Source organism: Paramormyrops kingsleyae, chromosome 3 (genome assembly GCF_048594095.1).
Source record: "Paramormyrops kingsleyae isolate MSU_618 chromosome 3, PKINGS_0.4, whole genome shotgun sequence".
NCBI classification, from domain to species: Eukaryota; Metazoa; Chordata; class Actinopteri; order Osteoglossiformes; family Mormyridae; genus Paramormyrops; species Paramormyrops kingsleyae.
The window spans coordinates 35,797,146-35,941,324 of NC_132799.1; the positions used below are offsets into that span (position 1 = coordinate 35,797,146).

Consider the following 144,179-nt stretch of genomic DNA (forward strand, 5'->3'; position numbering starts at 1 on the left):
GAGGTGGTTACATATGGTATAAAGCATATGGCTATAAAAATTAATGATCAATCACTGTTCAGTTGGCATAACTTGATTAGGCCTAATTGAAAAGGCCCATGGCTGCATGTAAAAGACATGAAGGTGTGTTACGTTGCATTAGTGATTCTGACATGTTCCCTTACATTCATTAAAAATAACTGCACTTATGAAAATAACAATAGCTAGCCTTATGAAAATCATGTTAAGCTTGTTCCCCAATGCATATTAAAAATATATCTACTTTTAACAAATGTTAATACACACGACACATGCTCAACTTGCACTGATATACACCTGCTATTACATTTTACTACTGATGGTAACTTACTAATATATCGTATTATCATACCCCTTAGGTTAACTGGCTCTGTGCTGCCATTGTGAAACACACATAATCATCACTGCTTATTTGCACAAGAGTTATCTGGTATATCAATAACCATCACAGCCAACACTGAAGGTCTGTTTACAGGTAACATGATTTCTTCCCCCTAGCAGTCTCTATAGTCTTAAAAGTTCTATTAGCTGTATGTTACAAAGTAATCGTTTGCTTTTTATAAATGGATAAAAAAAGACACACTAGGTTTGTCAGTGGTTTAATTTTATTATATTTCATACTTCATCAGCAAGTTACAGGCTGGGAAAACAGTCAAACACATTTCTGCTGAAATTAGTGGAGAAAAAAAAATCAGCAATTGTAAAACACCTTTATGAAGTTTTTTTGTGCAGGAGAGGAGCAGTGTTACTGGTTTTCCTGTTGAACACACTTAGTAGCTTAGCTTGCAACTACTGAGCTGTTGCACAGCAGCAAACGTAGAGTCTCCTAGGATACACTACATTTACACTGATGGGAAAACACCAAGGGAATGTGGAATTTGGTTCACGTTATAATGGTCCAGCGTTTCCATGTTTGTTTTCTTTTTTTTGATTCTTTTCCAGCTGGGCTCTTAATTAGTCTTTATGAAGGTGCTGATTGGATTTTCCCTGCAATTTAATACATAATTTCTATAAGACCGTGTGAGGGGACATATTCGAAGTGTGCTTTTAGAATTTGTAATACAAAAGCCTACTTAGTCTTATTCTATGCATTTTAAGAAAAGGATTTGCAATAAATGGTACTTAAGTATTCTGCTAATCAGTGGTAACGGACATTTAGAATCCCTAAACAGTGAAATAACTGAACTATTAAAATCATTTATGACCTACACTAATTTCAGCCCATTTTATGGCAGAAAATCATGAGCTCCTTGCATTTTGCTACAACTCAGTCAAGTCCAATTTGCTGAGGTCACAAAGGTGGAACAGGAAACGGGACCTTGGGTCCATGTATAGGAGGAGATTAACTCTTGGGGCGTATAAAGGATTCCTCATGTTTTACGTATGATGACCTTGTTTACTTGTGTTGAACAAAAAAAGCTGGGGGGGGGGGGGTTTCAGGGCCAATCGCTTTATCTTTGGACCGCAGTTTATGTTTTCTTTGGTTGAAAAAGCACAAAATCATATGAGGAAATGTTAGGCGAACACCTTTTTTGGAAAAAATGTGTATTTACATAATCACTTCAATGATACACTTTTGTTAGAAAAAAAAATCTTGAACATAAGAAAAAGTAGCATTTACCAAACTATACACTGTATATAATGCACTTTCAACAGTGCAAAGTGGTGCTTTTATATGAACCTTTATGCTCATATTTTCAGTCTCTTGATTCAAAAATGCTTAAAACCTCGGAATCTCCTGCTGTTGCTTCAAGCTGCTTAAAACGTGGCATCATAAGAAAGTTAAAATTCATATAAGCTGTACAGAAGTATGTACTACTTTACACATGTTCAAAAATATTTTGAATACTATGTGGTAATTTTTTTGTTATTTACAGGGATTTACGTAATAAATCATGCATTCTGTCATATCTGCTTAATGTTTTGGTAGTTTTTGTTAATGCACAGTTTTCCTTCATGATTCAAATGATAACAGATGTAAGTACACCACAGATCAAAGCATCTCTTTCTGAGCCATGTCAGGTCTCTGTGTCAGCCCGGTCCGAACCGGAGACGAATACAGACGACCCGAACACAGGAACACAATTTCATAGTGGGTTCTGCAGGTAGGCGGGGTCTTGAGATGCCGGAGAAAATCCCGCCGTCACATAACTGAGCCCATGCTCCCAGAATATTACAAAGCCCCACCCCAAGGTTCCGGGAGCCGTCACTCATTTACTAATTACTGATTAACGTTCAGTTCAGTGCGCTGTCTGAGCGCGTGCTGTCATCCCAGAATGATTCTGAGCACAATCGGTAACACGACGACCGTCGCTGTAGCTCGCCTGTCTCTCTATCTACGAAATCTCACCTAAAATTCCATCTTATTGAATACGGCAGATGGCTCAATCCTGACCACTGTTATCGTGTCTTCTGTCTGCTGCATGCTCAGCTCCCTCGCGCTCTCATGGGGTCTCATGGGGCCTTGGGAGCACGTCTACTTTCTCATTTACGAAAACAAAATAGATACGATTCCAGCTACGAAACAATCGGAGTATTAAAAATAATCAAAACAAGGTTAATGATGCTATATAAAAAGGAGTGTGCAAACATTCAGCCGTAAATTCCTTATAGTGTCTCTGTCATGCGCAGAGATGAAACTATACATTACAAAGTAAACTAAACCCAGAAAAGGCGACGCATCATCATGAATTAGTATCCAAATGCTTCGCGGATGCATTTCTTCCTTAGTGTTTCTAGCATAATCCCACTTTCCCCTTTGCGGACGACACCAGACATCCTGCTCACAGTCAGATCACCAATAAAATTCACTTTCCAGCTTCAAAAACAGAACAGACAATTTTTACAGCCTGACCAAAGGCTTAGACCCAACATCAGCCTGAAAATCACATATAAAGTCAGCATATCCAAGCTGCAATTAACACAAGGTTCTTTGCGTATTCAAACCATCTAATTTGGCCATTCGAATGCATGACGCAGACGTACATTGACCTTCTTCAAAGGGGTACTTCAGAGGAAGGTCCCCCCAAAAACAGACACTCCTGATTTTATTAACAAAAACAGAGCAGAAGCATCGTCCTCGTAACACTGATCCTACGCAATGGAAAATTTAACTGCATGTTCACTGACTGCCTTCCCAGTCCATATAATGCAGGACAAGCCATTATGTTACAGCTTTCTAACAGCCTCTATGGATACTTTAATACTCCAGCAGTGGCCATGGTTCTGCATGTGACCTACAAAGTAGTCACAAATTAACATGATTAATAAAAGGACTCAATTATGGGTAATACTGAATACATAAGTCGGTGTTTTGTTCCAACACTTTGAGAACATTCATCGGATGCATCTCAGAAGAGGAAGTCATGTGACATATTCCATCCAATCACGACGCACCATTTCTCATGCGTCCATAGTCACCACACTCTGCGGTGCAAGGCAATTTCATTCTGCAGAAAAAGTGATTTGCATGGAGATGGGGTGTAGCAGAAAGAGGGGCAGGAGTTTTCCCCCCAGCTGAGAGAGGTGTCACTTTAGCGGCATTCTTTTTATTTGTTGCTCACAATAACCAATGAGAATGCACCCCACTTGACTGACAGCCATTCCCCGCCCACCTGCAGCACAGGATAGGTGGACGGGCTTCATGGTGACTGTGGATCTCCAGGTGGGTCAGACGTATATGCCCTCAGGGTTGAATCCGGAAGACAAGGAGTTTTGCAGGTTGCGCAGGTTGCTGGGTAACTGTCTGGAGGATCCTGGACGTTTTAGGGAGCCAGACTGGAGAACCAGGTCTAGAAGGAGGGAGGAATGGAGAAAGGGAGAGAGAGAGAGAGAGAGAGAGAGAAAGAGTGGGGATAATTCTTTACAGAGAAACTTGCAAAAGATGCATCCATGGGAATGTGGGCCAGGAATCAGTTAATCAATCATAATGCCCTGATTACATTGCCTAAATTCTGAAAGCAGAGCAGTGTTTAATGTAGATTAAAGTACAGATTTTGTGAGCGTGGCGTGAAAGCCCAGGGGAACAGCACACTCTAGATGATGGAGAAAGTTTATAAGGGCAAAAAAAGAAAAAAAGACAACTTGATGTTATCAAGCATAGTGATAAGCTGTCTGTAGCGAGAAAGGTTAATGAAACAGTCGTATTTTCTGACAGGAAGCCAATCCATTCTCACGGAAAGAACCGGAACCAAAAATATCTGCCTGAGAAATGGAAAAGAAGCTGGTGACTGGAGGCATCTGTCAACGAAGAGGTGGTACAGTGCAGACAGATTAACTAGGCAGTTAGATGCTCAGTCCGCTCTCAGACTACTAAATAAGGGGAAAAGAGCATTAGTATGATTATTACTATATCAACTGAAAAGAACATTGTGGATGTACTGCATATAAAATTCAGTCAAAATTAGTTGCCTGTCATTCTTGGAAATGCCTAAAAAGTATCATCAGTGTCATCATCCGTTACCCAACCCTACTGTACATCATTGCTAAACCAGGCTGAATTAGCGAATGCTTGCGGAAAGCAAGATGTCAGAATCATCGTGAACTTCATATAAGAACTGATTAGCTGAGAGAAATTATTGCATAAGCATACAGTTACTTTTTTAAGGTATTGTTTATGTGTGTTTACAGTTGTCCAGTGGTTTGGCATTTGCTAACTCACATTAAGATACTATCGGCTTGTATCCGGCTATAATACTGTGCAGTTCACAAGTATTTGCACAATGACACACTCAATATGGACCCAAAGTGCAGACTAACATCATTAATTTAAGGCTATGGACAGCATAATTGGATGAATTGTGCAGCAATTATGTCAATTTTATACAAAGACCCCCTAAGGGACCAAAAGTATTTGGACAATGGACTGTTTAGCTGTATGGATTGAACTGTATGCTGTGACCCTCATTTCAGCAGAGGGTCTCCAAGCATGGAAACTAAGACAGATGTTACGTCAAAATGAATTATGTAAGAATAATGGGTAAAGATCTGCAAATTTCCTGTTTAACACGCGGAAATGTTAATGGATATCATACATAGAAGTTTTTAATTTTTGTGATTTCCTGATTCTAAAAGCACCGTCCAGGCTAAAAGAGGAGTGCGAGAAGCCTCTGTAGGCAGAATAATACCTAGCTGCTCTTCATATAGACTTCTGTCTATTCTGAGAAACCCTGCGACAGAAACATTGAACTGTCTTGCGGGTATCTAAAAAGAAAAAAAAAACAGAGAGGTGACGCCATTCTCAGGTTTGCCACTAGGCGTCAGAAGTGAGCCGCGTTTGTTTGAACAAAGCGCAGGATCGCGATAAAGATCGCAGCGGGTCTTGCGTTTTGCTTATTAAAGTGACGAAAGACACTGGCCAAGCTGAACATGAGCATGCAGACAAACCGGGTTATTCGTCCAGTTACTGGGCAGTGAGGGTGGAGGGGGCTAATATTTTTTAGCTGACACCGCCTGCTCAGATGATTAAAATTGCCTCCCATCTTTCGGCAAGCCACTCTGCCTCTGCATCCATACAAACCCCCCCCCCCCCCCCCCCACTGCTTTAGCCTCTTCCTGATGCCACTTGGCAGCCGTGGGGAGGCAATCAGAGAGAGTGCGACGTGAGTGATGCAGAGAGCCCGAGTGACGGACTGCGGCCCCACGGTCTCCCGGCAGCTGTGCCGTTACCATGGAGACCAAGAATGACGCTTCCGCAGCAAACGGTAAGCTGCCTTATCGACTGACTCATCCCTTTAAGGGGAAATTGGTGCGTCAGGAAAGTGCACTTGTCCGTGGCCTGTACCATGTGCTCTATTATTGTTACCTCCTTTATATTATTATTCAATAGCTATACATTTATGCATATGTACTAGAGAGTGTACATTTACATGTATGTGTTGGCATACATACATATTTATGTATGTGTGGTTTTAAATGATGGGTGGCATAGTGGTGCAGTGGTTAGCACTGCTGCCTCACAGCAAGAAGGTCCTGGGTTCGGTCCTGGAGCCTTTCTGTGGAGTTCGCACGCTCTCCCTGTGTTCCTCCCACAGTCCAAAAGCATGCAGTGCAGGTTGATTGGTGAGTCTAAATTGGCTCTGTAGTTGCCTGTGTGTGTGTGTGCACCCTGCAGTGTGTTGACAACTGCCTAGGTTAGGTCCTGCATGTCCCCATTGTTCCTGGGATAGGCTGCAGTCCCACCCATGACCCCAGTTGGGATTAAGCAGTGATGGATGGATGGTTTTATGTGTGCAAAATTCATTCTGGAACAAGATTTCATGCATATAGCTGAATAAATGTATAAGTACAGTGGTACCTCAGAACTCGGGTTAGAATCCTAAAAAGTTCAAGTTCTGATCAAATTTTCCCCATAAGGAATAATGGAAAACCAATTAATTGGTTCCCGGCTCCAAAATATTACACCTAAATATGTTTTTTTAGCCTTTAAACACAAAATGAACAGGATAAAACAAAAAGAGCATTTTTTCTCTTAATGGCTTCCAAAATGATAAAGAATGTACCCCAACACTACCCCTGTCCTGCCCCGATCATCCACTCCTTCCGTGTGCCACGCCCCCTTGTTAACCTTGTGTGGAATCCCCGTATGATCAGCTATTTCTGGTTGTTGTCATTAGTCCTCCGTATTTAGTCCGTGTGTCAGTTTGTTTCCCCAGTCCAGTCATTGTAACGTCATTGTGTTGTTTTGCCTGTTCTCAATTAAACCCCGTGTTTCCCGATCGCTTGAGTCCTGTCCCTGCTTCCCCGGTCCCGGCTCGGCAGATCGTGACAACCCGAAGCCACGCCCCAAGCCACGCCCCAAGCCACGCCCCAAGCCACGCCCCAACACTGCGCCAACACTAGACTATGCCATGCGGTTCATTGTATATTTTTGTTATTACTCTGTATTCGTTAATTTGTTCGTAAATTGCAAACTTTTAGGTTGTAACATTTGTACAACTATTGCGTAACTTTTTGGTGAGCAATGGCTACCAAAATGATATAAAGTACAGTGTATTACCTGATATTTTCCAATAAAAAAGCACTATCACCAACAAACGATGCTATCACAGCGAATGCAAGGCTGAGACTGAAGCGTTACCCTTTGTTTCCGCTGATAGACATGCTGCATGACTAATTTCCCGCGTGTACAAGTTATCTTAGGTCAGCGTTCACAGTTCGACTTCTGAGATTCAGATCGAGTTCTACTGTAGGTCATTTTTTTTCGAACTGGTTGGTTCAACTTTTAAGAAATTCGAGTTCTAATGAGTTCGAGAACTGAGGTACCATTGTATATGTCTCTGGAATGAGCTAGTTCAGGTATCTGACTTTGAGGTGCCTGATTTTCGAGCAAATGGCAGCGGTGTTTCTCAAAGAGCCCTAATCCTCTCAGCATTAAACTAGATGCAGCCAACACTAACTTGAGCGATATATCTGCATACAGAGTCCTGGGTGTGGTGCTCCTACGGCGGCTGGCCTACGCACCTGGGGTCTCGCCGCCCGGGCCGGCCTCCTCCTCCTCGCCGGGCTCTGCCGGCAGCACGGTGACCTTGGTGCCCGTCTGCTGGATGAACTGCTGGAGGTTGACCTGCCGGAGCTCCTTGGTCAGCTGCTCCAGCTCCTGTTCCTTCTCCTGTGGGACAACAGGCATGCTCTGATGGGCTTCCTGGCCAAGCCTAAGGCTCGCCGCTTTGGAGTGCAGCCATACTGTGGAAACCAGGGCAGCTACTCCCATTTTTCTTTGCCGGTTTGGATCAGTCCAGTTGGATGCAGTTCGATTCACATCCAACCTTCAATCATTCTCCCAGTTCCCAAAGCGCTACACAAATTGGCCGATTCTCTGGGCTCACTCACGGCAGGCTTTATGATTCTGATTTTAAGTGCAACGAAAGGTGTTTTCCAGAGAAACCCACACTGGTGTATTTTTTTCCAGAAAATTCCAAACCCTGGGAGACTTGAGTCATACCTGAGGCTCATATACGTAAAAAAAAAACAAAAAAAAAAAAAAACAATTTCTCCTTTCCATGATATCTTTGACAGTGGTGTCAATTTTCTTTAAGAAGACATGTTTTCAGTGTCTGAACTGGATAAGCACTCATAGATGAGTATACATGACAAAACACTGATATTCAAGATCCAGGTTTTAAAAACATGCATGTCCCTCCCCACTCCATCTAAGCTAACCTGCTACTACACTGCAACGTGCACATTATCTGGCTGGACATATTACGCTATTTTATTATGTACATAATTTATTTATTATATTGTCTTGACCTAAAATACTTTGACAAAACTACCTAAAATAAACTTCCAGTATGTAAAAATACTTGGTGATTCTGATATTGACCAGTTTAAACATGACCCTTGGATGATCAGGGTTGGTGTCATCCCCCCCCCACCAGCCATCCATCGGTAGAACAGGTGAAACTTCAGGCGGAACAGGGTACAGTCACACTGGACAGTCAGAGAAACAGCAAATCCACAAATGATCTCGCTTTCCGGTATGAGTTCCTGTGCCATCCATCAGCTGGGGGCAGCCTCCTCGTCTGCTGTCTGCCTTAAAAAATGCACAGCCTTCTGTAGCGTGTAAAACAACACAAAGAGAAAAACTGGACGGACAAAGTCTGATTTATGTGTTGGAATCTTAAATTGCAGCCTGGCTGCTTTCTCACAGTAGCACGGAGGTGCAGGACAAGCAGGCAACACACCGCTTTCATGGCAAGTGAAGCAGAGGGAGCTTTGGGGGGTTGCTGGAACCCATCTTCTGATTGTTGCACAGATTTGCGAATCTCCGGAGGCTGAAATTTCTTTTGTGTGTAAATAGTCTCTTGGCTCTGTATCTAGAGTAATTATTAAAACGTGTTATGCTGAAACCAGAATAGATCATTTAAGTTGGGTTCTAAGTATAGTGAATCGTTCAGGCAGGATTAAGTAAAGGGTTACAGTGGTAAAAAAAATGTGGGCTATAGAAGCCAGGGACTTTCCAAGAGAGCTCATTATTTAATGGAAGCATGTGTTTAATGGAAATGTCCGTTAGTGCAGCCACAGGGACAGATTTAATAAAACGTCTAAAGAGTAACAAATTTGCGCACATAATTTGACTTCAGACATATCTTATACTAAATCATCTGCAGTGAAGATACCAAGGCAAGTTTTATTATTTTATGACATTCATGACTAATTTATCATCTTCCATTGTTCACTTAAAAGCTTCTTTGAAAATAGTACAGAAAAGAAGTAAGTAAATGGAATGCAAAATGAGGGAATGCAACTGTAGGGGGGACAACAGTGCAAGGGGTGGATGGGAATGAAGTATGGGTGATGGCAATGACGTGAGAATGATGGGACTAAATTAAGGATGATGAGAATCAAGTGAGGGTGATGGAAATTAAGTGGGGGTGATGGGAATAAAGTGCAGATGATGGGAATATAATAAAAATGATTGGAATGAAGATAGAAAGAAGGGAATGAAGTAAGGATGATAGGAATGATGTAAGAATGATGGGAATAATGTAAGGATGATGCGAATAAAGTGTGGGTGAATGGAATATAATGAAATGATGGGAATGAAGACAGATGGGAAGGAATGGTGATGGGAATGCAGTGAGAATGATGGGAATGAAATGAGGGTGACAGGAATAAAATAAGGTTGAGGATAATGAAATAAGGATGATGGGAATGAAATGAGGATGATGGGAATGAAATGAGGATGACGGGAATTGAGATGGATGCGAGTGAGAATGATGTGAAATTAAGTCAAAAGGGAATGAAGGTTATAGGGCATGAAGTAAAGGTAACGGGAATGCAGTGAGGGTGATGGCAAAATGGCACATGGTGATACGAAGGCAAAATGTAAAGTGAAGATAGTAAAAAGGGAGCGGGCTTTCTGGAGGAGTACAGAGCACAGCGGGGGGTCCTTTCATCCCAATAACATTGTGCTAACTTATATTACTGTATTAGCCCATTATCATTTTGGCACCGGTACTTCCCACTGAGCCAGCTGTCACCTCTGATAAGCGCGGGCACGAGAAAATGACTTTGGTCTTGCTCTCTATCCTTATACCCACTTAACACCACAATGGATCCTCGTCAGAACAATTATGCTCCTCCTGGAACAGTTTCTGAACCTGCAGAGGGCTCAGTTTTTGGGTTAAACACGAAGAATCCCTGACTGAGGCACTAAATTAAAGCCAACGGCATCTCCAGTGAAGAGAGCGCCTGAGTGCACATCAAAGGCATCTTCTGAAGTCACTTTCACATCCCGCTATCATCATCAGTTTCCGGGGATTTTAATTGTGATCAAGGTCCCGCAGGAGACACGTTTTGCCCTGCTGCTCTTAAGCCTGTGAGAACTTCTCAACATGTGGTTAAGAACCAGTAGCCACGCTATGTGGTGCCTGACATCTCTAACTCTGTCAGACGCTGTAGATGGCAGGTTATGTAATGCTTTAAGCAGCAGACACTACGTCACACCTATACATGACACAGTAAGTGGACCTTCTCTGAGGGTAAGTAGGCCCGTTAGATATCTGTTTACTCACCTGAAGCCTCTTGCTGGACTGGCCCAGTGATCTCTCCACTGCCCTGCAGCTGCTCTCCAACCTGGCTGTCTGCTGCATCTGTACGTCTAGTTCGGCCTTCACCTTCAGCAGCTTGGCCTGCACCTCCTCCTCGTTCACCTGCTGCGTCTCCTGCATCTCCTGCTGCAGACGCTCCGCCTCAATCCCGGTCTCCATGTTCTGGATACGGGCGGCATAGTCACCCAGCTGCCCCTCGCTGTGCTGGATGCGCCGCCGCAGGTCCAGCAGCTGCTCCCTCAGCTGCTTCTCGTTCTCTTGCTCGATCTGCAGCTCGTTTTCCCAGAATTCCTCCTCCTCAATCTCCACATCGTTCTTGCGCACACGCTGTTCCAGCCGAATGATCTCCTCCTCCAGGCTTCCAGCCCCGCCCCCTCCGGCGCTCCGCTCCGCCCAGCCCTGCAGCTCCTCCTCCTGGGCCTCTAGCTTCTGCTCCAACATCTGGAGCTTCTCCTTCTGCAGCTGCACCAGGCGGACCAGGTCCTCGGGCCTAGGCACCGCGACGCCACCATTCCCGCCCCCGCCATTCGGTCCTCTCTGCTTATGCTCCGCCTCCCTGCCTCTCCCAAAGATGTCCATCAGACCCTTGGCTCCGCCTGTGAACGTGAGGGACTTCCTCTTGGGTTCCTTGCGTTTGAGTGAGCGGTCGGTGGATGGACGCAGCTTGGCCAGTGGGGGCAGGCTCTGGCGGTACAGGCCTCTCTCTGGTCCACGTGCCACGCCATCGGACGTGGGCCGCTCGCTCAGGGAGGGGCCTGTGCGTTTCAGGACCAACTGCACGTCACTGGCATACTGCCCCCACTTATTCAGCGACACAATGGGGTTCTCATGGGGGGCCAGGTGTCGCTCCGTTTCCCTCCATTTTTCAATCAGCGTGTATCTACCGGTTCGTCCTAGAAGAATGGAGAGTCTACATTAGGCTACATTAGCGTGAAAGCCCGTGGAATCCATGAGCCATGGCTCTAATCAACTAAAGATGTCCGACCCTTAAACCTAAGGCACATGCTTATAAGCACATGCGCTTCAACAAGCAATGACAACTTGTTCCTCAGACACTTCCCCAAAGGAAACACGAGTCAGATATAGATATTACACGCTACTCCCTGGTAGGCTAGAAGAAAGACTTTTTGACATTAATAGTCTTCAGCAGAGGACTGGAGAGGATTCAAAATAGAAAAACTGACAGGAATGTGCCTTATGCACACTTTTGGTTTAGTCTTGAATGCCAATTGGCAAGTGCTAGCTCTTCTACAGAGAGGAAAGGATAGAGAAACGTCACTAAGAACACTGCAGTGGAATTTTTGGTCTCGGAAGTGTGATTCTGCTGATGCGTTGCATTTTTAAGTCACATTTAAAACATTGTGGTTTTATAAGGCTGGATCTTCCCTACCAGCACTCACAAGACTGGAATCCCGAGATTCCCCTTCATGATGGTGTAGCTGTTAAAGCACAATTAGATTCTTCTTCATATAATGATTTTGCTGTTCCCACTGCTGTGTTAACAGTCAGCAATCTTAGGTATAGATAATAGTAGATAATATTGTGTGGGGTAATAGTGTGGGGCAGTAAGATATAACGGAGGGGTGGGGCAGTGAGACATAACAGTGGTGTGGGGTAATAATGTGGAGCAGTGAGACATAACAGTGGTGTGGGGTAATAATGTGGAGCAGTGAGACATAACAGTAGTGTGGGGTAATAGTGTGGAGCAGTGAGATATAACAGAGGTGTGGGGTAATAATGTGGAGCAGTGAGATATAACAGAGGTGTGGGGTAATAATGTGGAGCAGTGAGATATAACAGTGGTGTGGGGTAATAGTGTGGAGCAGTGAGATATAACAGTGGTGTGGGGTAATAGTGTGGAGCAGTGAGATATAACAGAGGTGTGGGGTAATAATGTGGAGCAGTGAGATATAACAGTGGTGTGGGGTAATAATGTGGAGCAGTGAGATATAACAGTGGTGTGGGGTAATAATGTGGAGCAGTGAGATATAACAGTGGTGTGGGGTAATAATGTGGAGCAGTGAGATATAACAGAGGTGTGGGGTAATAATGTGGAGCAGTGAGATATAACAGTGGTGTGGGGTAATAGTGTGGAGCAGTGAGATATAACAGTGGTGTGGGGTAATAGTGTGGAGCAGTGAGACATAACAGTGGTGTGGGGTAATAGTGTGGGCAGTGAGATATAACAGTGGTGTGGGGTAATAGTGTGGGCAGTGAGATATAACAGTGGTGTGGGGTAATAGTGTGGAGCAGTGAGATATAACAGTGGTGTGGGGTAAAAGTGTGGGCAGTGAGATATAACAGTGGTGTGAGGTAATAGTGTGGAGCAGTGAGATATAACAGTGGTGTGGGGTAATAGTGTGGAGCAGTGACATATTACAGTGGTGTGGGGTAATAGTGTGGAGCAGTGAGATATAACAGTGGTGTGGGGTAATAGTGTGGAGCAGTGAGATATAACAGTGGTGTGGGGTAATAGTGTGGAGCAGTGAGATATAACAGTGGTGTGGGGTAAAAGTGTGGGCAGTGAGATATAACAGTGGTGTGGGGTAATAGTGTGGAGCAGTGAGATATAACAGTGGTGTGGGGTAATAGTGTGGAGCAGTGAGATATAACAGTGGTGTGGGGTAAAAGTGTGGGCAGTGAGATATAACAGTGGTGTGGGGTAATAGTGTGGAGCAGTGAGATATAACAGTGGTGTGAGGTAATAGTGTGGAGCAGTGAGATATAACAGTGGTGTGGGGTAATAGTGTGGAGCAGTGAGACATAACAGTGGTGTGGGGTAATAGTGTGGAGCAGTGAGATATAACAGTGGTGTGGGGTAATAGTGTGGGCAGTGAGATATAACAGTGCTGTGAGCCTGTGAGGTAATAGTGTGGGGTAGAGAAAAAAATAACGAGGCTGTGAGACTAAAGTAATGCTCTGAGAAATGGTCATGTGACATCGAAAAGAGTAAAAGGGAAACATGGAAATCTTACATAAGGCAGTCATATTACTGAAACAGGACACCACGTTAGTGTAAGGTAAAACAATATTCCACAAAAAACAATGCAAACCGCAGGAAATGAGTTTTGTCAAAGCAAGTGATGCATCACAGTCTCTGCGGCGTGTCACACGGAAACTTTGTGTCAGGGGGAGTTAAGGTGGGCATCCAGCCAGACGCCCCCCAGTCACCCTTATGCTGTGTGTGTGTGGTGCTGCTGGGGAGGGGGGGCTCCAGCTTGTTGCAGCCCCATCCACGACCCCAGCTCATTTTTCAGACAAGACACGACGGCCGGCCGGCCGCAGGGTCGGAGTGCGGCACACCGCAGATTCCGGGACAGAGAGCATCCAAATGCATTGAGAGGCTGCATTTTCCATCTCTGAAGGAGATAGCTATTGGGCGAAAGGCAGTTAAACAAGCGTCAATGTGCTGCACCCTTTCTCCAGGAAGATGAATGATGAGGGGCACCAGAAGGCATACCACAGATCCTCGAAGACGTCCCCGGCACGTCATTCCCGCTGCGAGCTGCCAGTCTGAGGGGAACTCCCAGAGGGGAACTCCCAGCAATCTCATTTCCACAAGGCACCGCGGGAAATGCCTTTAATTCACATTGCGCTCGGGAAATGCGACCTGCCCTGCTGGTGCTTTGGTGCGTCGATCTAACCAGGACCGGGTATGTTAGCAAATCAGATTACAAGAGGGTACTTTAAAAATAAAGCTGTAAGATAGTCAATGGCCTCAATATCTCCCGCCACAGTCCAAGAAAACTGACGCTTCCTTAAAATAACAAGATCTTTTGGGGATAGTATTAAGGAGGAAACTCGTGATTAATACACAGTTTTGTACTGCACAGGTGAAAGCGGTGGTAAGACATCGCCATTGGGTCGTCTCTGTGACCTACTTGAGCCAATCACAAAGTGTACAAAAAGGAAGAGAACCTGTTTTCATTAAGAGCAAGTACCATTGGTCGGGTGGAAAGCCCCACCCACAAAGCCTATCTCTCCAGCAATATATTTACAAACTTCACAGCATGAAATAGAAAATATGCAGGCAGAAAAGGGTTCACTCCCAAGCAAGGTGGCATCAGGATGCAACAATTAAAAGTATACCCCCCCCCCCACAAAAAAAAGCACCTGGAATATTTCTGTGTGGGATTTTTTTGAATACTAGAGCCCAGTGATGCAGTCATATGCTAGTTTGATGTGGTGGCAATGTCCTGATGCCTTTTACAGTAGGACCCCCCAGGGATGCTGGGAGGGTGGGGAAGCTGGGGGAGGGCTGAGCTTTCTATCGCAGCCAAAGGCTGATGCACGCTCTGCTTGCCTTACCTTCAGCGTTTCTCACAAAGGACAAGGACACTCACTGGGCTTGAAGAACAGAGTTGAGCTCCAGGCCTCCTCCCCTCGAAAGATTACATCTGGATGCTCTTTAGGTGGCTTTGGTGCTGCCTGTCTGTATAGTTGGCAGCAATACCGAATAGCTTACGGGTTTCTGAAAAACCCAAATCTCTAGCAGCACACAGGGTGCAGAAATTTGAGTGTCCCTGAGGGTTTTCAGCAGACAGGCTGATGACACAGTTAAAATATAATTATCTTCAGTAGGTTAAAATCACAGGGAAAAAAAATGCAGGCAGGCACTGCTGCAGTTTTCAAAACGACCGCCCCCAAATGGGGACGTGGAGACGCCCTTCAGAGGGTCCGAGGTGGTTATGATGACTGGGCTGGCCCCCAAACCTGCCCCCAGGCCAGAAAGCTGCCCCCCCCCCTTTGGGTTGTGGAGGACAACCCCCACTACAGGAAATCAGCTGCAGAGTCTGCAGTCAGGGCATAGTTATAGCTGGGGGGACGCCAACACCACACACAACAGCATTTTCAAAGTGATATGCTTCATTTGACCCCCCCACCACTACTCCCCCCCCCCCCCCAATTTTACAGGCCGTCCATCAGCTGTGAACCTCCAGCCAGAGGGAGAGCATCAATGCTCCTGTTTCATGAAACATATATAACAAACAATTGGATCATTTGTGCGTTTTGGGGAGGGGGGGGCTGCGCCGTGATTTTGAAAATTCCAAGATGACTCCATCTCGAAGCACAACAACAAGGGCCTGCCTGTTCAGCCAACGTTATCCGCACGATCCCATGACAGGGACGCGGAGATGAAGCTGCAACATCCGCGGGCTTGTGTCTTTCATTTCACAGTACCTGAGTCCGCAAAGAGGAGCTGATATTTAAAACAAACACCCTACTTTCACTTAAAATACAGCTGGAATTGTTACCTTCATTGTATATAAAAATCAGAAATGGAAAACGATACATAAATACAAAAACTGCAGAATTACAATGTGATGTGAGTGCGATGCATAATCACATGATGCGTTTCCCACATTCACTACGATTATTTCACATTGGACTAAAATAATATGCTGTATTATAAAAAACCCAAAGCCGACACCCCCCCCCCCCCCCAATCAGGCAGACCAGATCCAGTTGTTTCTTTGATATGTTCATTATTACGCCATAAACCAGAGAATATTGAGAATACTGCTTTTGACTAAAGAGATTTTGGCCAATTCATGCACCACAAGTTTAAAGGAATGTTCTCCCAAAACACTAGTGACTGGCCGGATAACTACCCAATACTGTTTGTCTTATACACTTAAATCTAAACGCGAGCATGAAGATAGCTTCACCCAGTGCTGGAAACTCCTGCCGCTCCTCCAGAGCAGGACCCGCTGTGGCTCCGCCCTCCCCAGCTCACCTATAGCCTGTGCCAGAGCAGGACCCGCTGTGGCTCCGCCCTCCCCAGCTCACCTATAGCCTGTGCCAGAGCAGGACACGCTGTGGCTCCGCCCTCCCCAGCTCACCTATAGCCTGTGCCAGAGCAGGACCCGCTGTGGCTCCGCCCTCCCCAGCTCACCTATAGCCTGTGCCAGAGCAGGACCCGCTGTGGCTCCGCCCTCCCCAGCTCACCTATAGCCTGTGCCAGAGCAGGACCCGCTGTGGCTCCGCCCTCCCCAGCTCACCTATAGCCTGTGCCAGAGCAGGACCCGCTGTGGCTCCGCCCTCCCCAGCTCACCTATAGCCTGTGCCAGAGCAGGACCCGCTGTGGCTCCGCCCTCCCCGGCTCACCTATAGCCTGTGCCAGAGCAGGACCCGCTGTGGCTCCGCCCTCCCCGGCTCACCTATAGCCTGTGCCAGAGCAGGACCCGCTGTGGCTCCGCCCTCCCCGGCTCACCTATAGCCTGTGCCAGAGCAGGACCCGCTGTGGCTCCGCCCTCCCCGGCTCACCTATAGCCTGTGCCAGAGCAGGACCCGCTGTGGCTCCGCCCTCCCCGGCTCACCTATAGCCTGTGCCAGAGCGATGACCACTTCTTGACAGGTGGTGACCTCGGTGACCCCGCAGACGATCCGCTGGACACCATCGACCCACACTTTCAGCTCCATGATGCGGTCATCAGGGGAGGAGGCTGCCTGTCATTCCTTTGCATCAGCGTGGGGGGGGAGCTGCTCTCTGTCCATCCTGCTGGGGGGGGGGGGGGAGGCTCATCAGTGTGACTGTACTACAGCACGTGGGTGATGGATATTATCACCATATTAAGGTACCTGTGTGATGGATACCATCACTGTATTACAACACTTGTGTGATGGACATCATTAACATATTACCGCCCTTATATGATGGATAACATTATCATATTATGACACCTGTGTGATGGATACCATCACGGTATTAAAACACTTGTGTGATGGATATCATCACTGTATTACAGCAGCTGTCTTCTGGATATCATCACTGTGTTACAGCAGCCGTCTCATTTAGCATGCTGAAGTCCACCCGTTTATTCATGCAGGACTAGGACTATGTGTGACCATTGCCACCATTATTAAGAAATTCTTCCAAATAAAAGCTAACAATTCTGAATTATTCGGAATGTCAAAGATCTCCCAGCGTCAGGCTTGTAGGGTCTGGGACTAAAAGTGAATACAGTGGAAGAAAGACAAGCATGAAGAATTAGGAATGTGTGAGGGGAGAAGGAAGAGAAATGAAGGTGAAGAAGGAGGGGTGAGAGATGAGGGAGCACAAGGATGGAGAGAGAGAGAGAGAGGGAGAGGGAGAGGTAGAGGGCCGGTCCTGTGCTCTGCTGATGAAGTTGTTGCAGTGTGTTGCAGTTTGGTCACAGGCCCCCCCTCCCCCACCCCCCACAGCTTATGGGATGATATGTGAAGGCTGAGACCACCAGGGTGGCTGTTGGCCTGTGGATGCCCCTGGTTGGGGGTGGGTCCAGATGTTCCCCACAGTCCCTCATGGGATTCTCTTACCAGCAGCAGCACGGGCCGCGCACCCCGACAGGCTGGGCCCGACTGCAAGTCACATGGTACACGACGCCCCGGAAGGTGCCAATCCACGGCTCCGAGTCCCACATGGCAGAAATGTGGTCTCTGAGTCAGCCGGTGCACCACCGCTCATTTAGTCCCCATGTGAATGACTATAACAGAATCAACTAAGCAATCATGGCTCTAGCTGTCCAATTATATACAATAAGTAGGTACTAATTACAACACAATTACACAGGTAATTCTATAATTTCCTCATATAAATGGCTTCACTCCCTGATTAGAGAAAGCGGGGGCACCTCTCCTAAGTAATATGAGGCCCTCCGGCCTCATTTTGACTTCATACCGTCTGGCACTGTAGGGCTAATTAAAAGGTCACTGGGTTCTGGCTTCTCCTCCGTTGTCTAATTACTTCCAGTCCTCAGTCATCCTGCATAAACGCCCCCTTACTGTTTCTGAGCAGGACTGCACAGCGTCTGTCCGTCTGACACACTCGGCGTGCATCTACGTGGGAAACAGAGACGCTGGGTAACTGTGGTCGACCCTGTGCTAGCATCAGCATCAGGGAGGGGAAGGGGATAACATTGTGCAGGATGACATCATCATCACCACGGTTCAACATTAACCACAAACATACCACTGAGCAAGAGTCGGATCATCATGGAGATGTTTCCAAGGTTATTGGGCGGGCCAAATCCAACCTTCTTGCGGTAAACAAACCCACACCAATCAGGCAACGCTCCAGACCTGGGGTGCCCTGCCCAGGTAAACAAAAACAAACCACTCTCAAACTGAAACCAGTGTTAACTAGTCAATGTCCAGCTGAGGTCTACTTAAGAGTCTGAAATAGTGCCATTTTCCCACAAAGCCCCTGCAGCTAGAAGCTTAAGCATGGTCCAAATCAGAACAGCACAGGCTCTGTAAATTCTGCCGCTCTGTAACCAATCTTATTTAACAGGCTGCTTAAAAGTTTATACTTAATCCATGCTAAAGAAAAAAAAAAAAAGCCTCAACACTTCAAAAGGTCAAATAACAATTTTAACCTCCCGAGAAATAATTACACGCATAAGTGTTGCTGCGGAGAAACAGGAAGCCAATCAATTATTTTCATGATCGTACCTTTGCGTACCGAGGGAGCCTGGCCGTTTCCGTCTCAGAAATTAGACCTTCATATCTCCGCTCGCACAAAATCCTTCAGAAAAAAAGTCAACAAATGAATGTGGTTTTCGGTTATTAGCCAGTCTGGGTTTTTGTGTATACGACACACCACAATGCCCGCTCCTGTTTGGATGCTCAAAATACACCATTAAAGCGCAGTTGGGCAGCACCGACCTTTCCAACACGCGGCATTTAATCTCTAGCAACAGCTTCTGTGCTTCTGGGTGAAAAATAATGCAGAGCAATTATACCACGCATGGTGCAGATAAACGGCAAATGGTACAAAACTTTCACGGGAGTGATACATAACCATTTTAGATGATCTCCTTCTTGAAGCAGGCAAGCTTCTCATCTCTGTGTTTCAACGGAGGAGCAGAAGCAGAAACCAAATGTGAGTTTTGGGCTTCGCCCATAAAGGAAAAGATAACAGCACCTCTTACCAAAAAGAGGGCAGGAAAGCCTTCAAATTGAGCCGTCCACATCTGCTCCTCTGCCCCCTGAGAAGGTCGGACAGAGACGGGGGCCAGAAATACACTTCCAGGTTCGATGCATGTAAACAGAAGATGTCTGCCTAGTTTCAGCCAGTGGTGCACTGTCCCTGACACGCAGTTTACTTCATAAAGCCCTCCCCTGGTTTCGGCAAGCAGTCCGCAGCTGGCTCGATTCACGAAACAGAGGCGTATTGTCTGCCATGGCCCCATCGCGCACTTTCCAGCGTCCCACACTCAAACACGGCGCTTCTTAGTCTTAACCCAACTTTATTATCACAATAAAACTCAAGCATTTAAGCACGACTTTCCCTGCAACACCTTCAGCTGCCAAAAAAAGCCAATCACTCAGCGCCAGGTAGTTTTGTGAAGAAATCTGGTTGGAAAACGTCTATGTTTTGCCATATTGCGACTGAGATGTAAGCATACCTGAGTGGTACTCAGTAGCCAAACTTCCAAGTCTCCTTGCATTTTCTACCATGGCCATAGATCATTAACTCCAACACACACACACAAACACACACGCAAACGCACACACACACAAAACCACATTTACCCCTGAGGGCCACACACATTCACCCCAATTAGCAAAAGCGTGTCCTTCTCATTGAAGTGTGTTGCACGGTCACTCACTGTGCCTTTATACCCAGTGCTCAACGCTTCACAAAATGTCCAGCAGTGAGTATAAAACTTTGACCCACGTGCTCCTCCACACTGACTGCCTGCAGCTTGTGTTCGGAAACAGTCAGCTAACCCCCATCGTGTTCTGTCAAATTTGTTTCACAGTTAACTATAGTTATCCAAATTTAAATGTCAATCCAAAAAGACTTCTAATATCTAAAATTTACATATGATCAGAGATCCTTAAAGAAATCTAAATGAGCTTTATGGATGATGCACTGACCAGCAAAATGGAGAATTACATTCTGAGGCTGGAGCAGTGAGCTTCTGACTGCACGTTTTTACACAAGTTCCCGTATTCTTACTATGTTGTAGTGAAGAAGTTGAAGTGTCACTTTGGCACGGAGATCTGTGGGGATAGGGCCAAAACTGTACTGTGATATTATATAGCGGGGTCTCTAATACCACTGTGGTCGAACATCTGGCTGCCATTCTTAAGGGATAATGCCAATTTCAGAGAACAAACAGCCCATATTAGAAATAGACAATTTCTAGAACTTGAATCACTTGATTGCTTGCGTCGAGTTATGTCTCTGTGCCGTCGATGATGTTGATTCTTAACCATAAAATGCCTGTGACTTGCAATTTGCTTAAGTCAAAATCTAATGGGTCATTCATTCATTGAAGATTTATTCAGCTTGACTGCCTTCCAAAAACCATATGCCTTTTGAATTTTGTTGCTTACAGAAATACAACTATGTAATTAGGGGTGAAACTTCGTAGTTAGACGCAGAGCAGAACAACAGCATTTCCAGAAGTGTTCTTTACATATGACAAACACACGCTGACTTACCTGAATTAGCGGTTGTTTAGGAAAGAACATGCTAATGAATGCTACATGCTAATGAATGCTACGTGCACCAGCCTATTCTCATTACCAGCTCATTAAGCCGACCTCTAATTACAACCAGAGTAAAGCCAGTGAGAGAATCAACACGCAGCATGCCCGGTGACGCACTCGAGATAAAAACAGAACATCTCATTTGCAGGCTAACGAATGTCCAGGAAAGATGCTAAACTTTTAGCACTGACAGTAGCCACAAAATTTGGTCTTGTTTATGTTTCCTTTTGAACTTGGAGAACCAAGAGTGATGGGTCCCATAAATCTTTGGCTCCTGGAGCTCCGGAGTCCAAGAAATCAGGGGGAAAATTAGGCATGGAGCACAGTAGCCTAGTCCGAGTCCACACTCAAAAGCGTACAAGCAATACGTGAATGTGAGGGTGTAAAACTGAAGAGTGCTGGGCTCATCTTGTTAACAAATCCCATCCATAGCTGAAGGAAACAGGACCCGCGGGACGTTGCCAGACGCTTGTTGATGCCCGGCCCCTGTTCCAGTGTCACCGAAGTACATGTAGTTCAGGTTTTAGTCTGGTGCTGGGTCCGAACATGAGACGGCAGCATCGCAACTGGAATGCGTAATTGGTACTCGTGTTTGACCTGACCTGGACTGACCATGCATGCAGATATTTAGTGGGGGGCAGGGAGTACCCTACTAACAGGTCTACTGGTAAAGTTTGAGAAAGCTACGTGGGTGTGTGGATTCAGCTGACCGCTACAGCTAGCTCTCTCATTTATCTCACTCATCATTTAAATGTCACATGCTAAGAGTAAGCTGGTTCGTGGGAAGTTATGGGTTATGGAATTTCTGTCAGGGTTCTGGTCATTAATGTTATTTCCCTCTCTAACAGCAAGCCACAGTGCTGGGTTTCTGACTGAGCTTGGAATAAAATCCTTGAGAAAATTGGGGAATTCTGGGTCGAGCACCCCCAGCAAACTCACAGGCACAATACTCTCCTCATGCCAATCATGGCAGCCATTCTCCTACAACTTAGCCCTCATTACAGAGCTCTCCGCACTTTTCGATGTTCCTGGGTGCCCCTCAATGCAAGAAAACGTACTGTTAGCATGTGGCACCAAAGGGCATAAATCTAATGGTTAGACATCCATTTGAAGTCGACAGAAAAGGATCTTTGTCTTTTACCCAGAACTAGTAGGTCAGAAGAACCGACCTTTGTGCTGTTGCTTTCCACAGTAAGACCACTGTGCTTTTTCTGTACTCCGAGTCAACAAAGAATTATCCCTGTCTTTTGTGTAGGTGTTTCCATCAGTCAGGGGTTTGCTTGTTGCTTGGTGTCAGCTCTATGAGGCAGACCTGCAAGGAGTCGCTATTATTTTGGGTAGGAAGAAGAAAGAGTTCAGTTGGCTGCTATGCCGAAGACCCTAATTTCACTTGTCATGCTTCTGTAGGAGCCTGTTAAGTGCTTTTGGTGCCATGCAGAAGTTACACTTTTGAAAGTGCTTACCAGGACACAAATGCAGCAGCAAAGTCATTAGGGTTCAGCCAGGCAAGAGCAAACGATATGCAGAGTTATCAATATGTGACTATCTGTGGGGGGGTGGTTGGGTACATATGCCTGTGTTCTGCTATAATGGAGTGTTTTCGCTGCCAAGTTGCTCTGCCTCCCCTCCTCTTCTGTCCGTATCCCCACAAACGGGCCGTCTTCATCATGCCTTCATAAGTTTGGATGTCGACTCCCCTCACTGGGCCCACTTGGTTGGCAAGCCTGCCGCCGGGGGCACCCAGCACTTCTGAATGCGGCAGCCAATCATGGCCCAGCGGCTCCATCCTGGATCTCCGGCCCCAGGTGGGACGCAAACGTCTCCCTGTCACTTGTACTCTGCAGACAGTTAAGATAGAGCCGCCTGCCGTAACTTGGGCCCTCTGTGATGTAAATGCTCTTGTTTCCCTGCCAGCCGCAGGGGTGGGGGGTGGGGGGGTAATAAGTCTCTGCATGGGAACGGGAGGGACGGGGGAGTTAGAAGGGGCATCTGTCTGCTCCTGCCAACACCACCCCCCTTATCTTTCTCCCCCACCAAGCCTGCACTAACTCTCCCACCCCCACCTTTTCAATGTTCTCCCCATTGCCATGGGAACGACGCTATGGGGACCTCAGCCACTACATGCTTTCCAGCAGAAGCCTGCCCACCTATTTGCCCTATATCCATTATTGTCAGCAGGCCTCCAGGTTCCCCAGAGCAGCAACGCAAATCATAGGGTGTTTATCGGGCGATGACAGAACCGCCTCAGGCCGGTCCTGTCCGATTGGTTCCGGACCCAAGCATTTGGCGCACAGACACTGTTTTTTCTCTCCATCTACATGACCTGCATCTCTTAATGTTCTTTGTCTAATTTTTTTAACCTGTCCTAAAGCCTGAGAAGACCTAACACACACATACACACACACGTTCCGTCCGATCCCGCTGACCTTCACATCCGATTCTGGATGACCAAGAACAAGCCGAATCACCACCGCCTCCCAGTGCTTATGGAGAATCCACAGCACGGGGCCTGTCCACCCCCCGGAGAGAAATCACTTTACTGGGGAGTTAATTTGGGGCCAGAGACTCTTAGTGAGAGAAAAAAAAAATCTAAGTGGCCTGAAAGGAAAAAAATGCCATTCAGCGCAGTGCTTGAAAGGAGGACTTGGGCAACAGGGAGACCGCAGTGCCGTCCTCCAAAACAGACACGGCATGTGGCTCCACGGGGGATCGTGGGGCAAGGGAACCCGGGGAAAGCGACAGGCTGGAAGTCTGGAGGAGCTCCGTCTCTCAGGTCACGCACTCGATTAAGCCGTCCCAATAACCATGCCGGAGAACTTCAGGGCTTTGAAGATGTCGAGAGGCCGGGCAGGAGAACAAAACAGGGTTTTGAAGAAACTCCTCTTGCCCTGTGAAAAACAGCCGGAGAAACTGCACGCGAGCCAGCAACCTTCGACCTGCACCGCCCACTCTGGGCAGTCAGCGAGGAACAATAAGCCCTCTATTCCGAGCTCACAATGCACCGAGCAGGAAAAGTCCAGTCTCTTTATATAATAAAATTAGCGACGTCTGAAAAAATGCTACGCTACATCTCTGACTGCATTATCCCATAATCGATATTGCACATCAAATATCAGTTTACTCAGGGAATTTGAGTAATTCCACCGGCAAGCGTTTCATTATTTAATAACAATTGCTTCCTCGCCCACAATTACATCCGTCTGCAGTCCTGCCTTGGTCCCCAGTGAAGTCTTCAAAAGTCCCATTCAGACCCGAACACTCATTTCAAGCTGTCACTCACAGAGACCTAAATAGACGGCCCCCCCTCCCCCACATCCCTCCCCCCATTAACTGTCCATGTGCTGCCAGATTCAAAGAATTATACAGCAATCTTCTGATTGAAGGGGACGGGCATTTTAAAAAGGGGAGGAGCAGTCAGACTGCCCCCCAAGCCAAACTCACAGGGCTTTCCAGGTTATCAGAATGAACAAATAGGCCACCGTCTTCTATCCTTGCAGACACAGATATTTTGAGCACGCTGGTAAAATAAGGTGAGCTCGTTATATAGCCGGCCCTTCATCGCTGAGAATGAAATCTTAGATTCGGGGGTTAGACATGAACACCGCAACGATAATTAACGAAGGAGGAACGGAGGGAGGGGACTGTGAGTGGTGTGGTGTGCAGGTTTAGTGGCTGTAAAATTAACTGCGTTCCTGCTTAATCTGCAAAGCGAGAGGCCCCTCGCTCGACACATTAGCCCGCGGCTAATTCTGCTGTAGAGCCACCCATGACCATCTCCTGACCCACTGGAACTGAAGGGAAAAAAATGCCACTTTTCCCATGCTACATGCTGTAAAATCACGCCATTCACACCAATATGGAAACTAAGTGTGCAGAGAAAACAGAGCGAAGGGTTGCCGCCCCCCTGTTCTTAACCCAGAAATGATTGTCCTTGATGGGAACCGCTCTCCTACCCACGCCCCTCCATTCACAAGAAACCTTGACCGAAGTGTTTTGCCCCAGTGGGCAGCCCCGTTTGGGTATTTTGATTAGGACCTCCCCAGGGACTACGTTGGTCCACCATTTCTGAAGAAGAGCTCGGATTCGCCATTCAGAAAACACACCATCCATGGCGATTCAGAGGTTCACCTCATATAACAACAGATACCTCTTTCATCATCCATTCCACAAGGGTAGCAGTATTTGACACGTTAAAGGGTAGGGAGGCAACCCAGAGGTTTTCAGAAGAGACAAAGCGGCCCCACCCACATCTCCACTCACTAAGCCGGACTTGTCTCCCCTCCTGCTGGGTAGATGTCTTCCTTCCCCTGCCCCTCTGACTGACGGGCCTTTGTGCTGACCAGGATCAGACTGAGAAAGGCTTAAAGAAACACACATCCTACTTTTTTGCTAACATTTGTTTGTGTAGGCCTGGTTGGGGGTGGGCATCTCCAGGGAGACGGCAATGGAGCACGGTGAGGTATTGTAAGCAGCAAAGGCCCCTGACTGATGAAAACAGCTCAGCTGTTTTGTTTGTTATGCACCGTGCGACCTTTCTCAATGGGTTCCGGGTCACCAGTCTAGCCCATGTGATCACATGAGGGTCCAGCGACTCCGTGAGGGCCCCCCCTTGAACAGAACGGTGACCAAAGCATGGCTCCACTTCTAACCACACAATAATATGGTTTATACAGCGACCGGAGAACTCTTAAGGAATACATAAAGTACATTCTGATAAACTAAAGTTAGAAAACTCAATAAGATATGCTGAATGCTGAATGAATGGTATAACGACTTAACAAACAATGGGCTCTTAACTGGTTGCAATAATGATTTACAAGCATCATTCCATAATCTTTTATCCACTACTTAGAGCCTATCCTAGGAAGAATAGGATACAAGATAGGGGACACCCTCGATGAGGTGTCAGTCCATCGCAGGACACACACATTTTGGACAATTTATAGATGGACAATTCAAACAACCACATTAACTCTAGGAGGAAGCACAGCATGAACACATTGGGGGGTGGGATTAGACCGCACAACCATGGTGGTGTGCGACAGCAGTAGTATTACTGATCTGCCATGCTGTCATTTTGGTTTGGTTTTTATAAATAATAAAAAAACAAGTACTTATGAGTCAGTGAATGACACTGTGATGTCCAACCTGCAAAGCTGTGGGTTCAGTTCCCACCCTTGCTCTCTAGGTGTGCAGCTTGCACCTCAGACACTGTCTCCAAATCACCTAAGACAGTGTTTCCCAATCCGATCCTCAGGGACCCACAGCCGATCCACGTTTTTCCACCCTCCGAGCTCCACATTTTTGGGTAGGAGCTGGGAGGGAGCGAAAACGTGGACTGTCTGTGGGTCCCTGAAGACCAGATTGGGAAACACTGACCAAAGGAGTGAGTATGTACTCTGTGAGCTGACCTTCTGCCAGAGGTGCTCTCTGGGACAGGCGTCAGACTCACAACAACTTTATGTGAAGTTACGGAGCATTGGTGCTATTTATCTTATAAACTTTAGGCATTGTTGAAATGGAAAGGATTTACTACATGGCAAATATTTTATGGACACAGACAAAACCTTACAGCTACACATCCTAAAATGGAAAATGACAGAGAAGAGCTACCAAAACCTTTTAGAGGCCTGTGTTGTCTATTTACGTCTGTTTTAAAGCACCTAGTCACTAATCATCATCTTCTCCAGTCTGCCGTCTGCATTTCGCTGTCAGACGGTGTCTGTGTGTGTCAGCAGTTTAGCGGTAACCAGATATTAGTCTGAATCGCAGGCTTTCTGGAGGACGGCTGTACAGCCCCAAACTTCTTCATATTGTCCTTACGTCTGAATCTGTGGGTCCGTAAATTACAAAGGCAATGGCGGTCGATAAATCAAACCCCCCCATGTCGACCTCCTCGATGGCGAAAACAGCTCTGAAAGCTGCCCCACTGTTTGTGCCTTCCTGCGGCCCCCTGTAAACTTCGGGGAAGGTTGTCATCACCGTGACAACCATCTAGCCGTCCCAAGGTGCGTTAAATAGCAATCAGATCCTAGGCCAGGCTGCGTGGAAAGGTGCACACATTCATTACGAGAGTCTGTCCAAACTGACTGCAAACGTCAACACAGGGTCGTGCTTGCTTGTCTGTGGGAGAGGACTGGGACATTTATTACTGCAACAGGTACATTCATTTCCAAAAGAGGCATCCAGCCTGGCACTGACGATCAATCACTTATAAGCTAGGCTTGTGCAGTGTCTAATTTCTCATACCATCATAGTGTTCAGATATAATACACATCTTGTATATGGTATTTGGATGGTATTTTCAAAAGAAACACTATTCTGGTATTTTGAAATCTTGGTAAGAAAATTTGTCGACTGCTAATTGGACAAATTACATCATGAGTCTCTATTACAGGGTCTCTCATGAGTGAATGTATTTGAAAAACAATTTAACCAAGGCAGATGAGGAGCTGGAGCCAAAGAGGGACTCAGCATCAGTAGTGCACAGTCAAGTATTTCACTAAGCAAAGTTATCTGTAGACTTTGTTGGGCCGTGTTCAGCACGTCTGGAGGCAATATGTCAAATCTATTCAACCACCTTAAAAGGAAGCATTCGAAGGAACAGAGTATTTCACTCAGGTTGGTACAACCACACTCATCTCTCTCTCTACCTGGTTCTGAAACATAAACAGTTATCATTGACTGAAGCATTACAGCAGACGAAAGAAAATGGTAAAAACAGCAAATGATGGAAAGAGGTGACTGAGGTGGTCACATTCTATCTAGCTAAGGATGTGGCGCCAATCAAAGTTGTGGACAACATTGGATTGAAGATACTGATGCAGACCGTAGATGCATGGTGTGGTCTTCTGTGTTATTCAATGGTAATCTATTGATTTAAAAATACCACGGTATAACTAAAATACCAAGGAATACTGTACAACCATAATACCACCCAAGCCTAGTATAAACATATTAAAATGTCCCTGAACACACACATACACACATGTGCACATGCAGACCTGGACCTATACCTTTGTGGGGACCACCCATTCATTTCTATGGGCAAATTCCTAATCCCAACAATGATCTTAACCCCCACCCAGCCCTAACCTTAACCATAAGTAACCAAACAATGGAATTTTAATTTTTTTTATCGAATTGAGTTTCCCCTATAGAGACCGACAAAAGGGTCCCCATAAAGTCAAAATAACAGATTTTTATCACACACAATGTATATCTGATCCACGCACACACACAGACACACAGACAGAGACACACACACACACAGACACACAGACACACACACACAGACACAGACACACACACACAGACACACACACACAGAAACTATGAGATTAACACCCCAGCGTAGGGGAACACACGCTCCTCACTCCTCATGACATTACACTCTGGCCATGCCGCAGATTGCTGCCTGGAATTGGCGAAACTACAGAGAAAAAAAAACTGATTAAAAAACAACACAGTCCAGAGTGATTTCTGTGACGAAGCAGTTCAAATACATCTCAGAGACTTCAGGAAACCCCCCTTTCAAAGCCTGCCCAGTCTTAGGAGACGTGGGGCTCAGTGTGGCCTGAGACACCCCCCTCATCTGTCCTTCTTCTTTCGTCTCCCTACCCCCCCCCCCCCCCCATCCCACACACAGGTGGGGGTCCCATTGGCTCGTGCTCAGTGACGGATGTCTGCGTAGCTGTTGTTGAATCACTCTCTCCATCGGCATGGGGATTAGCCAGGCAGAGCTCTGCCCCCCCCCCCCCCCCCAACCCCAGAGGCATGGCTGTGACATCAAGCCCCACCCAAGTCTGAGATAAATGGCCAGATCCTCCTCATTCACATGCCCAAAGTGACATAATAAGGAGTCGACTCAGCATCAGAGTGGCTGGGCTCGACATCCACTGAATGCTATGTTACTCAAACAGTAATGAAGTTCAAAGAGAGCTTGAAAGACTTGGAGACACTAAGGTACCTAGTAAAAGCCTAGGTTGCTTTTATTTTGACTGAACTTTCATAACAACAACAAGGACTAAAATGCATGTTATACAAGTCTTTGATGTGTGATGCAAGAGTAGACCTCATATACATTTAAATAGTTTTTTCACAAATTATACATTCTTAACTGTACATTCACACCACGGGTGGGATGCTCTCCGAAGGAGGCGGAGTGGGCGAGGACGAGGTCGTTCAGAATGCTGGGTTTTGAAAACTTTTTAAAGGAATCGCAAAGCAAACAAACGTGTAGTTTATCTTTTTGTGGTGACTGCCAATATGGTATAATTTGTCAAAGCACATGTAATTATGTTAAGACAAACACTAATACAAGAAATAAGTAACGCTAACGATACAGACAATTCGCATTGTTTTGCAAGCTATGGCGCCAAAATTAGTACGCGATTTCCTTCCTTTTCACAGAAATATATTACATACTTCACCAACTAACCTCGAACACCAATAATTTCAGACACTTTGATCCATGCAAACAAGGACACGTCGTAAATCACTGCGCTACGGCGATGATCAGTTTTACGGGATGCAGTCGGGGTATAAACTGAGACAGAATATGTCTTGACAAAGCATTTTTGCCCTCTAGACACCGCATTGTTCCCTGTTCTCCTTACGACACCAAAAATCAGTTTGAATCCTGAGAGCAGCACAAATTGTGTGTACTAGCCTAGGTGTATCTTAGTACCGAAAGACCTGTTTGTAACACGTATTTTAATGCCTCCTAATTTTTACCATGTCTACAGGGTAAAAAAAGACCCTGCAAAGATTAATTCTGTCTAACAGTTTATACCCCAACGGCATTCCGTACAATTAATTCTTCATTGTGTTTGGGAACTATTTGGTTGGAACAAGAGTTTAAATGCTTGTGTTCTGTGGAACTCTCTTTAGCGGTGCATCTCTACATTCTGATTGGTTGCCGCTGAACCACATCATAGCTCATTACCATAAACTTGACTGGGCTTCAACTTAATTTTGATGCTCCCAATGCAAAAATCGTTCCATGCCCTCGCTTCGCTGCCCTCCCATAGAGAATGAACGACTTCTGGCTGCGGTGAGAATGTACGGTCACACGTTCCTTTAGTATGTGATCTTACAGTTTGAGCTACAATAGTGGGTGGTGATATTTGTGTTGGGATTGTTCTTGTATTTTAATTTTTCATAATTCCGGCTTCAGAAAGACATTTGTTGCCTATATATCCTGCCCCGTTATCCCCATATAATGAAAGCCAGTCTCTGGTTTTCCGAAGGATAGTGTGTGATGTTGTATAGAGCGAGTCATGTATGTAAACAGAATGAAGATGACTGAATAGTGATCTCAGCGTGATCGAAGGTAAGGTAAAGGTTTGTCGTCTCAGTCAGTGTGGTTAGTATGATCAAGTACATAAATTAACAGGCACCTCAGATTAATTTGGCACCAATATCCAGCATCACATTAGAAGATCTGGCATTCCTCAAGTTTGGAAAAGATCACCTGCATCTTTCCGTTGAGCTGTGGGGGAATATTTTCTGATAAGATTAAGCTAATTGTACTGGCATCCTATCCAGGGTGTTCCCCTATCTTGTGACCTAAACTTCCTCAAATAGGCTCCAGCAGTCTGAGGTCTTTGAAAGATCAACAGTTAGATGTATGGCTGAAGATAACAGTCACAACCATGCTTGCTGATAACTCAAGGTGTTGAATCATGGTGCCAAGAGTGAATCGGGGCTGTTTTTCTGCCTATAGACATGGACGACATGTGCAGATGTATAAAGAAACCAAAGACTGTAGAGAAGAATGTCAAGCTCTCTGTGTGCCAGAGACAACCTTCATGAAGGTTAGGGTTCATCTGGTGAGATCTGGTGCTAATTAATTTCTCAAGAACATAAATGGTTTCTATAGAGTACTACTTTGCATATTCATGTGTGGCTCTGCAAGTAAGGATTCTACTGCTGGTTCCTTAGAAGTTTGCTGATTCAATTCCCATGGTCAGCAGAGTGATGTCACCATTGGGCTCTTGAGCAAGGCAGTAGATGTAATTTAAATATTTAGTATTTCTAATACAGTCAAAATAATGAAAACTCATAACACAACCAAACATTATTAAAATTTTACTGAAATGGGGCAACAATTCTATATGTATTTAACTTCAAGAACCTAAATACAAAGACTATGAAGTTACCACTAGCAACCCATTAGATAAGTGCACCTCAGAGATGGTGGCCTCTAGCATGAAGGCCACACCCACTCTGGGCCGGTGTGACGACAGAGGCTTGCTCTCATTGGGAGAGAAGCTCAGCTCTGGCCCATGGATCGCGCTAAGCGACTGAGGAATCCCGGGGGGGGGCTAGACACAAGATTAGTGGCCCGCCAGAGTCCCTGAGGGGAGGCGTTTTCATTTAAAAGCGTTTCTTTTTGAAAACAAACCGCCAGAACAACCCCATTTCCGCTTTTCACACTACCACCCCCTCGAACAAACAGAAAAAAGTCCAAAGATTCCCATTTCCCTTCCCATTATGCTGCTAAATAATAAATCACGGGATTTTGCACAGGAGTTTATTTTCTCTTTTGGACGCTAAATCTTTGGCCAGTAGCGGTTTCTTCGGGTTTTAAAATTTAATATAATCTTAAAAAAGTTATTTTGTAAAGGAAAGGCACCTCAGAATATAATTAGAGACTGAAGGGTAACGAGACCTTGGTTAGGGTTGGAAATTGGCGCTTTCATCAGTGATGTTGTTGCAGTGACGCATTTTTGGTCTTTTTGGAAAAGTCTCGAGTTGGTATATAACAACAGCGGGCTGAATGAGTTACAGAGAGAGGTAAAAAACACAGAATGTATATATGAACTTAAATGGCTGTATATGTAAGAATGTTTTTGAATGAGATCGAGCTGGAATTAATGAAGAAAACTTATTAACTTCATCAGAATATTTCCAGTGATCAATTAGAACAGTTCTATTCATTAACCAAATTGGAACAGTGTTTTAATAAGAGAAAAAAAATCAAGCATTCAACATTTTAAAGACTTAAATATACAAGGAAATCATCAAAAACTGGCGTTATGCAAAGAACTTGCTAATGAATTAAACATGTTGGCACACACAGGAACGCTGCAGCAGAAAATGGATTTTTTTTCCTTCATAGTTGTTACAAAGATCTGGAAATGGGAGGTGATTTTCAGTAAACTGAGCCGTCGTGGTGGGTGGGTGATATTAAGCTTTACCTTTAGCACAGTGCACTAGGCCTCCGACGAGTGACGAGATCCCCGCAGGGCCAAGCTGTGATACAGGCACCTAAAACCGGCTGGGGATGTACAGTACAGGCAACACCTCCCGCCGTGCGTCGCTGGTACCGGTCCAACACTGCGGCTACGCTAAAAGGTGAGGAGACAAGCGCAGCCGGGACCGGCCAGATATGTCGACTGGGGCCGTAAAGATGACGCGCGGGCTGTAAAAGACGGCTCCCCATGATTTACGGAAAAGCCCCCACTTTATTTATACGTTCGCAGAGAGAAATGGTGGCTTCATGCCGATTGTGTCAACTTGAAAGCTAGCAGGCAAAAATTACAATGTAGTTATCTGTCAATTAGCATTAAATCAATTTTAAAAAGTATGTTTCAGTGCCGTCCCGTACCGACCGGGCCCTGGGCCTCGGGGGACTGGCTCCGGGCTCAGCGAGATCCCGTACTGAGGTGCCTACGATGGATGGATGGTTTTTTTCAAAGCTTTTATATTCATTTCTGCAAGTTATGAATGCCAAACTTAGAACTTCCGTAAGGAAATGAGTTACTTAAATTAGATTTTAAATAAGCTGGATTTACATCCTTGCCCCCATGGCATTCAAAGACACTTTATAACTAAAGAATACATATTAAATAAATATAGGTAAATATATATCCATCCATCCATCCATCCATCTTCTGAAACCACTTGTCCTATTCAGGGTTGCGTGGGGTCCAGAATCTTAAGGACAATGGGAGCAAGACAGGGAACAACCCAGGAAGGGGGCGCCAACCCATCACAGGGCACACTCACACACCATACACTCACACACCATACACTCACACACCATACACTCACACTCATACACTCACACACCATACACTCACACACCATACACTCACACACCATTCACTCACACACCATACACTCACACACTCATTCACTCACACTCATTCACTCACACACCATACACTCACACACCATACACTCACACTCATTCACTCACACACCATACACTCACACACCATACACTCACACACCATACACTCACACACCATTCACTCACACACCATACACTCACACACTCATTCACTCACACTCATTCACTCACACATCATACACTCACACACCATTCACTCACACACCATACACTCACACACTCATTCACTCACACTCATTCACTCACACACCATACACTCACACACCATTCACTCACACACCATACACTCACACACCATACACTCACACACCATTCACTCACACACCATACACACACACACCATACACTCACACACCATACACTCACACACCACTCACAATTTGGCAGCTCCAATTAACCTCAGCATGTTTTTGGAAACCGGGGTACCCAGAGGAAACCCCACGATGACACGGGGAGAGCATGCAAACTCCTCATACACTCTGCCATGGCAGAGTGTATGAATGCTGATCCCAGAGGTGTGAGGAAACAGTGCTAACTACTGCACTACCGTGTCACCCGTGGCAAAAAAATATAAAAGTTAAAATATATTTTCATGGTATGATGTGTCCCCGTAACCATGAATGGAATAAACGGTGACAGACAATGAATGGATGGATGGATGGATGGATGGATGCGTTTTCTGCATTAGCACGTCGGTAAACTGATATTTTTTTGCGCAAGTCCCGATTCACATGACCTGGTTTTGCGTAAGTCGAGAGCTACCTGTAGTGCAACACGGCAGACAAACATGAGCACACCCTGGACCGGGTGATGCAGCTCACCTCTGTACACAGCATACTGAGGTGCATTTAACTCACAAATAAAATAAAGCCTGTGGCATCAGTGTCTGTAAAGCGCGGCGCCCCAGGCCACGATATGGGGGGGGGCAGCAGTTCGTTTTACACCAAGCTTCCCGTTAAGCAAAACAGGCTTGGGGGGCGTTGGTTAAACTTCAAAAGTTAAAGGAAAACACCACTCAGCATTGCCGGTGTACCCCCAGATTCGATTTCCTTTCTGAGAGGTGAGGAGGGTCCGGTCCCCCTAGAAACTGGACCCCGTATCATTTCTGGGGGGGGGGGGGCGAGCTGGGACACTCTGATGTTGATTTGCATTCCAGTGCCGGGCTGGGTCACCTATTGGCCGCGGCGCATTGTAAACGGAGACGTGCTTCACCACATGGACATCCCGGGTAGGAATGTGAGGAATGTCGCATCATTCCGGCGACTCCAGAGCGGCTGCTTCTGCTCCACCATGCGGCACGGAATGAGATCTCGCATGGCCTGAGCAGACCCCGCCCGCCATGCAGCTGCCATACGGAGCGAGTCAGACTCCTGGGTCGGGGCGTGCACAGAATGCAATGTTAATCTCAGCCCCAGCCACACCTGGGTTCAGCAGCACTTAGCCACTGAACGGCCCTGGTTCCCCTCCCCATCTATGACCTCCAAACACCAAACCCTCAACAGCCACTTTGTTTTCTTATGCGTAAATCCCCGGAAAAGCGGATTTCTGGGTATTTCACAGCAATATGATTACGAGTAGCAGTCCTGGACTCGTTCGGGTTCCGCCTCTATGAGCAAAATGCATTTAAGCTCAAATACTGCAGCAAAACATACAGCTGTAAGACAAGCTTTGGTACAACACACTGGCTGGACACTTAAACCCACATCGGTGTATCTTTCAGGCCTGGCAGCCGAATGAGTTTTCACGTGAACTGAATTCCACCTACTCCACATTTTGATGGGACCTGTGTCACTCTCGTAACGCATCTGTAAGGCCAGTTTTCAAGTTAGCAGACAAAGAGTTACAGCTACCAAACAGAGCTGCACAGTGATCTCCCAGGTCGGACCGGAGCCAGGAAAAGGTGGTTTCAGAACCTGTCTGTGTTCACCATCATCGTAAATGACCACAATATCCGGGACGACATTACCTAAGCCTAAAAGCCTGTGGGGGACTGGGATGGGGGGTGGCAAGTGCTAACTGAGCAATGTCAGGCCCACCGAACCTTAAAAGCAGTTTACAAGTTCAGGGGCTTCTTAAGCGACTCTTCACCTTTCGGAGAAGGTGTTGGGAACCTTGATATAATCTACCCTGAAAGCCTTTGCACAGAAAGTGTGTTTTTTTGTTTGATCCTTAAAATGCTTGGAACGCTTTTTCCCTCCCGGTGTTACTGCCCAAAGTCTTCAAAAAATCTTTTCATCAGTGAGAGCAAAACCAAAAAAAAATTTAAAAGGCAGACGGCAGAGTCTCCCTTTCGGCCGGGCCGTGGGACAGGTTCCGTCAGATAGGTGTCCTAAAGGAACCGGAGGGCGTCCTAAAGTCACGGCCGTTTCGGGGATGTCGAAGAAGATGAAAGGGGCGTGAGAAGAAGGGAACGCAAGAAAATCTTCCGATCACAAGGTGGATGGGTTCATCTTTTCCATCCATAATGGACCATTGATCCATACGTTCTTGCACACCCTGTTCACACATCCCATAGCTTGCTGCGCCACTGACCCCGTTTCTCCTGTGGCCAATTATGTAGATTTTTAACAGATGCTGCTTTTAGAACTTCCTGGTGACAAGGGTGTAGTAAACCTTAAATGCAGGAAGATAATACTCGATGAACGCACCTAAAATTTCGGTACTCACCAAATGATAAATGTAGCAAATGCAGCTGGTAAAAATTATAAGTGAAGGTAAGAATGTGAAAAACACTTTAAGCAAGCATAAAAACATTTCAGACACACACACACGACAGTATTCTGCCACTCATAAAAGCTGATATAGCCAGTGTTTTGCAGAGAAAGCACAGACAGTAATAACAGAAGGATCCGGTACCTTCGGCCACATGTCGTCACAGATAACCACACCTCTGAAAGCCACCCCAGCCCAAGTCGAAAGAAGTTCACAACCTTGGCCCTCTCAACTGGAAAATTATACCAAGTCTCCAGCTGACATGCTGGGCTGAATATGATTTTAATAAATGCCATTGAAATGAAACACATAAGTAGCATATTAAACAAACACCTAAATTGCCAGTAATTAGTAAGAGCTCAGCTGGACCGAAAACTAGCATAAACGTGCTGAAAAGCCTTGGGGCCTGTATCACGAAGCTGGATTTTAAAGTTAGCAAGACAACTTCGGTTAAAGGTAGTCTGGACTAAATGTATGTGAACGGAGATAAAGTCTATTTGAAGTTACTTTAAATCCGATAAGTTTTCTAGCTAACCAACAAATCTGGCTTCATGATGCAGGTCGGGAATAAGACCAGGCAAAGCCAAAGCGGAGTACGGGCTTCCTCCACCCCCAAGCCAAGAAGATTTTTATTAACATTTACTCATGATCTTCACGATAAACACAGAGGAAAATAGAGGAAGGTATCATGAACCAAACAGAATGGAGCAAACAGTTTCCTTGGCATTAACGCAGCAAAATCGAAACGGTCACAACGTGAAACGTGCCAAGCCAAGCGCAGCTACTGAGATTGCGATTACATACCAAGTGAGACGTCTCTACTGACGGAATTTTGACGAGAATTGTTGATCACCAAGCAGAAGGGAACTCACACCCAAATCACTGTAATGCCTCAAAGTCTGATAAACAGGTGTGACACAACTTAAAAACCAACAGCTAGCTAATCTGGTTTTAATTAAAAAATGCTGTTAACACACCCATTAACTACTCCCAGATTCTCCCAGAAAAATACTACGGAAAACACACACTCACACCGACGTGTCAGCTTTACTCAGGAAAGTTACCTAATGCAAAGTAAAAAAAGAAAAAAAAATCCAAAATGCTACGTATTTACATGTATTTATAAAGCAGGGGCATGTTTATGCAAAGTTACTTGCAGGCCATGGTGCAGAAGTACGAAAACATTTGCATTACAGAAAACAGAAGGTTTCAATAGATAAAAGCCCTAGCTGGTAGAAAGGGGGGTATGAGAAGGACATACAAAATAGTTTAAAACCCATACATGAAATTCAGACGCTGTAGCCCCCAGCGAGTTTTTTGAGACTACATGAATGTGACCTTTCCAGCTCACCCAAAACACCGCCTTCGCCGTTTGAGAAAGGGTCCACCTAAGGGGCTGTTGCTAATCAACCGGCTATGGGGGGGAGGGGAGGGGGGGGGCAAGCTTTTTTTTAGAAGGCGAGAGGAAGCCGTCTCAGGTCCTGCTCGCACGGCCGGCCACTCAGACGGAGCTGAAGAATTAGATTTGCATCTTCATCGATGCAGCAACGGGCTGCAGTGGCTTATCTCCAAGCACATTCACACTCAGGGCAGGAGATATGGACCATGAACCCTCAGCCAGAACGTTACACACGGCAAAACTGAGCTTAAGTCAGAAATATCACAGTGAAATGTTCCGCAGCTACTGTGGGGGACTATAAAGAGACCATAAACTGTCTCTTATGGTATATATTTACAAACCCTGTTCCTGTACATTGAACTTTTTGGTTAACGTATTGTTAACCTAACTTTTTGGTTCATTTATTGTTAATCTAACTTTTTGGTTAATCTATTGTACCTTCGATGACTTCGATTCAATTTCCTACCACAGTATACAACACTTATTTTCTTTCTTTCTTTTATAATCTATCCATCCATCCATCCATCTATCGATCGATCGAAATACCCACCAGTCTTATTCACTACCTATCTACCTATCCACCTACCTACTGTAACTACTTACCTATTTATATACCTAGCGACCTACTTACCTACCTACCTACCCACCTACTTATCTACCTACTTACCTACCTACCTATCAGTCTATGTAACTACCTACCTATCTAACCCAATGACCTACTTACCTACCTACCCACCTACTTATCTACCTACCTACCTATCAGTCTATGTAACTACCTACCTATCTAACCCAATGACCTACTTACCTACCTACCTACCCACCTACTTATCTACCTACCTACCTATCAGTCTATGTAACTACCTACCTATCTAACCCAATGACCTACTTACCTACCTACCTACCCACCTACTTATCTACCTACCTACCTATCAGTCTATGTAACTACCTACCTACCTACCTATCTAACCCAATGACCTACCTACCCACCCACCCATTTATCTATATCCATAATGGTGCTCTGCACCCCTCAGACTCCCTAAGAGCGGAAGGCACTGTTCGGCTATGCCTGCCTCTCGCAGCTTTCCTCTTGCCATGCAGTTGCTCAGCCCGACAGCATGACAAACACCCTTGACCCTTTGCTTGAAAAGGTCAGGAGACGGTTGTGAGGCTCCGTGCCTTCAAATAGACGGGGGAGCGCTGTGTTTACGTGGTGATGTCTGCTCCTCAGAGGCGTGCTAGGACACACTCCATCGCAATGAGCTAAATTTAGCTGCCTCTGATGCCCCCCCACCCCCCACCCCCCGCCTTATTCCCAGGATGAGGGGAGCGTGCATTGATTACATGCAGGCTTTGTCTAAGCTGTGCCGCAGCCCATGTCAATATAGGAAATATAGCTTAAATCCGATTTTATATCTTAAACATACGGTAACGCTTTACATTAACTGCACCTTCATAATGCATTTATAGAACATTCAGTGCACCTTCATAATGCATTCATAGAACATTCAGTGCACCTTCATTATGTATCCATAGAACATTCAGTGCACCTTCATAATGCATTCATAGAACATTCAGTGCACCTTCATAATGCATTCATAGAACATTCAGTGCACCTTCATTATGTATCCATAGAACATTCAGTGCAACTTCATAATGCATTCATAGAACATTCAGTGCACCTTCATAATACATTCATAGAACATTCATAAGCAGCATGCTAGTAAACCTTAACATCCCAACATCCCTTAATAGCTATAATATACATTAATAACAAACATTACATGATTATACAATTATAATGTTTGTTATTAATGTATATTACAGCTGTTAAGGGATGTTACGATGTTAAGGTATACATATATGATGTTTATGAATGTTTTATGAATACATTATGAAGGTGCACTGAAAGTTTTATGAATGCAATATAAAAGCATTATGAAGGTGCAGATAATGTAAAGCGTTACCAAACATACAATTTATAAAGGTATCTGGCTAATTCGCCTCAGTAAAACCAAGTTGACAGGAATGGTTACAGCTTTGAGATGCTGTTGTAAATGACCTGCAATATATTCAACTAAATAAAGTTGAACAAACACATGAAGGTGTGATGAGATGAGTCTGTCCATCCATCCATCAACTGCTCATCCTGCCCGATGCTGCCTGGAGTCTGTCCCGGGCGGCATAGGGCACCGGGCCGGGGTTCACCTCGGATGGGATGCCAGCTTCATAACCGGAAGCAGGAACATCCTGTTTTGCACAGATAAAGGTTAAATAAAAGAGGCATTCATCTTGAAGCACGGAGGGGATCGCTTGGTGGCTCGTAGCCGCGTCACTGCTTCTCATGTAATGAAAGTACGGGGGGGGGGGCAGTGGAGGCACTTTACATTAATACAACGGAGAGGTTTCCTGAATTCTTCGCAAAGATCCGTTTTTCAGTGTCGGCGTGTTCCACCTTCTAACTATACGATCCTGACCTGAAGTTTTAACAAAAGCAAGTTAGTGCTGTAAAATTACACTTCAGAAAAAAAAAAATCCAGATCCTATGCCTTAAAAAAGTACTAACCCTTTACTTTAATGCCTGACTGTACCTTACAGCTCTTTCTCACCCTGAAGTTAGGGGTCATTCCTTTTCAAGCTAAAACCCGGTTAAGACCAGCCCTGCTTTTCCACTGCGTCCTAACAGACAAAGACAGGTATAAAGTATTACTGCATGTTTATGTCACTGACAGCTGCTTTCGGTGTACACTACATTATTGAACAGCATGGGGGCCATTCGTATTCAGTGCATAAACAAATGTGTTTCCTTAGTTAATTAAATGTCATTAAGTGTTAAGGCATTATCAAAATGAAAATAGGAAATACCCCTTGCTGGAAATGTGAAATCAGGCCATCGATCTGAATCCATCACTTCAGGAACTGTACATATGGTCTTAAGACACCCTATACTGTCTATATGTTCAACATATGACAGTGTTCCAAAGTTAGATGGTATAGGTGTGAAAACTCCAATGGCTGCTCCTAATATGACATCCCAGTGAGGGGCATGCCTCGCTTCCCGGTCTCCGAGGAAACGCTCAGGAAACACTTGGGTCAATGCTGCATTCTTACCTCACCCCCACATCACTGGAATCAGTGGATTCTTCTTGCTAATGGTCGTAACTGCAGTGTTTTTAAACGCACTCATCTCTGCCTACTGATCTCTGCTGTCAGCTGGAGTTCACTCCTGAATGTGCATCTTTACCTTCTGTTCCTAATTAAACTACTGCATTCTTACTTGCTGTGCTTGGTACATAAATTCATATATACAGGAGCAGCGCTCTTCATACATACCATAATATTTTAGCATCTCCTATAAGAAGCAAGACTTTAGGATTATATGCTTGTGTCAGTCCTCTTAGTCTGATTTATGCCCCGTCAGTCACTCGTCAGACAAGCGTCAGCCAAATGAACAAGTCACATCATGTCTCCAGAAGAGGCGGAGAACGGTTCCTAATATGGCAGAGGAAAGTGAGGAGGTTCGGGGCCTGAGGGCCTCAGTGAGGTTACCAGACAGAGCACTAGCAGAGCGGGACATGTGAATGATCATTTCTGTGTTCACCACGGCAATGGGATTGTGCCTGGATGCGGACAGTCCCAGAGCGAAGAGCCCATCCATAGGCAAGCAGGAAAGTATTCATGATTAACCCTGACGTGGCACCATCTTATGCCAAAGGTGGCCTGTTAGACAAACACTCCGTGTTACTTCTTAAGCACAACCAGACGGTCTTCCCAGAAAACGACTGTGGTCGGGGGAAATAAACAGGAGCAGAAGGTCAAAGTCTTCACTTATGAATAAAGCTAAGCTGTCATTTGGAAGAGTGAGTAATCCCACAATGTAAATTTAATAACTGTAACACTCTTACGAGAAAGCATGTGTCTGGTAAAGGCTAATGTGAGGGCAGAAAGACTCATTTAAGGAACAAGAAATTGTATAATGTCTTCGGAATATCACCATATCTAAAGGCAGAATATGCGCGAAACACAGTAAATCAGCATCACAAAAAACAGACTATATACTATATACAGACTATATACAGACTATATACAGACTATATACTATATACAGACTATATACAGACTATATACTATATACAGCGACTTGAATGACCTACACTACACTGGTGGAAGGTGGTCTGCAAAGCTCTCAAGCGTCTAGGTCTTTTGCTGACGGAGAATTTAATGCCGCAGAGTTACGCTTTATTTTTTTCTGCAATGACTTTCATATAAGAGAGGAAAAAAACATCACAGGGAACTAATTGTCAATCTAAATATCCAAGAGAGACTCCAAGGGGAAAAGAGCACAACTAACATGACACTTCTATTTGGCTTAAAAGAAATTGACTTTATAATGTATGGCTTCCCACATCTAGAATGTCAGTGCACCTCAAAGTCCCATAATGAGGAAAAACAACTAACTCTCTCTCTCTCTCTCTCTCTCTCTCTCTCTCTCTCTCTCTCTCTCTCTCTCTCTATATATATATATATATATATATATATATATATATATATATATATATATATATATATATATATATATAATCCATTTTGATAGAAAATGTACCTCTTTGGTAGACAGATCTCACACAAACACACACACACACACCTGTCTATCAAAGACATTTTCTATATGCTTTCTATGAAAAGGATAGAGGGAATATTTTCACTTCTGCTTCAGATGGCAGGATGAAACATTTTATGCTCACATTATAAGTTTGTCTCATAGGAGTGAGAAAAAAAAATCTTTAGGTTCAGGAGAAGCTGGACACAAAAGCTAGTTTTCGAAATATTTAAACATTTAGACATGGTAATTCATTCATTAGCAAGTCTTCTACATTCCATACCTGATTGTCTATTAAATATGGAATCAAAATGACAAAACAATCAATAGTAAATAGCTTATATTGTGCGGCTGAAATATCTCAGAATTGTATTTAATATTTGAAAAATGAAATGTTGTGAAGAAAACAAATCATCCGAGCAGAGTGACAGACTGCCATGAGCTGCAGTATTTCAAAGGTACTGGTTGTTACTGGCTTCTTTCCAGCATCAGTAAGTCAGTTGTCATTAGACATAGGCTTTATCGGAAACAGACAAATCCCTGAAGGTTAGCAGAATATAGCCAGGGGGGGTAGCCGGGTAAGCCCACCCCCCATTCCAGTGAATTGACCGACAGAGGAAACCTCTCTCCCCCAGGGTGAATCCCTATGACATTCCACCCTCCTAAACGGTCTTGAACAAATCATGGCGACTGAGGGAGTAACGCTTCCTCGTCTAAATCCCAACAGCCGATTCTCACATCCTGTAACTAGTCAACCACCTCCTGGTTCTCACGCGATTTTGGTTAAAATCAGCTAAATCTAACTTCCAGTTAAGAGCAATCTTACTGTGTAGAGGCAGGCGTTGTGTGTGCGATTTCATGTCAGAATAGAAAGACAAAGGAAAAGAGGTACCTCTCAAATCACGATCAGCTGTGGTTCAAGTTTGACACTTTTCCACACGCAAAGAAACGATTTAACGACCCACAGACATTTTTCAGGAATGCATCACAGACGTGTGAAAGGAATGTTGTCTCACCTGCGTAATGAGCAGGATGAAAGCTGATTTTGAGCTGATTTACAGCTATTAGCTGGATGAAAAACAGGCAACTCGGACGAGGTAATATACAGAGCACCGCATTTTATCAGAAAGCCTTAATGGCGGGGGACTGAACTAAAGGCTAAACGCTTACAACACTTGTATTTTTTGTCCAAAGCCTGTTTCTGGTCAACCAGATAAATGATCAGGAGCCAAGGCCTGGGCTTATAGGAGTTTTACTTACACAAAAGGGCAGAAGGAAAAATGATTGGTATACCAAGACATATGATTGGTTGGTCCCATCTCCAGTAGTTACTTGGACCCACCTCTTGTACAATATGATTGGTTATCTCACTGAACCAATCATTTTTCCTTCTGCCCTCAGAATATTTTTGTGTAACTACAACTCCCATGAACAAGGCCTGGGGTCAAACTTCATTAAATCGGTCCTTAGCCACTGGTACAACGTTAATTAAATCTGATTTGATGGTCTATGATGCTTTCTATTTATTTTTACATGGGCTTAACTGGATCCTGACAGCCAGTCTTACATACCATAATTTAAAGGAGTCTAGAGACCCGAAGTGTTTTGCGGTGAATCAGCTGTCGGATTCTGCTGACACAATGACCCTAAACCATGACTCTTTCCTCACTGAAGTTTCTCCTGCTTTCACAGACATGTAACAACAGGAAATGCGATGGCAGGACAGTCACAGTGACGCAGCGGAGTGTTCCAAGTGAATTGTTGTTTGGGGGGGGGGGGGAGGGGGTTGTGATTGTGAATAAGGCAGAGCTGTAAACTCAGCACCGGACACAAAGACTGATTAAGTAATTAGCCTCAAACCCAGAAGTGGATGAGAAGCCATCTGTCACAAAACAACCCCCCCCCACCAACTCAAAGAGTCCCTTTCATACACCCTCTTAGGGCAAAGCACTGCAGCACATATGTAGGCCTCAGACTTATCATTGGATGCCAACATTAAGTTGGGCTCAGGTTTTTGTGAATAATACACAACTTCACCCCTGCAAAATGCCACCACAGAGCAGTTATCCAGAGTTTGCATTGTACATCCAACCCATTTGCCCGAGTTTCTGCTTGAACGTTTGAAGGGGACCACATGAGTAGCCAAGCCCTCCTCGGTGGGTGAGCCGGTGGGGGTGAGGGGGGGTCACCTAATGCTTATTGCACACGCAGCACTAATGGGAATAAAAGGACGTAATGAAAGTTCCTGTTTAAATGCAACGCTACAGCAAACAGTTGGGGGGGGGGAGGGGGGGGAGAGAAAGGGGTTTCTGGGGGCCCCTACAGTTTCGGTGATCAGGCCAGGCAGTGCGCCAGGGAGGGGCTGTTCCCGGAAGGGGGGGGGGCCCATGTGATTAAGGCTGGCAGTCTGTGGGGAGGAAAGGGGGGGGGGGTTACCTTATACATATCACACACACTGCAATACGTGTAAGCTGTTGCTGAGATTCTCCCCAGCAACCCCCACTGTCAGGGGGTGGAGGTGGGCTAGGGGTCAGGCGGGAGACCAGTTAAGAACCGTCCTTCACTGTAACCCACACAAAAGCATTTAAAGGACAAATCAAAACACCACAGACCGTTGACCTCGCGCTGAGGTCAGGGTTGGATGGCTGGACAAGCCATTTTTACTGATCAGCTGTCAGGAAACCAGGACTTGGTGGGTGCCAGCTGTCTCTGGATAAATGCGGGCCACAGCGGGTTGGACAGTCTTTGCCTCAGAAGCCCCTAAAAGCTTGGCTCCTCTAACACACTTTGGGGCAAGCGTGCCGTCCAACATGCGGTGTCCAACATGCGCCATCCAACATGCGCCGTCCAACATGCGCCGTCCAACATGCGCCGTCCAACATGCGCCGTCCAAAAACTCCCAAGCAAAACAAAACACCTCAGTTCCATTTGCCATGTTGTATCTGTTCCAGGGGTTTGAGGTGGGAGCCTGAGGGCGACACTCTCTAATGCCAGCCTGATAAACGCACAAACACAACTTCGTTTGAAGCCCAAGTGGTCTCATCCTCCCCATCATATCCTCCAATGACTTTTTAGTCCTCCTGAACAGTAGGAGAGGGATTTCCGTCCCTCAGAAAATGGCTTCCAAACACCTTCCAGGGATTCTAGTTTGAAGACACACAGATATTCAGGTGAACGTTAATACCTCAGCCTCGAATCGAGCGACCTGAACAATGCAAGTCTCTGGGCTTAAAAAAAAATCAAATGTCAAAAAACAGACACAGAAGCAAGCCTTAATGAAGGAAGAATCCGGCCATTTTGAACCGCAAACTCACTCTGGTAAAGTGTGTTGATAAAATTTTTTTGAAAAACTCAATAAACAATCCCCAAACCCTATTTCATGTATCATAAATCTCTCAAAAATGTCGCATTTAAAAAAAAAAAAAACAGCACTTTCTTTTTTTATTTTCTTTCCCCACTGATGCAGGGCTGCAAACCAATGTATGATGCAGAAAGCATTTTTAATGGAAGAAGACAGAGCAGAAATTATTATTAATCAATTAGTCAACGAAATATGTTCAAGAGGTCAACACACTAACACTGAAAGAGTCAAGACATTAAAAATAAAGCCCATTTTGAAGATAATTTGCCTCATCTACAAAACAGGACACACACAAAACCTTAAAAGGATATTTGAAAACAGGCTTCCAGCTGTGACACTTGATAAAAGTGCTATCAATGCATGTTATTTTCTATAAGCACTCTACCATACTCAACACAGCCTTAATTTGCTCAATTAGTTGAAGTTTATAATACAGTGCTACGTTACCTGCTGTTTAGAAGGGCTCTTTAATGCGGTACTCACCATGGTAAGAAGATACATCCTATCCGTGCCGTGGAGAGTGGAAATGATGCACAAATTACCGGGGGGGGGGGATGATTCCAACTGAGTGACAGGGGTCCTAAAATATTTGGACCATAATTTGGTTGGTCCGGGTTGGGAGCCCAAAATGATATGCTTTCATATATCTGCACCCCCGCTAATGCCATGGTTTGTCCCACTTTTCATTGGCTTCTACTGGTGACTGACAGCATGGTGTAACCCAAAGCGCCGGCAAACCAGCCACAGAGCTGCAACCCAAGCTAACGTTAGCTGCCTATTTAAATGGTTTTCGTTGTATATGTTCAGAATCAGCAACAGTTTCCATCAAACAGTTCCACTGTAAAACTTATTTAAAAATTGTGCATTCAACAGAATTTTTGGAACATGATTAATATTATGTTGTAGATTTTAAACAGATCACATTTCCATTCAAAGATTTGTCACACTGGTGGGGATGTATCCTCTCTGTCTGCACCTAAATATGCAAGATTCATTTTACAGACAAACCAGTCCAGTTCAATCAAATTGGTAAAAACTCATCATAATAGCATTTCATTAATCATGGGATAGTCTCCAGATCCTGCATAGGTCAAGCAGGTATAAAAAAATGGATGGATGGGTAATCAAAGTGGGGGGTGGCCTGGTGGCCTCACACTTCTGGAACCAGGGTTCAAATCTCCACCAGGGTTCTATCTGTGTGCTTTTTGCACGTTCTCCCTGTGTCGATGTTCCCTACAGGTGCTCTGGTTTCCCCCGCCACAGACCAAAAACATGGTGAGGTCAACTGGAGTTACTAAATTACCAGTAAGTGCGTGTGAGTGTCCCCTGCGATGGGTTGGTGCCCCATCCTGGGTTGTTCCCTGCCTTGTACCCACTGCCTCCAGGAAAGCCCCCCCCCCAACCCTGAACAGGACAACAGGTTACAGAAAATGGATGGATGGATAATCAAAATAATAAACAGCACTTTAAAAAACCATAATAGGGTTTTATTGGTAAGTCAACAGCCATACTAGAGGAAAAAATACTTCTCCTTTGGGATTGCTTTCATTCGAAGTTATTTACAAATCATAGTTTTCCACTAGAGCATATGTGAGATATGGTTAGGCATTAGGTAAAATCAAACAGTGAAGCATTCCTCTGCTGAAGACTCAGCGAGTCAAAGGCAGCGAGTCAAAGGCCAGAGCTGCAATGCCGGCATGTTCTTCACACAGAAGAGCCACTTTGTAGGTGCTCTAAATCAGCACACGTGCCACTTTTCCAGGAAAGGACACGCACTTATCGTGGGACAATCTGGGGCACACGCTTCACAGCAAACATCATCGATCAAGTCAGCAGCTACATTTCATTGAATTAAAACGGGGGACTGGGCTATGTACCCTGTTAAGTTCTGATCCACGGAGCGACGGATTTCACCTTAAAAAAACAGACACATTTCGGCACAGAGAAAACGAAACGCTACCCGAAAACACAACGAGATACTTCGATCTGCACAGGAACTTACCACCCCCAGGACACACGGGGAGGGGGGGGGGTTACGCAGGCCGGAGGAAAAATCACAGTCCTAATGCAGTGCCCTGAAGGCGAGATCACCGCTAGTCCAGCTGCCCCACTCTTTGCAACAGCAGAGCAATAACATTTGTTTACTCCTTCCTCGTCTTATCTCAGTTAAACAAGGGCTCCATTTGTGATAGAGATCAGCTAGAAAACCGCAATTCACTCGGCCAGTCTTTAACACCCCCAGACCCCCTGGACAATTAGCACAGGCCATTGTTCATTATGAGACAAAAACAATGGCTTCTTTTGACAACCAGCAAGGCGTATGCACCACCATCCATAAACAAAGGAAATGACTCCTATTCCACAATTTAATATCCCTTATAACAACAGAACTGATTCTGTGCTGGACACACGCAAGGCTTCCAGCTCCAAACCACCAAAAAGGAGCGTCAGCGAGACAAGAATGCAGAACATTGGTTTCTCTCTTTTTTCGCTCATTTCAGGCCAAATCTGAAGTCGAACTGCACTTCCTGCTGGGTTCTATGTAATTACTAACAGTTTACGCACTCCCGGGTAATTGGTTACAGAGCTCTTGCGAAACGGACTCTCACTCACGCAGAGTAAGGGGTCTTCACTTCACCACCTCACTCCTCCCAGTAAAAAACATCCCCGGGTATGAGCTCTCTCCGGGCCCCCAGAATCGCACACAGAGATATATTATATTACATACATTATGGCACTGCATTCGTTATATTACATACATTATGGCACTGCATTCGTTATATTACATACATTATGGCACTGCATTCGTTCGAATCCCTGTCCCTCACATAGATGATAGAGATCATCTCCACTTACTGTAGGATCCAGGTAATACTCAGGCCTGGGACTGGAGATTCCTCGAGAGGAGCAGAAGCGGTGATTCAGGCTCAGAGGTGGACCGCTCAGTGTGTTGCCAAAAGAGGACCGCAAGTGGTTCACTTTCTGTAGGAGACAAGGGGAGACTGAGGCAGAAGAGGCCGGCCAAAATGTCCGTTGGACATCGCACGGGCCGGGCTACGTCAGGGATGGTCCTCGCGCTGGTTTCCATGGGAGCTGATACCATCAAGAATGCGCATTCCATTCCAGCTGAACTTGCTGAAGGCAAACACTGAGATAAAAGGGCCCCTCTCTTTGTTCGCTCGCTTCAGAAATGACCCAGGAAACGCTGGCTGCTTCACGGTGACCTGAGCGCCGCATGAGCCGTACACAAGAGTAAATGCCCCGGTGCCCAAACTCGGGGGAGGAAGGCAAACACGCACCCCAGACACAGCAGTAAACGCAGGTCCTCGTACAAGGCTGAACGGTGCTCCAAGTCACAGGACTAATTTCAACCTGAAAGCTAATCTGAAATCTGAAATGAAATCTGAATGACTTTTCACTTAATCGCCATAACTCATTTCAACAGTAACACCTCCTGTCACCAGATTATCCTTCAAGCTCTTAACACTTGAAGAGTCAGGTATTCTTTTATGAAATGCATTGGACACTAAACATACTATGTCTTACAGTACAATGTGATTAAAACTTAGGTCCATAATGAAAAGATGAGATTATGAGACTACCTGCTGTTCGTTACCCATAGTCAAGGGACCATGAGGACCAGACCACCCGGCACCATCCAGGAGTTACGGGACTGGCATGGTAATGGCTCACAATGTCTTTGGCTCACAGCCGATAGGAACACACTGTGATCGTAACTGTACAGCTGAATGATGAGTCTCCTTGAGTCCTGACATCTTCACATCATAACGTGTTTATCATCATGCACAAGTTACAATCATAAAGGCCTTGATTTGCTGGGCTACACTATCAGAAAATATAAATAAAACATAGTTCCAGTGAATTGTTGAACTCAACTTAAAATCTTGAGAGAGACACATTGAGCTACGTTTAGCTCCCTTTGTGTTCCCATGTCATTCACAAAATAATTTGAGAAATAACTAGGTTGCAGATCACAGGCTTAAACTGCATCTGTTTCTGAATATGAGCACAGTTTGCACAGAACTCAACAAACATGAGCTTATCAGCACATTTGGCTGTTTCAAAAGTTAGATCATCCACAACTATATGCCTGTAAAGATAACTAAGCCAGCGTTGGGTGGGACCAAAACAGTCTATTCTGTCAACAGTTTTATTTCACATAAGTGTGCTGGCCATTTCTACATTCTGATTTAACACTCTGCAATCTGCAATCTGCAAATGAGTCATGTCTGGCTTAAGCAACCATTTGTGCCAGGGCTATATGTCATCTGTGGGACCTCCGATCCCTACAAAAAAGTTAATCATTTCCTGAAACAAAGAAATGAACTGAAGGTACTTGTATTGTGTGGGAAACAGTGTAGACATACAAACAGATATCTAAATGACTGATACCAACAAAACTCCTGATCTGAGTGAAACGATTATATAAATAACAGGGTATTTTGAAAGATAAACAACCAAACTGATTCTAGTTTGCTTCCACAGAGACCTTATGGAGGATAAGCCCTGAAGGTCACTCATGGGTCACGAAAGCAGGCTGTGACTCAATGTCCTCCTTTTCCAATAAGGAGCCTGACCTGAAACGGCCCAGCTGAATAAATCGGAGGAAACTGTAAGTCATGTTGGAAAAAAGAGGGACGGCAAAGCATCAAAACCAGATGGGAAGCTAAGGTGACTATAGCGAGATGTCCAGACCGGGATTAAATTCACAGTTCAGTGAAATCTAACTAATTAAGAACTTAGAACAGAATCTGCAGATAAGATGGGGATCCCAAACCAAGGGCTGGGGGGGGAAAGAAGACTTACTAATGAAGACAAGTCACTGAAGTCTGGGGTTACTGTGATGGGTGGTGGGGGGGGGGGGGGGGGGACCCAAAACCAGCGCCAGCCCAAAGAGGCTCACATCTGGACGGCAAGCTGGCTGAGGAACACGGCCCTCTCTGTTCTCCTGCTGCGGCCGCTGTTTATGGGCCCCGCTTTGAAGGGCCGGCGTGTGCCGCAGGAGCGGGGGGGCTCTCTGCAGCTGAGCAGCACGTGCTCCGGTCCCACCGTGTAATTCCGTCGGGGTCTGTTTGGGGTCAGTCTCGGTTTTCGCCATTTACCCTACACTGGGCCTCCAAATATTACGCACCCAAGCCCATCTGGGCGGAAACAAACAAACAAACAAAAAACTCACAAAAACAAACTCTCCTCATTTCTATTGCCCCAGAAAGGAGCTGGGTAACAGCTTTCAGGATCATTTTACGGATCAATTATTCTTTTAGAAGTTTCCATTAAGAAGCATCAATGTAACACAAGCTCACGATAACCCTGCATAGGGATAAACTGACAAATAATACCTACATTTGGCAAATAATACCCCAAGAAGATAACAACCTTATAGTTATGGCTTCAACAAGATACAGGTTAACCATAACTGGTTAAAAACTGTGGTGATGCAGGTCAGGTTCAAAAGCCATCATACCATCTACCTCCTCCTAACACAAGTATAAAAGGACCAAAAATGCAAAAGGTTTCCATTTTTCAGTGACGCGAGTTTGGCACACATTTCAATCGATTCCTGAAACCACTTCAATCGAACATCACCAAACACCTGGCATCCTTGCAATGTAATCCAAAAAGTCTGCACATTAAATATTTGGGATTCCCCATAATATAACTGATACATTTCATCCATTCATATATTACATTCTCTCCTAAAGGGGCTTCCAGTTCGGTCCAAGTAAATAAGACACTGCATCAACCAAACGATACAGTGAAAATGATTCTGGCAAAAGACCACAAGCGCGAATACTTAGAATGCCGAGAGAGCACTTCGCAAGTCAGGGTGAAACTTGTCGTTTCTTTCCAGAAACGACCAGTAAAATTCACGGCTCGCTTTGTAGGTCGAAAAAGGTTCTTCCAAAACCTTTTTCCCCCGTTTTTTTCTGAAACATGCCGAGGATTCAGGTTTTATTGATGACAGGGGAAAAAGCCGCAGAAGTCGGCGGAGCGCATCGCGGGTAATGCTGAGAATGAAATGCCCATTGCAGTGGTGGTGCACGGCAAGGACGGGGCATCCATCCATCACGCCTGTACCACTGTCTTATGCATGGGGTAAATGTAGCAGAACGATTCCCCTTCCATTTACCCCCCCCCCCCGGCCCGGAATCGCTTTTCGTAACTGCTTTCAGTCCAGCAAAAGGAAAAGGCAGGAAATAACGGTAATGAAGGTTAAACCGCAACCACACAGAAATCCCGAATCAACTACTGTACGCAGAAGTGTCGTGAGATATTCATTCGTATTTTTTATTTCTATCTGTCTGTAATTTTGAAAAGCATTCATGTTCAAACACGGAATATGGATTAACACGTACCGTCAACAGACATTGCACTGCAGTTGTATCCCAAACAACTTTTTGCGTTAAAGTAACACCTAAAACACTAAATATGTTCTCTGATGAAAGCAAATACAAAAGTCATTTTAGAAATAATAGTATGCCTTGAGCGGCAGTATTAAGGGGTCTCTGGACCATTTCTGTACATGTTTTTTTTTTTACTTCTTGGCGCACACATTAAAGGTGATCTTAACACTATGTGTGTTTCTTACTACACTAAGGTACCTTCACTAACCTTCACTTTCTGGATCGCTTTTTCCACACACCAGTCCAGCTGTAATAGTTGGGATCAGGATGTCCGTACCTTGCTGTCAGAGATACCGTCCGCCCGATCCCAGGCTGATCTCCACTTGGGGCAAGAGACTCGTCAGAGCGAGAGACAAGCAAGTCTTACATATTTCTTCGCCTCAAAACGGGGCGAGAGAAAAGCAATGATTGTGAAAACGCCGCAAAAAGAAGACGTGTAACGCTAAGGATCAAGCGATGAGATCGCGGACGATGATGCGCTGCGCTGACAAACTTTGCTCCTGTCGGCGTGCGTGCGTGTGTGCGCGACCCCGCCGCTCGCCGCCGATACTCTGTAGCGCAGCGCACTCCCCTCGCTTCTTTTGGGTACTCCTGCTTGTAAATACATTATAACGGAACTGGGACACCGCAAGGCATTGTGGACCCTTTTAAAGGTGTAACGCACTGTGAGACATTACTGCAGAGCGCTGCTACGCTTTAATTAACTGCATTTAATTTGACTTTTTTTGTACTTTGGTAAATGTTTCTGATTTTTAAGATAAATATATACTTATTTCCTCTGAACAATAGTAAGTTCGTAATTTGTTTATAAAGAAACAACTGCACAAATGACTGTTATTAATACTTAGAATTAAATTTGTTATTATTAAAAATAAGTCTAACAAATCTTCAAAATCGTAAAGTATACGGGTGGATAGAGCTAGCACACAACTTGCAATGCTGATATCAAACAAAACTAGAGATGATCCAGGGTGATGAATAGTTAATGCTTCGTTCATGACAATTACTATGACTAGCATCATCTATTTTGCAGGTCACCATTGGGGTGCCATTTTAAGGAGGCGTGTTGAAACGGCCTATTTGGAGGCTGTCATACACTTTAGGACAGTTTGCCTTAATTAATGGATTATGATCTTCTCCACAGGTCATGCTGATAGGAGACAACAAAGCCAGGGAGTCAGTAACAGGATTAAAGTGACAAGTGTTGATATTGGAATGTGCCCTCAAAACATGTTATTATGGTATTATTATATTGGTCATTATTAGGTTAACCAAACAGATGCCATTATGAAAAGCAATTTGCTGAGCCATCTGTTACTGTTTGGTCCACATGCTAAAATGTGTGGAAATGGCCCATGTCATAAATGGTGTCTGTCCCTCGCTCTCCCTGCTGCGGTGGTTGCGCGGACAGCGAAGCTGTGCAGGCGAGGTCTAAAAGTGTTCTTCGAGGAAACATCTCCGCTTAGACAGTTCGCGGCATGCAGCAGCATTATATTGGTCCTGTGCCATTGAAAAAATGCGGTAGCTAGCGAACAAGTGAGAGTTGAGAAAAGCCATTGCTAGAAAGAGTAAGCAGCAGATTTTAAATAGAAACATGTTTCTAATTAATTGAAAACCCTAACATATTTGTTTTACGTGTTGCTTCCGAACACACACTGGTGTTATTGTAGTGCAGTTGCCATGGTTTCAAGACACCTTTTAAACATTATATTAATTATTTTTTTTATTATTGTTAAATTATTCCAGCAAAATAATGTGAAACACCCAGTCCTGACAGGTGTAATAGTTTCTGAAAATGAGTGGATGGATTGGATTATTATAATATTGCATTTTTGTGATATACTCTGACAGTTGCACATAAATCATGACTTTTCAACTTTTCTGAACCTAGTATATTGGCATAAAAAGCTTTTTTTTAAAAAACAGAAAAAAACATGGAATATTTGTACAAATACACAGGCCATATCTAAATGTATTGTAATTCACTCTTTAATCCATGCAGTAATAATTAAGGGGGGGGGGGGGGTCCTCAGTGACACTGACATGAATCGTTTTCTTAGGATTAACTTTAATTTTCATACTCAAAAACTTAAATTTCCCCAGAAACTTTTGGTTTGTTAGTACTTATTTAAAAAAAACCACTCATGCACATGTATTCAACTATAAACAATAATAATCATTAAATATAAAGCGGTAAGGTGGTCCACACTGTAAAAAGGAGAAGAATTTCATCAGTGCTCAATACTCACTTTTCCTATGCAGAGTCAGAGGGGTTTGGAACCTATACCAGAGGGTACAGGAGCAAGGTGGGAAATAGCACAGGAGGGGCACCAACCCACAAACTCCACACACTGTGTAAAGTAATAGATCTAATTACTGTGCCACCATGCCACCCCATGGGCAATTCAACAAAATGTACTTTTATATAACGTCTTTCCAAACATTGTTTCCCCAGATTGAGTATCAAACAACAGTGTCACCAGATGACAGAGAACATAACAACAGTAAAATGAATTGTGAGTAAAAGCCAGAAATGATAAAGCTTGCGATTTATCAACACAGAACTTCTACACAAGAGTACTATTTTAGTCTGCATTTTCTGCTGGTCTGATCTCCGTGATCCTGTTGCTGAGTGACGTCAGGCTTGTGGCAACATGCTTAAGGCTGCAAGTCGGTGTGAGGGAGCAGTCTGACCCAGTGCAGATAAACAGAAATACGAGATGGATTGGGGGGGGGGGGGTGCAGGTCAATCCCAGTAGCATATGTGTGGTCAGAGGGCCTCAAACCTGCACCAGGGTGGCCTTCCCGTAATGCTAAGGGACACAGAGACACAAGATGGGGCGATGTCATCTGATCCAGGCCAGAGGATGCGTAATGAGTCTTTATAGATCGTCAGGGGACAGCTGAGAATGACACGCTACATTAACAGGCCGAGGTGAGGACTGGGGAGCTCAGGAGCTGTTGGTGAAGAGAATCTTAATTGTGGTTCAGCAAATAACAGATGTCCAAAGAGGAAGTTTTGCATACCATCAGAAGGTAACAACAGAAAGATATCACATAGGGATGTTATAGCAAGGTGTATGTTCCTCGTCGTGTTTACCATACTATAAATATGGACCAAATAGATTTTATTTCTGTTTCAGAAGTTATATAAGGTGTATGCATACATTTACGTTATATTATATTTATAATGATGGATGAAGTTGAATGAAAGTGACAGGGAAGTGGAGTTTCCACAAACAGAATGTGATTTCACCATGAAGCTAAGCAGTCGTAGGCGGCAGTTAATCTAACTTATGGCACAGTATGGGACCCTGTGCCACTCTTTGACGTCATGAAGTGCTCTACAATGGAGCTGGAGGCGGATCGAAACTTGACTGGGGTGAATTTTCACAACGGGCTCCCCCAGACTGTGCACCCTTTGCCGATCACGCTCAACTTTCCAGGCCGAAGGCTCGATGTTACAGGGCTGAAGATGAAGGGCCTCACTCTTACCTCTAAATATCAAACATTTTAACAAGCATTTTTAATTCAAAATGAGCAACAAGTTTATTAAATGCTCTAAGAGAGACACTGGAGTCTGGGAATCTTCTGGAATCCTCTGAAAGCTATCTTAAGCCAAAGCCGGTACTGGAGCTCTCATTCACCAGACAGTGTTCTGAAGATACTCAAATACCTTCCTATCATCTCCTGCATGGCTCTTCTGACATGACACAGTCCTTTGGAAAAATACGTGTTTAATCCTCTCAGAGGATGATATTTGTGTGGGCTTTGGGTACAAATGAAGTCCCTGCACTTGTGGGTGATGTGCAAGGGAAGGAGTAACAAAGGGGTGTCTCACACAACGCAGTGGGACCAGAGAGGGCCGAGGATCTGGTGATTCATCGCGTAATCAATAACGGCCCCCCCATTCTGCCCTCATTTATCCGGTATGCGAGAACCCTCCCTTTCTGAAAAGTTTAAATCAGGGGGAGAGCTCGATGGAAAGCGATGACCTCAACATAGTGCGCTGTCAGAAATGCGCTTTGGGAGAGCTGGTGATTCCCTGAAACTCCAGAGCGACAGAGTCGATTTATACATTTTATTTATTAATAACCCCATAGTCCTGCGGCAGACGCCCACCCGTCCACCCTTCTGCTATGTGTCTATGAACATTATTATGGGATGTCTACGCTGCAAGGCCCAGGCCAAGGAGAGGAAGCTTCTTGCAGTCAGGACATTCATTTTTTATTGCCTCATCCTGACTTTGCTTATAAGGGATCGAAGGCAGCCTATTCAGTTTAATTCAATTAATACTTTATTATTGTTAGAGCAACCTTTCCCACGTGGCCAGAAAACATAATGAGTGGATTTTCAGCATATTAATTGAGATTTATATGTCAAATAGAAAGAAGTTCTGCCAATAAAAAAGTGCTTGAAATTAAACAATAACAGTGGTATTGTGGGTTTTTGGTCAGCCCGCTGGATATAACTCAAAGCTGCACTGTTTCCTGCATGGATTTATGTTATAGACTGCTGATGGGGAGTGTAACCGGAATAGTTTTGGTTTATATACCTCTGTATGAAGTGGTACATTTTTCTTTATCAAAGGTACTGGAGACACTGTATCGCAGATTTTTGGTCTAGCAGGACTCTTAATTGATCCAATTTGATTTGATTGATCCAAATTGAAGTAACCAATATTAAATTTAGATGAATTATCTGCAAAAGATGAATATTTAAAAAGATAAAGACTCACTTTTAAATGGTATTAAATCTAATTATGAGTATAGCATGCTACTGTAATCATTAGAATACCACACTGTAGGTTTTCTGTAAAAATGGCTAGACTTCTATAAACATTTTTTTCCTTAAAATAAATGTTTAAAAGTGTTTAAAATTTTTACAGCAAAGGTAGCTTAAAGCAGGTATGTAATTTATATATATATTGTTAAAACAAAAACAGGATGTTTTAGCACAAAATAATAGGTTAACAACCGCACTTACACAATCTTGGATGTCACTTTGCCATTGATGTCAGTAATACTTTGCATTTCTGTTTAATCTGCCTAAACTGGATGGTACGCAGGTCCAGTTTTAATAATCAGTAAAAGGCAACTAAGTCGGGCTTTTTCCATGATGCAGCTTAAAATCGGCTAAATTAATAAGAAAATGGTTGAAAGAATATAGACTATATGGACAAAAGTACTGGGGCACCTGGCCATTACACCTACAGGAACTTTTATGACATCCCATTCTAAATCCATAGGTATCAATGTGGAGCTGGTCCCCCCTTTGCAGCTGTAACAGCTGCCACTCTTCTAGGATGGTTTTCCAATGTTGGAGTGTGTCTGTGGGAGTTTTTGCCCATTTCTCCAGAAGTAGGACATCTCATGCAAACTCTTTATGAGTGAAAACTTCCATTCAGACCACCAGAGAAGATGGCGTGGAAACCTGAAGCAGACCTTCAGCAGACCACGGCTCTGTTTCCCATAAAAGCGAGATTTCATCAGCAGAAGCAATAATACTCAGAAGAGTCATCACACGTTTATTTAATGGGTGACCCCAGCCGCCCGTCTGAGCAACACTAACAGCTGCGAGCTGTGGGCACAGCTTGCATCAGTCTTTAACGTCACTCTGCCTTTTAAAGGTGAACTGATGGCGATGGTGAGTCTTTCGGAGAAATTACAAGCCCATCAGGCAGGGGAACATCCTCGATCATATACAGCAAAGGAGTGATGGACTAATAATATACAGCAAAGGACTGAAAGGTGTACATACACGCTAAACGGTATTATTTTTGGAGCCTACCGAGAAATCGCATAAACTCACAGAAACCCGTGTAACTCACAGGTTAGCTGTTTTTGTACTAGTGATGTAGTAAACTGAGACAAGACCAAGACCAATGCAGGGCAACATCAAGACAAGACCAAGACCAAGGCAGGGCGAGACCGGGACAAGACCAAGGCAGGGAGTGACCAAGACAAGACCAAAACCAAAGCAGGGCTAGACCAACTCAGGATCAGAAACAGATTAATGTTTGAGTCTACATAACACAACACAGTATAAAATGTGGGAATAGGCACCATCTTGGGGCTAGGCAGTATGGCCTAAAATTTGTGTCACAGTATAATTTGAACCATGGACATTTTTTCTTAAAATTTCAATATAAATGCTTCTGTACAAATGTAACATTTTTTCAAATAAGACACACCTTATTATGCATTTGAACTTTGAAGCAGGCTGTTTTACACCCAATCACAGTACCGTGTTAACCCTTTGAGCCCTATCCATTTTTGAGCGTTATTCCATCCATTTGATTTTACCCTTATTACATTGCATGTACATGCGTTAGTCACATATGCTTTATGGTTTCATTTTCAGGACATTCTGGGCACCTCAATTATGTCAAAATTTGATGAGTAAATGTTGACACAGTTCTGATATCATCCTTCTTATGAGGAAAAACTACTTGCTCCTTTTGAAATTTCTCAGTATTTAGTATCATCGAATACAAAAATTTGCAGGCACTACAAATATAATATGATAAATGTTGAGATTAGAGTCTCTATGATGTGGGAATACAGGAGTTTCATTGGGGACCTTTCTATGGGTTAGTATTGTGAAGGAATACATAGTGCCAGGAGGAAATGAATATGTTTGATTTTGCATCCATTTGGTAACTTGTTGAAATTATCTGATAGAGAGGAATGCATGGGTTTAATTTTTTTTATTATTACTTTATAACAGGGGTGTGAAACTCCAGTCCTGGGAGGGCACAGCCCTGTGTAGCTTAGTTCTTTCCTATTCTACCACAAATGATTCAGCTGAAGAGCTGTGTGGTAATTAGAACAAGGAGTTGAACCAGGTAAACCAAAAACTGTGCAGGACTCTGGCCCCCCATGACTGGAGTTTGACACCCCTGCTTTATAACATCAGAGAGAAATTGGAATAGAAAATCATTGTTTAGTTTATCATCCACTGAATAAACACAGACATAACGGACGGTTTTGGAGTCCAATGCTGAATGTTTATCGCTATCGTTTTTTTCGCATATATACGCTACTGTATATAGATAAAGCGATATTTGAGAAGGAAACTTAAAGTCGGCGTTTCAGCCTCAAACAACAAACCAACGCTGTAGCACGTCATTGTGTTTACATGTAGGAGGTGTTCCAGTTACTCTATGGGCACGTTCTACTTAAACTTTTGACGGAGCTCGACATTAAACATACATATACAAACTTTTGTAAATTAACATTACGAAACTATCAAATAATTGTCTTTCTAATTAATACAATGTTGCGTTTTGTTATTTCTAGTAGAAGACCAGCCTGTTTTTGAGTCTTTTTGTATCCTTTTATTTATATGCTTATAATAAATAAATTATAAAATTAATGTTTTTTTCCAAGAAGAGTAGTGCGTGAATCATTTCGTAAGCGAATATGCGCATTGTTTTCTGTCTAATGTGAATAAGATCTATGATTTATGGATTATTAAGGGTGCTTTTTCGCGGAAAATGATTAACATGTATGCGTAATAGCGCATAGGATTACTCGGGAATATTTTAGCGCACAGCTAGCTGCTACTTGGACGAACGGATCGAGTAATTTCTCTGGATTCTCACGATATGCGATTCATGTATGTGCGTTATACCTATCCAAAGTTACGAGCCTGAGATTAATGGGTGCGAAAATCAACACATTTTCTAATGGTAAACAAACAGATGAATATTAAGCCACTGTGATAAATATTGTGGGTTTTTTATGAGTGGTCTTGACTGGTCTAAAAATAAAACCGGGAGTCCTCTATATCCGAGACCGAGAAAAAACTGAGTCAAAATAATGTCGTTTCCGCCGGTCTCGAGTACCTCAACTCTACTTTGTGCACGTGGAAACCTCTAACTTTTGCCATTAATTTTATATTTTTTAACAATGAGTGCAAAGTGTAGTGCTCCCAGTGCGGTACAGTAGTAGCTTTGTACATACTTTAGATGGTTTGTATAGGCTATTATATAAACAGGTCTTGATAAGAAATGACAAAGTAATTTGAATCGCTAAGTGTACAATACAGTGCTATGTGTTTAGAAATGTGTAATAAATAGATTTTTATGCTATTGTTTGGGTTAGCAGACTGTGTGGCGTTAATGTTAGGGGGTCCCAAGTATTATTTGCAAATTTTCACATTCCTGGAGATCTTCCACCCCTAACCCTCATAAATGTGAAGGGGTTACTGTATATATATATTTCAAAACCTGTTGGTTTTGGCATGGACTTATAGAAAACGTATTGAGCAGTCATCCACCCATCCATCCATCCATTGTCTGTAACCACTTGTCCTGTTCAGGGTCTCAGGGGGTCTGGAGCCCGTCCGGGAGGCTACAGGTGTCACGTTCGGGCTTAAAGCGAGCAGGGAAGCAGGCGAAAGCAGCCAGGAAGTCAGGGTAACGGGGTTTATTGCACACAGACTGACAGGTACGGACACTACAATGACGGATCTGGGGTACACTGACTTAGACACGGACTAAATACAAGACACAGGCTAAGGGTAACGAATCACAGGTAAGAGACAATCAGGGAATCACACGAGGTAACGAGGTGGGCGTGGCACACATCGGGAGCGGACGGAGCGGGGCGTGACATAACCCCCCCCCAAAGGCGCGCACACCGGGCGCGCCCGAGAGGAGGCGACGGACGGGACGAAACCGGGGAACAGGACCTGGAAGACAAAGCAAAAACATCAACCAAAAACAGGGAACAAGACCGAGACACAAAACAGGAACAGGGACGAAAAGAAAGACAGAACCCGACAAAGAACAGGGAAAGCGGACAGACAGACCTGGAAGGGAGACACAGAAGGGGAAACAGGCGGAACAAAAGGGCCAGGAGTGAACGGAGGAGGAACAAAGGGACGAGGAGCAGAGACAGGCGGGACAAACGGAAAGGGAGGAGGAACAAGGGGAGCACGAGGGAGCCCAGGCGGGCGACGGGCAGCGGCCGGAGGGGCCGCAGGCGGGAGGGAGAAGGGAGCTGAAGGGGACCACCCAGGGGCCAAGGGAACGGGACGAGGGAGTGACGGAGGGGACACGGAGGGAGCAGGAGGGAACACCAGTGCAGGCGGGCAGGAGGGGGAAGCCGCGGCAGGCGGAGGCGCAGCCGGAGCCGGCGAAGGCGCCGTCCGACGCCAAGCCGGAGCAGGGGGGCCAGGAGGCGACCGACATGGAGCCGGAGGAGGGACCGAGGACCGGCACCGAGGATCCAGGGGAGGACCCGGCGGCGACCGCCGACCCCGAGCCGGAGGACCCGCAGGCAGCCACCGAGCTACAGCCAGGGGCCGAACGGGCGAGCCAGGGGGCAGGGCGGGCGGGACCCGGGCCTGACGCCTGTGTCCCCGTCCCTTGCGGGACACCGACAGGCGGGGTCCAGGGGGCTGTTGACCTCGCCGGGGCAAGGGCGATGGAGTCATGAGGGAGGTCAGTCCTGGGCGGACAAGAGTCAAGGCCTCAACAGGCGGGGCAGCCAGAGCCGCGGGCGTGGCCGCAGGCGGGGCAGCCAGAGCAGTGGGCGTGGCCGTCTGGACAGGCGAGCCGGGCTGGGCCGGCTGGACAGGCGAGACGGGCAGGACCGGCGAGCAGGGCTGGCCGGACAGGACAGGCGAGACGGGCAGGACCGGCGAGCAGGGCTGGCCGGACAGGACAGGCGAGACGGGCAGGACCGGCGAGCAGGGCTGGCCGGACAGGACAGGCGAGACGGGCAGGTTAGGCGAGACGGGCTTGGGCGTGCGGCCAGCAGGAGGTGCCGCAGGCAGAGCAGGCCCCTCGGCGGGCGTGGGTGCAGGCGGAGATAGCACCCGCACGTGGCCAACAGGGGGCGCCGCAGCAGGCACCACCAGCACGTGGCCAGCAGGCGCCACCTCGGCTGGCAGAGCTGAGGCGGCTGTAGGCGTGCGACCAGCAGGGGGTGCCTCGGCGGGCGCCGCCGTCACGTGGTCAGCAGGGGTCGCCTGGGTAGACGCCTCGGGCATACAGTCAGCAGGGGGCGCCTCGACGGGTGCCGCCAGCACGCGACCAGCAGGGGGCGCAACCGCGGCCACCTCACGCAGCTCAGGCGCCGGCAGGACAGGCAGTTCAAGAGCCGGCAGGACGGGCGAGACGGGCAGGTCAGGAGCCGGCAGGACAGGCGAGACGGGCAGTTCAGGAGCCGGCAGGACAGGCGAGACGGGCAGGTCAAGAGCCGGCAGGACAGGCGAGACGGGCAGGTCAAGAGCCGGCAGGACAGGCGAGACGGGCAGGTCAAGAGCCGGCAGGACAGGCGAGACGGGCAGGTCAAGAGCCGGCAGGACAGGCGCCTCCATCACGCGGCCAGCAGGGGGCGCCGTCGCGGGCGCCGCCATCACGCGGCCAGCAGGGGGCGCCGTCGCGGGCGCCGCCATCACGCGGCCAGCAGGGGGCGCCGTCGCGGGCGCCGCCATCACGCGGCCAGCAGGGGGCACCGCGGAGGGTGCCGCAGCCAGAGTGGTGGCAGCTGCAGGGACTGCAGGCAGAGCAGGCAGGACAGGCGGGTCAGGCAGGACAGGCGGGTCAGGCAGGACAGGCGGGTCAAGCGGTGCCGCTGGCAAAGCGGCGGAAGCTGCAGCAGGCGGTGCTGCAGGCAGATCGGCGGCGGCAGCAGGCAGCGCAGCCGCGGGCAGACCGGCGGCGGCAGCAGACAGCGCAGCCGCGGGCAGACCGGCGGCGGCAGCAGACAGCGCAGCCGCGGGCAGATCGGCGGCGGCAGCAGGCAGCGCAGCCGCGGGCAGATCGGCGGCGGCAGCAGGCAGCGCAGCCGCGGGCAGATCGGCGGCGGCAGCAGGCAGCGCAGCCGCGGGCAGATCGGCGGCGGCAGCAGCAGGCGGTGCCGCGGGCAGATCGGCGGCGGCAGCAGCAGGCGGTGCCGCGGGCAGATCGGCGGCGGCAGCAGCAGGCGGTGCCGCGGGCAGATCGGCGGCGGCAGCAGCAGGCGGTGCTGCTGACAGGTCCGGAGTAGCCGGATCTGGAGCCAGCAGGTCCGGCATGGATACGCCTGGGTCTATCCCTTTAAGGACGGCATCCGCGGCGTCTTCCCAGGCAGGGAGAAGGGAGCACGTTCCCAGAAAGAGCGTCGGGGCGGTTCTCTTTCCCTTTCCCCTTCGCCTCTTCTTTCTAGGGAGCGCGAGGCTCTCTAGGACCCAGGGCAGGTCCTTCTCCTGGGTGCGTTGCCCTGGCAGTTCTCCGGAGTAGGGGGGTTGAGCGGCCGAAGCCGCGTCACGCTCAGATATGCGCCGCTGAAGTGACGTCCTTCGCGGTGGGGTTGAGGCTGGAGTCCTTCCCGGCTTGCTAGCGACCGGGATCGAGGCAGGCGGTGAGTCGGGGGGCGGCTCCCAGGAGGTGTACCCCAAGGGGCCCAGCCAGACTGCCGCTCTCTCCCTCAGCTGCTTAAGGTGTTCTCCCACCTTGTCACGCAGCTGCTCCTCACCGATCTTGTGCCTCTGTCTCAGGAGCACCCAACATTTCTTCACCAGTGGGCGGGCTATTGGATCCCCTTGAAGCTCCAGCATGTTCGTCCACCAAACGATCTCTTCATCGAGGGGACACTTTTCCCAGGCAGCGCTGAGCGTGTTCGGGAGATCCGTCATTCTGTCACGTTCGGGCTTAAAGCGAGCAGGGAAGCAGGCGAAAGCAGCCAGGAAGTCAGGGTAACGGGGTTTATTGCACACAGACTGACAGGTACGGACACTACAATGACGGATCTGGGGTACACTGACTTAGACACGGACTAAATACAAGACACAGGCTAAGGGTAACGAATCACAGGTAAGAGACAATCAGGGAATCACACGAGGTAACGAGGTGGGCGTGGCACACATCGGGAGCGGACGGAGCGGGGCGTGACAACAGGCACAAGGCATGGAACAACCCAGGATGGGGTACCAACCCATCGCAGGGGACACTCACACACCATTCACACAAATATTGAGCAGGAATTCATATTTTAATTTTTCCGTCCTTCTGAAAATTAAGGTAAACAGATATTAGATCATTGTGTTGTGAGTTAAATTCTGTCATATTAAATCAAATGATGCTTCAATTTCCATTTGAGCAAGTACATTAGGAATCATTAGTTTTCACGTATCCCATCTTGCTCCGCTATGTATACGCATATTCAGGGGAGAACGAAGCTTGGAGCGCCAGAACTTTTGGGGTTAAAGGTCAACAGAGATGTGACTACTCTGCTAATCGTGGGATTTGAACCCACGACCTTCTAATAAAATGCATGGCAGAGACACATGCTGCCTTATAGCTAATGGTAACCACAGTATACATTCTGTTTGCCCCAACATCGCTGCCTGCCAGCCAGCTTCAAACGGTCTGCAAAACGCGGCCAGTTCCAACGTGTGACCTTCTCCAATGGTGAACGGTTTACCTGTGGAGGAGGTTCTGTCACTGTTAGTGAGCCTATTGGGATGAACACATCCCAGTGGCGAAGCTGCTTGATTTATTACACTGGATATGTGCCATTAATCTCCAAAATAAAGTCATTCACGTCCAAATCATAATGGATTACTTATCTGTTCAGGTGTTTGGTTTCAGCCTACTTTAAAACGCATTCTGGCACTTCCCACTGACAGAGATGGACAGAACACTTGCAAATCTAATGGACTGGTGATATCCAAGACAACCCACTAGATCACAGTTTTGTATTAATTACGATATTAATATGTGAAGCATGAGAGGAATTTTGGCACTGCTTGATTGTCTGGATCTTGACTGGCCCGATATCAATTTAGCACTGTGTCAGCTAAGGATTAATTATGGGGCATTTTATTTGATTTACATATGCGTGAGTGAGGTGGGATTTTTTCCCCCTCTAACTATTACCATTCCAAACAACTAGTGAAATCGTAAAGCTTGCTGGAGATTATTCATTAATTCTTTGTGAGCTTCAGTCTGAGACAATTGTCTGCTGGGCAGGCGGGGCAGTTTGGTCCAGTCTGATTGGCTGGGGGGGGGGGGGGCAATTCTCGCAGGTTCATAAGAAATGCAAGAGGAAGGTGATAAACGACAGCATTGGTGTAATAAATAGCAGATGAGCCAGGGAAAGACGGGTTTCTGCATGTAATTAAAGCCGGGGATCACTCATCAGAGCCTCCGAGTACAAAATAATACTGCTGTCGTAAGTAATTTTCACCTCCATCTATTTCCATCCCCGCTGAGGCCGGAGTCGCATGGCTATCTGGAGGATCCAGAGACATGTTTAAAACAGCCTCATGGAGTATCCTGGGAACAAATAATATGATGAGTGGTGTGAATGAATACCTATGTATTTGTGTGCTCATACATTTTAGTGATGTCTTCTTGGAAACCCCACATCCAGGGTTGTGCCCCCCCCCACATACTCATCTTACCCTCCCCTACAGAGAAAAAGGAAACAGAGTCGTCTGAAGAGTCATCCTGAGGGAAGACCCAATCAGTTACTGCCTTCATTCAGCTAGTCTTGCCAGTTGACTTGAGAGGACTCAGTGCTTGTGTGTCATTGACTGCAGTCATCCCCTTTAAGATGTTAGCGGGAGGTTAATTCCTGTAAGGCGAGCAAAACTGCTTTGCACTTTGGCCCTGTTCCAGTCCCGGGGACAGTGGTGATGGAGTTCTAGGAGGCATCAGGATAATCAGGCCTGCTGTGTGCTGGTCTCCTGGCCAGCCCAGCTTAAACAGGCCTCCACGGTGCTGAGGGTCTTTTATAATACAGAAGGAATTTATTGTTACAAACTTCAAAAAACAGGCAGCTGAGAGCGGGGTAAGCTGAAACCCTGAGTTCGCTTCTGAAATATTTTCTGGATAAAAAGTTAAAATACAGGCACATTTCATCCCAGCTGAGACATATTTTTGTTTTGCATTTTATACATGTCTATTTAAATCAAGTGTCGTCTGTTTCCAGTTATGAAATTTAATCATAAATTTAGTCATTCCTGTCATTTTAATAAGATTTTATCCATGTAGCTTATAAAATTATGATGGTATTATTAGGCAAAGCATAGATGCAATGAAGCAAGAATATGAGGTCCAAAATAAACTCTGGATAAAAGTGAGCTTTATCGATCCCTGTGGGGAAGTGGGCGTTTTCACATATTCCATCTCTCTCCCCATGAAAAACACGAACACACATACTCAGCTGAGAGCAAAGCTGGGGGTCACAGTGTACACAGTTCACGTCCCCGGGGCAGTTGGAATTAAGTGCCCTACTCAGTGGTCTTATGGAACATAATTACTCTGATGGCTGTGGGATTTGAACCCACAACCATCCAGACACAGGCATGAATTCCTAACCTACCCGAAAAAAAGAGGAAAGAGAAAAGAAATGCATCAAGGAAATACTGTAATTTATCATATAGGTATGACAATGACCCCTCACCTCCACTATACATAAAAAATATCTGATGTATCCTTCTGCTCAGTATTGTACTTGGACAAAGGAGATGTGAGCTTTATTCTCACCCCAATGGTTTGTTACGGTTATACACATTATTCATTTTCACTGGGGGGGGGGTTGCTCAACATCAGGTTGTTTTGTTTGGGGCTGGGTTGGGTTGGGTTAAACTGGGTTCATCATCTTGAAACAATGAGCACTCTGCCCTATTTCCATTACACAGCATCTCAACCCCAGACAAAAACGACTCCTCATAGCGATGAATTACAACTTCGCTTGGAATCTCGTTCTCGCTTTGGTTCCAGAGGGATTTGTGGACCTTAGTTTGAATCGAGATTAACTTGTAGTCCACAGTGGATGAATACTTGGGTGCTTTGCTGCATTAGTGGCATAATTTCCCCTTGGTTTCACACCTTACTTAAGCCTCACTATATATCATTTTAATTCACATTGCTGAACTTGGAAGTCCATTCATTCAAATTTCCAAAACTGCTTATCCAGTACAGGGTGACAGTGATACAGGATGCATAGGGGAGAGTGTAGGTGACATCCTGGATGAGATGCCAGTCAATCACAGGTGATCCATAGTCACCGCTTCACTCAACTGCATGTCTTTGGACTGTAGCTGGAAACTATAGTACCAGGAGAACATATAACCTCCACATTAATGGAGGTAGGATTTGAGCGCTCAACCTTGGGGGCTTTGGGGAACAATGCGATCTACTCTTTAAATGTTTAATGTTAAAGTAAAGTTATAACTTCAGATTAAACTTGCAGATCTTATTATAGTTTTCATCATGAATTTGAAAACAACATTTAATACATTTCACTGATATATACTAGTGGCCATAATTGTGGAAAGACCTAGAATTTTTGGCATTACTATTTAAATTTGCTATACAAATATTGGTGGTAAAGTTTATAAACAATCAAAGAATGTTACAAATATCATTCATTAGATGAGTAAATAAGTTACTGGAGCAACAGTTGAATAAGGTTCTGGAATGTAACATTTGAAGCGTGTCCACAATTTTGGCCACTAGTGTAAAATAAATAAAAAGGACCAGATTTAGGTGGCCACCATTTCCAAAAACCTGGTCTTCAGAGAGACCTATTTATTTTTGTACCGTCCATAATCCCACAGTGAGCTAAAACAAAATCAATAAAATTCAGAGGGAATAAGATCAACAGAGACAGAGATATGCTGAATTCTAATTGACCACTGCAAATTCAGGGTGTAGGAAGTTAAAATCTCTCTGTCTTTTATAGGGGGAAAAGTTCAGATTTTCCTTGCTCCAGTTTGTGAAGGCCAGCTCTGATGCTATTTCCAGATCCAAAATCCATCTCGTCGCTGTGCTTTGGATCACACTTATAAAAAAAATCAACAGTAATAAATTCTTAATAAATTCACTGTGGCTGTTCTGTAGGTTTGAGATTCTGCCATCTTTATTATTTGCAACTAGTTCTACATAAGCCGCTTTTAATTTGTATCAATATTATATAAATAACTGCGAACAACTTCTCTATTAAGTTGGGAAGAGACATTTTGAAATGAAACTTAATAATACAAGTACAGTATAACACAACATAGTATTACACAATTTCTGTGATTGTTCATAATGCTTTTTTTTAAACGTACTTCACAGTTTTAGATGTCAGCAGTTCTTACTTTCACAAAAATGTGGATCCACTTATTTGCTCAAATAGTTGTAGGGCATGAGAGGTCAAATGAGCCTGGAGGTATTCCTCCCATCAGAACTGCACACGGCCGTTTGAATTAAAAGGAGGCCAAAGCTCTGATACTTCCAGTGCAGTTTCAGTCACTCACTTTAAATGGATTCTGAAGAACTTGCTGACGCTACATTTTCTTTGAAAACAGACATGGCAGCGTGCGAAATACCTCGTCAGGGAACACTTATGTAAGACGTCAATATGAATAAATTATGAATTTGCTACAAATATAATGTAGTAAGAAACATGAAATGGAAAATACTTTTCAGTTCAGACATTAAGGGAAAATTCAACAACTTGAGACGGATTTACTTGAAGTTTTACCGTGATTCAATGACCAAGACAAGAACATAGGGAAGTTTAAATCTGCAGCTGTGCCCTTTGCCATATACGGCTTATCTAGGCTACTCACTGGAGACGAAGGGAGTACGCTACCCTTTAACCAAGAAGCAGCCCGGACTCACGCTGGCTGCCAGCTTGCGTAGTGCTTAGGGAAGCTGATTTGCGGCGCAGAGGAGCAGACCAGCCGCGGGAATGTCCAGCTCCCCACTGTTTCAGCAAATATCCAACTTTCCACGAGGGCAAACATGCGGAATGAGCTCTGTGCCTCAGAACTGTGTCGCAAAATTTTTTAAGAGTACAGTAACACCACTAGTGAAAGGTACTCTTTGAAAATCAGTTTATCTCTTCATTGTAATTTATTTTGCTTAAAAATTCTGCAGGGAAGCAGGACTCATCTTCAGGTGTTTATTATCGCTGTCACATTTAGCCTGCAAACCATTTCACTCCAACACAACCTGCAGTCATTCATCAACCAAGACCCATGATTGAACTTCATATTATTACGATGTACTGCACTATAAAAAGGCATGAACTCCAATACAAATATTGATTCTGCGTTACTGTCAGAGAAGCCTTGAGGAATGGATTCAACACAGGGAACAATGTCTCAATTAACCAATCTAAAGTTTTGGATAGTGTCGTTAAAAGAAGTACAAACCGTTGTTTGGAGTTATTATATCATGTTTGATATAATGTCTTTGTTTCCAATTATCTGCACCTAGTTCCAGCAAATTCCAGTGGAAACTAGCTGGTCTCATCAACCGTTTTCAGCTTTTATGAATTATTCTGACTATTTATCAGTATTTCTTCTTGTACAAATGCTAGTAATGATCCAGCCTGCAGTTCAGGGCTAAAATTTGACCAATTATAGGTCTAAAGATGAAACCGTTTGACAACTTTATTTGAACTGCTCAGAGAATTGCTGCTAGACTTTCCACCAAGAAACGAAGCCCATTTCATCAGCCACGACAGGCTGTATCTTTTAGTGATTAACACAATTAACTGATGCATGTATGCTGTGCTCGTTGGGAAACTTTTCATAGTCGGTAGTTAGGCATTTCCATGGCAACCACAATGCCCCAACGCCGTTTGAAACACTCTGGAATATGATCGGAATCCCATTCAGAGATCACAGAAAAAGGTTTTCCAGTTCCATCATGTGTCACGAGCATCTGCTGAGAAATCACACTTTTTTTTTTTTATTACAAAACAACTTTGTTTTTCACTATAAGCATGCCTTTGAGATATGGTGTGTAAGTAATTCAAAAATAAAATGGTGGTTATGGGACTTCATTTAGCCTCCAGAGCATATGGGTTGCAACAATGATTAATACTGACAGGCACTGTTGTAAAGACTCTCTCTGGACCTGGTAAAGGAAACAGGCTGAATGGATTTTTGGAGCCTCTGGACATGTTTTCATTGGTGAGCTCTTCCTGTCATGATTAACGCAACAAAGACATCTTCTAACATTGGGATTTGTATGGCAATAGGACTCAGCCAATACAATAAATAGTTTATCTTTAATACATTACGCAATAGGACAAGCATGAAAAAAACTGCCAAACCTGTCAGCGACTAATTTACACAACACGATGCTTTTGACATGTTTTTCCTTTTCCAGATGTCCAGTTAAAAAAGTAAAAAAAAATGTATTGGTGGAACAAAATAAAAAAAATTTTAATAATTAAAATAAAAGAATCCCATTAATACACATGTATGGGTATCCCTGCCCTTTGTAAACCGTTCAGTTAGACTGTTTACAAACAAATGCCCACCCGGATTTCCAAACCACTAAAGCCCACCGAGTCTGACTAACCTCCTAAGCAATCCCCTCCATAGCAGCCAACTCCATGCCTGTGGCCCCCACTCTGCAGTAATGGCGTCCATCTCCTCCCTGCAGCTGCTTCAGAAAACCCTGATACCATTTGATCCTGAGAGTCTCCAGCTCCCACCTGCCGTTCGGCTGCCCATAACTAAGACGGCAGCTTCCTACGTCTGTTTATTTCCTGTCTGTCTGCAGGAAGTTGCATTTCGTTTACCTTGCACAGCAAAGCTGCTCTCATAAAATCAACATGTCAACTGTACATAGGAATGTATATTGACATTTTGTCACACGGTATTGTGCAGATGATTTTCCATGATATGAAAATATGAGAATAACCAGCCTCTGATTCTTTTAATTAAATTAAAAGCCAGTGCATCACTCTGCTCCTAAGATGCCGCAGTTTACATCTATGGTTTCCATGTGTTGCTACAGTGCTGAAGCAGAACTGCTCTTGAATCCTAAGTATTAACCCCTCCGAGTGCCGCTGACAGAAAGCAGCACTGACTCTGTGTGGTATAGATGATCACCTCCTTCCCCTGGGGCGGCTGCGACACGAACTGAGACGCTTCCTGGCAAAGTGAGACATCTGCCCCATCAGGCTGACCCCCGCCTTGGGCTGCACTTTCAGCTGAGCATCAGCTCTTCCCTGTGATCTGATTTCTCACCAGGTACTTTCTCTGGACAGTAGCTTTGCCTGTCTGGCTCCAGTGCTAAACTCTTAGGCTTAGAACCAACTTTATGAGCCCCTGCAAACTATGAAAGAAGCTTTTCCACTGTTTATTTGGTCATAAAAGTGCTTCACCCACTAAAGCTCTTCTGTACTCTCTCTATCAACACTTATCTTCACATTTATATTTCGAAGTATCACATTATCTATTATATACATCTGCGTTCTTCTTCTAGCTTTAACTTTTTTGCGCCTTGTCCATTCATACATGAGATCTGCACGGCATATTGCATCTTTTAAATCGGTTTCTGTTTTTTATATATTCCTGTTTTTTTCTGTTTTTATCCAGATATGCAAAAAGCTCATGTATTCATCAGGAAACATGATGTTTACATGTATACATCTGCTTTCCATGCTGTCTTTTTTCAATGCTGCGCATTTCCTGCTTTACATTCCTTGAGACACACAATTCTAAAAATAGAAAGCTGACTTTATTTTCCAGTGTTGACAAGACCATACTGTATCATGTCTGACGACAAAGAATGCTGTGGTCAGAGATGATGAGTATGCATTCTAAATAAAGGCACATTATTAAATATGTAAAAATGACACACTGTCTTCTTTCTAATGATCAGTAGGACCCAGAATATTTTTGTGAATCTTAGGCCTGGATCTATTTTAGGATGTTAATGTTATAAGAAAATTAAATAATAACCAAAATGGCTTCTTTGAGCAGCCGTCCTTTAGTTGGAAGGTCTATTTGACAGAAGAAAATGAATATGCTGTATTTACACATAATTTCATTTATGAAATGTGTCATTGACATATTGATCTTGTGCTGGTTCAGTGGTTAGTGCCCCCCTCCCCCCCCCAGTCTGCATCTATGAGTTTGAGTCCTGCCTTGGGTAGAGTGTGGTTGTCTTTAACATTGCATGGTAACAAAATGGGCATGTTTTTCTTTAATTGTGTGATAATAAAGTTCCTTTATAGACATCAGTGCTGGTACTATAAGCGCTTTACATAGCATGAATGCTCAGAGCGAATTCTGCCTCTCTGGCTCTGCATCGCACCTCATAATGCGGAGTGGTTCCTATTCCATGGCGTTCCCCATATTGGGTGGATATTTATGGGTGTTTCCTGTGGGAAACTACAAGAGTGTCAGACATATTGCTTTTCAGTTGCTCGTGGGAGATTAATGTTCAGAGGAAACAATGAAAAATGATTGGTTCAGAGAGATAACCAATCAAATTGTAGAGGAGGGGTCCATGCAACTACAGGAGGTGGGATCTGATTTGAATTGTCCCTCTTTGTAAGCCCTTATTATTAATGAAATCTTGACAACTTAGTAACAAATAGGCTTTAATTGGAGCTAAGGGGTAAAATGTAATATGGATGAAAAGGGACTTTAAGATAGAGGGCATGGGATTATGGGTAACTTATTCCTGACAATATAGAGTGAAGGTTCAAGTCTCAGGACAACGCTCCCGTCATACCACTTAACATGGATGTCTCTGGGTGGAATCCCAGAATGCATAAATGGATAAAAATTATCATTTGCTGCGAATAAAAGACTGGTTACAGTATATGCCTGTCTGGCTGATTATATGCAGGAATGTGTGTGTGTTAGGGTGATCACCTAATCCATGTCAGGAGGGACACTATGAGCTACTTCAGCTTTTACGAACTACTTTAAAGCTGAAAGGGTTCTGTGCTCTGCTAAAATGTTTGATTAGTTCCTAGATTGAAAGACTCATCCAGCTGTTTCGCATTAACATTACTGACACATATGCATGATTATAGGAGACTGACCAATCAGCATACGGCAAGAACCCAGTGCTTAAGTGAAATCCTGGTCCTTTTAATATTGAAATGTATGAAATGGTAGTTTACAAATCCTGTTGTAGCTCATAGTGTCCCTCCTGGCATGGATTAGGTGGTCACCCTAGTGTGTGTGTGTGTGTGTGTGTGTGTGTGTGTGTGTGTGTGTGTGTGTGTGTGTGTGTGCGCGTGTGCTAATGGCCATATCCTACTGTATACAGATGCTCCTTGTTTTATGATATTTTGACTTTTACACGATGGTGAAATAACGATGCACATTCAGTAATCATCAAACTTTGAATTTTGATCTGTTCCTCAGCTAGCGACATGCGGCGAGAAATGCCGTGCGATACGCCGTGTGAAATGCCGTGTGAAATGCCGTGCGACATGGCGTGCGACACGCTGTGTGAAATGCCGTGCGATACGCTGTGTGAAATGCCGTGCGATACGCTGTGTGAAATGCCGTGCGATACGCCGTGTGATACGACGTGTGAAATGTCGTGCGCCATGCCGTGCGACACGGCGTGTGAAATGCCGTGTTTAATGTCGAGCTTCCTGCTGATGCCGGGCTATGGCAACATCCACACAGCCACGCTTCCAGTCTCGGCGACGGTCATGAGCTCAAACACCTCATACAGTGTTTAACAAAGTATTGGACAGTGTTTTAAAAAAAATTTCCATGCTCATTTTCTCCACTAAACACCCAAGTGTGTCATATTATCTTCATACTCGATTTACAATATATTCAGCTTTCAATGGGTTCAATGGGTTTATTGGGACGTTACTCCTTCGTAAGTTGAGGAGCATCTGTATTACAATCAGAAAAATACTTGTTTTTTTGTGCTGCTTCGCTCTCCTTCAGGCACAGACACACACACACACGCACATGTAGGGTAAACATATCCTTATGGAGACCGCTCATTCATTTCAATGGGAAAAATGCTAACGCTAACTATGTCAACCTTAACCCCTACCCAGCCCTAACCATAACCATAAGAAACCTAACAAAATACAAGAATTCTTGCATTTTTAGTTTTTTCATAGCAGTCACCAATTTTTATAAAATAGAGTTTTCCCTTATGGGGACCAGGAAACCGGTCCCCATAAGGGGAAAAAAAACGGATATTTATCACGTTATGGGGACATTATGTCCCCATAAGGATAGGTGAACCCGCTCACACACACACACACACACAGACACACAGATAGATACACGACAATCTGCAAAGTCATGCTGTGAAAAAAGAGCCAGACAGGACTCACACTCAGCAGGACTTGCTATTTTATAGTTTACACCATGGTCTACAGCCAGAAACTGCTTTTACTAAGCCAAGTAGAAAACAAGTGGCAGTTTAAACAGTTATATGCAAGTGTCCAAGTAGCCTGAATCCATAGAACAACAAACCTGTGTCATTTTTGGGGATGTCGTGATGCTGAATGCACCATGTCATCATGATTAGCAGCTAGCAGCTAAAAGTGAGTCGCAGCTGACCTTTAACCTCGTGGGTGTTACAGTAGGCATTAAACGCATAAGCGGGATGCTGACCCGCTGCCTCAACCATCCAAACATTTCTGCATAATGGGCTGAATAGCTTTGATCCCTTTTCCTTGCCTGGTAACAGGTCAGAGGTCCCCATTCCAGGGCTGTCACATGTAGCCTCAGATGCTAAATGGAGTCACTGGGGTTTTTGAGAACTCTGCGACTATTCAGCTGCACTCCATGTTTTTTCTGAAGAAGATCTGTTTGCTAGCTTCTCAAAATCAGATAGATTTTTAATAATATACACACACACACACACACACACACACACACACACACACACACACACACGTTGAGTAAACATATCTTTATGGGGACCGCTCATTCATTTCTATGGGAAAAATACTAATACTAATACTATGACAACCTTAACCCCTACCCTGCCCTAACCATAACCATAAGTAACCAAACAAAATACAAGAGTTTTTGCATTTTTAGTTTTTTTCATTGCAGTTACGGATTTTTACAAAATAGAGTTTTCCCATATGGGGACCAAGAATCTGGTCCCCATAAGGTAAAAAAACGGGCATTCATCACGTTGTGGGGACATTTAGTCCCCACAAGGTAAGGTATATCTGGACCACACACACACACACACACACACATATATACTGTATATAACATAACATAACTATAATGCAAATTTGATATTAGTTAATTTTTATTTAGCAGTGTTCCCATGCATGAGAGAAATTCAAGCTGTACTTTAGAAGTCATTTAGAGGTCAACACAGAGGTCATATGGGAATTGCCTGCTTGTTTGAAAGAGAAGCTTTTCAAGTTTGGTCTGTTTCGAAATTGAATTGTATTTTTGGCATCTGTATCATACTTTGGAGTCAACTCTGCAACCGCCGAGCCTGAACTGCATGACTATGACCTATAAGCACTGCTTAGACCAGGGGTCTCCAACTCCAGTCCTGGAGAGCTACTATCCAGTAGGTTTTCTGCCCCACTTGGCTTCTGATGAGCCACACCTGTTCCTGGTATTTACCTGCGAACAGGTGTGGCTCATCAGAAGCTGGGTATGATAGAAAACCTACTGGACAGTAGCTCTCCAGGACCGGAGTTGGAGACCCCTGGCTTAGACCTTTGCATGTCCTTCACCCCTGATTAAAACACCAGCAGCCGTACCTATTAACACAGAAAACAACACACAATCCTGCTAAAACATTGAAAAAGTCACAAAAAAGTAGAAAAGCGAGAAATGTACTACATTCTTTCAAGTTTATGCCAGTTTTCCAGTATGTAATGAGAAATTTAAAAAGCATTCTGGAGATGCCATGCCTGCTTCTCCAGGTAGGACGCTGACAGTAGGGCTGGGCTGCATGTAATTCATGTTTCCAATCATTGGCAGTATATCTGCAGACTTAATTAATCATCCCCTGGTTGCCTTGTTCATTCCCTTCGCTGAACACTCTGCTCGGTGTACAGCTTGGGAGATGGTGCAGATCTATTTGTTTGTGTCCCAGCATTCCCTGTGCAGCCGACGAATTAAATCATCCTGGGGGAGTTATCATTGTTTGCTGCTAATTTAGAATTATTTTCGAACATGCGCTAAGACCCTTTTATCAGGTCCCTCCTAATAGGACAGTTGCTCTGCTCTTTAAACTGTGGATTTTCTGTTCCAGTTTAGATTAGAATTAATAATCACATGTACACACACCCCATAACCGTAAAATCCTGCTTTATTTTTCACATACTTATTGAGCTGGTATTAACAGATAACTCAGTGGGCACTCAACTAGCGAAGAGGTCCCCAATTATGAAGATTATGGAAATAAATTTAAATATACTTAATCATCCAATTGATGTTAAAATCACTTCCCAATGAGCAACAACTCAGTGGCCAAATCCCCACAAAAGACAAGGAGAGGACAGAAAGCTAATATGCTACGTTTCCTGCTGTAAGGACAGCACTTCTTCTTCTTCTGCTTCTTTTCCTCCTCCTCCACCCTTTTCTTCACCTTGGCCTCCTCCTCCACCTTTTGCTGCCCCCCGCTCTAATAAGGTATACCAAGCCACCAGATGTGATTCACTGGACATAGTGGGTGGAGCGAGAGAATCCGAGGACTGTGTGCCCGATTGCAGTGCTTTACATACATTTATGCATCTACTATACACAATGCTCTCTGATACTTAAAAAAGACAAGTTATTTAGCAAATGATTTTGTCCAAAGTGACATACATACAAGTGAGGATCAGAGAGCAGGCTCAGTAGTCCGAAGGTGCAATTGGGGTGAAGCACGTTGCTCAAGGGCCCCACAGTGATATAATTATTATGCTGGTCATGGGACATGAACCCATGACCACCCAACCATGGGCAAAGACCATGGAACTGTAGACCACAGGCCTCACTACATAGAGAACCTGAGTTTGCCAGATATTACATAAAGATGCATACACACTGAATATAGGTCCTCATATGTCATTGACTTTACCCATCGTACCTCCCTATTCCACAATGGAAAATTATGGTCAAAAACACAAAATTATGAAAACCTGTGATGGCACACCGGCACCAGTTTTTGCAAGAGCTATTTTAACATATACATTTTAGTGCAGGAATCATACTGTGCACCTGCAATTTAACAAGTACTGCCTGCCATACTATACAAATACGTCTACTGAGAATAGCAACAGAACTTCCTTCAGATATGTGGGCTTAAATGTCATATATTTAGAGGTAAAGTTTTTAGGTAAGCTCCAAATCTTTCTGAGCTGTTCGGTAACAATCAGGAATCAGGAAGTGATATATTGGACCTTGCGGTAGTTTTGGTTTGAGGAACACTTTTCTGGAGAGATGCTTCACAGAAAGCTGCAGGGACACCCTGCTTTGAATCTTGAAGTCCTGGTTGGCATGGCGACCGTGTTCAGTGTTACTGAAATGTGTCCCTCTCTCCATTCTTCATCTGAACAGAGTTTTATTTTAATCTCCTTCCAACGGCGCTTCTGCGACTTTCTGCTCCAGCTCAAAGGGGATGATGACAGCTCTCTTGCCCCCCCTCCACTTTGGAGTCCTTCCAGCCGCTTCTTCAAACCTACAGAGGAGCATGAGGGCGACCTGCTAGGCCCAGCCAAGGAGAGGCGGTGAAAGTGCTCCCCACTGGACCGGGTCTGAGATGGCTAGCAACAAAAAAGGTTGGAACATCAAATATGGATGGAATGACCTCACCCACATCCCTACACAAACACAAACTTTGTTTTCTTGACCACTAGCACACCATGTTCGGCTGATCAATACATCATCACGTTATTTATTTCACTAATTAAGTTAATTAATTAAGTGAACTGCTGATGAAGTTTAATGAAATGAGATGAGGTGCCCTTGAGGAGAGTTCTGGGAAGACGGTGTTCATCAAGCCATCCAGCAAGATATCAGTAACATTTTGGAGAACAGAAGAAATTCGTACTTTTCTCAAGTTATTGTTCATTTTCATACATTTTAATGCTAAATTGTGTTTTTCCCTGAGCAAATATACACTTAGTAGCCACATAAATAGCTTTAAGCATTTTTTTTCACTGCTCAAGACTTTTGCACAGTATTGTACATTACAAAAAGATTAAAGGCAAGTGTTTGAATTGGCAGAACTTCTAACTTTTACCGTGTCCCTGTTTTATGGGACTGTGATGTAATGATCACATATGCGCATAGAATTCCTCTCACAGCACAGTGGTTAAAATTTCCCAAGGCTGAGGTGCAGCCCTAAGTGTAGATTGAGGGTTAACAGAATGGTTTATTTTCAGAGGGCTGTATGATGGGTGGGGGCAGGGCAGGGTGGACTGTTGGGGGGGGGGGGGGTCCCTTTTCGTCTAGGAACCTGTGGTTGATTTAAGCTGCAAGCAGGGACTGACCCAGAAAGCAGGGTGTGGCCCATCTGTTGAAAAGGTTCTTGATAATATTAAAGGTACACGTGTCCTTAACATTTCTTTTTTTTTACTTTTATTAATGGTGTCAGCATGTAAATACAGATGTCTCTCCATCTTGCCCATATGCTCGCGGTAAATTTCCGTAGTTATGAACATTGAAAAAAATTGGAAAGATTCACAAGATAATCCAACCCTTTGCAAAGACTCCATAAACAATTTCATAATAAGAGAAATACTTGCTTTAGGAGTATGAATGAAAGATATGTCTTGATATTTTGAATGTGTACTATGGGGCAATGTATTGAGATGAGAAAGGTGTCCTGCCCCGATCGTCCACTCCTTCCGTGTGCCACGCTCCCTCGTTAACCCCGTGTGGATTCCCAGTGTTTACCAGCTGTTCCTGATTGTTGTCATTAGTCCATTGTATTTAGTCTGTGTTTCCGTTTGTTTCCCCAGTCCAGTCATTGTATTGTCAATCTGTTATTGCTTGCCTTTCGTGTGATTAAACCCCGTGTTCCCCGATTCCTGGCTTCCTGCGCATTTGTCTGCGCTCCGGGCCCTAACCGGCGTGACAAAAGGAAAGAGCATCCAAAAAATGGGCAATTTATTCATAAATAATTTCAATTGGATTTAATTTTCAATGTGATAAAAAAAAATATCTGTAGCTCTGAGTTATCACTGATAACATGCTTGGTCTGAAAGTTCTGCTTTTTAATGTGGCAAGGCGGGGTGACCTCTTCTGAAAGGCATCTACTGCAATGGTTTGGAGGAATGGGGCTCAGGAAAGGGAACGTGCCCCATCCCTGACTGCCGTCTGGGGGCCCCGAGGATGGGCGGTGAAGGGGGTAGGAGGGGGCCAGTCTCCTGGAGGACACTTGATTGGAAACATCTGGAAACTGGAAGAGCACGGGGGCCTAGCACGCTCGAAATTCAAACCAGATGTTTCAAGTCAGAGTACTGAGCTCTCTTACTGGATGTGCAACATTTAAGGGGCTGAATTTAAGTTGCTATAGAACTGAGACACACTTACACACATTATTTATTTGCTGTCAGTTGCAATTATTTTTAATTATATGCAATTGTCAATAAACATGTTGCAAAATAGTGAGGTATGTTTTCATTTGCCTGTTTATATAAAGTGGGTAAGTCCTTACAAGCAGGTCTATATACATTTTTAATATGACTATAAGAATTGGAAGAGCTGGGCACAGTGGTTAGTACTGTTGCTTCACACATCTCGGACAAGGGTTTGAGTCCCCAGGCTGGCTCTGTGTGTGGAGTTTGCATTGTCTCCCTATGTCATTGTGGGATTTCCTCTGCATTCTACAGTTTCTCCCCACAGTTCAAAAACATGCTAAGTTGAACCGGAGTTACCAGACTGTCCATAGGTGTGACTAGCTTTTGTGTCCTGAGATGTTGGTGCCCAATCCTGAGTTATTCCCTGCCTTGCGGCTGTAGTTACTGCTCTGTGACCCTGAATAGGTCAAGTGGGCACAGAAAATGGAAGGAAGGAACCAGAACAGACGTCATAATGAGGCAACAGGGTGCAAAGATGCAGATTCACTTCTTGTGTCGTTATGTTTGCCTGCATAATTCGTATATAACGCGGTGTAATTATATCAAGCGCTACGAGAGAGTGGCAGTGTTGTGTTCCGCTCTTAGGCCACTTTAGTCAAGTTCAAGTCAAGACCAATTCTTTAACAAACTAAGTCAAGACCAAGTCCGACGGGGGCAGGTCTGAGATGAGAGCGTGTCCATTACCGGAGCTGGGCATCTGAGTCCAGAAAAACACAAGTTCAATTCTAGACCACAAACCTGAATTCAAAAACTATACATTTAAAAAATATCTGAAATCTTTAATTTTAAATTATTTCTTTAAAATGACCTAAGACCTAATAATTATTTTCAAGTAAGAAATCATTTTTTGCAACACTTGCACTCCGCAGTGTGCTTCTCTATAGCGGATGTCTTTCACAGAAACTTGTTATGGTTTATATATGCGAAACAGATCATTTCTGACTTGGCAGACATGATGAGGATGGGAGTTAACTCTGTGGGTGCGAGCAAAATACTGGAAAAACACTGAAGCTAATGTAGAAAATGGGGGGGGGGACAGTTGCATACAGGCTGCAGACATGGACTCGAGAAGTTTTTTCATGTGACAAGGGTTCGAGTCTGAGTCAAAACTGAAGTGAGTCCTTTCATATGTAGACTCCAGACTGGACTCAAGGGCCACAGCTCTAGAGAGATCCTGTTATGTGCGGGAAGATGATGAAACAGCTTTCCGGGGAGTCCTGGTCCTAGAGGAGTCACACAGCATTTTTCATTAACATCCTCTCTGACTAATCATTGCTCAAAACACTATATATACAATAACAACTGTATATATGGACCTTTAAATCCCTCCCTGAATCTCAAGTGGAGAATTATTTTATCATAAAATAATAATATAACAATACACCAACACAAATTACACAATTTACAATGTGGCCTTGTATAATTAAGGATCATAATGATTATTTATTATGAATAATTCATAGCCACATTAGCATTTTAATTTATACATATATAAGCGAGCGAAGGCACATTTATTAAATGTACAGTTGCTTGTATGAACATGTTCCCGCAATAGTTGCCTTTAATTAATCTTGCATTGAAAATTCACTATGCAAATTCTTTCCCATAATGTTAATATTAGGAGCAACAAGCTCTTGTCCCAGTAAATATAAAAAGGAGTTTCCTTTGCACGGCCTGGTAGCCTTTCGCCTGCTGATTTGGACTGCAGTCAAGCATTATATGGCAAAGCAATCTCGGACAATGCTAATTACACAAGTTTTCAGATTAATGTATACTTATTAACTAAAACCACATTCAGTTATTCCAGTGTAAAAATACAATTGCCAATATATGATAATGTATCTGCCAAATGGAAATTAGATGTGTTACCCTTTATAGAAATGATCTAATTCCTCCAGCACCGTATGGTGAAATCTTATCGGCACAGATATTTTTATATTACGTCCATATTTTTAAAGGGGCGGTGGGACCAGAGAAAAATATTTCCCACAGAAATACAGAGGGTGCTGAAAGTGCACTTGGTCTGTGCAGTGTACAGGAATACCTCAGGCCAGACGGCTGGCTGTCCCTGAAGCCAAGGTATTTTTTATTACCAAATAAAAGATTTTTTTCAGCCTATTTCACTCCTTTTAATTCATGCTTAGGAACTCAGCATAGCCTTATATTCAGTATGTATAGGTTAAATTCATGTATTCACTCTGTATTTGTATACATATGTTTAATCCAGTATTTTCCATTATCTCCCTGAACGTGTGCCTTCAGGTACAGTCATTGAATTTGTAATGGGGTCACTATTCTTGCATGTTGTTTATGATTTGAGTTCTGATTCCAGTACAGAGTTTAACTGCACCTTAAAAAGGTTCACATGTATATATGTAAATATGCAGTGCTTGAAGTGGGCCGCAGTGGAACGCAGTTCCGCAACTTCTGTATTTTCGTCTTTTGGGTTCCGCCACTTTTTTCTGCGTTCCGGTACTTACTGAAACTGATCCGACGCAGCGACAGTGGCCAGAGAAAATTAGAGTTCCTGCACTTATTTTTTCCCACTTCAAGCACTGCAAATATGCTGTTAGTTATACATGAGATTTCAGCGCATCACAATGGAGGCAACTGCTGCTACCCAAGACTTTCCACACTGACTGATTATTTGCTTCACTCGGCCCTTTGTGTGTTTAATGTACTTATTTTTGTCTGCCCTGACCTGTAAACCAATTTGGATGAAAGCGTGTTCCAGATAAATCAATTTCACCGTGAATAAAGGCAAACATAACTGGATCCCCCACCCCCCCCCCCCACCTCCCCCCCGGCGCCAATGCGATGACGTTACCTGTCATACAGATGACCAAAAAAACAGGTTGAAATATCAGAGCAAATGATACAGAGTGTATTGAAAGCAACTCCTAGCACACTGCCACTTAACATCCTATCATGATTAGCATCATGGCTAGCAGAGAGGTAAAGGAAGATAAAAGAGTGGGGTAGGTAGGTAGGTAGGTAGGTAGATAGATAGATAGATAGATAGATAGATAGATAGATAGATAGATAGAATCATTGATTCTTGGAGATGCTGTTATAGTGTGCAGACAACTTTCCGCAGTTTAGTTCCACTCAGCGCATTCGAGGTCAAGGTAGTTATCAGGAAATCCTAAGCCATTCTACGTGATCTGTGGTGAATCATTCCTCTCCAGATAGCAGTGGAACCTTCCATGATGACAGTGTTCCCACCCACAGGGCACAAAAGGTCCCTGAATGGTTTTGTGAGCTTGAAAACGACGTGATCCCGCAGCTGTGGCCATGCTGGCCACTGTGAATGAATTCCATGCTTAAGGGAGACCCTTCATATTGCTGGAGGTGATATTTTTAACCACTATTAATAAAACAATAACTTGACTCTATCATTCATCAAGACACATTATTTCTATGATGATTTCAAGCCATTCTGCTGTTTATAAAAGAAAACTTAAAGGAAGGAAATTAATGCCAGAATCTATTAGTGCATGATTCATAAATTCTATATATATCTTCATTTTCCATCTATATTCTGATGGCTCATCCAGTACAGGGTCATCTGGAGCCAATCCCAGGTAGCATAGAGTTATGTTGAAGATACCAGAGTCCCACTGGGAAGCCACACCTATATGCTCATCCCAGGCAGGAACAGCATGACTCCCCACTGCATCACATGCTGCCTATTCTATTATGTACTCTATTGATCTGTTTATATAATTAGATAAAGCACAATGAAAAAGAGTAAAAAGTGAAACTAAATTATCTGTACTTTAACCTCATGAAGTCAATTCCCGCCAGCGAAGGGACAGCTAATTGCTAATCGCTACTCACATTGCAAGTTACATCATCGCCAGCTCACAGCTGCCTCCACACTGCCGTACCACGGCACTGCAGGATCTGTCACGATTCTCTTCGAGGCATGACATACGAGCTCGAGCCTGTCCAGCTGCCTCCGAGGCTGAGAAGGTCCTTCAAGGCACACGAGTAAGAGAAAGACATCCATAGTGCCTATCAGCACACATACGGAAGGTTATAGTGTATGAGAGTAATGGGGTTCGGCCCTGGAAAAATATCGTTACGGCCAATCTACTGACTTTCTACCTGCTTCATTCAGAGACAGATTATTATCTTTGGAAAAAGGTGTCATTTCTCTATCAGTAGGAGATACTGGCCGTAATTCATATTTTTCTATCTTGTTTTTTGTGGGACAGACCATTGCACCCCTTGAGCCAAATCACGTCCTTGGCTGAGGAAATTACGCAATGCACACAGTTCCCAACCCACAATATAAGGCTGAAGGTTAGGAACACTAAGCAAAGTAACATTTGATTAGCTGATGCTAGAGTGACAATTTCCCACTGGATGGGGTACTGCAGTGCCTGTTTTTCTATGAATGATGTTGCATTATTATATTGTATTATATTGTATATTATATAGTATGATAGAAATACATTAATACAATTACATATTATATTGTCTTATTATAACATATGGTCATAGAGTCGCAGTTTGAATACTCATCTTGGGATCTTGGGAAGGCTTTCAGTGTTCAGAGATCTCTTTGTGAGATATGACATTTCCACTGTCTCATGGGAAGTGGTATGGGATAGGATATTCTGAGCATCGGTGTAAAACCTACGGGACAGCTCTGTATCCCACACAGGAGGGGAGCGAGGGAGCACCAAAGCTGCACCATCGATGAAACCTCGCCAGCTCATCCAGAGGCTCTGTCTCCATCCTCCGTGCCTGCAAACCTCCACATTATACTGGATGTTTAATGTCAGAGAGCACCGACTCTGCATGCTGAATGCTGCTCTTGTTAGCGAGGGGATAGACATGCCGGATTTGCAGCTGTAAAGTGTGAATAACATACTCAGTCGTGGTTGCCCCTAATCAGTTTGCTCTTTTTAATATAATTGTTGGACAAACTAAATGTTTTTCAGTTGGTTAGCTTATTTGGTTTATAGAATTCAGGCATGGCGCTCAGAGAATGTGAATCTCATAAGTATGAAAAAGAATATTAGACAAATATTTAGTCAAAATGATGTTCGGACCAGTAGTTTTACACTTTCTCACGCTGCCAGTTTTACCCCAAAGCGCTTATCTAAATACGATGTTACGGTGATCTGGGAACATGTACGAGGACACACAGGGCAAACATTCACACACAATCACGGACTAAGTGAACATCAGAGACACCAGTCTACCTCAACGGTACGTCCTTGGGGTGTGGGAGAAAACACACACACACACACACACACACACACAGAGTTGCACCATATCATTTATACAGGCAGACATCGCCTGAAGTGAATCAGCTAACACGCTGTGGTTTACTGTACTACATTTGATGACTGAATTTTACTTTTGATCAGCAATTCAGATTTTTCTAATGGGACTTTCAGCCTGGGTAGAAACCTCAGATAACACTGTCCAGCACCAGTAAATGAAAGAGCATGGGTGTTATTCTGACTGTGGACACTAGAGTTGCCAACCGTCCCGAATTGTCCGGGACATCCCGAAATATGGGTGATTTTGATTTGTCCCTTCACGGGATGTCCTGGACAATTCGGGACGGTTGGCAACCCTAGTGGTCACAGTTACTAGGCCCACCCAGGTCTAATCTTGTGAAAGTGATTAATTGTCATCGCTGACATGCCACAGCACACAACAGCGAAATGTGTCCCCTGCACTTAACCCATATGCGACATCGTGACATAGCAGTAGGCAGCTAATTCAGCACCCAGGGAACAGTGTTTGGGGGCCAGTACCTTGCTGATAAAGGATTTCAACCAGCAACGTTGCACTAATAAAAAAAGGATATACCACGTCATTAGGAATTGCAGTTTTCAACTACAGGATACGGTCATGTGGTACCTGATGCACTGGTCATTTTCAATTATGAGCGTCTTTTCAATTTGGCTAAAATTAATGTTATTTACAACGATGTCATTTAGTATGCGTCACCTAGGTAACAGGACGTTCCTGTGGGACACATAGCAGGCAGTACGTGACCTCCTTGCCAGGGGTTGTTTACTATGCTGTTACAATGGTACTTAATTCAATTACTTAATTAAATCCCACCTGAGCCAACAAATGAGCATCGTTCCTGCGATGTAAACATTGCCGGGATGGCGGGGGATTCCAGAGATACGCAGGTGGCCTTGTGGCATCCGGAGCCGACAATGCCGCTGGCTTCGTTCGACAGGAGGGCACGCGCGTTCCGTTCCGCCTTTGCGAATGGCCCTTTTCGTCGCGAGCGCAGCACCGGCGGAGTGACGCACGACGCGGTTCCCCTTCACGCACGCAAACTGCGAGCCGCGGTGCTGATTGGTGAGAGATAGCAACTGGATCTGGCCACCAAATAGCTAAGGTCGCGCACGACCTCCCACAACATTAAAAAGTGACAAAAATAAAAACGCAGCAAGTGCAAGAAGAACCTCTGAGCAGCTTAATCCCTTAAGCACATTCTCATTAATTCTTAAATACTTATGGGGACTGAAGCACTAATTATGACCACGCGACGCTAAGACGAAATTATTTTAATCACTATATATTTAATCACCCTTCTGTAGGTATGAAGCTAGTTTAATTATTATATTAAATTTTTTGGTTGCCTGTTTAAAGTATATAATTAATATTTGTATTTTATCATTTAAAATATGTAATTAAAAAGTTGCATGCCATCCAAGAGCTTAACACACACACACACACACACACGTACTGTATTCATACTCCAGTTTCTGTGCTGAGGGCAACCACCGGGAAGTCCTCTGCTGTATAATTGTGATTTTTTTTCAGGAAATTTGAAATTTATTGACTGTATGTTAGTGCGTTTTAGAAGGCTTCATATGAATGGGAGATTTGCATTTGTATAAATTTGAATTCAATCTGCTGACAACCCTGACGGTGACGTGGTTACTGTGAAGGTTAATGCAGTTAAAATCTCATCACTGGAAACCAATGTTATGCTGCCCCCTGTCAGTTACATATAGGAATTACACTGTTGTGGAACTTACTGTATTTTTTACCCGCGCTATGGGCCTACCTTTAAGATAATATTCCTTAGTGATTTATGCTGTGTCTGTCGTGCTAATAAATTAATGCTTCTTCGGCTTTCTACATTTAATATGCTAATCACCGCTGGATCCCAAGAACATGTGTGGCTTTAATTAACACAGAATAGATTTCCCAGACTGGTTCTTGCATTGCTGTTGTTCATTGCTCAGCCAAACGTAAACTTAATTACAGGCAAGCCATATTATAAAACAAACTAATCTAAATCATACGATAAAACGTATGAAAGCTGTTATAGACAGAACGTTGTTCTGTTTGAAACAACATAGAGGTCTGTAGTATGATAGAAAAGGGTCTGTTTTATTTCTGGTTGTCATTTCAGAGTGGATGTCTAATTACAGAGATGGTGGAATGAACTACTTATCAGAAATGAAGGGGTGTACAACCACAATACAGGTCCCTCCATCCTCAAGTCTAAGAAGGATCTTTTAGGGAGGAGCCCAGGACTCAACCAACCTTTGTATAGCCATGGTTTGTATTTTAAAGCAAGGAAATAGCCTTTATTCAGCAGTTTATTATATATACATGAATTGAGTAGCATGTTAACACGCTGACTGATCACAGGCGCTTAATTGCAGAGGGAGACCCCGAATCCCAGAGGGAATAAACATAATTTCAGCATTAATGGAAACATCTGTCATTGCTGGCTAGGATTTCTCAAGTGAGATGACCTTCTCCTCTGCTCCAATGGTGAATAATCAATCATCGGCTGCAGAAGTTAAATGAATCAAAGTAACTAAATGGGTTTAAAACAAGGGAACAACGAAATGGTGGTGCTAGTTGTGAACGTCCAAATAAAAACATATCACTGAGCTTTCCATTTCAAAAGCAATAATATTATAATGTTCTAGATTGCAGTCATGTTGTTCTAGATCCTAGATCCTAGATCCTAAAAGACAAGAGTTTGAAGCTGTATGCTATTCGAGCATGGGGCAAATTCTGGCAACAGAGTAACATGATAAAAATTCAATACAAGCAGAGCTGATTTCTGACCCCTTTGAGATATAAAACAAAAATATGTTCAACAGGACCACCACACGGTTCTGGTAACTCAAAACTAATGTCAAGTCATATAAACTAAGAAACTCACTAAACGTTTTCCCCTAAACAGGACTATCAATCACAAGACATTTAGTTTATTCATCTGTTTGCACATTGACATTATCCCTTTATGCAATATTTAATTTGAAATTACAGCCAAGTCAACCTAAATGCACAAGTCTACTAATCAAAAATAGGGTATAATACTTGTGATATGACATGAAATAGTTTTTTTCTGCCAGTAAACATTAAAAGGTATGCATGCAAATCCTCAACATGCATTATTGAACTTTCCATTTAAATTTACATATGATATCAAGAATTCCAGGTATAAGTTTCCTTATCTGGAAGGACACATCTTCTGTTTGAAGCACTTTCAAACACACTACTATATAGAGCAAGGCTTATTTGCCACAATAAATAATAAATACACATTATTTACCTTCTAATGAATTTTTCAGGATTTTTGCAAATGTATTACAAATAAAAACTCATATTTCCTGCTAAGTCTTTTACAGAAATATTTCAATCCTTTATCCGTTATTGTGTAGGACCATCAGCAGCTAGTACAGCAGCGGGACTCATTGGATTTGTTTCTACCAGGTCTGCACGCCTGGACAGATTGGACAATTTCTCCCATTCTTCCTCACAGGTCTTTTAAATTTCTGCTCAGCTCCCTCTCTAATCTTCAGGTTTCGCCACTGAAGATCCACACTTCCACTGTGCCACTCAAGGACATCCAGACAGTTGTACCTGAAGCCACTCGAGCATTGTTTTGGCCGTGTGCTTTGGATTGCCATGCTAAAGGTTATCCAAGCTTGTGTCCACTTCGGGTCAGGTTTTCTTCATGGACTTCTCAGGATCTGGCTTAGTTTACCTTCTTGGTCCTGACCAGATTCCCAGTCCCACTGAAGCACCCCTGCAACATGATTCAGCCAGGATAATGCTTCACCATCGGATTGGTATTAGCCAGATGATGGACAGTACCTGGTTCTGACCAGACAATCAGTTCAATTTTTGTCTTGCTAGATAAGAGACTTTGCATAGTGTCATTATAAACGGTGTTAAAACTTATGTACATGTGTCAATGACAATGTAGAAATAATCAAGTAAATCTGCTTTTAAATAAACATAATAAATTCTGCAGAAATTTGTGGATACCTTTTGACCCAAGGGTGTAGATATAGGTATGGATGGTAGGGATATATATGTCCCTACCAGTATTGTGGGAGTACCATGTGTGTTTAGGGGGCGGGAGTTTGAGGCTGAGTTGGTCTCATCTAATACTTTATTTATTTATTTATTTATTAAATTTCTCAAACAAGATAACAATATAGTGCATTTACAATATAACAAAAAGCAATATACAAGACTAAATGGTTAAGAACAAGGCAGTTGTCAAAAAAAAGAGCATTAAAAGAATAGTATAGGTCAGGAATACTATAAGGCAGCATACAAGTACTGTAAAGTGACCTATCATATAAGGATAAAAAAACAAAAGACAAAAAACAAAAAGTACGCACATACTGTACAATCTCGTTACATCAATCGAAAAGCAAGGTGTGAGTTACAATTAAGTTACATTAGTCTAATGATGCCGTCCACAGGAGAACTTCATTTTTAAAGCCAACAAAAAACGGAGTAGTTTTCAAGAAGCGGCATTTGTCAATGTAAAATTTTGCAACTATGAATAAGGGTCTCATCTAATACTGAAACCAAACCTACCGCACTTCAGATGTGAATTCGCCAGACTGCTAGATGCACCAAATGTATTATACAATGTAGCAATCGAAGGTACCAAAGAGATAATTTAGGGGTTCTTTATTTAACTTTCATTCTCATAGAAACAGAGTATAGATATCATTACCAGCTAATCTGCAAACTCGGCTACTCCGCGAGGCCGCGTCTCTCGCAGACCTTTACCCGCGTTACGTAAGCCCCACAGGTGTTGCAGCTATTCATCTATCCTCCAATTATATTTATCCGACAAGGTAGCTTCCATGTAGCTCTTTCAGTGACTGACAGGGGCATCAGCAAATCATCGATCCCAATTTCCTTGACGTCACCTTCGGCGACTCTAGCGGGCTTCCGGCCTCCAATACCGTGAGCCTCCAATATACCTCCAATAGCCGTGAGCGCACCACTCACCGAGCTCGGAAATGACAGACAGTAGATTAGCAAATCGGAGACCCGCATTGCAATGACGTAAGCTCCAGCGCACCCGGGGTATATTTATAGAGCCTATTTAAACCCTGTAGTAGTCCCCCTGCTTAACTGCTCCTGGAACGTCCTGAAACACGAATAGTATATTTAATGCACAAAGTCTAGGCCCGTTAATTTTTTTTGTGGCTCCCTCCCTCACTTATCGAGGACATAATTGTAAATAAATAGCAATAACTGCAACAAGGCTGTCAGCTTATGTATATTATAATTTATAATTATATAAAAACAAGTATTGTCATTTCAGCCTTGTACTTATCACACAAATTTTATAACTGTCTTTTGTAATGCGATTCTTTTATGAGAAATAAATTATTAGTTTTTAATGAGGACCGAGGTGTAAATCGGTACGCCCTCTGTCAATCCCAGTTATAAAAGTAATATGTGTGCCGGGTCCTTTGCTGCGGACTGCACCGATACCGTGCTCCTTCCGTGCAAGATATAAGGGGGAAAAAAATTAAGCAACATTATAAAATGAGGATGAAATAAATTACTGAAAACGAAGCGTGAAATAGCCAAGACGAGAAAATAGCGAGCAGATTGGCTTTGCTCACTTCGCTTTCTGGGTGAGTGGTCTTTTGAAACGAGCTTCCCGATATGCAGTTTCCGCCCAGTTTTGTGTTCGGGCCAGACCGAGCAGTGCTGAGAGGAGGCCGATTGGGGAGCTCTCCTTTCGGCTTCTCCGCGTCTCATCCGTGCGATCTCGTCTGCTTTTCCACCTGAAATCGTTTCTTCTTGATTATCTTTTCTATTTTTCACCCATGTAGCAGATCCTAAATTGTACACACGATGACCGGATCGTCCCTCCAAGGAGAAGACTAACTGTTAATACGTGTTTTCAGACTTGGGACGCGGAACTCCTCAAGGTAAAAAGGGGGTTTATGCCTTTTTGGTAATTACGATTAATGCATCGCGCGCCGATATTGTTTCTTCCGTTAATGTGAAATATTTTTTAATAATATGATGTCGTGTTTTATTTATTATTTTTATTTTTTACATTTTGCGGAATGCAAACTACGCCCATGGGCTTTCTCATTCGCCAGTGGCCCGGCTGTACGCGGCGGCTCCCGATGCTTCCTCTACAAAATACAACTCAAATGTTTAAACCGCCCGGTAATCGCGATTGCATTATGCAGCACATATTAATGCATATTTAAGACAGGCATATTTTAAGGCATCGAGGCGCATACCAGACATGCTGGATACGGCAGCAAAGTAATTTCACAGTGCGCTGCTAGTTAGCGACTGTAAGAGCGACCCATGTGGACCTTGTCCTGTCTTTATTCATTGACGCCGATCAAAGGCCATACAGCCTATATGACAGTGGAAATAATTCATGTGCATTTACATTTTGATGTGATTTCTCGGTATATTTACAGAAAATCGGCTATGGCTCAGTTTTATATGTATTTTTTTTTAAATTTCTCCTCTTTGCTTAGAAACGTTTGAATGAACAGTCGTTTTTGCACGGCTGTATTTGCGCATTGTTACCTTATGCTTTGCCTCGCATAAGAGGCATCAGCAGCCTTTTAAATCTTAATCTCATTGCACTTTGTTTGCATTTTGGGGAAAGCCCTGTGCCATACAAATGTCATACATTTTAAGCCTTAGAGTTCTTCAGATCTAGGTGATGGGAAGCGCTTTGCCATTATGTCCTGCCCCAAATGGTGTGCGTTAAGATTTAATTTAACACGTTCTGTTGTAAGACACCAGTGTCATTTCGTAATAAACACAGCTGTTCTGCCAACTGATTGACAGTATAAACCATAATATTAGAGAATCCCACTCTTTTGATATTGAAATAGCATTTTAAAAAGCATAAAATATATCATTTTGCAAAACAAGGTTTTTTTAAAAAATGGGATACCATTGGGTTAATTGTATTTTTTTTGTTACATGATATGCAAATTTATTTGTATGGTGTTTTTTTGGAAAACAGTTGAGATATTACCACTATCACATGAAGTTAGATGTTTTTGTACAGGTATGTTTTAATTACATTTTTTTCTGACCCTCCTTTTCCCCACAGATAAGAAGTCTGCCTCCTTTTTTTTTTTTTTTGAAAGATTTTTTTCTGCCTTTTGCATAAGATGCTGGCTTGCACAAGTACTGACTGTCTCTTTCCAGCAGCCGTGTCTCTTTCTTGTTGCTGCTGCCGCACCAAAGAAAGTTTGTCCCTGTGCGTCTGTGGGAGAGTGTTTTTGCAGCTGTGTTTCTGTCACCGGGGGGAATCCGCGTCTGTCCTGCTATTGTTTTATCCCCAAAAGGTCTTTATGACGTTCTCCATTTGGCATTTTCCTGGTAAAAAGCTATTTGTAATGTGAAATAGGTTGACAGCGCTATGCTGGAACTGATTAGCAGCAGTCAAAACCTATAGGTCTGAAGTTAGTCAGCACTGGTGGCAGCCTTACACACGTTTGTGCCAGTCTTAGTCAGTGTCTCTGCCCTGGGTGCAGGTTTTTACACACTCGAATGTGGCAGTAAATTTGGGTTGTTAGTGTTAAGGTTCAGGTTCCTGTAAATTGGAAGCTTTTGAGGAAGTTAAAATTGCTACCACGTTAACTAAACTAGATTCATTTACTTAAACACAGGTGTATGCCCATTTGCACTTGCCTTGGGAATTTTACCTAGCTAGGCCTTAACAATACCATGTTTCACCCTGTTATGAGCACTCAGACCGAACTGGGCTGAAAAGTGGAAGGTCTATCCCTGAGAGTATGCCCACCCCTCCTCTTGATGTCTGAAACCAGTTTTGACCTCATTACGCTTAGATAAATACGCATTCGACAGCTTGGGTGCTTCTGTGTGGGTTTTGCTGCAGAGATGCAAGAAGGATGATTGTTTTGACCTCATCGGCCAGATACCTCCATTACCCTCTTGCTGGTAAATGATGATATTTCCAAAATATTGCATTTGTTTTGCTTGGTATTATGGGTTTTTTTCCTGTAGACTTCCCTAACTCTTATTTTCTTTTTCTTTAATGATGTTCTGCACTTAATTAATGTTTTTTTTTTTTTGCCGTGTTTCCATTAGGTCTGTGCATTGGGCGATGTCAATATCAACAACGCATGTTATGCACATGCAATTGTCACATTGCAAGGAGCACGACAGGTTGAGATTAGGCTTTGGCGCGATCTAATTTTTTTTCATACCCTCCAGACATTACATTGTGCTATATGGTGTTGTGAAACCTTGGCAATACAATTTCCCGCTTTGTGGGGTTAGGGTTGGTCCCCCACGATAAGATTCGGACAGAGATCATCAGTAGGTTTTGCTAAACCATCTTTACTAAGTTATAGGGAACGAAACTTAGCAAGCTTTGTAATTTTAATGATTGTTCCTTTTCAAGATTACCTGGTATATCTTAAAAAAAAAAAATAAAACCAAGGTTTACTACTGCTAGTTTTGCATGAGCTCTGCAATGCACACTCTGGGCCAATCATAATCATTCTTGTCCTTGCTCACTTACAGACAGTGTAGTGTGAGGCAGATAAATGTGAACAAGAAGTGATCACTAAGGCCTTCGCCTGTATGGAAATATTTTTTGTTCTACAGAGACAATATTGAGCAAAAGCAAGTGATTTGTTGCCACTGCTTTGTGTCTGTTTGCAGAACTTGTGCAACACCATCAACTTATTTAACAGACTATTACTACTTGGCTGTAGTTTATTTTGGTAAAATTTTTCACTCCTTATTTGCTTTGTAATTTTCAGTGTTTATTGCAAAAAATGTATCATTATGATATTTTACATTTTTCCAACATCGTGCATCCCTAATTTCCATCCTGTTTTAATTTTTAATTGATTCTGGTTCCACTGAAAATTGATCTGGTTATCACTTTCTAAATATTTGATATAATTTTTTGTTATAATTTGAAATTGCATCACTCTTAAGAATCTATATACATCCATAAGGTGGCCATAGGTGGAAATTAGCAGGACAATATTTTAAAATGAATTTGAGAAAACACTTCTTTACACAGCGTGTAGTCAGAGTATGGAATAGTCTTCCTGCTAGTGTAGCACAAGCTAAAACCCTGGGTCCGTTTAAATCAGAGCTAGATAAGATTTTAACACCTCTGAGCTATTAGTTAAGTTCTCCCCAAACGAGCTTGATGGGCCAAATGGCCTCCTCTCGTTTGTAAATTTCTTATGTTCTTATGGTACTTTACAAAGAAAAATGAAATCATAATGGTGACTTCTATCTGTAATTACATATAAGCTGCTACAAATGTGTTAAAATGTTACTTTACTAACTAGTAGTGGTTTCCTGCAGGTATTTAAGTGAGGCATTATTTCCAGGTAACTTGCTGAATTGTCACACTGAGAGGTGGTTAAATTGCCAGCCGCCAGACCCAGTCTGTGTTTGCAGGCACTTGATGGTAGTTTACGGGTCACAGGTTTGAGGTCATGCTGTGCTTGCACCTAAATGCGAGCATTTCCATGTAAATCATTACATGCGCCCTTTACCAACATCAACATGGATCCCATTTTTGTTGTTTTTGTCCATCAGATATGAGAAACCTTTTCATAGTTAAAAAAGAAGCCAACTGACAAGGCAAAAATGCAAGAAAAAAAACACTTATTGGATATGAGCCAAGATGGTAGGCTTTATATGGGTAGTTTAAGGTTTACGATTTTACACCCGTTTAGAGTTTGTTCTTACGTCAACTCTGCAGCTGAGTTGATTCTGGAATTTTGCCCTGGCTTTTAGGACATGCTTGCGAGGCTAGTGCAGGCTAGTCCTCCCCTTCTTATGAAATATACCAGTTTCTGTGTCACACTGCCCCGCCTTTCCTATATATCCCCTATGGCCTTTTGTGCCGCCCGCCACCAGGCCTGGTGGGTTGGCCCTGCCCCATTGGGTGACTCGTCTCTGACGTGCCTCTGCTCACGGTCCGGGCTGCGGTGCTGACATTGAGGCTGGGAAATTTGTTCAGTTCTGTGGAAATGCAGCTGATGAGTAAAGAGCTTATCTGGCTGGTGATGCTCGAGGTGCCCAATCAGATCCCTGTGAGGTGACCTTTTTGGGGAATCTAGTTTGCGTGCAGAGGCACAGGCTGTGTGAATAGGCCAGGGTACTTTTCACAGTGTGGATGCAAAATGCCTACCTGCCCCTGGATGCCCAGTAGGGAGAAGCAGCAAAGTCCAGCCCAGGCAGTACCCCTCCTTTCTAACTGCTCAGCATTGTGGAATTGCTTTTTAAAACCCTTCCCACACCAGAATGGATGGAAGAATTAAATAATCCTTGGGCACCAAGTCAAAGAGCTGCTTCTCACTCTGGACTCTTTCCCACCACACCAGGTATCATGCTTTTGGTACTTCGAGAAAGCACCGGAAGTACGGTGCTTAAAGGTGTTGGTTTTCCATTGGCGTAAAAACTGGTACTGGTGCTGAATGACATCACAACACAAAGCAGGGTATTTTGTACGGAAATTGAAAAATCACTGTAGTATCTTACAGCTATCTCTGCAATTTTAGTTGTTATTCCTTTTTATAGATGGTCTAATATTTGTTTAAAATCAGTTTGAAGTTTACCTCCACTGCTTTTTCATGAGCGCTGCCTGCGTTCTCAGGAATGTTCATCCTTGCCGTTTATCTCACTCGGAAGAGGGGTTTGTGAGAAATCTATGAACTCCTTTCTTGTTTTATAAATACTCCAATATTTATTACAACAAAATCACATCGCTTGGACAGCACGCATATGGACAGAAAAGTAAAGACAGCTGATATATTAAACAAAATACTTTTAAAATATTTGTCACACCATCCTGATGTCATTGTATCTGTTCTTCCGATCAGATTGCAAAATTTTTCTTTTTACTTCATCATTGTTTTCTGAGTTTGCAGCTGTTTATAAGGTGGTGTTTGTATTGTGTTTCAGAGGCAGGCTATTTGCATAACCAATCGACAAAGAAAGCATTTCAAGTCCCACTTCGAAGTACTGAAGTACCAAAAGTACCCTAGTTGGTTTGGCACTTTTGGCACTGGTACTCGACCTGGAGTCAGTGTAAAAGTGAAAGTAGCAAAAATACAGTACTTGGTGGGGTGGAAAAGCACCCCTGTCCCATCAGGCTGTCAAGGGATCTGCCTCTCGTGTGGAAGGCCAAACATCATCAGTGAGTTTAGCCAAACTATCCTGATGGATAAACATCTGCAAGAGATGCCCTCCTTGTGTCCTCCATCAAGACAGCTGGCTTGTTTTCTTTTTTTTGTGTGTGTTTTTCATAAAACACAAACATGCCTCTGGATAATGAGGAAGCCAGCTTTTCATGTATGTGCATAATTTACCGGGTACAAATCTCGACTGATCCATCCCAGCCTTATTTGTCATGCATTTTGCGTGGAAGTGGAGCACCTAGCTTTTGCCGCCTTGAGATTCGGGTAGCCATGTGGCCACGCTGGGTTTTCGCAGGATGTTCTGCAGGGCTGTGTCCTCCGTGAGTCCAGCCCCGGTGGTGGCTGGTGGTTTGGCTTCTCTAGGCTCTCTTCACCCACAACAGAGTGTGACCCTACTCTTTGGAGACAAATGGCTTTTTACTTGCGGTTCCCCTTTGGAGGACGCTGAAGGGTAACATGCTGTGATTGTGCACGGGGACCCAAAGAGCTGGTGTGAAAAGCCTCCTCGGATGCTGTGACACCCCACCCCCCCACCAATCCCATGTCCTCGCACCCAACTGTCTACGCCGCAACATGCAAGCACTATCCCGCTAATTGGCTAACTTGTCTGTTCCCTGCTGGGTAGATTAAAGTGTCCTTTCTTGGCTGAGGGTGCCTAGGTCGTTCACTGTGTGGCAAAGCAGTGTATAGCATGTCTCTGTTTGTTTGTCAAATTGCCTCATCTCATATACACTGGACAGCCTCCCTTCCCTTCAGTCTCTTTTGGGGGGTGGTGGTGAAATATGTTTATAAAAGGGTCCGTTGTATGTCCTAGAATCCCCTTTTATGATATGTATATATACATTTTTTTTTTTTCTCAATCTCTTTATCAGTTGTAACGTTTATTTTTGTCAGCTGGTGTGAAGGTGTGAGTCAGTGAGCGTGTGAGTGTGCGTTTGTATACATGCCGTTAAGTTATGGGGGACTTTAAGGTGACGCTGCCGTTACCATGCTGTTACTTTGTCATTAAGATGCAATTGAGGGTGACGAGATGCCGTGAACGGCGGCCTAGGAGCCGTCACCCGGGGAACAGTGCGGGGCGGGTTGGAAATTTGCACGCGGACATGCAAACGCTCGTGGGAGGGCCTGCCCCGGCACACATTCTGCATGTCCCTGTCGGGGCGTGTAACCAGGTGGAGGATATTCAGGACGAGGAGAGCAGGTTAGGACAGGCCTGACTGTGAGAGTCACCTGTGTGCTCAGTAAGGATCTCATTTAATTTGCCTGTTTAAACGGCTTCCTTGGTAATGAGAGGAGGAGGGAACTTGGAGGTCCTTATGTATGTTGGCTATGCCCCCAAATCCCCTGGTCCCTCTTGTGCTGGGTTGGCTGTGGTGATGGTTCTGCCTTGCGATGGCCTCGTTGATGGTTCGGTAAGCCTGACGTCACCCACGATCCTGACTCTGTCACCCGGTCTTCCCTCCCCTCAGGTGCACCATGACTGAATACAAGCTAGTTGTGGTGGGAGCTGGAGGCGTGGGGAAGAGCGCCTTGACCATCCAACTCATCCAGAACCACTTTGTGGACGAGTATGACCCCACCATTGAGGTATGAGACTGTGGGGTTGCCCTCCCTCCTTGCCGGGCCGGGGGGGGCTCTGCGACGGCAGTCCCAGGGCAGAACTGAAATATGCAGAGGCTCTCCGATTAAATCTAAGAGAATAGCCCTTTTCTTCTCGTCGGCGGGATGAGAAATGAAACGTTCACATCTCTGCTGTTTGCATATGAATGTCCTTAAGGAATCTGGTGTCCACAGCAGGTTTTTCTGGTTGACGAAACGTGGGAGCGTTTGTAAATGCACATTCCTGTCACATGCCCAGAGTGCCGCTGCTAGTCCTGGGTTCTGTCAGAAATGTTATTGCCACAGTTATGTCTTCAGCCTCAGCTGGTAGAACCTTTTGAGCAGTTATTAGTCTCTCTCTGTGGAAATGAATCAAGGTTCTCTCACTCAGTTTTGGAGCCTTGTTATCAGCGAATATTGATTTCTAAATATAAGGTACCTTTGCATTGAAGTTCTGGAACCACATTTACAAGTTTCTGTCCTGTCTGTACCGGGGACTTTTGTAGCTCCTGGCCACTTTCATGTGTTGCTTTCACATCGCAGAACAGGAACTGGGACCTTTTATGCTAAACAAGCAAAAACTTTGTAGGTTAAGCTTTGCACATAATACCACACAAAACTACACTGCCAGCCCAATATAATGGAGGATAGACAAGTCATTTTGTTAGTTATTGGGGGGATTAATCGCAATCGAATTTATTTATATTTTATAAATGTAATCGAGGTACAAAAATAATTGTCTGCTCAGTTTTTGCTCCACTACTACTCCCTCTTTCCTGAACTTCCACGGAACTTACAAGTTAATGCTGGTGTTTGTGGTCAGCCAATCAGCAAAGTTATCACTGTAAGCCCCTCCCCAGTAGTTTGTGTTAAGGATGAAAAGTACTGAGTGCGGAGTAGGAACTAAAAAATGATTCCTGAACTGCCACTGAGGAGTTCGGGTCGAGTTCCTGCGGTGTAAACATGACAAAAGGTTCTGGTTCAAGAAAAAAGTACCTGTGGTGTGAAAGCAGTTTGGGCCTGGAACTGATGATCACAAGAGTTTGCTTTGAGACGGGTCAGTGGCCATCTCTTTGCAAATGGAGAACATTTGGAGGCATCTTATGAAGCCCCAGTTGAAAAAAGTGATGTGTAGTAAGGTAGAAGCTTGACCAATGAAATGGAGTGAGTCTGCTGCCCATTTCTTAACCTACAGATCCTTTCCTCACAGTTCAGGAGTCCCATTGTCAGGGCGCTTTTCCACTTCACCTGGTACCGAACTTGTTATACTTCAAAACAGTACCAAAATCAACGGTACTTTGTTTTCTACTGGCGTGAAAAAGTGGTACTGCCTCGAAATGACGTAATCAATGCCTAGCACAGAATGACATCAGTGCCTGTCACCACTTTAGTTGTGGTATTTTATTTTTCTATAATCCTGCTTGAGATTTTTGAATTTTCAAGTGGCACTTTTCTGCATTACACGTCTCCAATTTCTTCCATGCAGTTTGCTATATTATAGCAGATACTTAAGCCATCCACATCTTGATGAATCTGTTCTTATGACAGATCGCAGTTAAAGCTTAGGTTACCCATGCATCCATTATTGCTTTTTGTGTTTTCCAGGCAGGTTATTTACATAACCAACTGACAAAAAACATCTGTGCAAGGCCCCCAAAGTACCAAATGAGTACCATGGCTAGTTTGGTACTTCGGCACTAGTACTGGACCGGAAATCAATGGGCAAAGGGCAGTACCAAATTTATTTATTAATTTTTTTGGTACCATAAGTTTGGTACTTGGTGCAGTGTAACAGTGCCCTAAGACTGCAGTGTTCCAACTCTTCCCATTGGATTTGAGGTTGGAGGAGTCGGACTCTCCGCAGTTGTGTTTTTGAGGTGTGGGCTGTAGGCTGCCAGGCGGGTTCTTCCACTGGCTCATCGCGTAGACACTGCGTCATGGTGCTGCTCTCATCCCACCCCCTCCATAGGACTCATACCGAAAGCAAGTAGTTATCGATGGGGAGACATGTCTGTTGGACATCCTCGACACGGCGGGTCAAGAGGAGTACAGTGCAATGAGAGACCAGTACATGAGGACAGGGGAGGGATTCCTCTGTGTGTTCGCCATTAACAATACTAAGTCCTTTGAAGATATACACAATTATAGGTAAGTACCATACTCCTGCTGACATGCCTTACTCCCCAGGCCTGAGTATACTTCCAGTTTATTAAGAAGTTAACTTTAGCCTTCAAATGTGCACATATTCAATACGGTGCCACAAAACGATCGACCTTCCAAGTCACCCAACCATCACAGGCGCACAAGCTGAAGCAGCTTGCCTTTTATTATCCTGGAATGTGGTTGTGTATTGAAAGGTTGTGTAGCTGAGCAAGTTATGGACCTGTGCCTGTGTCCAGGAGGTTGTGGGTTTAAATCCCATTGCCAGCAGCATAACGGTATCACAGCTGAGCCCCTCAGGATGATCCGTAACCCCAATAGATCCAGGGATGCTGGTGGTCTTTCTTCTCTGGCCCCAAGGTTACCTCACTAGGATGTCGCTTTAGCCAAAATCATCTGCTAAATTAATACATGTAAGTCAATGTCCCCATTACTGCTGGGATACTCTCACCTTAATTGGTGAGGAAAAAGTGGAATTTCTGTAAAGTGTCCAGTTTCAACATTCTAGATATTCTTTTAGTAACATTTGACTAGTTTCTTTAACCCTTTTCCACAGTTTTCCTCCTCTTTTTCAGATTTGGGCCTAGATTGACTTCTGACCTTCCACCTTGCCTGCTAGTCTGCTTGTTTATGGCTATCGATCATTGCTGCTACCCCAAGGTGTCTTGACCTTGCCTTGTCCCTCCTGCAGGGAACAGATTAAGCGAGTGAAGGATTCTGAAGATGTCCCAATGGTGCTGGTGGGGAACAAGTGTGATCTACCATCCCGGACGGTGGACACCAAGCAAGCGCAGGACCTGGCGAGAAGCTACGGCATCCCCTTCATAGAGACTTCAGCGAAGACGAGACAGGTGAAGGGAGGGGCGATGAAGAGCTGTGGGTTCACAAGCCCTAGAATCTCCTGCAAGATAGAGCCTTGAGGCACCAGTGAAATACCACAGTCTAGGAAGCTACTCGCTGAGCTTAAATTTCCATTAATGATTCAGCTTCTCCACGGCCGGTTGACTAAGGGGAGCTCCAGCCAAAAATTGCGCATAGATTATTCCAGAAAGAATTGAATTCTGTATTTTTCTGCCAGGTATTCCTTTAAGATGAATGATTTCTGGAGGTTTCCATTGGGCCATTGCTGCACAGGGCACGTTAGGGAAGGTGGTGGGATAAATGCCTTGCTAAAGATAAATGTTTGCGTTGCAGCAATCAAGCCTAGAAAGCTGAATCTGTTCTATCTGCACTCTTTCGGTGGTGAAAAGTGTTTGGGAGAAGGCAGCTGTTTAGACCCTCGTCCCTGTAGATCCCTTGGCTGCAAGTTACGTTTAGTTTCGTTTCGGTGTTTAGGTTGCGGTTAAGGTCTTTGGGATTTTAGGCCAGCCTATTTCTCCTGTAAACGGTATGGCATCATGGTATAATTACTTTTGGCCCTATACCACTGCCACCAAGAACCAAGCCGTACCCAAGCCATACCACAAAGAGACAGTTTTTCATTTTAAATTCTGTTATCCTTACCTGAGCCATACCCATGCTTACATGGCCCTGCTTACTAACAATGCCAAAGCGTGAGTAATCTCAGCTGGTCGCGCCACCACTCTCTGATTGGTCGAAATACACAGAGATACTAGTGATCTGTGTCGATATGCATGGATTAACCGTAGGAGAAAAAGGGCATATTCTATATATTATTCATTATTAGTTGTATCGCATATCTCGATGTATTAATACATTCCTGATTACTCGCAACATGGAAATTTCCAACATCATAAAAGTACGGTGCAACAACTGGATGGAATGGATTCGTAAGGCAAATATAAGCAAGTTAATGCTAATTCCGCTAGCGTTGGATTCTAACATGAGACACCAATTGTCACAGACTTGCTAGTGGAAATTAGCACATTGTAAATCATTATATAGACCATGTGAACCTTTAATAAGCGGCTCTTCGGTTTTGCGTCACTGTCACTTTCCAGAGCCGGTAATGCCTTTACCAAGCTGACCCTTCTGCAGTTTAAAATTGAAGTGAGCTGGAACAGCATTATAACTAGTGTCTCTTCATGGTACGGGTCAGGTATGGCCTAGTTCCTGTATGTCAGTGGAAATGTGCCAGTAGCCTGTATGTGTGTGAGGTTTTAGGACATCGTATATACCTGGCCATTGTTAATCATGCAAAACGACTGAAGTGAACACAAGAAAGTTGGGTTGATACTGCTCTTCGCCCATTGATTACTCTCTGCGTGCTCTCCTTACATGTAATGACGACTGACGTTTTTAGCCTTTATGAATGTCTTTCTTCTTAAATGAAAACCAAATCTGTAGGGGAAATTTAATAGATTACAGTGTAATGTTGTTTGGCTGATCTGACATTTGTAATTGTCTTCAGAACTTGTCATGAAAACCAGATTATCCACTCTCATACATGTTTTTTGGTTGTTACCATATTTTTGATTTGTTGCATGTTTTCATGCAATTTTCTGATCTGACTTGACCGAATCCTTCATTCTCAAGTTTACTCATTTAAAATGCTCTGTCGTCTTGCTTTTCATGTCCTATGTGTAATGGACAAGTTGATTTTAGTTATTTATTTTTTTCTAATTATGCTTTGGTTGGGTCTCTTTCTGCCCCTTCCCCCCTTCTCTGGACATGGAAGCACTTGGTGACGTTCATGGTGTCTCGTGTTCCTGTAATCATGACTTTGAAATTCCTGGGTATTTCTGGCTGTTCACGGTTGTCAGCGACACTTGGGTTCTGTGTCTCACTTCTGACCTGGTTTCCCAGTCCATAAATTAGATTCCTTAACCTCAGAAGGGAGTCACTTCAGGACCCAGAAATCTTTTTTTCCTCTCACTAAATTCTTCAGCGCTGATTTGTCTTGCGTGACATGAGGAAAATTCAGTGACGGGACAAAAATTTCCCCAGACCTGACTGTATTACTTGCAAGACTATTCCTGTCTCTCCTTGGAAATTGGTCAGTGATGCAACCCTTTCAATGATTCGTGCTTTTCGTGCCGTAATCAAGGCCGCAAGCACTCGGTATGCGGAGGATTGGATCATTTGTCCACTCTGACACCTCAAGCATGCAGATTTGAATCCCTGGGCCTCCTCCTTGTCCACAGTACCTTCCATAACCGGGAGGGAGTTGTGTTTTGTACTGCAGAGAGTGGAGGATGCCTTTTATACCCTGGTACGGGAGATCAGGCAGTACCGGTTGACAAAACTCAGCAAGGAAGAAGAGACGCCCGGCTGTGTGAAGCTTAAAAAATGTGTAGTAATGTGAAGGGTAAGTGCGTCGCCCTGCCGTCAAGCGTGGGCTGGGGCTGTGGGTGCAGGGGCTTCCTCTAGTGGGCGCCAGAGAGAACCGGTGAATGGTTTGGGGGTCTTTCTCTCAGTGGGATGTCAATTTGTTTGGACTCGGAATTTTTATTTTAATTACGCTCTCTTAAGTTTGATTTCCATCACCTCCTTTCTGGTGCTTTGTTAGTCATTTCTGGGTTGGTAAATTTGTGGGTTTTCAAATAAGCTTTGTGCTACAGTTGTACTGTAAAGTATTCAGCCTAAATCACAGCCTACTTAAAAATTTCCCTCCCAAACCAACACAAACCCTGCAGTGGATAATCTTACTTGAGATTTCATTTGTTTGGATGTCCTTTGCTTGGCCCATTCAAGTTTCTTTGAATGCCGATTTGACTCAGTGGGGTTTCACTGAGAGATTCTGCGGCTTAACGGACATGAACAAGGAAAACCTGGTGCCTTGTGTTTCTTCAGCAGCAGCTTCCGTATTTCCGAATCCTTTTTCTGACCCTGCACGGGACAACGGTCGTCCAAAAATGAGCTTGCCTCCTTTGAGAACTCTCATTTATAAGTCATAGCCGTAAATCACAGTGGTGGTATTACACATCTTTTGACAACTATTTACTTTTTTGTAATTATATTTCCGAAATGCCGCAATATATTCATATTTGTTTGACAGGGACCGCAATGATTTGGTAGTGGTAATGAATAGCCTATACCAGAATTAGCTATATGCTAGGTTTTTGTTTGTCACCCCTAGACAGGATATATGAATTATAGCGCTGTTTTCTGGACCTTAAAATTATTGCTTCTCCCTTAATTTGTAGTTTGTGTGCAATTTTCTCTGGAGAGCATTGGATTCACCCTCATTTAATAATCAGAAATACACTTTTCTTAGACTTGTGATATTTTAACCTCAGCGGCTTGCAGTACCTGATATATAAGCTGACAGGAGCATAACACATCGGCACGTGTTTGTCTGCTTGCTGCATGAACCTCAACGTCATGCTGATCTCCTCCTATCAACCGCAAACTAGTTTTGCTGCGAGAAAAGACGTCAGACTTGGGCGGCAGTCGAAACGAGCCTGACCAGCATGGCTGCAGCAAGTGGTCTGTCTGTAGAAGATGGATTGTGGTCTATGTTCCGGATGACGCGCAGGTGGGACTTTGTCTTCATGGTCCAATCACAGACCCATGATTGAGGGTACAGTCAATATCAGTCTGGATTTGTTCATTTGTTCATTATCCATTTTGCTTGCGGTGTGACGGCAGCGTGGTGGTCCATGAACTCAATTTTTTATTAAACTGTACCTTTCTACTTAAAAAGACTTTAGTAGGCAAAAGTTTCATTCTTCCATTAGTCATTGTATTGAAGCTGTCAGGTTGAACAAAGTGGCCCCTGAGCATCTTCCATGGGGCTCTAGGCTGATTAAGGCATCAGTAGCTTCAAGGACAGAATTTTCCAGTTTTTTTTGTTTCTCCCTTTTTTCCCTGAAGTACAGAGCAGTGTCTCATGTCCAGTCCCAGGGGACACACTTTTGTGTACATTAACCGCTCCTCGTCGTGCGTCCTCCATGAATATAAATCCTCGTGCCAAGGGCCCTCAAGGATAACACTTTATTTTTAGCGGGTGAGATGTTTTCCGCTGCCCAAACGTTCCACTCTTCCTTTTTCAAAGATCATTTCTGAAAAATATGTTTTTGTTCATCTCTTTTCATTTCATTTCAGGCTGACTTGGCATGTTTTCCAAAACCCTCACTTCCCATTCCTGAATGTGTTGCAAGAGCTGCCCACAGATTATCTCATGTTGAGGGTTGACGCTTGTCCTGTGTGTGGTGTCACACACCCGCTTATAGTGTCACTGACGATCCATTGGCTCTCGGTCAGGGGATACAAATTAAAATTCCTTTAGTCTTATGTTTATTTGATTGTTTGTTTGGGTTATAATCTTTGTTCAGCCGGAGAACTCCTACATAAAGTTTACTTTTTGCAATCGCCTTGCTAATGTTTTGATGATTTTTGAAACTATACAAAACCCACTAGCCTTATCTAGCGTTCTCATAGCTCTTTGGCAGACTTTCTCAACAACCTTGTTCATACACCATTGGTCTGAATGGTTTTTCAGCCCACAACCACTAGAGGGCTCAAGAGCCAAAGATGGCCAGGATTTCTGCAGAAAATGACTTCTTCCCTGTTTTCTCTGCCCCGAGCTTATTGGTGTGGGTTGTGGGCTCCTAAACTCCACTTGATCCATTAACTGCTATGTGCTTTTCGGCTCAGGGCCGGGGTGAAGTAAATGTTTATCCTTTCTCACACTTCAGATCATGCTTTTTGCCATATGAAAATGCCTCCGATTTTGGGCTGTAAAGGCAGAATGTGGATTTTGTATCTACAGTATGCAAATGAACATCTCTCTCTCTCTCTCTCTCTCTCTCTCTCTGTCTCTGTCTCTGTCTCTGTCTCTGTCTCTGCAGGGCGTGGACGATGCCTTCTACACTTTAGTTCGAGAAATCCGAAAACACAAAGAGAAGATGAGCAAAGAGGGGAAGAAAAAGAAAAAGAAATCCAGGACAAAGTGTATAATTATGTGAATAGGTGGCCCCCCCTTTTGAAGAGAGGAAATCGAGTTCTTATGTGCTTAACTGAAAATAACACACTTTTTGTACATTACACTAAATTATTAGCCTTTTTGTTTTGCATCAGCAATGTTGGCTAAACTGAGCATATTGGGTCTCTGTAGGTTGCTTATTAAAATGGGTCCATATAAGCTTTGATTTCTGTCGAGTGCCTGACGCCCCGGAGTATTGGTCCTTCACCTGGCTCTTCTGGCCAAGCGGCTTTTATGTTTATCGCTTCCTCTTTGAGCAGTTGGTTTGACAGCCTTTGCGGTTTGTGACACAAGTGTCTGAGGTCATCTGCCTTGCCTTGGCTTTAGCTAACGCTTGCACCTGCAAAATCGTCCAAGCTGTCGATTTCAAGAGTACAGTGTCTGAAGGCGGCCTGCCTCTGGCAGTTCAGAAAGTACTTCAATTGGCCCCCTACCCCACCCGGAACTCTGTGTGGGCATCAGCAGCAACCTTCATGGGCTTCTCAATGCATATAATAAACCACCATGCACTCAGTCTGTCTTTCATGCTTCCTGGATCAAGTGTGGGGCTGGCAGAGGGAGGCTAATGCATAGTATCTCTCTTTTTCACCTCATACAGCGGAGAGGCGTCCTTTTCAAACAGCTGTAGCTAAACGCCTCACAGCGTTTGTCTTAGAGCGGCTGCCAGGCGCAGCGTAATACTCTGGCACAGATTGCCTTCCTCTGCCTTCTGCAGAAGTACTAAAGCCCCAGTGCTGAGCATGGACCAACACTTCTGGGAAGAATTCACTCATCCTTCTCTATGACTGTAACTCCACCCTTTTGTTTGACTGTAAATGGTTTTTTTCGTATAGGCGCGCCTATAGATTTAAGCCTCCGCAGCAATTTTTTTTAACCTGTTTGATTATACATTGGTTTTGTGAAAAAAAGAAAGAGAGAAAAAAAAAAAGTTCTTATTAATTTTAGGGGTAGAGATAGAACTTTTAATCCAAGATCTAGATGTTGTTTCCCCAGAAAATGGTGATATTGATCAAAGGAGTTTTTTTTTTTTTTTTCTGACTTGCCGAAGGATTTTTAGAAAATGTGTTGATTTATGTTCTCCTGTTAAACCAGTAATTCCCTCTCCTTTATACTGCTGGCTCCTCCCTGAAATCGAGGCCTCACTCTCAGACAGTCTGGCTGATGTGAGTCTGTGATCCTCTTAGTTTTGCTTGAGTCCTGTTTCACTTCAGTTTATCTTGTCATGCGTTACTCTCACATTTGCCGGCGATGTTATTTCGAAAAGGTCCTGGAGGTTCATCAAACGACACTTCTCACTTTAATATCCGTGCGGTAAACCCAAGATGTACCCTGCTGGGTTTACACGAAGAGCCTTTCTGAAGTAGGAAGGTAATCTAGGGGGCATGGTTGCATGGCCGTCTTTGGAGTTGCCTGTTGGATAATGCTCCAGAAATCAGTGATTCGACTTTTGAACTGAATAGAGGATGACAGGTTTCAAAAAGCTGCAGAGGAGAGGGACCGCAAGCATCATGGAAAAAAATGAACAAGTATTCTTCCATGTTCAGGAACATGTGTAATGTTATTCTAGCTGTGTGTGCGCGCGTGCGTATGTCTTTTAATCTTTCTACCATTTACGCAATAGAAATTAAGTTTAATTGGTATTAAGAAATGAATATTCACGCAATATTCGATGGGGGAAAATTCTTTTGAGTGCCAACCCCAGTTGAATTTCTTAATTTCTACCTGAAATGTATTTTAACATTTGCATTGTTCTAATACTAGAAGGTTCACATTTTTGTAAATCGGGCCATGTTAATCTCCTTTGTTGGAACAAATGTTGTTTTGATCCTTTCCTTTGTGAAATGGGAACGGTGGTGGGTCCCCAGCAATGTGCAATGAATGACCTCCGTTTAATGCGTTTCCCGCTTAACGAGTTCTCTGTGATGTTGCCTGGGAGGATGTGCTACGGTGAGCTCAAATTAGCCATTATTTTTTTGTCATGAATTTCACCACTCCTATTTAATGTATAATAAACAACAAAAAAGGAGCAGATGTTTGCAGACTTTTTTTTTTTAAAGTATAAAAAATAAAAACCCGACTCCTACATATTTCTGGTCTTTGAGTCTTCAGCAGAACCGGTGAATTGTACCTGTAGCGCATGTCAAATTTGGCTGTTATTTTTAAGTAGCTCCTGGTAATCTAATTCATGTTAAATAATTCTCTCTGGACTTTTTACTTCTTGCTGCTCCAATGAATAGTTTCATCAGTCTTTATGAGAAAGAGAAACATGAAAAAGAGTGCTTTCAACCTGTATGTGGGACCGATATAGAAGTTAACGTACTCCTCCATTCTTCAGCTGCTGTCCCTGGTTTTCTCCACCAGGGGTCAGTATTTAACCACTTTAGCCAGATGAGCGCATGTCACCGCACTGCAGGGTGAGGGATAAGCACTTCAGAAGCAAGCCTTGATTATGCACAAAAACCTTTGGCTGATATTTAAGCAGGCTTATCCATATAATCAAAATGCTGCAAAAACAATATGGCCGAATTGAAACATGAAGGGAACATGAAAGGAAAAGAGTGAAAACGCTCAAATATACTGTCATGTTCAGATCAGATCCTGCAGTAGATTTAAATACTGACTAAATTTTTTTTCTTCTCCTGACTTCCTCTGACAAACGTCTCATCACCGTGTGTTTGATTCAGCCGGCAGGAGCTTCCCCTCCGTAATCCCGAATTAATTGGGCGGCGAGTGCATATGGGTTTTACGGTCGGCGGAGGAGGCGAACGTCGGCGGCGACGACGGGGGCACGTCCGCCGGATGCTGTCGAATGGGATTCAAGGAGCGGCGAGCGGGAGGGGCCACGTGAGCTGGGGGGGCGGGGGGGTTCTCACACATCCGGGGACGGCACCTGTGTGTGGGTGGCTGGATGGTGCCCCAATTAGAGTGACCGGCTGCTGTTGCCAGACAGCCTCCAGAGAAGAAGCAGACGGCCAGCGATGCCCACCGACGCGTTAATTACGGGTTACGACCCGCATCGCCCGTTCAGCATGGCACCGTGAAGGATGAAAAAGTGACCCAGGAGAAAGGCCAAAGCCACCACCCCCCGACCCTAAACCGTTATTAACGAAGCTCCGCGTGAGAGAGCCAGAGCAATCCGGAAGGTTCCTAGCCCCTGGATATGAGCATGTTCCCTCCGGTTTGGCCTTCCCGACTCTGCGCACGTCTGACTCTCTTTGTTGATCAGCCTTGCATGGCTGTCGTTTCTGGGTCGCTTTCCGTTTCGTTTCATTGCTTAGCTGAAGCCTTTTCTCAAAGCAGCTTAACAATCCTACCTATTTATAGAGCCGGATATTACGCTGGAGCAATGCAGGTTAAGTACCTACAAGTTAATAAGTCCCAGGGGGGGCCCTCCAGGATCTAAGCTGAAAACCTTCAGATTTCCACTGTTCTCAACCACCCTGTTGGCAGACACTTCAAGTTCTCTGTACCTGCCACCCTCTGCCGGTTATCTTATTGGCAGGAAAGCATGAATTCATTTATTTCCTCTCCTCAGAGTATTCTCTGACTTAGGCTATCTCTCCACCCCCCCCCCCCCCACCCCTCCCTTTACAAAACCAAGGCTGAACCTTAACGTGCGGCTGTGGAATTCACCTCCGACCCTCGCCTCCTGGGCGGTCTGCCTCCTTCAGCAGCTCCTGAAGAAAAACAACCAAGATATTTCCTAGCATGGAGCGCCTGAAACAGACTAAGTATTAAATAAATAACCAGGCACCCTATAAAATGGTGACTGATGCTCTTAACGACATTAAGACCGACTGGAGCTTCGCATGGGTACAATACTGAGCACATTAGGGGAGATTACAAGCATTAAGGTGCCTGTGGAGCTTTCCAGCCAAACAAATCTCCCAGGCAATTAGCAGGCTGGGGAGATGAAGCTGTCTAGGGCTACTGCAGAGATGAATAAACCAAGAGATGATGGCAGGAAGGATCTTCACCCCCACAGGGAGAAAGAAACAAAAAAAAAAAAACTAGAAAAGGAAGTTAACTGTTGTTCACTAACTGAGGAGGTGCACAGACAGAACTTCTGGAACTCGGAACACATGATGCTGGTCAAATACTTCCCAATCAGGGGGGGTGAAGGTGGGCAGGGTCTAAGGTCTGTAGGGGAGTGAAAGCCAATCAGCTTGCATTTGCCCTGCATGCAGGTCTAGCTAAGTGTAAATTTAAAGCTCTGAGATCTCCTGTGAGAAGCCTACAAAACGAAGGCTCTAGGGGAGGATGTGCGGCTGAGCAGCTGGTCATGGCATTCCGTCCCTTATAGCCACCAGCGTGGTTGGCTGGGTGGGATTACAAAGCTGCACACCCACCTGGTCCGAATGGTTTCTCTTAAAAATGAGACATCAACATGAAAATCAGCAACAAAAATTCTGCATTGTAAAGTTGCTGCTCATGCCATTCAGCGTGTCTGTGGATTACCAGTCTCTTGTTAATCCATCTGTGCAGCTGGATATTTGGTAAACATGCAGGGCTCTCTCTCATGCTGCCTTGCCGTTGTCCTGCCACTTCCGTTTACAAATGCAGCTCCATACCCCAAAGATCTGCCTGCGGCCCCACTGAAATGCAACAAAACATGCCCTGACTGAGAATCTAAGCGACCTCTGAGACTCATTTTATACGGTGAGAGTGCAGAACAACAACTTCAGTGCAAGGAAACGGTTTCCTCACACTAACAGCTCCGATAACCACTTGTCCTGAGAAGATTGTGGTCTACTGAAACAACTTTCACATTTTTCAGCCAAGAAATTAATCATGAGATGCGTTTTCCAAAATGCATTTGCAGTGTAATTACCTCGTATGTGATTATAATTTAATGAACACATTTATGTAATGCCATCCCATGCCTCGTGGCCTATGCTATCTGGGTTGGTCTCCATAATCATTGTGCTGCACTGGCTAAGCAGCTATGGAAGATGGAGAGATGGATATATGCAATGTATTACCATAGTAAAATACTGTCTGTTTCAGGTTGAAGTTTACTTGTTTTGGTGTTGGACAGAATAATGGGGATTGAGTACATTTGACACTTCGGGAAGCAAAATTTGCAGTGAGCAGATGTGACATGTTTTCTAACTTATACTTCCCGTCTCTGTATGTCTATCAAAATGTAATCATTCGGGCTTTACCGTGACAGTTATTGTTGTCTCTGATGCAGTGCCTTGTGTCCACTGTGACTCATTCTTCACGTTCAGGCACTAATTTTCGGAAATTTCAGAATCCTAACCACATACACTCCAGGAGACCAAGAGACATATGACCTGGGATTCCTTGGGAGGCATACGACTCGTGAACAAACTCAGTTTCTCTCCGAAAGTAAAGACTAAAAGATTGGCTTTCTTTGGACAAACACTTCTGGTAAGTATACAACATATAGAGAAGTGATGTTTTGAAAGGGAAGTTTTACCCCACAGAACTCAATGGGCGCTACTTGATAAATTGGAAGACTAAGACACTGGGGATGCTGGGAAAAGGAAGCACGCAATGCATTTCTTGAAAAATGAGATCGTTCATTCATTATCGGTTCATTCCCACTGTTACCTACAGATGCTCTTTAGAATAAATTCTGTTCTCACATTTTACCATATGTTTGGCAAACAAGATGAGCATGCGGATTAAAATCTTACCCGAAGAACACCTTGAGCAAAATACAGCACTTTCCTGAACATTTGGTGAAAATGAGCTTATTTGATGTTGGTACAATTACTCGGAACTGTATACAAGTACCAGCTCAACAGGAGGGTAATGGTGCATTTTTTATACTTGATATCCTGTTGGATCATTGAGTCATTTTACTAGAGGAAAGCATTTGATTTATCAGGGTACTTTTGCACATTTTTTACCCTGTAGGAACTGGAAACCAGTATAATATTTGGTCTGTTCTAATCCATGATTAAGAATGATCATTTCTGAGTCACTTTTTTGTAGCCATACCTGCAGTTCAGACTATGTAGTCCTTCTAAAGCTAAGCAGGTTTAGGCCTGTCCAGTACTTGGATGGGAGACCAACCTGGAAAACTGGGTTGCTGCTGGAAGAGGTGTTGGTGTGGCCAACAGGTTAACCCATCCTGTGGTCAGTGTGGATCCCAGTGCCCCAACGAAGTAACAGAGACACTGTGCTGTAAAAATGGTGCCGTCCTTCGGATGAGACATAAAATTGAGGTCCTGACTCTCTGAGATCATAAAAGATCCCTGGACATCTTTCGAAAGAGTAGGGGTGGTACCCTGATGTCCTGGATAAAATTGCTCACTGTGGCCCTATCAGATATGGCCTGCTAATCATCCCCTGTATCTGATTGGTGAATTCTCTCCTGCCCCTTCACCACCTTAGCTACTGTGTGGTGAGTGTCCTGCTGCAGAATGGCAGCCATTGCATCTTACAGTGGTGGGGGTTGAAGTGCCTCCCCATTGTGTCTGTAAAGCACTTTGGGTGTCTTGAAAAGCACTATAATATGCAACATTCAATCATTTATAATAAGTAGTTTAACTAGGAGCGGAATAGATGTTAATTTAAATTTAAATCTTATGGCTGGCATTGTGCGTAGTTTACATGTTAATACAATTTTCTTTGAGGTTTGCTGGCATATTGTTAAGTAAACTGGAATCTCCAAGTTGTCCTTAGTGGGTGGACTGATATGGACTCACTTTTTGCCCGACGTGTTCCCTGTGCTATGCTCCATGGTCCCTTATACAGTGGTATAGAGTTGTATAGTGTTACTTCATTAACCTTTTCACCTGCCCTATGAGGTGAGAGCAAGCGTAGGGGGCCACAGCGCAGGGTCAGCCAGCATGCAGTGCCCCCTGGAGTTGGGGGTTAAGGGCATCGCTCAAGGGCTCACAGACACGTGAATGTTCTGCTGAGGTCACCGACACACTGAACCATATACCGCTCCTCAATGGTGATATGGCAAGGGCAAGATTGGCAATTTCCCAGGGGCGTGCCAACTTAGCATCCTGCCCACCCACCCAACTTTTTCCACCACCCCCCCCCCCCCACCAACATTGAAGCTTGCCTGCATCCACCCCACTCCTGGATAAAGATTTACTAGTGTGACCTTTGCACAAATAATGGCAAATGTCCGATCCTGCAGTCTGATTCATTAGCGTCATTTGCATACACTTTCTAACACATCTGTGAAATGTATGTAGCTGTAATGCATGTAGCTGTAATTCCTACACACCAATGTGCATTTCACGTACTGTTGTCACCTTCACAAGAGCTATGAATAGTGCATTATTAATAAGATCAAAGTGTCATCTCCAAAGTCCACTACCGTAAGGTTATTCTAGAGATGTTTGCATGTGTTAATCAGATGTTTCAACCTTTTTCTAAATGAAAGCCGGGGTAGGAGTCCAGCACGAACACGATGTCGATTCTCTCCCTGTCTGAGGAATGGGTGGGGGGGGGGTGACCATTCTTAGCGCTGCAGCCAAATTCAATTTCAATTTTCCAATCCGAGTTAATTTCACACGGAATGGGACCTGTCTGGATCGGCAATTTATTTTGGGACAATGGGCGCCATCCCAGCGTTCCCGGGGGAACTGCCCCGTAATAACGGCCAGGCGGCTCTCTCGATCGAGCCGGCTGTCCCAAATGAGAGCGCGGCTGCGGCAATAAGGGGGGGGGGGGCTGTCATTTAGCGGGCTCAACAGCACCGCCTAATGAAGAAATGTCGCGTGGCCACGCGAACGGCACTCCGGAGAGCGCGCCGCTTCCGCGTGCGGCTCTTTACAAATGTCCGGTGCCGGCTGCTTACCTGAAGCTGATTGAGATGCGGGTTTCGTGGCTGGGGAGGGGGGACGACAGCAGCGTGAAGGAAGCTAAGCCGCTGTCTGAAATGCCCATAAAAAGTGAAAAAAAAAGTTTAAGCGAAAACATCTCTCAACCCCCCCCCCCCCCCCACCTGCTTAACTGCCTCACACCTGGTCATTCCTCCTAAACAGCCGCCCCCCAACCCATGCCAGATCCTCAGGAGAACAATGCATGCTTTAAGCAACACAATTAGTGCAAATCTATCTAAAGACTATCATTACTTATTACTGCCCGCTTACTACAGACACAATTATTCAAGGCAAACGTAATTATCTTAATTATTAATCCCATTTCCGCTGAAAGATCAAAGTGGTGCCTCGCTCAGATGAAAGGGGGTTCCTCTCCATAGGACTGCCATCTGAATCAAGTTAACTGCAAAAACCTTGACATCATTCACTGACCAACAGCTAAATGTACCATAAATCCTTTACATATAATGTTTCCGCCAACTATACAAAGGACCAGGCCTGTAGCCAGGAATACATTTCAAGGGGTGTCCAGCAACCCTACTGATAGGTTTCCAGGGGACGGGGTTGTACTACCTGCCTAATCAGTAGCACATTATTTTTTCTTTTTTTGGGGGGGGGGGGGGGGATTCAAACCCATAATTTTACTACAGTATATGGCTATGTGCCTGCACAGAACTGAAGGTATTTTAATAGGATTAAACAGCAGTGAGGTATCTGCAGATATTCGGTGCTAATGAGCTCTCTTATCATATTTTAGTATCTTTAATAAGTGTTATTTTCCATAAATTTTTTCTCCTCTATTTTCATTACTTTTCCCTTTTTAAATCTCTAATTCACTCTCGTTTTGTTTAATTCTTTCACCCTAAATATATTCCCAATTACGTTCTTCATATTATTTTTGCCAGCCTCTGCCCTACATACAGTGAACGTTAAAGATTGATTAAGATTACGATCCCCACCCCCCTGCCTCGCGCCGTCCGCGGGGGGCGCGATCCCCGCCACGTGATTCCGTTCCCCGGTTCCTTGGCGCCATCCCTCCGCTCCTCGATCTGATTACTGTTCTGCCGCAGATGGAAGCTAATGAAGCTCCGTGGCCCCGCCGTGTCACACCCTGACATTTTGTTAGCTTGACTAATCCGTCGTTGGGTATTTAAATCACGCTGGAGGCGGCTACCTGACAGTACGCCGCGCTCGGAGCGCCCGCACCGCCCCCCCCCCCCCCCCCCTCAGTCGGCCGTTAAATCCCGTCATAACAGACATAGGGGTGACGGGAAAGCAAAACCGTTAAAGCTGCCCGGATTTCATTACCTCGGGAGGGCTTGATGTTAATTTAAAATGGCAATGTAATCCTTATTGAAGGTTAAATATCATTACAGAATCTCTGTTTGATGTATGGAATAACTCGGGTGTCAGGGATAACCTTTCACCAGATCACCTTGCAACACCAATCTGTGTAATGAGCGTCACAAACAAAAAATGCTAATTATCCCTATTTAATGTAATTATTTAGATTACGTTATTTTTATCTACCCGCTCATTTTGAGGATATCATAGAGTACTAGAGGGCTATGTGTTTCGCAGTGCTTATAATAGGCCTACATATTCCATCCAATTTCCATAACCAAATTTAGGTACAGGGTAATGGTGGGTCCATCCTTCCATTCACTTAAACGCATGATGCAGTGAGTCCAGAGTCTATTGCAAGAATGACAGGACATGCTGGATGGGGTACCAGGCCATGACACACTCTGATTAAGTTAGAGATACTAATTCACAAAACCACACGTTTCTGGACTCTGGGAGGAAACTGGAGGACTTGGAGGAAAGCCAGGCAAACGTGCCCAGACACGCCCAGCCAGGAGTGGGAATCCACAACCCACAAGCTCAGATGCATGACAACACAGCAACCTACTGAGCCATCGCACCATCTTAAATACGTGCCTTTTCTCAAATGAGCCCTGCTATGTTTACAGGAGCTGATGCAGAGCACACGCAGAAAGTTGCGCTCAGACTCGAACGTTTTGAGCTCAGAAACGCGCGCGGCGCTGCCGTGAGACAGCCGCTCCCGCACTTTCGTCCGTGACAGCGCAATTAATGTCACAGCCACGCTCTTCACTGAAGTTCAAAAGCCCTCGGCGATGCTGGCCAAGGTGTAGCCTCGCAAGATGGCTGTCAGGCACCGGCAGAGGAACGGCAGCGCGGAGGGGAGAAGAAAGACGGGGACCAGCGCGGCAGCGGAAGCGAGCTCCAGCGCGGCGGCATGGACCTGACGTGCGGGGGTGTCAGTGGCTGGGGGAAGTGGGGGGGGGGATGCTTAGAGACAGGTGAGATAATTAGCAGCGGACTGACTAGCCGCTCGCTGATGCCGGCCTGTCAAATTTAATGAGTGCTGCAGATGGACCATTTCATCCCGGGAGCCTGTTCTGTTTCATCTCGGCTGGAAATTTAAGGATCTGAGAGGCAAGGAGGCCGAGGCAAATAGAGTGAAATTTTCCTCCCATGCATACCTCCCAGTTCCCACAGATTGTAAGGGGAATATATTCACTGGAACTAATCCTGATAAATAGGAAACAAAATTGCCTTTTTCTTGCCGAGCGCCAGGGCTAACCCGCGGATTTGATGAAGGGAGTAACAGGCCTGGCGGAAGTGGATGATGTTAGGGGTAATTGCAGGCTCGCTGTCTCTATGCCCGACTCTGCTGCGTTTGGTTTGGCCCCGGCTACTTCAGCAGATGGAGTCGGGGGGGGTCATCGTCTCAGCAAAATGTCACCGGCAAACAAATTGCATTGTCCAGTGCTTTCAGGTGGGGTTAGGGGGGGGGGGGATCTGTGTTTGCGGCAATGCCTTTGCGAAATCCTGCGCAAACAGGCTTGGTATAGGTCAGTTAATGGAAGAAAATAGAATTGGCATATAAGACAGATAAAGGTAGTTATCGCTACATTTGCTGACATATACACTGATCAGCCATAAAATTAACACCACTAACAGGTGAAGTGTATAACATTGATTATCTCGACAAAGGTACCCATCAAGGGTGCCATTAAATGTTAGGCAAGTGAACAGTCAGTTGTTGAAACAGGAAAAATGGGCAAACATAAGGATCTGAGTGACTTTGACAAGGGCCAGATTGTGATTGCTACATGACAGGGTCAGAGCATCTCCGAAACGGCAGCTCTTGTGGGGTGTTCCTAGTATGCAGTAGTCAATACCTACAGAAAGTTGTCCAAGGAAGGCCAGTCGGTGAACCGGTGATGGGGTTAGGGGCACCCAAGGCCCAGTGATGCACGTCGGGAACGAAGACTAGGCCGTCTGGTCCAATCCCACAGGAGAGCTGCTGTAGTACAAATTGCTGAAAAAGTTAATTCTGCCTAGGATATAAAGGTGGCAGGACACAGTGCATTGCAGCTTGCAGCGTATGGAGCTGTGTAGCCCATGCTGCCCTCTGTCCAGTGTGGAAAGCACCTACGATGGGGATGTGATCATCAGAGCTGGACCATGGAGCAATGGAAGAAGGCGGCCTGGTCTGATAGGTCACGTGTTCTGTTATATCATGCGGACAGTCGGGTGTGTGTGTCGTTTACCTTAGGAAGAGATGGCACCAGGGTGCACTATGGGAAGAAGGCAAGGAAGCGGAGGCAGTGTGATGCTCTGGGTGATGTTCTGCTGGGAAACCTTGGGTCCTGGCATTCATGTGGATGTTACTTTGTGGATATTACATTGGTTACAGTATTCCATGATGGTAGATATCAGCAGGATCATGCACCCAGCCACACTGCAAAAATTGGAGGAACATGAAAGAGTTCCAGGTGTTGATCTGGCCCCCAAATTCCCCAGATCTCAGTCCAATCGAGCATCTGTGAGATGTTCTGGACAAAGAAATCCAATCCATAGAGGCCCCACCTCCCAACTTACAGGACTTAAAGGATCTGCTGCTAACGTCTTGGTGCAAAAACACCACAGGACGCCTTCGGAGGTCTTGTGGAGTCTATTCTTCGATGGTCTTTGCTGTTTTGGTGGCGCGAGGGGCGACCTACACAATTTTAGGCAGGTGGTTTTAATGTTATGGGTGATTGATGTGTAATATTATGGCACCTACACACAATGCAAGTCTCAGCTATATGGCCTCAGAATATACTACACTAATACTGTATATAACCATAGTACTCCCTAGACTGTGTGTTGGTGGGGGTGTGCGGGGAGTTTGCATCTTCTAACCCCATTTATGAGGATGTCCTCTCGGTTCCTGCTGCAGAATAAAGTCATGCAGTTAGGGAACCTGCCTTCTTTAAATCGCCCATAGTGTGATGGCATGTGTGCCCTGCGATAGACTGGCATCCCATTCACAGTGCCCCCTGACATGCCCTGTGCTTCCTGCGGCAGGAACCAGGCTCTCTGCAGCCCCAAACTGCATCGGTAGTATGGAGGATAGATATCTTGTTTTATGGCAAGATTCACGCTCATCAGTCTCTCAGTTACGTGTCGGGCAACGTTAAGGAGAAGGGACAGAGGACGAATCAGGCAGCAAAGAGTTGGCTTTGCCCGCAGACGGCAGGCCGGTGTCACAGCAGCAAAGCTGTTAACACTTCTGCATCAAAATGTCCAGCCCGCATGTATTTACATCAAACAAAGCTCAGGAGGTCCGAGCAAATCGCTCAGTTTCTGCCGCATGCCAGTCAGGAGCTTTTTGTATTTCCCCTGTGAAGGGAGGCCTTGAAATTGCACACGCGTTGAATTATTTATGAAATGAAAGCTCTCAAAAGATTTAATTGCATATATTATTCCATAAGCAGTAAACAATTTTGTCGAAGTACTACAGTGTTGGCTTTTTAGTGGTGCTAAAATACTACTAGTACTATTATCTTGGGGTTAACATGAGTTTAACCCTTAAACATGCAATAATACCTCTGTGATACAGCGTGATGTTCAATTTCGAACAATAATATTTATCATTGTGTCATGAGTTGATCTGGTTTTCACTTTATCCCTTTAAATTTTTAATGATAGTATTTCAAAGCTGCATATTTGCTGAATTTTGCAAAACTGGCAGAGTTTACTATTTGTGTCTAAACTGCAGGCTTAATTTTTTATGGCTAAGAGCGAAAACACAACTTCCTTAATGTAATAATTACGTGAGTTAGGTTTTTGTTATAGCAGACCACCTGGAAATCAGTGCTGAAATGGATGGGAACAGCGTGATTGTTATGATTCGCCTTTTGTGAGTTCATTTGCATATCCTTTTATTAAATTCCTGCTAAACAGAAATTCTAATCATTACCATGGAAATTAAAGAGCTTATTAAGCACACTTGCCTTTTGATGTAATCATTATAATTATGTTGTTTTTGTCTTATCAGTACAGTTTTGTGTTATACGGTGAATGGACTCTAGTTCTGTCTTTTAATAATGTTTCAATTATTCAGATGTAATATTTTGCTGGGATAAGTCTGTTTACGGGTGTAACACTCTAGGATTCTACACGGAGATAACGTTATTCATTCGTAGCGGATCACCATACGCCAAACAAATGGCGCTGACTAAAAAATTGTAACGTAACTCAATAAAACGAAAAACAAATCGAAGGCCGTTGAGGAGGCATCTTTTTTTATTCTTTTAACAAATGGACTGCAGACAGTCATTTTTCTTTGTTAGCTAAATTGCGACGTAGTAATAAAAATAATCGTTGAAGCTATGTTTCAGGTTATGACATAAATTATAGCACAGTGTCACGCAAATGTATTTGATTATTTTTTGTAAAATGTACAGAGATTGTAAATGTAATTGAATTAGTGGACGCGCATCAGTGTGTTGTAGTACCAACAATGGCCACAATCAGGGCTCAGCTTTGAGGAACGAGCTGACTTTGTTATTGCAGCCTACTTCGTTACCATGGGGCTCATTTGCATTATCATTTTGATTACCTCACGAGTGTTATCCATCCTTCGCAACCTCGGTTAATTTCTTATTGCAATGGAATGAACTGCTGGAATTAATGAAATTCAACCCTTGCTCGAACTTATTTTTTTCCATTTGTTTGTTGTGTTTACTGCCAATTCTTGGAAGGTTTGTGCAATCTATTATGCAAATACATGATTGACCCATGCATACCTTTCAAATTAAAATTAAACTCAGCAGCGCCTTGCGTTCCTTTGCAGATCAGCTGCTGCATATTCAATGTACTTTCGCATGACTTTCATACAACTGCAATTTCTTTTTGCAACAATCCCATCAAAAGCTTGCAGATAACATTTCCCATTGCGCTTAATTGCTTTTGATTTGTTCAAGCATAAACATTTTGACTGCATGCTAGAAAACATTTTTTCCCCATTTCTATAACTTTTGTCGTGTTTGTTCAATAAAGCAAAGATTTATTAACATATGTATCAAGATGTAAAGCAGGTGTTTGTTTTGCATATCAAGTCAAGAAACTGGGGCAATTTAAATGAGAATTAAATGACAGTAAGTCAGGAAGGAAGAGACGTGAAAGACTGATTTTTTTTTTTTGGAACACTGGCAGTTTTTAAATAACTATCTGCTCTTTTTTCAGTGCACCACTGAAGTGTTCAGCCATTCAGACAGAGCACATAATTAATAGCTGTTTTTTTTGCAGATGTTGCATAAGCATTTTAGAGTGCCTTCCACAGCCATCTATTTCTCCTATTTTCCTAGGTTTTAATACATGCTAGATGATGAGGCCATTCCTTGCCTTCACATGTGCCTTATTACCCGTCATATAGAGACTGGGTACCAAGACGGCCATGTCTTCTTCGTACCCTGCCTTCATTGGGCGCGTTTCCCCTTGTGGCGACACCGAAACGGCTGCCCGTGTCTTTGTTTAACGCCCCCACCCTCATACTCAAATTCAATCCCCATTACGTCCTCCACCTCCCAAATCTGTTCTGTTCACCATCTCGCTTCATACAGTAGCGCGTCTTACAGGCTGAAAGAAGATTTTACACGACAAACTGCTAAGTTTGCAGCGCTAGTCACACGACTGCATGAATGACTCTGTAAGATGTTAGACTGCTATTGAAGCAAAAATAAAGGAATATTCATATGTTATACATTAGATATTCATATCTTACAGTGGATGTTCAAATATGCCATAAATCTAGCTGGTACTTAAAATGTGCACAGACTGCTTTAAAAAGAGCTGTTTCCCAAACGTACACAATTCAGCAGATCAGCACAGACCTGACACACGTACATAATTCAATCCTGCATGATTACAAAATAACATCAGTGTGCTCCTTCTGAATGTGTGTGTAAATATGTCCCATTTAAAACGACTTACAGTAATTGTTCGCAGTTTGACAACAACAGAGTTGCTACCCACTTATTTATTCATTGCCTCATTTTATTGAGTTATTTATTTATATATTATCTAATTTTCCGCTGTGCAGATAATTACATACTCCAGACCTGGGGATCATAGGGCTTGTTTTGGTGTGTGGATGCAACTAGGCACTCTGGTGGTCTGCAATCGTGAGGAGACTCACGAAGTGCCCCCCCTCCCCACCCCGCCATTAGTAAGGTGTACAAAGCGAGGCGATTAATGGCTCGGCCGTGTAATGAACAGTTGGATGAAAGGTGATTTTCCAGCGGGGTCGGGCAAGGTCACCTTCTGATTCAGCCCATTAAAAGAATCGTGATGACCAGACCATGTAAAACTTTAGCATGAAATTACATTTCAAAATATGGATAGTGTGAAACAGACTCGAGGCAGCATGCAGAGCGAGAGGTTTATTTGGTGGAAATGCTGTTCTTTTCCGGGTTAACAGGAGTGAGTTAGGGCAAGTAGGGTGGGACATGGCGAGTGAACTTGAAAATAGGAACTGCGGGGGACTGAGGAAGAAACAAAGAGGGTAGGATGGGGACAGGGGCGTTCTGCTCGGTGGGGTATTGCAGGTCTTCCAGGTTACAGGGGGAGAAAAACACACACACACACACACACACACACACACACACACACACCCACACACCATGGTAACTCCAATTACCCTCAGCATGTTTTTTGACTGGGGGGGGGGGGGGAACCAGGGTACCTGGAGGAAACCCCACGATGACACAGGGAGAGCATGCAGACTTCAAAGCCATGGAACCCAGACCCCAGAGGTGTGAGGCAGTGGCGCTACCCACTGCACCCCCATGGCACCCCTGACACCAATCAAAAAACTACAAATGTCATAAGTCTTGTATTTTGTTTGGTTACTTATGGTTAAGGTTAAGGCTCAGTAGAGGTTAAGGGGTTTTTCCCATAGAAATGAATGGACTGTCCTCACAAAGATAAGAATACAACTGTGTGTGCATGTGCCGCTGCGTGTGTATGTGTGTGTGTGTGTGTGCACGTGCCTCTGCATGTGTGTGTGTGCGTTTGCATGTGCCTCTGCATGTGTTTGTGTGTGAATATGCCTCTGCGTTTGTGTTTATGTGTGCATGTGCCTCTGCATGTGTGGTACAGAAAATGAATGCAATATATAACATAATAATATTATTATTATAGGATAATAATAATAATAATAATTAATAATAATAATGCCCTGTCATTACCAGCATATTAAATACATCCTCCCTCCATTGCCATCCACGCTGTTTCCGTCCATCTCTCCCAGCTGTACCAGAGACCTTCGCCTAGCTTTCATCCTCCTGCGTCACCCGGAGTCGCCTGTCTCTCCTGTACCTTGCCCCTTTGCAGCATCCACTAAATGGGCCATGGATCCTGGCCTAACCCTGGCCCCCCCCCCCAGCCCATGCAGAGCTCTGCTGCGGGCCCTGTGTGTCCCACCATGTTCCTCTCTTTCCTGTCTCTAATCCTCAGCAGCCATATCCTCCTCTCGTGTCATTCTGCGGTCAGCACACGTTCTTCCCACGTTCTTCCTGTAAACTCTGCTTCTGAACTGCTTCGTTGTTTTGCGTTGAGCCCCTTCCTAACTCCCGCTATCTGTCGCTAAACATCAGAAATGGCTCCTTATAAAAATGTCAGCAAAATAGCAGACGATAAAACTACCAGGTTTGTCCTTTTTACCTCTTCGCTGAATTTGGGAGATGGCTCTGTGTGTGGCGACCTAGCTAAGCCGTTTACAGGTTTAAGGGTTTTTTCTTGCCTTTTTCAGCCAAACCTTTTTTTCCCTCTTCATGGATATTCTGCTTGCACTCTTTCCCAGTAACTTCCACAGGACCATACCTCATTCACGGTGCATGGTTGTGCATGATAGCGATGAAAGTCAAATGTGTTGGTTGGGCCTCTGCGTTGCAATCCTTGGGGTGCTGTCACCTAAATCAATGTCATCAATGTCACCGCCTTTTGCTCCTTCTTGTCTCCGTTCACACCGCTGTCTCATGAAAGTGGCGTCCCTCGTGATCGTCGCCATTGAATTGTGCCATTTTTCATTGCGATGGGAGGACTTTCTGGGTACAGCTGTGCATGGTGGGAGCGGGCTCGGCAGAAGTTGCGACGCTTAATTATATAGTGCCAGGAGACGCATATGGGAGACGCTTTTTTATCTGTGCTGATATGCATTTATCCAGACACATTTTCGGTGTAATAACACATCAGGACGATGAAATCAAGACGCTTGAAGTATAACAGCTGAAAAACATGTAATAACGTTAATTTCCTCACTGAAATATTTCAACTGTTTTTCGTCATTGCCTCACATCAGTGATCAATTTAGTAGTTTGATGACGTCACACTTGGTACGTTTTGTTGTACATGAGTGCTTCTTCATGCGATGGTATACTTCCTAAGGGTGGGAGTCCCTGGGGGGGTGGGGGGGGTTTGCCTTTGTAGGACATCAAAACGGGGGAAGGAGGAGCTGACGGTAAGGTGGGGGACGCTCTCTGCTTCTCCACTTGGATCTGTCAGGGACCTGGAGTCGAGCCGGCGTTTCAAAACTTCCCCCTTGAACCCGTGGTTTGAATGTCATCCCTCAGCTGGCTAGAAGTGCTGCTGCTATTGGACCTTCAGGCAGAGTAATTTATCTGGTGCGTTTCAGCCATTATCCGCTCGCATTAAAGGGCAAGTTATAGAAAATGCAGGATTTAAGAGTGTGAAATGAGATGTTCCATTTCTTGAGAAGTACAGCGAGTAAAACCTGCATCCTTCTGCTCCGAGGGTCAGCCCTGGAGTCTCCGCACAACCTGCTATTTGTCATCCACTTTAAAAAAAAAAAAAAAACTAAAAATAGGCCCTTATAAAAATTGTACGGATCAGCCTGCTATCCTGGATGCTCTTTGTTTTCCCCTAACTCCTAATTCACAGTGCGATCTGCTACATCGCTCTGCTGGATCCATCGCAAATGGCAGGTCTGCTCGGCCCACTGCTGTCTGTAATGACTACCATTGTAATGGTGCCCCACTCTCCAGATGTGTGCGCCACTTCAGGAATATCCGAAGAATTTCTCTCAGCTGGGATCGCCTGGTCGGAGCATTAACCTTCGCACTCCAACCCCGACCTGATGGTAGTGAGAAAATAGGGGTGAACTGAAACGGTGTCTTTCGTATCGACCTTGGAGAGTGATGGAAACAGTCAAGTGAGATAAAAGCACAGTCTGCCCCCTTTTTATGTGAGTTTTGGCAGGAGAATTAGCACACAGTGAAGAGCAGATTTGAGTCTGATTGACCAACCTGCTTCTTTGCATGTAATATTCAAAAAGCCCTGTTTCAGTACTTGTTTTATTATTTCAATTACTTAATGCCACAATTGCTGTCTAATTTGACTATTTTAACCTACACGATGTGAGAGAGGCACCAGATGACCTTTTCTTGGCTTCTGTGGGGGACACATCCCTCCAAGAAAAGCTGGACTAAAAAGTACTCGCTCACTGAATTATATAATATAACGATCCATTTCACATATCCGCTTGTCCTATGCAGGCTGGTGGGGGTCTGGAGTCTATTCCGGAAGCTACAGGCGCAAGACGGGGAATAACCCAGGATGGGGCACCAACCCATCGCAGGTGTATAACATATATAATATTATATATTTTAGAATTTAAATGTCATTTAATGACATGGGTCTCAATAATCAGACATCATTCTATGAAATACACTGCACAAAAAAATTAAAGGAACACTTTGAAAACACATCAGATCTCAATGGGGGGAAAAAAATCATGCTGTCTATCTATACTGATATGGACTGGGTAATGTGTTAGGAACGAAAGGATGCCACATCGTTTGATGGAAATGAAAATGATAAACCTACAGAAGGCTGAATTCAAAGACACCCCAAAAATTAAAGTGAAAAAATGATCCGATAGGCTGGTCCATTTTGCCAAAATTTCATTGCAGCAACTCAAAATCGTACTCAGTAGTTTGTATGGCCCCCACATGCTTGTAGGCATGCCTGATAATGTCGGGGCATCCTCCTAATGAAACGACGGATGGTGTCCTGGGGGATCTCCTTCCAGATCTGAACCTGGGCATCACTGAGCTCCTGGACAGTCTGAGGTGCAACCTGGTGGCGTCGGATGGACTGAAACATTATGTCCCAGAGGTGTTCCATTGGATTTAGGTCAGGCGAGCATGGGGGCCAGTCAACGGTATCCATTCCTTCATCCTCCAGGAACTGCCTGCATACTCTCGCCACATGAGGCCGGTCATTGTCGTGCACCAGGAGGAACCCAGGACCCACTGCACCAGCATAGGGTCTGACAATGGATCCAAGGATTTCATCCTGATACCTAATGGCAGTCAAGGTGTCGTTATCTAGCCTGTAGAGGTCTGTGTGTCCCTCCATGGATATGCCACCCCAGACCATCACTGACCCACCACCAAAATGGTCTTGCTGAACAATGTTACAGGCAGCATAATGTTCTCCGCAGCTTCTCCAGACCCTTTCACTTCTGTCACATGTTCTCAGGGTGAACCTGCTCTCATCTGTGAAAAGCACAGGGCTCCAGTGGTGGACCTGCCAATTCTGGTATTCTATGGCAAATGCCCATCGAGCTCCACGGTCCTGGGCAGTGAGCACAGGGCCCACTAGAGGACGTCGGGCCCTCAGGCCACCCTCATGAAGTCTGTTTCTGATTGTTTGCTCAGAGACATGCACACCAGTGGCCTGCTGGAGGTCATTCTGTAGGGCTCTGGCAGTGCTCCTCCTGTTCCTCCTTGCACAAAGAAGCAGATACTGGTCCTACTTATGGGTTAAGGACCTTCTACGGCCCTGTCCATCTCTCCTAGAGTAACTACCTATCTCCTGGAATGTCCTCCATGGCCTTGAGACTGTGCTGGGAGACACAGCAAACCTTCTGGCAATTGGCATGTACTGATGCACCATCCTGGAGGAGTTGGACTACCTGTGCAACCTCTGTAGGGTCCAGGTATCACCTCATGCTACCAGTAGTGACACTGACTGTAGCCAAATGCAAAATTAGTGAAAAAACTGTCAGAAAAGATGAGGAGGGAAAAATGTCAGTGGCCTCCACCTGTTACACCATTCCTGTTTTGGGGGTCGTCTCATTGTTGCCCCTCTAGTGCACCTGTTCTTAACTTCTTAACACCAAAGCAGCTGAAACCGATTAACAACCCCCATTGCTACTTAACGGACTAGATCAATATCCCAGAAGTTAAATTGACTCGATGCTATACTCTGATTAAAAAGTGTTCCTTTAATTTTTTTGAGCAGTATATGTACCAGCAATTAGATCTTCACAGCACATTTAAAGTATATATTCAGTATGCTGTTAGCCACTGCCTGGAACAGAGCCGTGTGCTTCAGAGATAGCCTTTGCCTAAAGCATCTCGAACGCTGCATTCTAACTACCACCTACTGTAATTTTCCAAATGTCAGCATAATAAAGAGTGATTACATGGCTTGCTCAGAGGAATATACTGAATAATCATGACAATGAAAACCGCAATAACACTCTTCCACTTTTAATGTACAAATTACCCGCTTCGGTGAAAAGGATGCATCTCTTTGCATGTGAGGTGATGAATCTGTCTGTGGGTTAAGCGTATCATTAGTTTGGCTGCTTGCGTGGTCAGCATTTGAGGCACTGACATTCTAAAACGGCTCCTCTGTTGAACAACATCAGTACGTTGTAAGTTAGCGTTACTTTGCTTCTGCCAGATATATTGCGAGGGTTCAATCTGTAAAATTCTTACTGAACCCACTAAAGCACATTTCCCTAGCAAGATGGTAATATTATTGATGGACTCATAGATGTACTTCTTTCTGGGGAATTTGCTTTACATGTTAAGCATACATAAATCAACAATAAAAATACTTAAATGCGTATGAGTGACCCTTTGTATGAATTGTTAATGACATCATAAGACAGAAATTTACAGGCCAATCAGGAGGAAGCCACAGCATTTCCTTGGGCGTGGCCTCTTTTCTGTTATTTTAAAACCTGTTGCTGGAATGAAAGACTTCATTGCACTCTTTGAAGTCAGTCGTGATAATTCCGTGAGCCAGGCTGAAGGCTATATTCCCACTGTTTTCCCTAATGTGCATTTTTATTCCTTTCTAATGAGCTTCCACGTATTTTTATCCCTATTTTGATTATCTTATTAGGGTTGTTTTTGTTTTCAGCTGTAAGGGGTCTGCTCCAGCACTGGATGAAGAAGATGAGTACAAGCCCCTGCATGGTTTTTAAAGTAACACAATCATTACTGTGTCTATTTTCAGACTTCTTCGTTTACATTAAAGGTGCAGACTTTACAGAGGCTTCGCGAAACGTGCATAATTTTTAGATATCTGAGATAGTCTATCTTCCACGATGGTGTGGAAGTAAGTGTACTCCCAAGCTATGATGTTTTCCAAAATAATAATGCGTTCGAGGTAGTGTTTGTCCTTATTAAACTGATAAGCAGTTCCGTGGTTTTCCCTGCGTCCGGGGCTAATGAGTTTTCTGCCCGCCATCTGGTAGAATCCCCTTCTGTAGGTGTTCTCATCCATCGAGTGGAGACCAAGCAGCACGGCATCATCGAGTGATTTCATTAGAGGGCAGTTGGTCTAATGAGCTAGTTTGGTGGCTGAGAAGGAACCCGAGTGAGAAGAATGTCACACACATGACTGATGGCAGCCAAACATTTACGGCTGGTTATGAGATTATAAGCTACTAATCAGGCATACAGTGTTGTTGCTAATGCCTATATATTGTATTTTAATTAACACTGAGTCCTTCTGCAGTTTATTAAATGCTGAGGTGAAGTCAATGAAAAAAATACAAACACGAGGCCAGTGTCTTAAGATGTTTGTGTTTTAATGTCTGTGATTTCGAAGATTGAAGGTAATTGATTTAAAACGCTTCATAGCTATTGGGCTTGGTGTAGTTGAGCAATTGGATGAGATGTTTTCGTGTATGGGAATAATTGTACTGCTTTTCCAGGATGTAGGAATTGCCTGGTTATCAAGGACAACATAGGTTTTTGGGGAGAGTACCTTCTCAAAAGGCTTGATCTAGGCCATTTGTGTTGATGTAGAAAACCCCTTTTTAACTGTTATTGTGGTAACCTCTCCTAAATCAGTTGTAGATGACATGACATGTTAACTTCATCAAATCTGTCAGAATATGAGTTAAGGTCCTCCGCTGTATTGTTTCCATAGCGATGATCATTTTAATGCTATGCCAAGCCCTTCTGGGTTGGTTCTCCCATAACTGTTACTTGACCTGAGATTTGTATGTGCTCTTTGGTTTGATACATCTTGCTTTTATTAAATATCTTTTGGATTGTTGTCTTTTAAAACCCTTCCATACGTGCACATAAATGACATCTGACCGCCTTTTCATAAAAGAGCAGGCTTAGTAATTCTAGCAAGTTCTAAGCTGGAATTCATAGCCTCCTTTTATGATTTTTAGACCTTATGTTCAGGCAGATGCACATACACCTCTAGCTGATTTCCCTGCTATTTTCCGTTGTCTGGCAAAGGCAGAAGCACTCACAAAATCCAGGTAGAGAAAGCATGCGATTTCTGACTGGTTTGTTCAAGGAGAACAGAAATATTCACTGGGCTTCTGAGATGTTTGTTGAGGTATAACACTGATCCTTAACAAATGTGCGTCAGACATTAATATAATTAGTAGGTGTTGTTTGCTAGGGCCTGTGTGGACGCATCTTTTAATTATACATTGTTTACCTCCTTTCAGGAGCTTGTTTTATGTTGGTTTAGTCCTGTGTAGGTGTCCTTTGGGGCCAGGGAGTTTGAGTCGGGGGAAGTGAACTCTTTAGTACACCTTGAATGTCAGTTTTGGTGGAGGTGTTGTGTAGACAAGCATGTTGTTATGAATATAGAGTAATTTTCAGGTGGACATTAGAGGGGCTAGCGGGTGACAGGCAGCTCTGATTCTGGCACTTATTCTGTATCCATCCATCCATCCATCCATACATACATCTATCCATACATACATACATCATCCATCTATCCATCATATACAACTGCTTATGAAGTATCAGGCCTGTCAGAATCATTTATCAATGTATGAACTGTATGTAAATATACAAGAAATGTACATTTGTGAATCATTAACCAGGTTATCGGTCAGAGACTCCTCAAAAGGAGCATCATGATGTCATTATCAGTACAGCTTGAAAATTAGTCTTTACACAGCACAAGTTTTTTCCACTTTTCAATTTAGTTCATGATAAAGGTTTGGAAAGCTAAGTGAACAACTATAAATGGAAATATAAGTCAAATAAAACATGTTTCCTTTATAACATGGAAAGAGTATGTAACAGTGCATGTCTGACATCCTATTACTGTAACTGGTTTTGTGGTGATGGCACAGTCAGATTCTAGGCTGTCCTTTAACTTAACTGTTTCATCCCATGAAACAGAGCAGTATGTAATGTCCCTTGTAGAAAGAATGCCTCAAGTTTTCTCTACTTTAATGAATCTACTTTGGTGAATCAACGATATGACATTTTCTTGCTATTAAAGGTACTTAAATGGTGAACATACTGTAAATGTATTTGTTAGCAATGAATATTGAGTGTATTTTTAGTAAATGTTAAGTGATTAACATGCAAATGTAGAAAATAGTGCATGCAAAAACCTTTCACTGGCAGTGTACGTCCCAGCACTGAAGGCTCCACTGGATTTTATTCATTTTCTCTGATTGAATGTTATTTGGCTGGTAGCTTAACTCACAATGTTCTATGTATAAACCGCTGAAACGTCTTAAAGTGGCATTAGTTCAACAGTCTACATTGTTAACTATAGATATTTGTCTTCTGCATGAACTTTCTAATTAATAGTTTTTGTATGTTGATAGTGTTGCCATGCAATTATGGTTTAAGCATAAAATGCTACCTTCAAAAAATAAAATTGAAACCGTATGTAAAATATAATATAGTTATATTTAACCACTACTATTACAGTATAAACTACAGATGAAATCATATGTTGTTGGAGAACCAGGTGGTAGTGATTAAGGACATGCAACAGACGACCTCTTATACAACACAACTTAAATAGCACTGCTTCAGTTAAAATTCTGAATTGAACAAATGTTTAAGTTAAAGATTTAAATTAATATAGCTGGTAAAAGAGAAAGTAACGTTGGGAATAAATTCCAGACACGTAGTCATTAAAATGGAAAGGTCACAGCTTAAAGCATTGGGAGATGAAATGGTAAAGTGATCAAAGTAGCACAGAAACAGCAAAACACTGCTCTGTTCTCTGGTGTCCGATCACTCTGGGTAACCGAACGTTCCCGTGGAAAATATGACCCATTAATCAGTAGGTATGACTTATCTAAAAAAAGACTGACCCTCGTGATTCGGCCTGTCAAGTGTTTGATTCTGTCAGGTGGGAGGACCTCCATCATCTCTGTCTGTCAGGGGGGGGGGGGGGATAAAACCCGGCATTTCTCTGGAGTACCCCTCCCCCCCCCTCCATGCTGACAGCTGTCCGCACAACGCAGCGCTGATAGTCATCCACACACGTCGCCACCCACTGCCAGGAGGACAGAAGTCTCCGGAACTAAACGGCACTGCCAACATGGGCACATATACTGTACCACAGGAGATCAAAGGTTGTAAACCCTGGGTGTTGACATTCATTCATCCATCCATCCATCCATCCATCCATCTATCTATCTATCTGTTCAGGTCCAGGTAAGAAGTTCATGTGTTCTGTTGACCTAAACCTCTGATACACTCTGCAACACAGGAAACTGAAGTCTGGACTGGGTCAATGTACTCCAGGGATTGGCTACCTGTCTGGATCAAACACAGCCCCCATTTTCACCATGGGTGTCATGGCATCGTGTTGAAGTCTTAGGTGTTGTTCAAATGTAGATTTATAAATTAATAAATAAATAAAACGCATGAGACAGAGATAGGAATGTCTTTAAATGTCCACTTGTAAATACAAGTATGCAAATGTTTTTCATTTTTCTGTTGTGGTTGTATTCCTTTGTTGTTTCTGTTTGGGAATATAGTTTTTATGTGAAGCACAATTGCCTGTTGGTGAATGTTTTGATAATACCTGTAAAATTAGTGATTCTAATAATAAGTATAAAACCTGTGAGAGGTTCATTATTGAATGCTGCCAAGGATTAGACCGTCTCGGACTTTTGCATGTGTTCAAAGCTATCAATTATCTGATAAGGTATTCTAAACAAAACAAGAAAGTAAGAAGGTAAAACAATAATTCAATGGCAGCAATCGCAATATTGTTATGAAGCGTAATGGAATGGCAACATTACAGTAACAAGTTATTTTGCAGGAGATAGAAATGCCTATTGATTTATTCACTGCATTGCCACATAGAGGATTAAACAGAATGAAAGAAAGTTTCGAATTGAAGAATATTACTTATTAACCCCAGAATGAAATGAAAACATGGAAGGAAAGCTTTTCAAATATTAAGCATCCATGGTGTTTAAATGGGATGGTTTAAAATGTGAATTCATAGCTGGATGCAGAAAGGTGGGAGATTTAATGTAGCAGGGAGATACATTGTAAACAGCGGTGCATGTTTCCGTTGTGTTGTGCATGCAGAATTTATCTCCCCCCCCCCCGTTTGGGCTGGTAGAGTCGGCGGCCCCCTTCTAATGGGTCTCCTTGCCGCAGAGAAACAAAGCTAGAGCAGACATAATAAGGGGGAGGGGGGGAGCTGACATTTTGAAAGGTATGCAAATGGATGCGAAAAAGTTTGTGGAGCTCCGGGACGGACGCGGCGTTCGTTTGTTCTCCGGGCCCTGCAGCTGCTCCCGGGACACTGTTGGCAGGGGATCTTAGGCGGGAGCGGCGTGCTGGGGAGACGCCGGTGCGTGACAGGGGCCGGCCATCAGCCGGAGACAGCTGGAGGCGGTCCCAGCGAAGTTGGGGCTGGGGATGGAGGGGGGGTTGTGTGTGTGTGGTGCAGGAGGGATCCATTGTGTGCCTTTGAAGGGGGCCAGGTGTGGTGGAACAGTTCCAGGCCCTCTGGTCTCCTCTCTGCCGTCTCGCGCCGTCCCACAGGTGAGCCTCCATCTGTCTTCAGAGCCGCCCCGGCGCGCGTCCACACCATCCACCGTAATTAAACCCCCCCCCCCCCACAGTACTACCTTGGCTCGCGAACTGCCACTGCCGACCCTCGAGCCAGCGGTGCGCACACACACACGCACACGCTCGCAAACCCAACCCCCCCACACCTCCTGCCCCCCCTCATCATCCCTCCTCAAAAACCAAAGGTGCCAACAAATTAGATTCATCTCTTGCCGCCTCCTCCTGTCGTCCGCCGTCCGCTAGCCCCTGCCACGCCGTCGGCCGCTGCGCTCCGATTGCCGCGCCCAGCTGTCTCGCCTTGCCGACAGCGCCGCTGCCTTCCAACGCAAAACCTGACGGGACTCATCCAGGCCCCCGGGGCGCATTAAGTCCATCTAGACTCGCAAAATCCGCTGCCGTGACATATCCATAGCGAGCTCTCGTTCGCTTCCCCGCCACGTCCCCCTGGTAATTAAAGGAAAACACGCAGTACATGCGGCTGCACAGGCACGCCACTGTGGTTCCTATCCACCGCATGGAAGCTGTGCTCCTGCATTGGTCTGGAGGTGCCATTTTCAGCCGCCTGTGTCGATACCGGTAACTTAGAGGGAAAGCCGGAATTGCACGCTTAGATCTTGCAGTGGAACGGAAGGCGGCCTCTTTCCAGACGCGATCATCCAACCTGGGGATGCTCTTCCCAGGGTTGTGTCTGTGCCAGGCTTGGCTTGACCAGCACCGGTGGCCTTTGTGTGATGGCTACCCCCACCTTTCCTCTGCGATGTGACCAGTAAATGCGGCCATAGCTTAACCGGTGCACTCTGCACTCCCTCCGCAGGATTTCCTCGTCTGTGCCGCCGCGGCCCTTTAACATAGAAAAACAATCCCAGCCTTTAATCAACCTAATGAAATGGAGTCTATTTTGATCAGCCAGCCAAAACAAAATATTTTTAAATGGAGTCATTTCTATGGTCTACTATATGTTTTGGATGAGTGACTGGGAAGCGAAAATCACTTAAAACTGCAAATTATTAAATCTTTAAGCAAATTTTTAAATGACTGCATTTATGTTGATTTATGTATATGGGAATATAAGGCTATTTATATCAGCTATATTAGCAAGTAAACCATCATATTTTGCAGTAGCTGTAAGATAGAAATTGCAGCTTCTATCTTAGAAAATACTTGTTGGAAGGTGTTAGTCTTTGAAATAATCTTTTATATTGTAGAAAATAGTGCCTTTAACTCTTCATAATACAGAAAATTTAAATAAATGACGTGGATTTATAAGACATTTTTATATGTGACAAATTCAGTTTTTTCCACACAAGAATAAAAATACAGTTCGGCAGCTAAAAATACACAAATTAAACTGAAATTTAATGAGCCCTCTGTGAGAGAAAAATAAAAAGATATAAGTTCACATTATGTTTAGTCAGTGAGGGGAAAGCCTTATCGCTCAGAGACTGTTACCATGGCAACATACCTTGCCGAATTCATTTTAAGGGTGAGAAATGTGGTCTCAAAGACTGAGTTTACTTCCTGGGTTTGATTAAACCTTCCAGATTTTTTTTTAATACACTGAACATGTTTAATTACTGAGCAAATCGATGAAAATATAATATTAGTTTTACACCTGACAAGATTTTAAATTGAATTCTGACTGCTAATTAGTATTAATTAATTAGTAGGGTGGGGGGTTGGGGAGATGAATGCCAAGGTTGGGACAGCATCAGGTGATGAGCATATTAATTAACATCACCTTTGTTTTGACACCAATCATATAAGACTGTTGCCTCCAGGGCTCAGAACATGCCCCGGGACCTCGAACCCACACCATACTGGAGCTTTTTGTACGACCCATCCCCTGATGTATTTGCTTTTGTTGTTCCTAATTTCCACTGTTTTCGTTAAACCTGTCTCCACTCCTGTACCCAAATCAATTCCCCATTCCTTCTGTCAGTGTTTGACATCCCACTCAAAACAGGTCTTACAATTGTAATGAGCCTTCTGTTGTCCCTGTCAGTAAAAGCACCCACAAAAACAAAATGCTTCATGTTAATTTGCATTGGGTTACATTCACAAAGTGACGTCAATGCATTGAGGTAGCGTAATTATGGACCGTCGAATGCATCTGAACGGGAGGGAGGGGGCAAAAAGTTATGTCCAATTGGACAGATATACCCTTTTGTTTTAACAATACAGATATACAGATAAATCATTCAGGTTATTATTAATAAAGTTTTATTGGTTTGCCTTTAATTATTTGTAGCTATTTTTTTCATGATTGGCACCCTATTCCTTATCTTGTGCTCATAGCTTCTGGGGAAGGCTCCACATCGCCCCCATCTCTGCATAGGACAAAGCGGGTATGGAAAATGGCTGGATTGGTGTGTGGATGGATGGGTGGGTGGATGCTTGGATGGATGTTCATCATCTTATTGATACACCAAAAGCGACGCATGTGTGTACAGTACATTGCACATATTGTATTGTTTTGTACATACTGTATTTATATTATACAGACACTCCTCTACTTATGAACAAGATACGTTCCGATCGGCCATTTGTAACTTGAAATGTTCGGAAGTCTTTCTTTAACATCATTTTAAGGGTATATGCAAGTACTAAGAACTAGGATGCTGGGAGTCCGTACGCTACGCTGCTGTGTGGCGGGAGTAGCGGGCAGAAGTCATACTAGGCGGAATTGTCGCGCAGAAAAAAAAAATGATGTTGTGGACAGGAAACGGGAGCCCAATGAACACAATTTGGACTTACAGTCCTCTTCATTCGTATGTCTGAAAGTTCGTAAGTTGAAAGTTCGTAAGTAGAGGAGTGTCTGTACTTGTAATGACATGCAATCCTGCATTTTTTATACATTTATCGACATCCACATTGTAATGACTAGATAATATTTGACCACTGTCTTGTCTTAACTGTGTATGTATCTGCTGTATGTATGACAGCCATTGAGAACCGGAGACAAAATCCTCAAACAAACATACTTCACCAAGAATCATGATTCTGATCTATTTCGCCTTTCTCCTTAAGGAATGGCCTTCACCAGAATGACATAAATGTTCTCCTTTTGCAGAAATGGATATTGCCGTAGTGATTTCCTTGAAGGTGGTTGAGTTGTGCACAGGCCCAGGTGCTAGCATGACAGCAGAATATTGCCGCGGTATCACTATGGATTCGATCTGCTGCCCCAGTGGCATGTCACTTTCTCAAGATCACATTTTATTTGCTTTCTGTCGGCAACTTCCACTAAGGCTTCCATACCTCATGAAAAATAAAAATAAATAAAACGTTTAAATCAAAATTGATTCACACCATCTCAGACGAATAGTGCCATCTCTTTTCGTCTTTGGAGAATTCGTAGAAGTGGTGTTTTCAGGTGTTATTTAATAATGGCATCCATATTCAAGTGCTTTAACTGGAGGTGATACAGTGGCTCAGTGAGTAGTAATGTAGCCTCACACCAGTAGCGTTACAAGTTTGAATCCCCTCCCAGTCTGTGGAGTTTGCATATTCTCCTCCTGTCATGTGGTGCAGTCCAAAGACACCATGACTGGATAAGGGGGATGTTGGCCAGATAGGTATTCAGACCCCTGGAGATCGCTGACAGCTGTTAGAGCTATGAGACTCTCCTACTAGCTCTGCACAGTAGCTTGGGGTCGGTTTTTCCCCCGATCTAACTCTGTGTTTCTCTGGAACTTAAAGACACCAGCAGCAGTTTGCAAGCCGTTGCACAAACTCTTAATGGGATTCAGGCTGCACTTTGACTGGGCTGCCCAAGGACGTCAAGCTTTCTCACACGTCCTGTCAACACCGCATATTTGCCTCTCCTACTGTATATATATTTCCTTCCTTATCTGTGACCCTGCCCTGCAGGTGCCTGGCCACTATAATCACGTTATGTTGCTTAGATATCCAGCCTTCTCAAATTGTCTGGTCATGAGAACACCCAAGAAGGTTCAGGACAACCAGGTATACAGGAAATTCAGGGAAACAGCTCAATATCATATTCTCTGAGGAAGCTCGAGATCATATTATGGGAAGTATCCTACTACCTGTTCTGCTTCTATTGGTTGCCAGTTTCCCTTACTGCTCACATTGTTCATGTTTAGTTGATGTTTGTTTCCATGTACATCAAGTTATTTCACTTGTAAAAGTAAAGCCTATTTGTGTGAGCATCAATGTATCTCTCACATGTGATACTCACAGAGGTCAAGTGTATGGTTAGCATCGTCATTTAGCATCAGCCAGTCACGTATGACGTTTATCAGCGATGTCATCTTCACACCCAGCCATTCAGAACTGGAAGTGAATAAAAGCCAGAAAAAAGTGTTGGGTTACATATCAATTTAGACAAAATGCTGCTAAATTAGAGACATCAAACCCATGGGGTGAGCTGAGTGTATCGGTATCCATTTGTGTTTGAGCGGCTAGTGATTTACCTTTAATGCAAATTAAATGTGACACTCTGAATTTCTGTTTGTTTAAATCTATCCATATAGCACACTAGGGGACCATTTTTTTGGCTGGTATTTGATGCAATAACAAATATTTCCATAGTGCCTTGACCACAATGTTGATCATGAATCAGTTACATTTTTATTGAAGTGTTGGCTTTGGAAAATATAGCTAAAATAACAAAAAAATACTAAAATTCCATTGGGATCAATAAGGTTTCTGTCTGTCTGATTAATACTGAATAAAACCTAGCAGATGAATGCTTGCCCTCAAAGGTACATGATCTGACTAGCTTTTCCATGGAGTACGATATGGCCCTAGTCTACATTTAAGGTTTGTTTTCAAGCTTAGGTTGTTGACTACGACCTTAAGTTATAGTTGTATCTGATGTAGGTAGAGTTTATTTTCACTGCACTTTTTCAGTTTGTGCTATTACATGTTTTTCTGTTACTGGGAATGAGAAGCAATTGGGAAGCTTGGCAGAGGCAATTGGGAGGCTCCCCCGGGACTACTGGTGCCGGCAGCTGATGCGGGGCGTCCCCTCTGGATTAGGAAGGCCGATGGCGGACTCTGTACCAGAGGCCTTGAAACGCTCGTTTTAAGCGATGGGTGTTCCCTCCGGGAAAAACATAAAGTGTCATAAAGAGGGATGCATGCGGTTCTCAGAGATCGTGGACGTGTCTCGATTGGCCGGCTCAGCGGCAGCCTCTGTCCGAGTGCCGAGCGTGACGTGAGAACGAAACGGGGGGGGGGGGGGGGAGCGATGCTGAGGCAGGCGGCCAGGGGTCTGGAACAGCCTTCTTGGCTGCGAGACACGCAGGTTCAGCACCTACATTTGTCTGCTCGCCCCACCTGGTGCTTCATCAAATGAGGTTTCTGTCGCTAACTGATCGGGAAAGACAGGCTCTCCAGCAGGTTGCTCAGACTGTATCTTGCATACTCTTCTACTTTGCACATGGGTGCCTTCAAAGGAGAATATATGTGTAGTTCTTGTGGGAGATTAGTGATTCTCTCAGAATCAATAGCCTTTACCTTTTTCATTTTTCAGAGGATAGGAGTATATATTGGGGTGTGAGTATGTGTGTGTATATCTATATATACACACATATATAGTAGTCACATTTACAATAAATATATATACACATATACATACATACATATTTACTACACACACACACACACACGTATAATGTTATTTAAAAGAGAAATGTTGCCATACAGGGTTTATTCATATATTTATGTCACTTATATAACTGCCGATTCTTATCCATTTATACCTTTAAATAAATTTTGTTTATTTAATTTAAGTTCTATTTAAGCAATGTAGTGCATAATTCAAGCATTGTGCTCTTTGCAATAGCATGGTTCCTTCTGGTATGTGCAGCCAAACCTTTTTGGGGACAAATTCACTACTTCAACCGCCAAGCCCCCTGCTGCACGTCTGTGAACACACAGCACTTTTAAGCTGATCAGTGACTGGTCCGTTGAGGGAATCTTCAGTTTCTTGAAGCGTATTACATCAGAAACTCGGACGAACATCATTCTTTCATGTCCTTAGAGGAGACTTGGATTCGGGGCTATTAGATCTAAGGCCTAAATCATGCATGCGCATATTTAATCCACAGAAACAAAAACAGATTGTGGTCAAAGGTGCCCATTGAAGTTGTGAAGCCTCTTGATGGAGATTAGTTTGCAATAATGCTAAATATGAAACACAAATAGAGACCCAATACGTAGCCTAAATTCAAGAACATTTCAGGGAAAACCCTATTATATATTCTGTATATATCTCCTTTTTTTTACTGCTATGATTGCAATTATGCAACTTAAGTTCAGTAATCCAATGTACTCTTTCTAAATTCCTAGAAGAAGGCAGAGAAATACAATTATTTTATGAGTTATCTATCCTCCTTCTGGCTTCATAAAAGGACCATTTCCAAAAGTAACACTCAGTGACTCTGAGGAGGACTTCATATTTCTTGAAATGCATTTTCTTTTAAGACCCTTTAGCCAAACTCTGCCGAACTGACGTTACAACAAGTCAAAAGAAAAAGAAATAAGGGATTCTATCGGGTGCTATTTCTTAACAATGTAGGGGCCTGTCTCTCTGCTTTCAATAACCAGTTACGGTCGCGGTGATCTGGAGCCTTTTGTGGGAGGTGTAAGGTCTTGAGGGATAGAGGGACGGTCCACTCTGTATGGAGCACCTGTCTGTCACAGACGTTTAACAATTCAATCAAAAAAAGTCACTGATGTGCTATTTAGCTGCCCTGGTATTACTGCGCATAATTAGTAAAGTTAGCCGGCACTGTTACCTGCCTTCCAGCATCCTGACTGGCTGCCCTCTTATCTAATTAATTCCCCAGCAGTCCTCACGTTTCCCGCCTCCTCTCCTGTAGGTCACCTCTGTCGATGAAATACGTGCCGGCTTGGTTTAATAAAGGATGTAATTGCTGGAGTTCAGCGTCACTGTCGTTTTTATCCGGTTAAATAAGTTTTAATAATTAAGGGACTCCTTGAGGGATGAAACCGCTCACTGATGAGATGGAGAATAAGGCTTGGGGGGTGTGGGGGGGAGGGGGGAGGTGGAGGGTAATTGACAGCTCATCACCGTACTTTTTGTTTCGGCAGTGAGGCAAAGTTAAATTATGTGTCGGCGATGTTAATCCGAAGAGGTACAGAATGTGGAGACATTGGGGTCTGGGAACGGATGTTTCTCAGGTAACTGTTATTGATTCTGCCTAGTTCTATCGAGCCTGGAATTTCTGTACCCATGGTAACTAAAGCTAGCCCCACCTGCACCCACGCACACGCACACACACACACACACACACACACACACACACACAGCTTAGCTGTGAAATCAACCAGAAATCTCAATCTTTTCACTTCTTGTCAAAGTTTGTCCTGCACTGCTGACATGACAGCACAGTAATCCTGGTGACGCATTGATCTGACCCTAAGATGCATCTTCAACTGAGCAGCGATGAACCAGTAAACCTCTCAGGTCACCTTTACACAAAGAGAAATCAAAGAAACATACAACTCTTTAGACTTATCATCCACGATTAATATTACTCATAACAGTAATTTGAACCCCAGCAGGCCAGTTTAAGACCGTGTTAAGCAGCACTTCAGGTAAGTTTGAATTGTTTGCAAAGAAATCGCTTTTATGGCTCTAAATATAGTTTTGTTGAAAGCCTGTCGAATGGTTTCTGTGCTATTTCAACACACCTAAAAGAGGCATGACATTTCAATGATGTACTATATTACACTCTATTATGATACTGTATTATAGTCTATCTTTGCTAATTGGTGTGACCAAAGAAATTGGAAGCAATACAGGGATGATTTCGAGCGGCATCTTCCGTCTCCAGACTAAAGATAGATCCGTGATAATAGCTTTCCGTTCTCCATCAGTAAGTTGCTGTTTAGGAAGAACCTCCCGAGCCCCTGGATATTCCATCGTACACAGCATTCTGACTCTTTACTCCTGAAATACTTGAGCTCTCCACCCTCTGAACGCTCTTCTGGGCACACTTTTCCGTTCCCGCTCTTTTTAGGCGTCGCGGGTTAACCTGGGCCTATCAAATAGGCAGACCCTGTTTCAGGACTAGCGGCCAGTAGGAGCCAGTTGCATAGTTAGAAATTCGGGGGGCCCTGAAAAAATGGCACCTTTGGCCCCATACTTCCTTTACATTATATCAGTGTTTCTCAACCCAGTCCTCAGCGAACCCCAGCCAGTCCACGTTTTTGCTCCCTCCCAGCTCCCAGCGCACCTGTACCAGCTATTCGGTGTTCCTGATTGGCTGGGAGCTGGGAGGGAGCAAAAACGTGGACTGGCTGGGCTTCGCTGAGGACTGGGTTGAGAAACACTGCATTGTATAAAATTTACCAGGGTATCCATGCCCTTTCTGCATCCCTGGTAGTGGCCCCAGGCTGGGTATGTTATGAACAGGCCTATAATGCGGCGAGCAAAAAAAAAAGAACATGTTGCAGTTTACTCAGTGCTAGTAGGCTAGTAGGCCCAAAATAAGCCTGAGCGATGTTCAGCGATGTTCAGCGATGTTCATGGCCAGCAGCGAAGGGGCCAGGCAACCAGGAAGGTAGATGTGCTCATCTTCGTGACAGGAAGGAGCCAAACGTGTTTAAAACAAACAACGTCTGCACATCGAAACATGTCACCATTAAGGGCTGGTTGCCAGAGTTAATTTTTCACTAAAGTCCAGGAGCAGCTTAGATTGCACTATTTTCAAAAAAATCAATTTTCATAAAAACAAAACTAAAAACGGTACTGGACAGATCATGGTGACACACGGCAATCCTTTTTTTTCTAATGGATTCCAGCATTTTAGCAACCAGTTTACTAAATAAATATATGTGATATGAAATGCGTCTGCGTGTATATCACACTTAAAGGCTGAGGGGGAAGGACAGACAAAGGTCAGAGCATGGCAGATTCACCGGGAAGAAAGCATGAGCAAACAACAAAGGGACCCAGAATGGAGAGGAAAGCAGCCGACCTTCTGAGGGGGTCATTAAATATCTCTGTAGCAGCCTTTTCAGATGAGTTTGTTCAGTTTTAATCACTTTTAGTCACCTAGAAAACCACCCCAAAAAGTGTTTCATTTCAACCTGTCAATTACATACAGAAATGGCACATAAAGGGTATTTTTAATTGTCCAGAAAAACCACTAACAATTTCAGACAAATGCTGCTATTCATATCAGGGGAAGTATCATCTGGGCAATTCAGCAGTATTTAGAGTCTCAGTTTAAACTTTTTCTACAGTGTTTTATCACCCAAGACGTTTCATGTTAGGAACCACTTTTGATTTGTGACTTTATTTAAGGACCAAATGAGCCCCCTTTTCACACTTTCTTTGAATTATCCATGGTAACACCACAGAAACATGTTATCTGCATTTTCTTTAAAGAAACTCAGCTGTCAGTCTATCTTGTAGTACAGGACATTAACACGCTATACATCCAACGTAATCAAACTTTAGCACAGACCTATCATTTTAAAGTATACCTTTACCATTTTAAAGTAGCTTTACATAGATTAGATAATATAAAGTGAGGCGCATAATGTAAAGGTAAAATTAATCCACTCTAAACGACCTAACATGTTATTTAAATGAGAAATGTGAATATCTAGGGCTTAATCAGCTCAAAAATCTAATTTATATGTAGACCCTGTAAAAGTGATTGATTCCTGGATTTATTGGGGGTTGGGGGGGGGCATAAACAAAAGATAGGAACCACAAAAAGTGTAAGCGAGTAAACAGCAAGAGGAACAGAAGTGAATGATCGAGAATGGAGAGGAAAACAGCCGACCTTCCGAGAGGGTCATTAAATATCTCTGTAGCAGCCTTTTCAGATGAGTTTGGTAAAGTTTGATAAAGAATACTAAATACTGCTACAGTACTTTGTCCAGATGATACTAAGAAAAGTAGCATTTGTCTGAAATTGTTAGTGTTTTTTCTGAACAATTAAAAACACCTTTTAAATACCTTTACTCATGACACATTTTCTTAGAACAAAAGTAAATTTCTCAAATATTTTTGTTATGACTAATGCAGGAGGTATATAAAAATGACGAGAGTGACAGTAAGTCTGTCTGACGTCTTCTAAAAATATACAGAAATATATGATTCATATTTACAACTGATTTATATATGTTGAGCAACTTTTGCAATCTACCCCTGACTGTATTGCATAAATAAATCTGTTAGGTAGGATTTCACCAGAGGATTGACATTAGTGAAGGTGTCCTGGCCAAAAAAAAAGAAAAGGAGCGAAGAACGAGAACAAGATGGACCTATCATTCTCTAAGTGAGATTAATATGCCAAAGCCCTCCCAGAGATCATATCAAATTGGTCTCATCTACTCAAAATGCTGGCAGGTCTTCATGTCACCTCAGAATCCGGTGCCAAAATGATTAAAATTAAGCCCCCTTGTGGGGATCTTCACACCTCGATTATTCTGTACATTATAATGAAGTTGTGGGTGTCTCTGTTCCTGCACCATTACTCTGTGCGCCTGTGTCTCCCATCAGGAAACACTGGGTTGACCAAACAAGTTGAAATTACACATTAAAGAGCAATAAGAACATTATAATTTTAATTTAATTCCCCTAAAGTAACTGCTTCGGTAATGTAGTGGATAGTAGTGAGAATAGCCCGTTAATTGTTTGAATTATATAATGTTTTTATTAGTGTTAATGTTATGTTATTAATGCAATATGAAAAAAATCTAAAGCTAGGTTAAAATGATAGGCTGTGAAATATAGTGAGCAAATGTAATGGCATGACTGGAAATTCTAAATATGTATAAAACTCTTTTCCAGAATTTTTCTCGCCTATCCCCTCAAAGCATGTTTTGTCTCCCTCATTTGGCATATTAAATTACTCAATAGCGGTTTTACCCTGCCCATGACATGGGCTATAGAAAGAGATAATGTCAGGTATAGCAGGCGCTTGCGGTTTAATAACTTTTTTCCCCATGTCCGTTTTCTGGAAAGAGATTAATGGAGCACGCTGTCTCACTGCCTCCTTTTCATAATGGAGAAAAATGAGCGAATTAATTTGGCATTTCTGCAGCTCACCTTGTCGTCTGTACCAATGATTTTGAATTTTCTTGCTAGCTCATTTCTCCCCTTTTGCTACGGGTGTAATCCTGCTAGTGTGTGTGTGTGTGTGTGTGTGTGTGCGTGTGTGTGTGTGTGTGTGTGTTTCTGTGTCTGAGAGACAGACAGAGAGAGAGAGAGCGTGTAATGAGGTGGCTTTTTAGAAACAGTGGAGATGTTTCCCAACAGAAACATGGTGGAGAATCGCCACGTCTGTCTGAACCGCTGCCTGATTGAGATACAGAAACAATCAAGCACGCCCTTGAATCCCATGAAAGGAAGAGAGCGTGAGTCTTACAGCGTTCTCTCAACAGGGGAGCTGAACTTAGAAGACCTGACCTGACACTGCCAAGCCTGGGCGTGATGAGGAACAGCAGAGCTGACTAATCCAAGGTTCAAAACATTGCAGGAAAAGTAATTTAAGTTGGTATGAATCACCGTGAATCACATTTGCATGGAGGAGTTGCAAAGTCATTTTTCTCCCTTCGACTAAGGAATCTGGTGCCGGCTTAGGCCATGACCGCACGAGTGTTTGGATAGCTGATGGTCGATATGATGCAAATATCCATCCGGGTGCATCAAAAGCGTGCATGCTAAAAGGCTGCATGTGCAATGACATTTCATGTCAGAAATTAACATGAGGCATCATTCCTCCATAGATGCATAAACCCTACAGGTTTACTGGGATGCAGGTATCAGGAGACCACGAGCAGTAATAAACACTATGGCAGAAGGTTAATCTCGACGGCAGAATGACCTTTTTATTTTATGCCATATACTTTATAAATGCCATGGCGTTATCGTCACGTCTTTTTTGAATAGGATAATCTTTACACAATGTCTGACGTTCTTTCCAGGTTGACAGACAGCTCCCCGGGGAAGAAAAAGAACTAGGCAACAAAACATGCAGTCCAAGATGGAAGGGCATCCAACTGGTTTAGTATATGAAAGAAGCAGTTACTGTATAGCCATGAAGAGCAGCTTTCAATGGCCACTATAAACAGTGTAATTTCCACCAGGCACCTGAGCAATCATTGCCGAATCTTTAATCAGAATCTTTAATCCTCTAATGAGGACAACGGCCCAATTAAGGCCCCCGTTATCATGATTAATGCAAAGCTGAAATGGAACTAAAAGCGGGTGGATGTGAGAAGATGCCGGCGGTAGGTGGCGGGAATCCTGGCGGAAACGGGGCCGGATGGGAGATAAGAGTCCAGGTTTTCAGACAGTTGAGTCACCTGAACTTTAAATGAGCAAATTGCTTCTTTAATGAGATGTTTGCCTTCGGTTGACGATACGAAGGAGGCCCAGCTCGCCTGCAGCTCGTTTGTTTCTGGCTCGGAAATTTCCTGAGTCTGGAAGAAAAGGGCTGGCGTGGTACAGGGAGTCGTTAGCATGCTGTATTAAACACCAGCACACCTGCTTCTAGGGCGATGCTGAAACAGGCGATTTACTAAATTATAAATATCATTAGATTCACGTTGCGGAACACAGAAAATGCAGAGAACAGGGAGATGTAAAGTTGCCGGTTCCGTTCTGTCTCGTGACGACTGCCGCAGGTGGTACAGTGGCTCAGTGGGCTGCCTCACACACCCAGAATTGGGGGTCTGAGTGACACCCCCCCCCCCCCCAGCTCTGTATGAGTGGAGTTGTCTTGTTTTCCCCATGCTGTGTGTGGGTTTCCTCCCACAGTCCAAAGGCATGTAGTTAGGCCACTCTGTGTCTCTAAATTACCCATAGTGCCCCAGAGC

General features: G+C 44.1%; 2 protein-coding genes and 1 long non-coding RNA gene across 16 annotated transcripts; 1 reads left to right on the forward strand and 2 right to left on the reverse strand.

Moving 5' to 3' along the window:
• Positions 1–605: 605 nt before the first annotated feature.
• rassf8b (Ras association domain family member 8b) lies at positions 606–52,272 on the reverse strand. 13 transcript variants are annotated; one of them, XM_072710217.1, is made up of 8 exons: positions 51,898–52,272; positions 48,121–48,246; positions 19,005–19,077; positions 18,523–18,642; positions 16,892–17,070; positions 10,536–11,464; positions 7,480–7,627; positions 606–3,809 (listed from the first exon to the last, which is right to left on the reverse strand). In XM_072710217.1, the coding sequence occupies exons 5-8, from the start codon at positions 16,992–16,994 to the stop codon at positions 3,688–3,690; spliced, it is 1,302 nt and encodes a 433-aa protein (XP_072566318.1). In that variant the 5' UTR covers positions 16,995–17,070; positions 18,523–18,642; positions 19,005–19,077; positions 48,121–48,246; positions 51,898–52,272; the 3' UTR covers positions 606–3,687. The 13 variants fall into 13 exon arrangements, with proteins under 13 accessions (XP_072566318.1, XP_072566317.1, XP_072566321.1 ...); XM_072710216.1 differs by having other exon boundaries at positions 16,892–17,073; XM_072710220.1 differs by lacking the exons at positions 48,121–48,246; positions 51,898–52,272 and adding an exon at positions 19,484–19,650 and having other exon boundaries at positions 16,892–17,073.
• Positions 52,273–75,699: 23,427 nt separating this feature from the next.
• On the reverse strand, positions 75,700–85,206 carry LOC111845703 (uncharacterized). The gene is made up of 2 exons (XR_002838699.2): positions 85,070–85,206; positions 75,700–77,155 (listed from the first exon to the last, which is right to left on the reverse strand). It is a non-coding gene; the product is annotated as an uncharacterized lncRNA (long non-coding RNA).
• A 4,716-nt stretch (positions 85,207–89,922) lies between these two features.
• LOC111845660 (GTPase KRas) lies at positions 89,923–107,114 on the forward strand. Of its 2 annotated transcripts, XM_023815233.2 has the most exons (6): positions 89,923–90,189; positions 96,912–97,029; positions 99,011–99,189; positions 99,893–100,052; positions 102,347–102,469; positions 104,955–107,114. In XM_023815233.2, the coding sequence occupies exons 2-5, from the start codon at positions 96,919–96,921 to the stop codon at positions 102,464–102,466; spliced, it is 570 nt and encodes a 189-aa protein (XP_023671001.1). In that variant the 5' UTR covers positions 89,923–90,189; positions 96,912–96,918; the 3' UTR covers positions 102,467–102,469; positions 104,955–107,114. The 2 variants fall into 2 exon arrangements, with proteins under 2 accessions (XP_023671001.1, XP_023671002.1); XM_023815234.2 differs by lacking the exon at positions 102,347–102,469 and having other exon boundaries at positions 89,924–90,189.
• Positions 107,115–144,179: the final 37,065 nt, after the last annotated feature.

What these genes read in the sequence shown, in the direction of transcription:
- LOC111845660 (XM_023815233.2), top strand. Translation starts at nt 96,919, where the DNA reads ATGACTGAATACAAGCTAGTTGTGGTGGGAGCTGGAGGCGTGGGGAAG. An exon ending in GAAGATATACACAATTATAG is followed by an intron (nt 99,190 to 99,892) that starts GTAAGTACCATA and finishes TCCCTCCTGCAG; the next exon opens with GGAACAGATTAAGCGAGTGA. An exon ending in CTTCAGCGAAGACGAGACAG is followed by an intron (nt 100,053 to 102,346) that starts GTGAAGGGAGGG and finishes TTTGTACTGCAG; the next exon opens with AGAGTGGAGGATGCCTTTTA.
- rassf8b (XM_072710222.1), bottom strand. Translation starts at nt 16,994, where the DNA reads ATGGAGCTGAAAGTGTGGGTCGATGGTGTCCAGCGGATCGTCTGCGGG. An exon ending in AGTCCAGCAAGAGGCTTCAG is followed by an intron (nt 7,628 to 10,535) that starts GTGAGTAAACAG and finishes GTTGTCCCACAG; the next exon opens with GAGAAGGAACAGGAGCTGGA. An exon ending in CCCGGGCGGCGAGACCCCAG is followed by an intron (nt 3,810 to 7,479) that starts GTGCGTAGGCCA and finishes CCCTCCTTCTAG; the next exon opens with ACCTGGTTCTCCAGTCTGGC.